The 144,179-nt window shown below is 35.2% G+C and overlaps 5 protein-coding genes and 1 pseudogene across 9 annotated transcripts; 3 read left to right on the forward strand and 3 right to left on the reverse strand.

The window, feature by feature from the left end:
- Positions 1 to 480: 480 nt before the first annotated feature.
- LOC128219832 (angiomotin-like protein 1) lies at positions 481 to 27,330 on the reverse strand. Of its 4 annotated transcripts, XM_052927909.1 has the most exons (11): positions 27,175 to 27,330; positions 16,284 to 16,398; positions 9,755 to 9,868; positions 8,434 to 9,367; positions 5,880 to 6,024; positions 5,322 to 5,562; positions 5,025 to 5,158; positions 4,521 to 4,790; positions 4,012 to 4,238; positions 3,448 to 3,736; positions 481 to 3,151 (listed from the first exon to the last, which is right to left on the reverse strand). In XM_052927909.1, exons 3-11 carry the CDS (start codon positions 9,816 to 9,818, stop codon positions 3,092 to 3,094), a joined length of 2,364 nt encoding a protein of 787 aa, XP_052783869.1. In that variant the 5' UTR covers positions 9,819 to 9,868; positions 16,284 to 16,398; positions 27,175 to 27,330; the 3' UTR covers positions 481 to 3,091. The 4 variants fall into 4 exon arrangements, with proteins under 4 accessions (XP_052783869.1, XP_052783866.1, XP_052783870.1 ...); XM_052927906.1 differs by lacking the exons at positions 16,284 to 16,398; positions 27,175 to 27,330 and adding an exon at positions 14,728 to 15,357; XM_052927910.1 differs by lacking the exons at positions 16,284 to 16,398; positions 27,175 to 27,330 and adding an exon at positions 10,659 to 10,803.
- Positions 27,331 to 27,463: 133 nt separating this feature from the next.
- LOC128220553 (divergent protein kinase domain 2A-like) lies at positions 27,464 to 39,229 on the forward strand. Its single transcript, XM_052928992.1, has 7 exons — positions 27,464 to 27,521; positions 28,911 to 29,536; positions 31,838 to 31,934; positions 32,924 to 33,046; positions 33,751 to 33,925; positions 34,224 to 34,447; positions 36,722 to 39,229. The coding sequence occupies exons 2-7, from the start codon at positions 28,932 to 28,934 to the stop codon at positions 36,845 to 36,847; spliced, it is 1,350 nt and encodes a 449-aa protein (XP_052784952.1). The 5' UTR covers positions 27,464 to 27,521; positions 28,911 to 28,931; the 3' UTR covers positions 36,848 to 39,229.
- A 1,685-nt stretch (positions 39,230 to 40,914) lies between these two features.
- LOC128219946 (alkaline ceramidase 3-like) lies at positions 40,915 to 73,762 on the reverse strand. 2 transcript variants are annotated; one of them, XM_052928142.1, is made up of 10 exons: positions 73,644 to 73,762; positions 72,061 to 72,171; positions 70,879 to 70,984; positions 70,390 to 70,471; positions 68,681 to 68,716; positions 60,656 to 60,711; positions 56,380 to 56,484; positions 54,142 to 54,243; positions 52,255 to 52,300; positions 40,915 to 44,957 (listed from the first exon to the last, which is right to left on the reverse strand). In XM_052928142.1, the coding sequence occupies exons 1-10, from the start codon at positions 73,729 to 73,731 to the stop codon at positions 44,904 to 44,906; spliced, it is 786 nt and encodes a 261-aa protein (XP_052784102.1). In that variant the 5' UTR covers positions 73,732 to 73,762; the 3' UTR covers positions 40,915 to 44,903. The 2 variants fall into 2 exon arrangements, with proteins under 2 accessions (XP_052784102.1, XP_052784101.1); XM_052928141.1 differs by lacking the exon at positions 40,915 to 44,957 and adding an exon at positions 48,453 to 49,042.
- A 6,431-nt stretch (positions 73,763 to 80,193) lies between these two features.
- Positions 80,194 to 81,286, forward strand: LOC128219111 (uncharacterized). The gene is made up of 3 exons (XM_052926933.1): positions 80,194 to 80,277; positions 80,556 to 80,658; positions 81,013 to 81,286. Exons 1-3 carry the CDS (start codon positions 80,194 to 80,196, stop codon positions 81,231 to 81,233), a joined length of 408 nt encoding a protein of 135 aa, XP_052782893.1. The 3' UTR covers positions 81,234 to 81,286.
- A 5,959-nt stretch (positions 81,287 to 87,245) lies between these two features.
- LOC128218856 (uncharacterized) lies at positions 87,246 to 91,047 on the forward strand (annotated as a pseudogene).
- A 2,246-nt stretch (positions 91,048 to 93,293) lies between these two features.
- On the reverse strand, positions 93,294 to 114,531 carry LOC128220769 (UV radiation resistance-associated protein-like). Its single transcript, XM_052929295.1, has 16 exons — positions 114,367 to 114,531; positions 112,123 to 112,243; positions 111,245 to 111,279; positions 110,485 to 110,548; positions 108,010 to 108,119; positions 107,530 to 107,613; positions 105,842 to 105,927; positions 105,365 to 105,470; positions 104,139 to 104,265; positions 103,366 to 103,450; positions 102,983 to 103,073; positions 102,304 to 102,364; positions 101,562 to 101,727; positions 95,571 to 95,649; positions 94,976 to 95,067; positions 93,294 to 94,286 (listed from the first exon to the last, which is right to left on the reverse strand). Exons 1-16 carry the CDS (start codon positions 114,430 to 114,432, stop codon positions 93,689 to 93,691), a joined length of 1,971 nt encoding a protein of 656 aa, XP_052785255.1. The 5' UTR covers positions 114,433 to 114,531; the 3' UTR covers positions 93,294 to 93,688.
- Between the last annotated feature and the right edge of the window lie 29,648 nt (positions 114,532 to 144,179).

Genomic DNA, 144,179 nt, shown 5'->3' on the forward strand with positions numbered 1-144,179 from the left:
ATGCCGATACTTTTGTGCGGTGTTTTCCGGAAATATTTCCGGCTTTTTCCATTAAGATGTGATAATAGCGTGTTATATGGCGAACAGGCAGGTATATACAGTCGGTAATTTTCGTAAGTGAAGCGACCATTGATACAACTTTTCACTCTCGTGTCATATTTGATTACTTCATTTGGTCTATAAATGGAACCTTTAACATACAATCAATTTGGTATAGCCTGAATGTATGTACCCCACACTGTAGAAATAGTTATTCGTGGGGGTATGTTTATTAAGTGAAACAGAGTATGCCCGAACTGGGGTTTGAACCCCCTACCTTGCGACCCGCAGTGGACACCACAATCGTGTCGCTATAAAAGCTAGCTCAACAGCACAAGGATGTTAGTGTCATATACCGCTGACCCTACAATCATTTCAAATTTGGTAAATTTTAAACATGTTATTAAATGGAATACTTGATAACCAACAAAAACAATAGAATTATTTTCATAATTTTATTTCATAATTTATCATAATAATATAACAGCCATTTAAGAATAAAGCATTATTTACAATGAATGATGAAATGAGGATATGAGTAAACAACAGAAATCAGCTGATAGAATTAGTCAAGTGAGTGTGAAGTGCATTGCAAAAATAAAGCTTTGAACACAGTAATAAAACACATTCAGATCCTTAACAAAGAGTTTTGTATAAGAATTGTAAACTGCCTTAGTTTGAAAGGTCTTTTGAGGGTTTGTGTTGAAAGATCTTGAATATCAACAGAAATTACTCTTGCCAATTTAAAGCAGTCTACATTAATAAAAAAGTTCAGCTGTTTCATGATTTAATCAAATTGGAGTCCAGGGGAGCTAACCCCAAACACAAGTCTGTATTTTTCTTTCAGTTATGCCCTCTTGCCATACACGTGCATATTATCTATGACAATGTGTGTACCAAGTTTCATTTAAATATTTTGAGCTTTTAAGTTTTTTTTTAGTTAAGGCCAAGATATGGCCAGTGTTAAAGATTTAGCACAGTGACAACACCGCCAAGGCTTTGACAATAGCTTGACATGTTTTCTTTGGGAAAAAGACAAGATAAAAGTTAAAGTAGCACACTTAGACAATAAATATTAATAATAATAATAATAATACAAAATATCAAGAAATAACAACAGAGAAATGACAATCTTTTGAAAAGAAGATTTCTTTCTTAAGACTTTAATTTGGAGAAAAACAACAATTACTGATTTTAATTTCTCCTAGAAAGAACTAACTATCAAGAACAATGATTTTATCAATAGCACCAACAAGTTCAAGTATTCCATAACCGGAACAACAAAACAACACAGAATATAAAAAAATATGCTTCAAGTAATAAAACAATGTTTATCTGAGAAGCAGCATTTTTAAAATATTTCATATTTGCCAGACCGTTTATCTCTGTTTTGTCCTAAAAATCCAGGTAAACACTATTCCCGCCCTTCATTTTCCGAATTCCTCATCTGCACAATACATCACTCTCTGTGAGAATCCCAGATAATGCAAAAGTGAACAAGATTTTTCCCTGGGAATTTCTTAGAGAACAAAGCAACTGAGCAGAACAATTTCTCACAAAACAGTTATGATTGACAATCCCACTGCAGACTAGTTTTACTTCGAAATAAGTCTGGGACTTTAATTAACGAAAAGTAAAAGAAGTTCTATGACGCAATCCTCTATTACTCATACATTAAACTTTTGCATCAAAATGCTTTCACCGCATTGCAAGCAAAACCCATTTTTACGGATTTTGAACGAGTTACATAGTCGCTGTATTAAGCAGCATACCTGTCAATAATAAAAAAATAATATCGCGAAGATAATGCTGGTGCATTGCTTGTAAAGCGAAGATGCCTTTGTCAAGTTGGTGTACTGCAAAAAACGTGCTTAAAGTACTGTCACAAAAATATATATTTTATTTTTGTCCACTAAAACATGAATGTTCATGTACATGAAATTTCCGAAAAATGGAAATGGTAATGCTAAAGGCAAAAAGTGACAGTTATATAATCATTTCAAAAATATGAACTTATTTCTATGTACATGAAAGACATTGGGTCAAATATACAGAACTGTACATCAAATATTATAAAGCATATACATTTGTGTATTCCTCCATACAAAACATACATCAATAACATGTCACTCACATCATGAGACTTTGGCAAAATACAGGCCCCATCCAAGATACAGGATAGTGCAAATTTGTACAAAACTACTATTCAATGAAACATATAAAATCATATTATTGGATACAAGTTAAGTCCTCTTGAGTTAGTAGGTTGCGCTGCAATAATTTACAAGATTCGGGCTTTGTGTCGTAGTGTTTTTGAGTGTGCAATAAAGTCAAACATGGTGGTACTGACAAACAGAACAATCAGACAAATATGGACATTGTTTCACAATCTTAGAGCCCTCAATCTTAGACATAACATGGAAAATCAATATGATATTTGGAATAAACGTAAGCACACGCACGTAATTACTGGCAATTTAATGTCCGGAGACAGCAAATATCACAGAGCTCGTGGTAATCCTGAAACCAGTCAACAGGTTGCTATGGAAACAAACTCCCATAGCAACCACAGAGTTAGTCAAACAATCTGATTGCATAGCTTAAGCCAACGTCAATGACAGCTTTAAAGTCTCTGTTGTGAATACATTGTATCTGTCCCTTTTTCAATAACTCCTTTACCAAAAGCCAACCTCCTCTCACTTAATCTTTCACAATTTTGTTTTTGAATCCTCATCTGTCCCATTAAGAAACCCAATGAAGGATTTCTTACTTTTCTTTCCCAAAAACTAACATATTCCTGTCCTTAAATTTTATAATCATGCTGCTATATACCTAGACAAGTGTCATGGCTGCCAGGTAAAATCTGACAATCCGAAAACGTTCAAAATGGCATCCACATAGTGTTCCTGTTGCTAGGTGATTGGTTGCCAAGCAACATACTGTATTGCACCGTTGCTAGGTATTTGACTGGGAGGCAACAATATCCATGTTGCTAGGCATTTGGTTGCCATGAAACGCAAAAAGCATCCCCGTTGCTAGGTAACAGTGGAGTTCACACCTGCCATACTGTGTCAGGCGTGTTCTCTGTGTCTGAGGTCGAGCTGGTCTTCGCCTGAAAGAACAGGAAATAATTCAAATGATTATTCTTGTCTTTTTTGGCTAAATATGAGTTTGAAATAAACAAAATCTATAATTGCTATGTATTCGGGTACTTAACTGAATGAATTAATGTTAACCATTTTAATCTTTCAATGAACAATGTTCAGATAGATTTTCTGTATCACCTTATCATGGTCTTTTACAATGAAATATGCATCTTTGATGTTTCACATTTGATCCTACAAACAGTCTCCAATTTAAAGACAATTTTTTTTTTAGTTATAACTGCACACATGGCTCGAAACGTACCTCAGATTTAAGATGCTCTGTCCTTTTCAAGAGTTCCTCCTGCGTTATATGACTATAATTCTCCAATGCGGAGGTGCTCCCCGTCTTTTTATGTCTGACCTCGAGCAGGGCACCGGCATCTTGGCTACCCTGACGACTAAGGGAACCAGACGCCACCAGAGAGGGTCGTGGTGAGTGATGGGGTGGGCAGTAGATTGTGTGTACACTCGAGCTACGGGTCATCGGAGAGCGCTGGTATACACGTAGCATAGCCTCTTTTTCACTGAGTTGCGACTGCAATGACTTAACTCTGAAATTAAGGGAGGGAAGTTATTAGGATAGTTAATCAGTGACTGTTGTTTTCCATTAAGATATGAATAAAACATAAATATAAACTTAAGAGATATTAAGAGATAGTGGAATTCTGAAAAATGTCACGTTGAATTTAGGAGTCCTCCTCCATACGAGAGTCGAATGGTGAACAATAAGTAGACACCTAATCATGTTTTCAGTTCATTATTTCTACGATACTTTTATCATGCACAGTTTTAAATTCTAATATGATTTCCTTAAAATTTCACGTACCTAGCCTCCAACTCTGTGACCTGCCTATTGGCCTGGTAGACTTCTTCCATCTGTTTCAACTTGTCAACCTTTGCCTCATTAATAAGTGTTTCTGTGGAGACGCTGGAACAAGTTGACGAACACATGGAGGAGCCCTGGTCGTACAAGGGGAGACGACTACCCATGTCAACATCCATCTCTTGAAGTTTTAATTTGCGAATACTTTCTTCAAGCTGTTGTTCTTTCCACTGCAAGATAATTATACATTTAAAATTTTAATTTAGTTGATTCATAGCTGAATTCAAGGTTTTTTATGGTAATACGGAGACATCTTTGAAAAGGAATGAATTTTATCTTTTAAACATGATTTCACCATTAACGATATGAATGACAATTTGTTGTGTAATTGATGTTCATCAGTGCATATTATCCCTAACATTATCACACATGGTTAAATGCTGAAATTACATATACAACCCTATAAAAAAAAACTTTCATTTACAGTCGCACAATTTATAACATCATCATACCTGAATGAGCTCTTTTTCCAGCTGCAGGATTTTCGCCTCCTTTTCTTCCAACAGTTTCTTGATATCTGAGTTCAAATCTCCCTTAGGCTCCATTCCCCGACCAAGGGAGCTGTGTTGGGAATGGTTCGCCCGACAGAATTCCAGCTCTTTTTCAAGTTTTTGTCGAATATTTCTTTCTGTCTGTTCCTTTTTCTCATAAGCTGCCTTTATGGAGGAGAGCTCTTGCTTGATTTCTTCATCATAGTCGGCAAGCAGCTGTTGCCTCTGTTCCTGTTGAATAAAGGTTAACAGAATTGTTTTTGAAAATGGCTTTGTTACCGATCTTTGCATCTTTTGTTCAGTGTTCCAAGTTTGAGCTCAAGTCTTAAAAAGTAGAATTGATTTCCATGCCTTTCGAACTGCTGAAAAGTGTGCCAATGCCAATCATGAATTTTGGATGACCTTTACCTTTGAAAAGCAGACAAGTCACAACAAATAGCATAATGAAACAAATCATAAGCCTACCTCAACATCTCTACGTGACTGCTGCGCCTGGACATTACGAAGGATCTCGATCTGTGACCGCTGAGCCTGATTCTCATTTCGTACAGCTTCTAGTTCCATGTCCACGCGATCTTTCTCAACCAACACTTCCTTGTCTGTAATAGAAAAATTCATTTGTAAACAAAATGGTTCATATCTATCTATTTTTGTTTTTATGAGGCATTTTAAATGAAAATATTAGAAAGGCCAAAAATATAAATTATACAACAGACTCCATAGGTCAAAAAGTACTATCACAATTGAACAGAAATCACTCACGTTTAGCAAGCAGATGCAACATGCTGCTATCTGTTGGTTCGATAGAGGCCAGTATCGCATTTTCCGGCACAGTCTGGCCGGCTTTCTGTAACTGCTGTATAAGACCGTTGTTAAGGGCCTTAAGTTTCTTGAGTTCGTCTTCAAGGCGTTTTTTCATCGCTTGTTCAAGCTGTTCCCGTTTTTTGGATGATTTTTGTAGAGATTCATAACCCTCATGGACTTTTTGAATTTCCATCTCGAACTGAAACGGTAAATATCAGATGTTTCAAACAAATCGAGGCTGTTAATATGGCATCTTTAGTTCATTAAAATAACAATGTAACAAAAAAATATATTCCTTATGCATTTGTAGCTTAAAATAACAATGTAACAAAAAAAATATATTCCTTATGCATTTGTAGCTTGACATTTTTTAAAAAGTTGTAAAAGCAAAACTATCTGCTGGCTTGTTGGTTTACTGTCCTGACAACTTTGCTGTTATGATCACTCAATTTTTCAATACAAAATTGTAACTTTATAATATTGTTATTCTCATATCAAACATAGAAGCTACAATACCTTTTGAAGTTTGGTGACCTTCCGATCATAGACGGACAGTTTCTGACGTAGAGAGCGGTTTTCCTCGCTCAACACTTCGACCATCCGCGTAGCTTGAGTTGCGAGATGGTCAATGTCTGAGTACAGTCCACTCTCACCACATCGCCTGCGGAAATAAAAGATCAGATTAGTTTATAGTCATGAGATACATGTCAATGTGGTAGTAATGCACCTCAAAACCTCTTTGGTGAGAGGCCGATGCCTGTTTTTTAGATTGTGATTTGAAAACTCAACTGTGTCCAGAACACATGTATGATATTATTAAGCCATATCTGTTTGCAGGTTTTCCCCTTACCATAAGCTATTCACACTTAAAATATAATTTAAAATGTCAGTTAATCTTTGGTTATATGATTTTTTCATCATAAATAAGTCTATTGTTACCATAATTCAGGAAACCCTTCTTGTATATTTTGTAGCCATTTGTAATTATCTTTTCTGTGTAACTGTGATTTTGATTTTTAACAACTGAAAATTATTGCTGATTTACCAGTAGTGATTACGACTTCATATTTCAAGATAAAGGTAGGTAAATACCTGCTACTCAATAAATTGAGTTGTCTCCCTTACAACAAAACAATGAATATTTAATGACTCACGATCTAGCTATTTTCTTCTAATAATAAGGATAGCTCATCCCGGGGTATAACTGGTTCACTTTTACTGTACTTGTCAATAGGATAATCCAACCCAATGATTTCATCCTTGTCAACATTTTTATCTGTTTACATCTAGTTATTGATGATAACATGTTTATTTATTCAATGTTGGCTCAATTATTTTAGGAATGAGAAACTGTTCAAATATTTAAATTTTGTACGACTTCCATATTTAGATGTGTTTACTTTTTAGGCTGATTAAGATTTATTTTGCTGATTTACTTGAATAAATGGTAAAAAATGTAATCTGACATAATTTTCATTTGATCAATTAATGCACATAATTTATTGATAAGGACGGCAATTATTTTTTTAAGGCAGGAATACTTTTTTTTTCAATTAAAATGAAAGTGAAAGGCATTCAATGATTGTGGTATAGTTTTTTGAAAGGTCATAGTTGAAACATATATAAATATTAATAAATGTAAGTATGATATAAGGAAATAAATTCCTTAGGAATTTCATTAATATATTTCAATATCATTGATTCTAATGAATGCTTAACGAGTTAGGAAGTATCTGTTCAGCTCTTACATGATGGCCTTAGAAATATGTGAACTATTTTTCCCTCCCTGTTGAAGGATAATGAGAGGTGATTATTAAATCTTTTCAGCCTCCATTTTCACAATTAATGAGTAATTACTGTTTGAAGTTGCTTCGGAAATATACCAGTAGAATCCTTTCATTTAGAACTAGACAGAATTTGATAATCATAAAGAGCTGAGAAAGAAAAAAAAACTCTTGACTTGAAGATGATATTCATTTTATGACCTTTAATGTTAATTGACTTTATGTGAAATAAATGTGAAAAATATGAATAAAAAAGTAGGCGTTGCTTAGAAAAATAATAATGAGAAGCATTGGAAATTCAGTTAAGTGGCTATTAAAATGCAGTTAAGACATGTTTTGCCGTAAGTTATGATATATTACCCGTTAATGAAATTCAAATTTTATACTGCTAAACTCATTATAATACTGAGAAAAACATGCCATCACGCTAGGGTTTGAACTTGTTCACCTATAGCCAGAAGTCTGAGTGTGGTATGAATATTAAAATAAGAATTTCAAGCAGCTTTGATTGCTGTGTTTACAACATACCACTTCTTAAACCATGCGCTGAACTGAATAGGTTGATTTTAATAAAATTACTAATATTAAAAGAGGTTAACCGCAGATATTTATCTCATTAAATCATTAAAGAAATGTCCCTAATTCACCAATGTAGTTGTTAAGAAATTTCCTGAGTTCCCCTGGATGTAGTTGTAAAACAAAACGTAAATAATACATTAATGATTCAAATATTTCTTATTAAAGAGAAGAAGGGCATTCTTATGATATAAAAATGGATATTACGTATATGTAATGGTGACTCTCCTTCAATTTCTCCTGAAGTTAGAGCCGTAAGCAAAAAACCTGAGGAAGAATTGAAACAGAGTGAGAGAAAGATTCATCAAGATGCCATACAATCACATCAACCATTTTAATTTTACGGTCAGGCCTAAAAAAAATAATTGTTTGGTTAGGGTTACATCCTTTTCAAAAATAGGTAGGGTAGGTAGGCTTTTTTTATTTTTTTTATTTTGCTTTATATAAGAATGTCATTTTCATCATTGGAGAATGGTGTTAAAGTTATCTTCTATATAAGCAATTAAGGTTTTAAACTACATATTGAAAAGCAAAAAAAAAAAAAAAGTTTTTCATTTTTTTTTTCAAACTGACTATAAAAATGGTAGGGCCGGCGCCTATTCCGTAGGTAGGGTCGGGTAACCCGAACCAAATGTATTTTTAGGCCTCATCAAAACGAGACTTTTGAAAAGCAGGTCTCCGGAGAGATAAAATGCCTTTGTTTAACTTACCCATGCTCAAGAGATTGTTGCGAGCCCCTATCTGACCCGGATCCATGTGGGGTGTGGATGATTGCGCCTCGAGTTCTAGGGTCAAAGGAGTGATGCAAATCAGGGTGCGACCTGGAGCCCGGGATATCTGACTTGCCCAGAAGTTCGTATGACCTCCTTGTTGCCTCTGGGTTCGACATTCCAGGGTAGTCAGGGGGTGGGGGTAGTGGGTTGCTTGCATAGTGGTGGTGAGGTAATGAATGTAGATGTAATCCCGTGTGCATCACTGATGGTGACATATACGGGGGCACCTGATGGTGAAGGTGGGACATATCGTGCCCTGCGGTGAGGCTGGCCGTATCTATTGCACTGTGTTGTGCCCAGTGGTGCTGGGGATAGTTCGCGTAAAGCGTACTGCTGTTGTACGAGCACACTGGGTTTGGAGATGAAGACATAGTATTCTGTGATGCTTGTGTATAATTCGGTGAAGAGTCGTTCGAAAATCCTGACGCCATTGTCAAACTTTGATTTGAGCCGGTTTCGCCAAGCTGATGCTTGGAACTTGCACTAGAAAAACCACTCTCGTTCGATTGGTACAAATGATGTGCCATATGTCCTGTATGAAACTGATTTAATCCCGTATAATGAATCGGAGAATTAACACTTGTTGCGATGAAAGGCCCATGTCCTGTATTATACACATTTCCTGGAGTAACATAAATTTGGGGTGGGTTTTCTCCCACACTTTGTAGTTTTTCCATCTCAGAAGTTGGCATCCCAAGCCTTTCTAGTATGCTGTATTCGCTGGATCCCGTAAGGTCGTACGATAGACTCGCGTTTGGGACTTGGGTTTCTTCCCCCTGCGGCTCCTGACGCTGGCCCGATGCCAAGTTTTCTGTTGACGATACAGAAACATCGGTGCTTGTCTCACTGCCGGAGAAACTCTGGCGAAGACCTGGTATTAAAAGAAATCCTGAATTAACTTAAGTTAAATGATGTATATTTACTTTTTTGTTGAATATTTTTTTATTATTTTATATTGAAAATAGGAGATATAAGACTTTTACTTTGTTGCAAACAAATAAAAAATTAAGTTATGTAATGAGTTGATTATTCTCATACAACTATAGTGATGTTACGATTTATATAGGCATTGCTTGACAGAGTAATGGGTTTTGCTGTTCATGCGTATATTCACAGTCTCTTTCAACATGTGTACAAAGTTCTTTTAACATGTGTACCAAGTTCCATATATATCATTGAAAGGTTTTGAGTAATGGGGGCACCAGGGTAAATAAACAAAAGATGAGGTTTAAATAAAATATTTAACACTTTCACTCACCAGTCTGACTTTGAGTTGGATGGCCGGGGTAGGGAGGGGGCTCTCGAAACTGTGACATGTCCATATAGATCTCCTGATACAGATTTTCAGGGCTGTGAATGGCACTCGAGTAATCTGAAAATAAAGAGATTTTTAATTAGATGTTCATCTCATTCTTATAAAAATATATTTCGGCCATTTCTTGTGTCGTTATGTAAAAAATAAAGAAAATAGTTACTTCTATTATTAATTTATAGTAAATGAATATATATATATAAAATACTGGAACTCTGTATGTTTCATATACAAAGAAAAGATTCTTTGTTAATTACCATCAGATTTATTTTCTAAATTTTTATTCATATTTTTATTCAATCAAATATAATACATTTGTATTTTCTTCCACTCATTTATAATAACAACGTGGCAACATTTTTTAATATAATAATATATTTTTCACTTTCAAAATGATATTGATTTTTAAAAAAGACATTTTCTGTTAGCTTACCAGTTATATGCATTTCGCGATTAATTATTCCAATCTCGTTACACTGAACATCCAAGACCATAATGTTACGAAGAATGATGACACAATGGCCGTATTGGTAATCAGTACTAGAATATATCCTAAGCCACAATTTCTAACTGACACATTTTTGTAAAGATTATCTAAATTTATCTTAAATTATGTCTCTAAAGATAATCTACTGCACTATTTCTTTAATCTCCAAATATGGAATGTTGCCGCGATTTAAGATTAATCCCGTCTATTATTGTAACCAATGTTTGAAACACTTTAATCAAGATAGTCTGATACAATGAACAAATATTTCCTATTAAACCTTTTAAGTGTCAAAAAAGCACTTTGGTCACTGACGTCAAAGAATATTTTAAGTTCCAAACTATTAACAAAGTTACTAATCACCTCTCGACTCCAAGTTGAAACGATACAACTGCCAAAGCGTTTATGAATAGCAATCGGTATTTGTGTATTGTCCCGAGCCAATGATCCTGTTCTACTGTTTACGGGCATGTTTTGAAATGCCGCATACTTTAAAATGTTAAATTTTCACAGTCTGATAACTTTGGAATGCGTTGGTAAAATGCCATCGCGGCAGGGTGCAATATTGAAGTAAACAAAGCTTAAGGCATGAATTCAACTTGTTGACACTAGCCAAATTTGATATCAATCACAGCATGCATAATATCAATGCTTGTATACAGACCATACCTTTAACTGATAAATTCAAATACTTCAAATTTTGACACGAAATAGGGCCAAAAAAATAAATAATTGTGTGGTTTATTAGGGTAACATCTTGTCAAATAGTACACGAAATAGGGCCAAAAAAATAAATAATTGTGTGGTTTATTAGGGTAACATCTTGTCAAATAGTCAGATGGGGTAGGTCAAATATTTCATTTTCACAGGCTTTTTGTTTGAACATTTTAGTATTATCATTGTTAAAGGCATAGAAGTGATCTTCAGTATAAAGATTCTTAAACTACAAATTAAAACGCAGATCTTGAAAATTTTAACACCAACTGTCAGGTTACCCAAACCAGACATGTTTTTTTTTTTGGCCTAGGTCTCTGCTTTCCCGCTATCATACCAAGATACATTTGAGTACAGACAAATTTGTTAAAATTAAAGCTTTATTGACACTTAAGTATGGCTTTCAGACAAGTTGAGCATGGTTTTCAAACAAGTTGAATATCAGAAAATATGCACATTTCTCATAAAATGCTGCACCATTGGTTTTCAACCACAGCGGTGGTATGCTAATAGCTACCATAAAACATCGCGGCTTCTGCTGTGCAGTTTGTGCCGCAACGATATATCACTTTAATGTCATTTTTGGGGCTGGTATGTAGTTGAAAGTACTTGAAACAACAAAAAAATACTACATAAAAGTGAAAAACGGCAGGTTTATAGTTATAATAAATAGATGAGTACTTTAATACAAGGGTAAATGCATTATTTATATGCGATAACATATTTGACACTCTATCTTTTTTTTTCTTTTTTTTTTAATGAAGCAAAACATATGCCCTCAAGTTTAAATACAATCTGCAAATAGTTTCACAATCTTAAAGCTGCACTCTCACAGATTGCCAGTTTCACAACTTTTATATATTTTTGTCTTGAAATGATCCATTTTTTTTTTAAATGTCTGGAAACCAGAAATATATGACTGCTGACAAAAAATCTGATCAAAACGGTCAATCTGTGAGAGTGCAGCTTTAAGTTAAGTTTTATAAAAGAGTACAACGAAGGCTTCGCTATAATAGAGTATAACGAAGGCTTCGCTATAATAGAGTACAACGAAGGCTTCGCCATAATAGAGTACAACGAAGGCTTCGCTCTTAAGAAAATTAAAGTAAGTAAGTTAAAGGTTTAACCTGCATGTAAATAAATGTACATTCCAAATTCCCCTTGCTATGTATATATATATATAAACACAATCTCATATAAAATAGTGAAAACATTGAATACCTAGCTCCATCATAGTAGAATGAAATGCTGAATAACTAGAGTTCCATCATAGATTAACTGCCGACATGAAATATTTAAGATTTCATACAAAATTCCCTGGTTAATAACTAAATGAAGATGGGACTTATAATAATGACAACACTCATGATCATTGCCATAGTTGTTAAATTCCTGTCTTATTGTGCAAACTTACAGAACACAATCACCAGTCTGATCTTGGCAGATGGATATATCTTGCACATACCTGTTAAATTAACACCTTCATATTTGAACAGATTGGGGAATGTTTATCACAGATACATCAATGATAAAATTCCATGGCAAACATTTTCATCTTCAGAGATGAAAGCATTTGTTTGAGCTCCTATACAATTAAGTGGTCAAAATAATTGATCTATTGGTCAATCCAAATTTTTGACAATGATCTATTGTTAATATGGTGTAAATCAGTTTATATCCTACTAACCTACTTCTTTGCCCTGTAAAGCAGCTTAAATACTGTCAATGATACACAAAATGATAATTAAACAATTATGTAATATTGCCAGAAGGGTAGAGTGACTTTATATATTATGCAATTACACATTCCTGGATCTGATTGGGAAAATGAGAAGTATTGTTAAACATGAATGATTGGTGTAACAAATATATACATAAATGCCAACACTTATTCAATCTTAAAGCACACTTTCAATGTTTTCTCAAATAATGCTTTTATACCAAACAGAACATTAAAAATATCCTAAAAATTGTTAGGAATTTATCCTTGAAAATTTAAAACAGATTTTAAAAGCTAATATGTTCCCTTAGTAATTTAATGTCATGCTCATGATGCTGAAATAATTATTTCTTCTAAAACTGAATATCAGTTTTTTATGCATGATAAAAAAATCAGAATTTGATTATATTTCGTTTTTTTTTATTTTTTATTTTGCACTCAAACTCATCTTTACTCAAGTTTATATTCTAATCTGCAATAAAAAAACACAAAATTGCAATTAAAAAAAATCAAAGACTCATTATAATGTCATTGGTATCAGATTGCATAAAGGAGAATGCTTTGCATTCCATCCAATCAAGTACAAGAAAATGATGAAATCTTGAGGATGATTAAAGATTAAAATGTTTTATGTGTAATTAGCAAACATCTGAACGAATTCCGGATGTTAACTCAGGCGTGATGTAATACATTGAATGGTAAAAGTTACTTGTAAAAACTTGACAAAAGGTAATTAAATATATATCAAGTAATACTGTCTAGCCCGGGGACAAAGACCGCTATACAGAAGTGGGGAATGGAATGTGATTTGTAATTATTCTCTATTCACTATATTCCCCTACTTTATGAATGAGGAATGCCCTTCATCTCAACTTTGCCAGATAATTTACAAATTTATTGCAACATAATATTTAGCCTGTGGGCACTGTTTGCAGTGCATACAAAACAAGGACATATTTGGTTTAGTCTTGACCAGTGCAATACAGTAATAATACATAAACGTATATATGTTATAATAACAATTAGAAATATAAACTCATATAAGAAAAAGAAAAAATTCACCATGCATAACTAAAATAATTTTCATATATATTTTACACACATTACAATCATTTATAATGTTATACAGACTTTTATGACTATTCAGTATACTTTTATAAGGGTCATGACTTTTTTGAAACATAAATGAAATTAAAACAAAATACAAATGCAATGAATATCAGAGTCTTTATATATAAATCAAATACACTGAAGAGTTAAAATATGAGCTCATAGTCTGATGTTTGTCACTTAGGGAATAATTCACAGAACTGACAGGGAATGTGGCCAGTTAAGAACGGGGAATTTCAAACCAAACAGGAATTTTGAATGCACACAGTATATATACTTACTGATATGATGATAATATCAACAAAATGAATGTATTTGTGTGCCATATATAATTTAGATACACATTCAAACAACCTCATATTAAAATGTGAGAGCTAGCATATATATAAATAAAAATGCCTCTTTTGTCAGATTGAATTTCTTTTAACATTTTTTATCTTCAACATTTTTAACAGCTTTTGCACATAATGCTAACTGGACACATTGCACAAGTTCTATTTGAATATTTTATTTATTTATTGAATATTTTATTTATTTATTTTAATTTTCATGTTTTAATTTGTTTAACACTTTTGACATTAATGTTAAAAAAGAGATAAAAACAGGATTTAAGTACAGATAAAAAATATTAATTACAATTATAAATGAATATTTTTTTTTTAAATTAATAGCAACTATTTCCCCAATTAAAAAAGGGCCAAAATATCACTTATATTTTATATCTGTACCTTAAACCTTTATTGTGTGCCTTTTAAGGTTTTTGAATTATCCTACTAAGGCAACCTATGACAACACAAAGTCAACTTTTTTTCCGAAAACGAAAACCAAAAAATAGAAGAAAAAAATCATCGCTAAAGATTTAAACAAAAGACTGCAGACTAAACATACCTGTATTGTTAGTGTTTAATCCAAACAAATGCATGTTTGCACTCTCACCATAATCAACTGTCATGCTTTCCTTTAATAATAAACTTCATTCAAAAGTGTTCCAACTTTTTTCTAAAATTGTTCCTTGTATGTAGTTCTTAAGTCCCTTTAAGACAACACAGTAAATTGAAAAGTTTGTTTCGTCTTCAAATTTTTAAATGAAATATAAATTTCTTTTATTTTCTTGATGTTTTCCTGTTCTTGTAATTTTTCCTTGTTCTATCAAGCTCTTAATCTTTTTTTCTGCTCTCATAAACATAGAATTACTCCTTTATGTTCAAAAACTTGTTAAAACTAATCAGTCACTTATCTTCTTTCATTGCCGACAAAATTCAAAATATTTCTTTTTTATCACTTTTATCTCTAAAATCCATCACAATTGTAGCTTTTGAAAAATAATGATGTCGAAAAGCATTCAAAATATTTCAAAGTCGAGTACAGTTTATATCTTCAACAATCTCTTTGCACGAAATGTACACTAATAATAATGACCATGTGTTTGCGAAAACAATCTTTTTCAACAAAAGAGGGTATAGGATAAATTTTGCACCAAACACAATGTTATCCCCTACCAAATGCACTGAGGTTTTAGTCAAGGTTTATTGAAACTTTGCCAAATTATGAAGCATTTAGTATAACCCTAAAGCCAAAAATATGTTCATAATGAAAGTCAAGCTTGGAGGCATTTACATACAGTAGGCTGGCAACTGTTTTGCATATTTGGGATACCGGTGTATTTATAGACTGATGTGAAATGTTGAGGAAAATGATTTTTTATGCACTTAATAACAATAAATGTCTTTGACCTTCTACATGTAACAACCATCTTGATAGTTAGCCCAAAACAAGGAAAACTGTTTAAAGAATATAAAGTTTTTCAACAAATCTATTTAAAACAAATTGCAATGTCTTATTCCCCCCCCCCCAAATGACATGCTGCAAAATTTGTTTTTTGCTGTTTTTATTTAAATCTTAGCCAATATACACCCAGAATTAATAATTAATTAATAAATATCATAATTATAACTCCTTACATAATACAACTTATATTTTTTTATTCAGCCAAATTTGATTTACCTTCTTTTATACCAGTTTGCATTCATTTTTAATAAAGCACATAGTAAATTAATAACAGAATCTTTTATATTATTTGTGCATTCAGGTTATAAAAGAAATAATTTATTTTAGCTTTCTTACAGAGAGATTTAGCATACAATAAGTTCAGCCAGTCTTAAAACACACTCATTATAAATATTTGAAAAAATTATTCATTAAATAATTATTAATAAAAATTCACTTAAAATGCAATGAATTACAACAACCAATTTCAAAGCAGTGCGACTATTAAATATTTCTAAAGCTAAGCAGATTCATTATCATCAGGGAAGGAACTCGGGCTTGTTATAAAAAAAAGTTTTATTGGAATGAATTTTTTGTTTTTTGTTTAACGGAACAGTAACTTGGCCAGTTGGCCAGTCTAGCAAAAACATCCACCTTTGTATGTCATAATTGCATACCTGTGTATTGAGCTGTGACTTAATTCGTCAATGGTCCGATGTGGTGGACTTCTGACCTATCTCCATATATCACACCAAACTAGATAACACCATCTGCTTCTAACCACTGAATAGTCTGAAAATAAGTTTTATAACAGTTTATTATCAAAATTAATTTCTTCCAGTTCTATTTTTGTTGAATAAAATATTTCTGACAAAGCATGTCAAAAGGGGAAAAACATTACCATAAATTTCACAATGCCTTACTATAAATCTATACATTTGACAACCACAAGGCCCCCAAGTTACTGTGGAATAAAAGTCATAAAGCCTATAGAATTACAAAATCAACATTCCACAAATAACTCGGTGTATTCAACAGGGACAAATATAATTGTAGTATTAAAACTACCATTATGATTTTTGCTTTAAAAAAGTCACCCCATACTAAAAATAAAACAAGAGCACCGCCAGCAGGTGCTGAATGCTTGTCTGATTTTATCCTTTTATGGTTTATTTATTTCATATTGTACATTTGATAGTTAACAGGTATTCCAAAGTTTGAAAGTGATAGCTTTGATAGTTTGCATGTAAGTGACCCAAGTCCAAAAATACTACAATATCCCCGACCATCTTCCCACCCTTCCAGATGTGTGACTCAAAAACCTGTTTGATATTATGAGTATCTATCATTTGTTTCTGGTACGGATAGAAAAATCCGACCCGAGGGCACGCGCGTAAGCCTGTAACGAGGCTTGCCGAGTTACCGGCCACGCAGCGTGCCCAAGGGTCGGATGTTTCGATCCAGACTGGAAAAACATGATTTATATTTTTTCTTGCATATCTAAATTTATCATTTTGTAGAAAAATGACGTTGAAAACGAACGTTGTTTACCGACGTCATTGAGCGCAGTTATTTTTAATAACTAAAAATAGCTTTTTTTAACAATTATGTATGTTCAATTTTAATTGAAAGTCTTGCAAACATATATACTTGATTGCGCTTTATTGAAATGGCATAATATATTTTTCATAAACCATACAATAAATTAAATAAGAAGTGGCGCTTTGTTGCGCGTGACTCATCTTACATGGGGTATGTAAGATGGATTTTTCCAGCACTGGTCACATGACCGGAAACACACATTGAAGAAGCTCCGATTCTCAAAATCCATCAAAATTCATGTTTTTACCGCCAAAAACAGGTGATACTCAGCATCTTTAAGGTACGATGTGAAGAAGGGTATTAGATGAACAAGTTCTTCAAATTTCAAAGTGATAGCATAGATAGTTTTTATGTAAGAGACCTAAACGCAAAACTAAACCAACGCCTCCGACAATGACGACAATCAAGTGACGACAATAGCTCGTCATTTTTTTTTTTTAAATCAGACAAGCTAAAAATGTACTTGTCAAAGAAGTTACCTTTCAGAGGTTGCAAAAAACTACATATATGTGTATGTAAGGCTTAAAGCTTAGAGTATAATGGAAGGGTGCTGCACCCTGTCCATTTTTGGTAGCACCCTTCTGCCCTCGTGGAGTTCAACATGCGTACCATCCTACCTTCATAGAATAAAATGCGTAAGATAATCAAAAAATCTTTTGTTTCGATTAAAGCTTAAAATATTATCATACATTTATACAGCCTTGGCATATTTGGCAGTTGATACTACCATATAACTTCAATTAAGCACAATTCCTACTATTTTTTGTGAAATGTTCATCTTCTTCAATGCCACAATGTGCACTTATCTCCCTTAGCACCCTGTCCCTTTTCTGCAGTACCCTGTCCCTTTTCTGCAGCACCCTGTCCCTTTTCTGCAGCACCCTGTCCCTTTTCTGCAGTACCCTGTCCCATTTCTGCAGCACCCTGTCCCTTTTCTGCAGCAACCTGTCCCTTTTCTGCAGCACCCTGTCCCTTTTCTGTAGCACCCTGTCCCTTTTCTGCGGCACCCTGTCCTTTTTCTGCAGCACCCTGTCCCTTTTCTGCAGTACCCTGTACCCTGTCCCTTTTCTGCAGCACCCTGTCCCTTTTCTGCAGTACCCTGTCCCTTTCTGCAGCACCCTGTCCCTTTTCTGCAGTACCCTGTCCCTTTTCTGCAGCACCCTGTCCCTTTTCTGCAGTACCCTGTCCCTTTTCTGCAGCACCTTGTCCCTTTTTAAAACCTGGCTCAAACCCAATGTTTTTGTTATCTACGTTTTGAGTACAGTACTGTAATACATCCCTCAAGTATGTGAAATTGTGTACTAATTAGCAGTGTCATCTGTCTGTATGAAGGACACATGTTAAGTCGGTGAGCCTACCAATTCACCCACGGTGAGCCTACCAATTCACCCACGTGAATTGAGGTATTGCAAATTTATCTTAATTAAGGCCAACTGAAAATTCTACTTCTATTTGCAAACCTAGCATTCGGTGATTTGAATCATTGAATGATCGTGGCTTTTGCTCTGCCCGAATCCAGTGCAACATTGATATATTTAGCCTTTCATCAATCGACTTCACACATCAAAGGAAGTCTGTGATTGAGCGTTTTCTTTAACATATCAACTTAGAACTTAAAACTAAATGGGGCATCTCATACACATGTGCATAGGCCAAACATATATGTTGTTTGCATTTGATTAACATAAACATCCCGATAAATCATAGCTTTAAATAACGCTCTATGAATTGCCGAAAACTTGTATAATCTGTTTGAAATTGCTTCGGGGCGGTACAAATTGACTCTGTCTCTATGTTGCAAGATGGCATTATGATCTTGCTTTTATTCGCTGATTGACAGGTATGCCTTGCTAGGTTTGTTCATGTATGGTTAGCTGCACATACAAGTACATGTACGAGGGTTTCAAAACCCCTCTAACATTGAACAGTTCACAGTTCATGCATCTATTGTAGCTTAACAATTTTGATTTCGAAAAGTGCATTTTCCAAGCTTAACAGACAGGTGCCCAAATTGTGCCAATTTAAAAAGGAATTTATATTTCATATTCCATTTTGCAAGTAGGGTGGGGTTGGGAACAATTTCTTATTTTTATATGAGAGGATACATTGTAACAGTGTTTTACCAGTTCAACTGTAGAAACAGCCATGCTTGAAGAGCAACTGCATGGTGTCTTAGGATCGTCAAATAGGCACAAACATTTCTGCTTTCCTAGAAAAATGACAATTTTCCCTGATTGGGCCATGTCAGACTGATAACGCACCTTTTGACAAAAATCCCATTTTTAATCAGATGAAACACAAAGTATTCCTCTGATTTTTTTTATTCGGCATAATTAAAATTCAAGTGTGATCAAAGCGCTGATAGCACTGGTGTATACACTGCTTCTGAACTAGGTGGAGTGTGACGTCATTGCATTGGTCACTTTCCTGGTCATTGTCATTTATGATACTTTTGAGAAATGGTGAACAAGGACTTCCTTGAAATATCATTTGTGTTGAAGACTCCCACACAGACCTTTGAGGGGACAACTTCTTGAGTTCACTTTTGTTGTTCTATATGTATATATCGCAATGGAATTTCCAACAAAGTGAGAATTTTGCACAAAGTATGAACAGCAACACAGTAAAAGTAGTAAAATACCTGAAATGCAGCAATGCCACAAAACCAGGTTTTCAATCATTGCCAGAAGAATTTCAGTTTTAATTGTGAGATATAGTATCAACCTTTTTTTTCTATTTTCAGTAACAGTGACCATGAAAATGACCCCTGGATCCTCAAACGCAACCCCATGAATCGTCTCATGGCACACACATAGAAAAGAGATTTATATTTTCATGCCCATTAAATAACTTAAGTCCATTGTTTTTGAGTGTGAGTCCTTGTGGGCGTGTTTTTTTTGTCAGGTTTATAAATTTCCCTCGACTGTACAGGCGTGGGTCACTCCCCACTAACACCAGGATATTATGTTACTCAAAGTGTATTTCATTCCCATGCATACATGCCATATTTTCTGGAGACCATTCAGGGGGATTTGTTCAAAAGGCTGAAAATTCAGGGGGATTTTGGTTGTATTCAGGGGGATTTTTTTAGCAGGTCTAAGTTGGCGAAATTTTAAAGTATTTTTAGACGCAAGTATAAAAAAATGTATTCACATATAGTTTGCTTTGAAAACCTCTAAACTTTTTCATTATAAAGAATTATTTTATGTCATGATTTATCATATTTTTATGATACACTGTCATGTCATACTGTAATGCACTTGCAGAACAAAATATGTCATTGGAAAAATATGTTTTCGAGACAATTAAATTAAATTTACCTTCCTCCAAAGTCTTAAAAAAATTGTGCTTAATTCTATCAGCTTTGATGACTTTCAGACAATAAGAGAATAGAATAAATATTATTAATTTCTTCCTTCCAAAAGTGTAATATTTCTTTGCCTTTGATAATTACTACAAATTAATTGATCACTTGTTGTTAAAGTTTCCTTTTGGAGAGTTTCACTCATATACTGTGGTTTCACTTTGTCATTATTGCCTGATGTAAAATTTAAAAAAAAAATATTATTATTTTTTTATTTTTTTTTAAATTCCGGGGGATTTTTATCTCCCGCCGGGAGACCGGGGGATGAATTGAAATTCCGGGGGATTTTTCCCCCCGCCGGGGGATATGGCATGTATGCCCATGACCGGGAAAAAAAAGTTGGTGCCAAAACATGAGCAAGTCCCAGTAGCATATGAACCAAACAATTTGGCTTTCGTAAATTATGTTTTTAGGAACTTGATAGGATTCTTAACAGTGCATGTGTACTAATACTTAATGATGTATCATAAGGCCACTACTTTTATATAAATTGGTTTACAAAACCGGCGGGTCTAATTTTCCGGAAAATACAAAAAAAATAAAAAATGAATTTCACTTTTTTTCAAAATTATTTTCCCGACCTTATTGATTTTGGTGCGAAACGAAAGAAAAACGAACATATAAGAGTATGAATGCAGTATATCTCGAATGGTTTGTTGTTCCGTAGCCGTATTCGCCAATTTATAATGATAGAATATGAGCCAGTCAACTGTTATGGCAGTGCCGTTGGCAATAGCGGAATTGACCATAACAGTCATTTGTAAGAAACAATTAATTAAAATATGCAGGAGTTGTTAAAATAACAATAGCAATAAAAATTGGCAAATTTAACAGCCGACACAAAGAATAACTGTCTCGTGATTGTTGATTTTCCCCGCCAATTTAGGTCATGAAAATATTGTTGTTTATAGATAAAAAATAAAAGTGTCAGCGGCTGCCATCAAATTAGTCGACATAAATGTCTGTAAATTATGTGTGAGAAAAACATTTTATAACATTTTATGGTTAAATATCAAATAACCGTGCACTATAAAGTGTGAGTGGTGAAATCGAAAGTAAAATTTCTAAGTTCTAGGTTAACACCGGTGACCTATTTTCACAAGTTCGGTCGGTGGTGTTTATGGATTTTAAATCACAAAATGGTTTGGAAATACTTGTAATTGAGTCAATGTAAAGCTTGTGTTTATTCTAGATTACATGTTTATTCATGTTTGGGTTAATAGTAGAGTAAAAACAATGAAAGAGTTGAACACATGTGTCAATGATATTTACTAATGCCAGGAGTTGTGTGCAAAACATTTAGATAAAACAACACGAAAAACTATTTTGAATAAGTCTATTTCGATTTGTAATGAACTTGACATTTCACTATAAATGAGATTTGTTGTTGTAGCCAAGGAATACTCTTTAAAATGAAAAATAAACAAGCATGAAGTATAGATGCCCTGTGAACCCGCGAGAGAGTGCGCGCGCAACCGGAAGAGACGTGTTTTCCATCTGAGTGTTAAAAATGACTAAAATTAATTAAAATAAGAGTGGTTATCCACATTTCCTTGAACAAAGACTGATATATTTTGGTTACTGGTAAACTATTGCACGTTAAGAATGTCTTGCTAAACGGTTACTCTGCTGGTTACCGCCCTCGGCCACCTTCTCCATCTTTAGCCCACCCACCAAGTACATGCGATCCAAGATGGCGGCGCCCATGTCAAGGGACAACAACAACCGTCGACAATACATCTTGCTAGAATTCATGCCTGCTCTTAATGTACTGTCATATATTGCTTATATTGATGAACCAACATTGTCCAGTCTCACATCACTTACAGCTGTTTCCTTTTCAACTACACACATTCTAAATTTCTCCTTCGCTGTTCGTCGGAACCTACCAACAAGCTGAGATACCACACCAGGTAGCAGAAAAGTACGATGCCTAGGCTTATTATTACTTTGACTTTCTGGGGACATCCAGACCAATCCAGGCCCTGATAAATATGCGGACTTCTGCCAGTGTGGCCTTTGTAATATCCCAGTCACCTGGTCACACCTCGGAGTCGCTTGCAACAACTGTTGCGTGTGGTTTCACAAGTCGTGTGAAGAGATACCAACAAAAGACATGTCATATTTGAATCGTCCATCAGTCGCCTGGCAATGTTTTCTTTGCGACAGTATTAATGTAGATATCAAATCTAGTATTGAAGACCTGCGCCAACCAGATAGCACCTGCCTTAAGCACCATCTATCAGTTTTCAGTTGATACAGGTACACTTCCCTCAGACTGGAGGAACGCTAACATTTCCCCTGTATTTAAGAAAGGTGATGTACACCTAGCCGAAAACTATAGACCAGTATCCCTAAAGTGTATATCCTGTAAACTCCTTGAACATATCATCTGTAAACATATTCTGGACCATCTAGAGGCAAACAACATCCTGACCTCATTAAACCACGGTTTTCGATCTGGCTTTTCTTGTGAAACCCAGCTACTCACAACAGTCCACGACCTCCTCTCCAATCACGATGTTGGATCACAGATTGACATGGCCATACTCGATTTCAGCAAGGCCTTTGACACCGTGCCTCATAAGAAACTTCTACACAAACTTCAGCTGTATGGAGTCACCGGCAACATAAACAACTGGCTAAAAGACTTCCTGACAAACAGGACCATAAAGGTAGTGATGGAGGGTGAAGAATCCCAACCAGCCGCAGTTGACTCCGGCGTACCACAGGGCACAGTCTCGGCCCACTCCTCTTCCTTTGTCATATTAATGGACTACCAGACTCAGTTAAGTCAATAGTACGTTTATTTGCGGATGACTGCCTGCTGTACCGAACAATCAAAAATAGCAAAGATCATGAAATTCTCCAAAAGGACCTCCGTCAGCTTGAAACATAGGCCAATACCTGGGGAATGCGCTTTAACGCGAAGAAATGCTACATAATGAGCATCAACCAGAAATCGTCCAGATTATCAGAGAATCCATACCTCGGAGTCACCATATCAGACGACCTGAAATGGAGTGCCCATATCAGCAAGAATACCAAGAAGGCAAACTCAACCCTAGGATTTCAAAGAAGGAACCTGAAACACTGCCCTGAATCCTGTCGCAAAACAGCATTCCTGTCTTTGATACGCTCTACCCTGGAATACAGTTCGATCGTCTGGGATCCATACCTCCAGAGAGACATTGACAAGCTTGAGAAGGTCCAAAAACAGTCCGCTAGGTTTATCACGGGCGACTTCACCACCAGGTCCCCTGGGTGCATCACACAAATGCTTCGAGACCTGAAACTACCACTCCAGGACCGAAGGAAAGCCAACAGACTGACGATGTTTTATAAGGTGGTCGGGGGGCTGGTGCCAGTCCTGTCATGCCAAGACTATTTAACGCCTGTCCGAGCAAATAAACGCAGAGTGAAAGCTAAGACTTTTGAGAATTGTGCCACTGATAACATTATTACAAATCAGACAATTAATCATTCTACATGCTTCAAAACTATTCAGTGTAAAACCCTAAGTTATAACCAATCATTTTTCCCATGAACAATTATTGACTGGAATAAATTGAGTGATAGTGTTGCGCAAGCAAAGACAGTTGACGGCTTCAAATCAGCCGTATTCCATTTGGACTAACCCCTCTCTCTCGTTGCTTATATGCTGAAAGGCCTTGCAACGTACCATCCAGAACGCATGTATACACAAAATGGCGGAGTTGGGAGAAGATGAAAATATCTGATACTTAATTATTGATTTCTCTGTTACTATCATTGGTACATAAAGTTAAGTCACATGCTAGATTTATTATTTTGCAATGTTATTTTTATGTAAGTTGATATGGTAATTTGCTGCAAGATTTGAATTTGAAATGGATTTGGTGAACATCCCATGGTAAATATTGCGGTCCGAAAATATCCGGACTAAGCATGGATCGGGTAACACACAAATAGGACCCCGCGTGGTAAAGGTTATTAAAACTCAAATCAAGGTCTAGTTTGGTTTTTAGTTTTTCTGAAATTGTTTTCACAATATTAAAGTTCAAATGTCTTCATAAAATGTTACTTCCTTATTTAGTAAATTGGTAATTATTTCACTTTATTGACATTTTCCAATATTGAAATAACTGAAACAATGTTTAGAAAATGTAATGCATTGTTTTAATACAGTGCAATTTTTGTGTATCTTAATGCTGAAATTCGCCTTCTCTTTTTTTCAATTTAATATCGGTCAGTTTTTAAGTGTTCTGCATTCACTTTTGCTTTAGCATACCCTTAAAGCTAAACAAATGTCTAGCTGAGTGATATTCAATGTATCTTTGATAAAAAGCGTAGTTTATACATGTAAACATGTTTTATAGTCAATTTCATTGATGTTTTATATGCACAGTATGTAAGATTTAAACTGTGTGTTTAATTAGAACTTTGAAACTTTGAGTGTATTAACATGCATTAATAGCAGTTTAAAAATTTAAAATGTCAAGTAAATGATATAAATGTTCAATGTTTTTATGTTGTTCTCTGGTTTTCACCCTTTAAGAGCATGTTTTGTGACTTTTTTCCTTTTTTTTTTTCCTTTTTTTTTCGACCACGCAGTGGACATTTTTTCCAAAAATTCTTGTAAACCAAGAAATAAAAAAGGAGTGGCCTAAACAGGAAATATTTGTGCTGACTATTATGTCCTGGAATTTGAAAACTGTTCTATCATCAATATATAAGTCAGGTTGTTAAAGTACACTGTGTCACAGTACAGCTTAACCACATAGAAACACATCTTGTACGCATATTTCTGTTTTGTAGATGTAAAATGTTTACGTTGGATGTTTTTTTTCAATCTGAGGCCCCAAAAAATTAAGTTTATCAAGTTAAGTGCATTTTATAGTTATAGCAAAATATTTATACAACTACATAGGTCTGTAAGTCACAGACTGTGACTGAATGCATGAAGACAGCAAGGCAATGGCTGTGAATAATCTGACTTAAAGTATGCAATGATGAAAGTAGATAGGCACATGTAGGCATTAAAGGTATGTTGTTGTTGCCTCTTGAGTGTCAAAAAAATACTATTTTATGATCAATAACAGCGATATACTTTACACTTCATAAATGCTCATATATATTTGTACCAATAATTTACACTTAACAGCAAAACAATGCTCATAAATTCAGTGCTAGCGCTCTGGGCAAGAATCCCAGTAGACATTTTAAAGAAAACAAATGAAAGTGTTGACAAACATTGTTGGGAAATCAGTGAATAACAACACCAAATGCTTTGTGACTACTCATGCTAACAGTGACCTTTATAAGAACTCATTTTTTCTGCCAACAGCTTTTGACTGGAACAAACCAAGTGAAAATATAGTACACTCTGATTCAGTCATAAACAATTGTGATTAAGCGCACTCCCTCGCTGTGGCGTTAAAGCCAGTCATATTGGACTCTACCACTTATCATTCAGATTCATGTTGAACTCTGGTATTGTTTAGGAATTAAAATACCGTAATTCACTGGGTATAAGACGATAAGACAAAGGCAAAAAAAATCAGTGAAAAATCGGAGAAAAAAAAACCTTTTAATATTTTGGGTTATAGGACGCATAGAAAAAATGTCAAAATCGTCTGCCTCAATTGGCCACCATGTTTGTTAACAGTGACGAATTTATTTTTTTTGTACAAATGGCGATGGTTATTTTTAAAACCATACAATACTAATACAAAGCAAAATATGTTTCATTGTTTATTCGTTTCATGTTATATAAAACATAACAAATTATTTAAAATTAGTAGCTGGATGGCACCGAAATGTACCTTTTATGAAAATTTGTAAGATTTCTCTTTGACAGCATATCGTAAATGATAGTTTAGTAATGCAAAAAAACTTATATTGTACGGGTTTGTTCTCAAAATGTCAACAAATTGACAAATTTTTTGTCTTGGAACGAGCCAGTTTTCGCAAAAATGCATGAAAACCAGTTATATGAGACTGCTGTTAAAAAATTTGATCGCAGTAACGGTTTAAGCCATAAAACATTAATTTTTGAACGGAAATATGAAAATCTGATCAGATTTTATTCACTAATGGAATCTGTTTTTATTGAATTGGGAAAATATTATGATAATTTGGGAAAAAATTACACTGTTTTGCAAGGGGAAACAGCTTTTAGAAGGCAGTTAATTGCACCAAAAAATTATCACTGTTGTCCTACCATCAAACCTAAGTTGCCTTGTAGAGGGGTTTCTGGAGAACTCTAAAGTTGATGCCCAAAAATCATGGCCACTTTTACGGCAAATCTTTGATCTGCCCTAGCAGAATGTATGTTATTTGAGTTAATTTCTGATTTGCTACATAAATCTTATAATAAATTTTAATAATCAGATAAAACTGCTAATCAACAACATGACAACCACAAAATGATTCTTCCCACAAACAACCTGACATATGTTTGGCCTATGCAATTTTGAGTACTCAAGATATTACGAAATTTACATATGTTCAACATAAATTGCTGAAAACATATAGATATATAAGTACGAACTGATAATGGTACGACATATTTTGGGTACGAATTAGCTGTTAAAAAATCAACAGGTGCTTCAATTACTTACTGAACTTTTGCAAATATGCAGTTGACGCTGGTTGACACACAAACAGTTTTCTCGAAATGATTCTCTTTAAAACTAATCCAGATGCTCATCTAAGCCTTGTAAATTTTGATTTATCTACAAAGAAAACTCGAAACAAACTCTGACTCACTGATAAATCATGGCTGCCACGGAATGCTTGGAATTCAGTCCAGGGAGGTAACTGTAATAAACAAAACACTCTGTTCATCCATGGTTGTCGCCCTTTGTCATGCTGTAAAATATGTATGGATCACCTCCCCTTTACATAAATTTGCCATTGATTTCTAATAAATAATTAGGATTGTTATTATCAGTTGATGTAATAGAAAGTATGTACACAGGTTATATAGTTACACAAACTCCTCTTTAAACAGATATTATTCTACCAGAGTTGAAATTATATTAGTAAATCTACTCAACACCTGTACAGTACACAGTGGCTTGATGACAAAGGCTCATTAAAGTCACAATAAAAAAAACTCAACTAGCCAAGAGGCAATGTATTATATTGATGATATACATGTTCAAGTATGTATAAAATATAATTTTGGCTAGTTGATTTTTTTTATTGTGACTTTAATGAGCCTTTGTCATAAAGCCACTGTGGTACAGTACATCTTATATGAAATCATTTTAAAACGTATGTACGCCAATACTGCAATAGGAAAAATAATAACCATTATCTGTAGCTCTTATAAACCATATTGGACAAAGAAGTGATCACAAATATCCCAAAATTACATAATATCACTCAAACTTCATTTCAGACTAAATAGTGAGTTATTCCGTATAAACAGCCGCTTCAGAGTCTACAGTGACTCGATGCATCAATATCCCACTTGTTGTTTTCCTAGCCAAGAATGACAGATCCCAGCGCTAAGTATATTGAGTGGAAAGATAACAGGCACTTGCTAGATAGTTAAAAAATGGCGATGCTCTGTCGATAGATTGATATGAATTTGTGTTTAATGAAACACTTAGATGTAACAAGAGAATAGTATTCTTCGGCTAAAAATATTTTATGTGTAACTTTTGTGTTTTTATTTAACAATGCAGTGAAATATTGTGGGGTTACAGTTACATTTGTATGAATCAGTTGACTTGTGGCGTTTATGGAACAAAATGAAAATCAAAATGTTGAAAAAAGTTCCCTGTACGCGCATTTTTGTGGCTTATAATGAGTCATTAACCCCTTTGGTATTCCCTTGCAAAAAGCCTCCATTTTGATTTAAATAAATTGTTAAATTGTTGAATTTTCCCCAATGCAAGTTGAACAAGACATGAAAATACAAAACAGTAATATGGCTTAAAAATTATTGCTGCTTCACTGAATCATTAATGATTATCATTTAACCTCCGACTTTTAAGTGGAATAAAATATCTCAGTGGCTATTTTAAAGGGACTTGTTCATGTTTTATTTGTTAAATAATATATCTTTAATTGGCGTAAGTATGCATTAACCCAAAGTCCCAAGTAAGAGCGAAGAGGCAGGTTGAAATTTCCAAAAACAATAATTGTGTATACGTATATTAATGGGATATTAATTTATCTTTTATATGGCATGATTTTTTATTTTCTCTGACTTCAGAGACTTCCTGCATGCACGACAGTTTAAAAAATAACACCGATAATTGTAAAGCTACTTGGAGTAGCTGATAGGCCAGTTACTGTATCTATTACAGTTCATTCACTAAAATGTTAACTTTTTTATTTGCAGGATGCTGAGTAGGTCAGTAAGATGATACCATTTACCACCAGAAACAGAAAGCTGGGACTGTCAGCAGACAGCGACAGCGCTAATTCTGAAATGATCTCCACATTAAAACGTTCCACATTACGGTTGAAACACATTCCATTGAAAGCAAAATGCTTTATTATAACAATTGTGCTGTTGGCTATTTACCTAGGTACTACGATTTATTTGTCTCTAAGAGAAAACAGATTAACAAAAGAGGAGTTTTTGGATGTGTATAAGTGTCCAGCATGTTATGGCCATAGTTTTTGCTTCAATTTCTTCGATAATCAGTTTGATTTGACAGGAATTTCAAAATATTCAATGTTGGATGTTGTTAATGTGAAAAATGTTCATTTTGCTTTCCACAAAGAGCACAATCACAGAGTAGTCCTTAAAAAACTTGCACATACAGTTGAAATAAAGAGAGTGGATGACCAAATATGTACAGAATCATTCAGGGAGCCAGGGTGTGACGTAGCTCGGAGATTTGTTTTATCAACGATTGGCAAAGATATCAGCAAGAACGGATTACAGCCAAAACATTTTAAAGATACAACATTTATGTTTCTTTGTGTGACCCATAAATTACTGGACAGAATTGTTGAAAGGTAATACCATAAATGTTCTAATAGACATGCATGCTGTGGGACATTTTTTGGGTGTTAATTCCAATTCTGCTTCTTTAACAATGCTTATTTGAACTCTTAACTAAAAAGATGCAATTTGTTCACATAAAAAGCATAACATCGGCGCAATTTGTTTATAGTGCATCCATTCAGGCTGCTATATTTAGCGGGCTCAAAAAAGATTGCTGAATTGGAAAATGTTCTTATTTAGCATGTAGGGTTCTTAAAAAGACACCCACATGGGATATCTAAAAGTACATTTACGGTGCACGTAAAACTGTAGTTGCATGTAATTGATTTATTAATATTTTGTACTCAAGTACCACTTTACAAAATAATTATGCCCCCCTTTGAAGAAGAGGGGTATATTGCTTTGTACATGTCGTTCAGTCGGTCGGTCGGTCGGTAGACCAAAGCTTGTCCGAGTGATAATTAAACAATTCCTTGACATATGGTCATCAAACTTGACATGAAGAAACGGCTTGACCAGTAGATGACCCCTGTTGATTTAAGGGGTCATCGGGTTAAAGGTCAAGGTCACAGTGACCTTAAATGGTAAAAGGATTTTAAAGCTTGTCCGAGTGATCAACACGGCCTGGACCTAATGTCATCAAACTTGATATGGAGGTTTGGTCTGACCAGTAGATGACCCCTACTGATTTTAGGGGTCATTGGTCAAAGGTCAAGGTCACAGTGACCTTGAATGATACAAGGTTGTCCGATTGGTAAATGGCCAATGCCTGCACCCACGGCACTCAATCTTGACTTGGAGGTTGGGTTTGACCAGTAGATGACCCCTATTGATTTTGGGGTTCATCGGGCTAATGGTCAAGGTCACATTGACCTTAAATGATAAAAACTTGTTTGAGTGATAACTCAACAATGCGTTCACCCATGGCCCTCAAACTTGACTTTGAAGTTTGGCCTGACCACTTCATGACACCTTTTGATTTTGGGGGTCATCTGGCTTAAGGTCAAGGTCACATTTACCTTGAATGATAAAAGGTTGTCCGAGTGATAACTCGACAATGCCTGCACCCATGGCCCTCAAACTTGAATTGTAGGTTGGGCCTGACCAGTTGATGACCCCTATTTACCTTTGGGGTCATCAGGTCATTGGTCAAGGTCATAGTGACCTTGAGGGGAAACTCAACAATTCCTGGACCTTCCTGGAAGTTTGGGCCTGACCAGCAGATGACTCCTCTTGATTTTGGGTTTCATCGGGTCAAAGGTCAAGGTCACAGTGACCTTTGACATGAAAAAGTTAACAAAGCTTCTCCCAGTGATATCTCAACAAAGCCTGGACCTATGTTCATCAAACTTGACAAGGGGGTTGGGCCTTAATTGTAGATAATCCCCTTATAATTTAAGGGGTCATTGGGTCAAGGTCACAGTGAACTTGAATGATAAAAGGTTGTCCGAGTGATAACTCGACAATGCCTGCACCCATGGCCCTCAAACTTGAATTGTAGGTTGGGCCTGACCAGTTGATGACCCCTATTTACCTTTGGGGTCATTGGTCAAGGTCATAGTGACCTTGAAGGGAAACTCAACAATTCCTGGACCTTCCTGGAAGTTTGGGCCTGACCAGCAGATGACTCCTCTTGATTTTGGGTTTCATCGGGTCAAAGGTCAAGGTCACAGTGACCTTTGACATGAAAAAGTTAACAAAGCTTCCCCCAGTGATATCTCAACAAAGCCTGGACCTATGTTCATCAAACTTGACAAGGGGGTTGGGCCTTAATTGTAGATGAACCCTTATAATTTAAGGGGTCATTGGGTCAAAGGTCAAGGTCACAGTGAACTTGAACGCAAAAAGCTTGTGTCTGTGTGATAACTGAATACTGCCTGCACCCATGGCCCTAAAACTTCACTTGGAGGTCCATGCATATTTCATTCAATTGTTCAAATAATCCTGACAACATGGCACTCAGGGTGGGGGGGGGCATTATGTTTGACAAACATCTCTTGTTCTTTATTCATTTATCTATTATGATTATACTATTAGGCTTCTTTGAATTGTTTCTCAACAGCATGTTCTTCAGGGGTATTTTCTCACGGCCTCTCAAAATGGACACCAGTACTGGTATCTACTAAGGAAACAGACTCGAGAGTGATTCTATTAGCTTGTATGAGTTTTTGTCACAGTCGAGCTAAAAGAAATTAGTATTCACTAAAAAGGGTAAGGTTTACGCCAAAGATATCTTATTGAAATGGGGCCCAGATGTTTCTGGGAATTGAGGTCAGATGATATTAGTCCTAATACTTGATTGTTTTTTACAGATACCAAGAGAAGTACAAGGGGACCATCGTTACTACCGATATTAACCTTCAGTTACTGTACACCGCCCGAGTCAACCCCGAGCCTCTCATGCTTCAGGTTGGTAGTAATTAGCAAATATTAATTGAAAATTATAAACTTAGTGGGATATGCTTGCCAATCAGTTGTCTCAAATCTTGTTAGAAATACAGCCAATCACAAGTGTACCGGGTATCCATTAAACCTTTATGAGTATTATAGTAACGATTTGAAAGTTAACAATGATGCGTTAACAATGTTGTTCAGTTTAAAAAAAAATGAATGATTTGCCCATTGTATTATTTAAATGTTGATGTTGCTGTTACTGTTTATTGTTTATAACTTTATTCACAAATTATACATATGTAATCAGAGAACTCCCTGATGCACACAATCTGAGCCTCTGACTATATTTTCTTGCAAGGGACCCTCATTTTCATCTTACTGCTTTTCACTTTGACCCCCAGAATATATATTTATTGAGTTTAATCTTTATACTTGGACCTTATAAAATTAAAATAGCCCGGATATTGTCAACAATTATCAGGGGCAATATTCATAAAGCTTCTTTGTGAAAATGTTCAACTGGCTAAAAAATTCCAATATCTATTTGAATACCCTCTACTTTTATCACATGCTTTCATATGCATTTATTACCATGTTTTACCATGTTCATGCTTATTTTCATATTTTTGGTGCATAAACATTGTGACTTTCCTTAATTTCAACTTTAAAAAAAGACAATTAAAAGTTGAAATTTTTCACTAAGCTGCTTTGTGAATACTGCCCCAGGGTGAATAGGGCAAACTCATATCATCAGTATGTTAACCTAGTTTTACTTATAATAATATGCTAGGATTGATAATACGCAGCTCGAAAGTGGTGAGAAAAAATGGGTAAAATATCTTAATACTAAGTGAAGTACAATGTACATGGAGAAAAAATGAAATTGAAACAATTTATTCAAAGTCCATCGATATGATCTATAGTATCCAGCCAATAATATTGATTGTATTCTTGGGAGAAAATGTGTACTTTCTATCATAAAATTTGATACTTTTAAATTTCAGACATTTCCGTCCTCCGAGGGCTGGCCTTTCCCGGCATATCTCGGGTCCTGCGGCCGCTTTATAGTGCAGGAATATGGGGGACAGCCTCTCAACAACTTTGTGAATGCCCCCTTTGAAAAGAGGGTAACAGTTCTCTTAATTTGTATAATGATTTTAAAGGTTGACCATATACCCATTCTGTCATTTTATTATAAATGTTATTTAAAATACAATATTGTACCAGGTATTTTGATTTGAAATTTGTGTAGAGAGCTCTTTATTCAAAATAGTTTTTTCACTACTTATATATAACCTGATATTTTTTCATCTCAATTTAAGTAAAATAAAGTCTTATTTATGACTGTTTACATTTAGAATATGATCAAAATCTGTTCTTTTAAATTCATTCTTTTCCTTGAAGTATTTCGCACACACTAGCTTATATAGCCAAAAAGATACAAAACAATTAATTAATTGTTATCAATAAATGTATCAATAAATGGAATGCTGCTAAAGCAAGTGAATAGCAACCCTAATTAATTTTGTTTAGGTAAAAAACTACCAAAAATATCATATCATTTTGTGTTTGTTTCCAGTTTCCCGACCTTCATTATTTTTTTGCACCAAACATTTTAATTTGTTTTACCTCCTTTTGGGGTAGCTTTGTGAACAGGAAAGACACATCTATGTACCTAGACAAAATGACTGTGTTTTTTCAGTGTGAAAATGGTATCTAAAAACAACTTTCAAAAACAGTAATGCCGACCTACCTCCCCTAGATGTTAGGCAGTGAAATTCGAAGCATTTATTTCTTTAGCCTTTAACATTTATGTCACAATTTCCTTCAGGCTGACCTGGCATACCAGATGTTAAAGATGGCAGAGAAGCTTACCACAGACCCAGAATGGAGCCTCTACTGGACAGATCTTGCGTATCAAAACTTTGCAGTTGATGAAGCAGGAAAACTTCTGTACATCGATGTGGAGAATATAGTGGTTGTAGATAAGGAGGCTACGAAGCTAGGTATGGTCAAAATTTTAACTTGACTGAGATCTGAAGAACGATGCAATGCTGAAATTTTGGTTAGGAATTGCATCACTCAAATACAAGCATATCTGAAATATTTCACACGTGTAGAAGCAGAAAAAAAAACATATGAACATAACTTAATTGTTTGCTTACATTGGTTGTGACCCGTCAAGGCCAAATCAGTCTTAAACTCATTGACAGAACTAAAAAAAATGATTCTCATTTTCTTTTTGTGTTTTACAGATATTTAAATTGTATGCTCAATTTGTATAAATTTGTTGAATTATATCAGTCAACCCGAAAACCTACAACGACCTGGCGGAATCTGTGTACACTGCATGTCAACATGCGAACGCCCAGGACTGCTTGAACTTTGACACCGACCAACTGTGCTCACACCAAGATGCAGACCACAATTACTACGCTGCCTGCAGAAACATGCTGTCTTCATCTGCAGATAATAGGCACTTGGGCGGGCTTGCAAACCTTCTGCATGACATTCCAGACAGAATAAATGTAGAGACTATAATTAATTTCTGTTTTAATAGGCATTTAAGTTTTTTTCCACTAACACAAATTTGGCAGTCCACAGGCTCTCAATTTTGCAGTTTGTCAAAATAAGCACTATATCTGACCAGAAAAAAGTGATTTTTAACTTTGGTTTGTAAAAAATTGTCAGACCACAATCTTGTAAAAATGAAAGGAAATGCATACTGACAATCATAAGCTTATACCTGTCTGGGCATTCAACTTATCTTAAATGAACAAATTAAAAGAGTGAAATATTGAAGGAATAACTTTTGATGGCGCAATGATTGAATATAATTGGATATCTGTCGATTGGAGCCCAACATCGGTGGTAATCCATTATGATCATCGATAATCGATTTTCATCAATATTTATAAATTTCCTTAAAAACCTAATGACTCAAATGTCGTTCGTTTTTAGCCGGATTTCTAAAAGAAATATTACAGGTTATAGAACGTCCAAATTCACACAGACAGGTTTAATAGGCGAATGGGCATTCATTGTAAGAAGTTTTTATTCCATGTCATAAATTCAATAGTTTTAATCCAATTATTATGAAACTTGGTCAGCATGTTGTCTTTGACACCTATTTATAAATATGGATCACCTCAGGTAAAATCTTAGAAGAAAAAAATCCCTGTCATGAATTTAATCATTTTTATCCAATTATTATGAAACGTGGTCAGAATACTTGTGTGGATGTAGGTACAATGGGCTACTTGTTTTTAAGTATTGGTCCTATCCTGTAAATCTAAAGTAACTGCTTGTGATTGTTTACTTAGCACATGTACATTAGATGAAGAAGTTGCATTGAACTTCTTTTTCATTATGTAAAAGCTCATTCTATTATATACTATATACACTTTTGATACTGTCCTTCACCAATTCTTGAGTACTGCTACTAAAGAAGACCAGGCCAGTCGCCTGTTGCAAACAACTAAATGTAATATAAACATTTATTTTTTAAGAAACTGGATTGTACTTCTAATATTTAATTAACACTGTACAAATCATGGTTTTAATTCATTGTCTCATGTTGTGTTTATGCAGTCTCAAATGAGTAAAACTTTAGAGACTTATCTTATAGGTAAATTGTATTTTTAAAAAAACTATAGTTGATATGTTTCCAAAGCATCCTTTTAAAATTGAAAGGAAATGACTGAAAGATACATAATAGTGGAATAATGTATTTATCATTCATGCTCCCTTCAGTAATATTGTAATATCAATTTCATACTGGAATACTGTTTGATGATCCGTTAAACAGGGTATCAGGTCTGTGCCATTAGTATATTGTTAACTATTGTTAACCTGGTTTTCACATAGTGAAACCTGGTTATTAGAATGACAAGCATCGTTGTTCGGGCAGGCGGCCTGTTTGACGTCAAACTCACTCATGAAACTGAATAATTTCAGTAAGGGTTGACATTTCTTGACCAAACTTTGTCTATAGGAAGAGTTTATGGATACCTTTCATGGGATTGCATTTGGGGTCCATAGAATCAAGGTCAAGGTCACTATTACTAAACGTAGAAAAGCAGTTGAAACTGAATAGCTGGAGTTAAGGTTGACATATCTTGTCCCAACTTCGTATAAAGGAAGAGTTTATGGATACCTTTCATGGTATTGCGTTTGGGGTCCCTAGGGTCAAGGTCAAGGTCACTGTTACTAAAAATAGAAAAACAGTTGAAACTGAATAACTTTAGTCAGGGTTCACATATCTTGACCAAACTTGGTATAAAGGAAGAGTTTATGGAGACCTTTCATTGGATTGCGTTTGGGGTCCCTAGGGTCAAGATCACTGTTACTAAAAATAGAAGAATGGTTGAAACTGTTGAATAACTTAAGTCTGTCAATCATTGAAAACCAGGTTTTGTCACATAGCAGCGTTTCTTGTTTTTCCTGAATTGATGATCGAAAGAGGAATTTCTGTGCAGATGTTTAAGCAGGAGGTTCTGGGACACTCTTCGCACCTACACATTGTTATTGTGAAGAAGTGTAACCAATCTTTTTGTAAATCTTTTCAGATTTTTAGGTTCTGACCAACTTAAAAAAAAACCATCAGAGTGTCATTTTCATGTGCTAAAGACCATTTCTGTGAAAATATCAGGGAGCAATTTTATCATGAGTCCAAGATTTATTTAAGCAGTAATACTGCACTGTTTTAAATCATACAAAAATGAACAACAGAAAAAAAAGACTTTCTTAAAGGTATGGAAGTAAGTTATGTGTATTTTATTGATCTGTTTTCTGTATTATAGAGCCATTGGGACCTTGATCACCACCTGAACTCATGCGTCCGACCCAGTGTGCCTCAAGGTCGTGTGAAATCTGCCCACCACCTCATGTTGGCGTTGGAACACATACGGGACAGCAAATCACCATGAAAGTCATGATTGTATTGGATGTATCTGTGATGTTTTATCATATTTCCCATGCAGATATCAATGAGGCTTGGATTTGAAAACATTGGGCGGATTGTTTAGAATTTAGTTAAAGTTAACAATGAGATTAATGATATTGTTGTTAACTTTAAAATATGAAATATTTGACGATGTTCTATTACACATATTTAGATACAAAAAAGCTCAGCTAAAACAGCTGTCTCAAATTTTGTTTAAAATACAGAGATTACAAGCGTTTTCATTAAAACTCTGAGCAGTTATGAGTTACAATGCACCAGTCAATTGTTACCAGTGCCCCCCCCCAGGTCTGGGGGTATACCGGGGATAGCCAGGGAAATGGGCCGTGTTTTTACCTTTCAGGTGGCCCCGCAGTGCCGGGTGAATGCGGTGGATTTGTCTTCGAGCAAAATATAGCGGGGAATGGGCCTTACCTAGGGTCCCTTGGGTGCAGGGGCATTTGGCGGGGATTTTACCATCAGTTCGTCTCCCGCAGGGCAGGGATTTTACCCGGGGTTGGCTGGACTGAAAGTCAAAGTCCCCGCTATTCCCCTGACCTGGGGGGGCCGTGGTTACAATTGACTGGTGCATAAGGTAATAATGATGATGTTGTTAATGTCATCTTCAACAAAGATCTGAACAATCAGTCCAATATCTTATTAATTTTGGTGCTTGGATGTTTATTTTTTGTTTAATTATTCAAGCGTTATGATTGTGTGTTGGTATTTTTTGGATATGGTGATATTTTTGAAGGTCTTATGCTCTGCTTAAATTTGAGAATTAGCCTGTTTTGATCGATACTGACCACGCTGGATCGATTTCAGTAGCTGAGAATAGTTTAAAACATTGTAAGATTTTGTTTTCATAATTTTTGGTCCAAGATAGTCAGTCATAAGCAGTTTGTTATATGACAAATGGACAAATTTCAATAGTTCATAAATGGATAATTATGTTTCATGTAATCTCATGTGTACCATGTGCTTGGACAGATTACAAGTGTCCCCCAATTAACAGATATTAATTGATCAGCATAGCAGATTAGCAGCTGGTCACGAAGGTATATCGGTTATCTTGACACATTTATTGGGGTATTACAGTCATCGAAATTAGACTTTTGGATCAACAAGCCCGAATTATTATACTATTGCTTGGCATCAAATTTTTTAACATGCCCTGCTATATAAAATTCAGAATTTGAGGAAGCCCGAAAGACATTTTACTAGTGCAGGCCTTCCGGGCTTGTGCTAATTTCGACCACTGGTATTTGGGAATGTGTAAAGATCAAAACAAGATTGGTGTATTACTTTTTCTATGCTGATTAGGTGAAATTATGTTACGCGTATAGATACTTACATGTCTTTCCATTTGTGGATTACCACACTTACAATTTCAAAATTAACTTTAGAAGAACATGAAGCACCTGTTCATGTTTTTTGGCTCAAATTTCACTGAATTAATATTGCATATCATTTGATATTGTATGCCTTAGATCCAATATTGGAATGAAAATATTATCATAAGATAAAACACATCAATATACAGAGAGATTGATATTTACTATATGCACACTATTTTTGGACTTAGACTGATTGTGATTTCAAAATTTTAGCAATGTTGAGGAGTGCTGCTAACTACCGGTAAGCTACCAGTATAACATAATGAAATTTAGAAAAATAATGTTCAGCATAAAACATCAATCTCGAACGTCAAGATGAAAAACTGTGATCGGATCTTTTGTCAGCAGTCTTATATCACAGGTTCTGAGACACTTAAGCAAAAATTGGCTCATTTCAAGGCAAGAAATAAAAAGCTTGTCAAAACGGTCCATCTATGAGAGTGCAGCTATAACTTCAACAACACATTTGTCTGATGGGAACATGAGATATTGCTAGTAATATGTCCCATGGTACATTACGATGTACGGGCATAATCAAGTCCCATGTGTTTTCGACAATGTCATTTGAATGCTTGTTGTGTCCTCTTAATAAGATGTCATCATTGAACCCTTCTTGGTGCTCTGGTGTAACAACAATTGCCATTGTCAATTAATATTTGATCATGTTCATTCCATTATAATTATTACCGGTACTATCCACAGGCCTTATTCGACAATGATCTGAGTAAATCTTACCGTAGTTGTAAATTCAATTATTCTACATATTTATGTGTATTATAATAGCCTGTATTTTAATAAAGTTGAGAAAATGAAGAAAATCAACTTGTTACAATATATGTGTAATTTAAACAGATTTAAACAAAATGAAGTTAACTCAAAGATTCTTTATGAAACAGGGTCTAGCCTTGTCTATATTAATGTATTGTATTCTTATATGATTGTGTAATTATATGCCATAAATGGCTCAGGAATGATTAAATAACAAATTTTAATCCTTGTCTTCTTCCGAAATTTGAAAAAAGTAGACAACCCTTATTTAAAAATGTTAGCCTTTTTGGAGAGGCCCAACCCTAACATTTTTCAACATGTTTATATTTACAATTACAAAGTCAAGTTTAAATGTGAGATGAATCGCCCCAGACACACCAGAGGTAGACCCTTTTACAGTTAGATACAATTGGTTTCTTTCATGTGCAGACATAATATATTATCAACCAATAATAATGAAACTTGGTGACAGTTCATGTGGGAATCATGTCTTGGTAAACTTCAATTCTGAGATGAATCTCCTCAGAAGTTCCAAATGTACGCCCAATTTACACTATAGAATTGAAGTTTGATGCATTTTATGCAGTCAATAGCTTAGGTAATTACCATCTGGTCTTGATGAAATTTGTAGATGTTGTTTATGTCAACGTCTCAGGCAAATTTGATTTACAAAGAAACTGCCTTAGCAACATCATTCTCAGGCAAGTTTGATTTACAAAGATACCGCCTTAGCAACATCAGAGTTATGCCAACAAGGCTGAGCTAGCTGCTTGAAATCATTGTTTTCAAAGCATTGCTCTTTAACCAAGAATGTTATGATGGCTATGCATGACAGTGATGTCATACAAGACATTGTACTAGAAAATCTGAACAATAACCTCGAGAGTGTGCCCTAAATGACCTTAACGGCGTAGTTTAAGCCTTTTATAAGTGACCCCTCCCCCCCAAAAAAACCCCCAACAAACTGTGTACAGTACACAACCTCTGTGTATTGATCTTAATCTACTTGCATTGATCCTTCTCATCAGATCTCTAAACTGAGTATCCTTTTGAAAGTTTTTTTTATAGAAATGGACCCTAATTGGCGCTGAGCCAATAAACGAATACATAGGAAATTGGCCTCTACTGTGACACCAGTGCAATTAGCAGATGCACAGAAGGGGTTTATCATGCCAAACATTCCTTTAACTACCGTTAGGCCTTTAAATAAATGACCAACCAAGAAACATTCTGGAGGAGACAAAATACAAGGAGTTTTGACCAATGTCCTTTGAGTGTGACCACGACCTACATATATAGCTCTTGCTTATGAGATGCCATCTCCTCATGGTTGACATTTGTTCCAGGTTCATTAAAAACAAGACAACAAAAACATTGCATAGTCAAGATAAGGCACGTCAAATAAAGGGATTTTGATAAGTGGTGCCTTGACCATTGACAAGCAAGTGTCTTCCAAATGACATTCTGGACTCATGATGAACATTTGTGCCAAATTATTTTAAAATCCCTTAATGCATGACTAAGTTACAGCTTGTACATTTAAGATTTACCAAACGCTGGCACAGAAACATGACAAATACACCTGAAGAGTTTGTTGGACAGAAAGCAGTTAGCATTTTTGCCTATATGGACAGATAGCCACATTTTGGGTTAGAAGCAGAGCTCTGTTAGAATGTAGCGCTAATGCGTTGCAAAGGCACCACATCTTGGATAAGAAGCAGAGCTCTGTTAGAATGTAGTGCTGTTGGGGTAAGAACATACCACATTTTGGATTAGAAGCAGAGCTCCAAACTTAGCACCTTGCATGGTGGTGCTCTAACTCACCACGCCTTGAATGGCAGCCAGATATCAATTAAGAAATGTTGAGGGATAAATAAATGAAAGGACATGCAATAAATACAAGTAAATTTATTTTGCATTTTATAAATTTCACAACCTTAAGGTATATTAAATAATACCTTTTAAAAATAACACAAAAGCAAAATATATAAGGCCAACAAGCCATGAGATTATAATACATCTTTATCCTCAACATTTTAAAGAAAGATTTTACAACATTTGCAATATGAAAATCACAATAATCCTACATTTTCCATTAACAATTAAACAAGTAAAGAAGTTAAAGGCTTAAAAGGCGAGCATAAATGATAGGTGCATAATCCTTCACCAACATATAGTAATATGCTAAATTCTGTTGGTATATTTTATGAAAGACGCTTGTTTTGGGTAATCTGCATGTTATCTAAATAAATGTTATATTTTCAAAAGAAAGTATAATCTACAGTGGAACCCCATTGTCAAACTTGATTGTCTCAAAATTCCTTGCTGGCTTGAACTGGATGTAAAGGACTGATTTCTTTATACTGAAGGTAAGCATTCCTACTTGGCTCAAATTTTCCGAGCCAATGGGATTCGACTGTACTTTAATTTAACGTCAATGGAACAGCTGTTTTGAATCATATTTTCCCTAGAACAATTAACCCGCACAGTAGCTTACATACTAAATTAAGGAAGCATATATTAAGATTATAAAATTGCTACTTAAACTACAAACAATTAATAAAAGATTAACTAACAGAATAATGCTTAAATCAAACAATTAATAACATAATAAAAATCACTCTTACAACAAAAGATAAGCTAACACATGTTGAAACTAAAAGCACTACTTCTATATTAAAAAATGGAAAAAAACAAAAACACTTTTTTTTATATATATATATATATATATATATATATATATATGTATATTTAACACATTCTAACAACTTTTCAGCTTGGTGAAGTACTGGTTCAAAAAATTTAGATTATGAGAAGTATTGCAGAATTGGACCCTAAACCTAATCAATTATCAAATTGAACTGGAATGATAGTTTCAATTCACTTTTGGAGAATAATCAAGACTGTATATATTATTCTTTCATTATAACCTTGTGTTTTGTGGTTAATAAACCACAGGTACAAAAAAATAAAATAATTGCAAGGCAGCATGTGTATATGTTCATGGCTCCATTTTAAAATAATCATCATATTTACAAAAAATCACACATAACACGTAAAAGTTTTTTAAAAGAAATTTACACGTTTGGTAATCATATACTTGTGGATTACAGTCATGTACCTTATTATGAACCCGTAACCAGCTTGTAAACAAAAAAACTATATCTAAGGGCCCTGGAATGCTCACCTGACCATGGCTTTCCTGTTAAATATTTTTATGAAATGTGCCAGTGCTTGACAAAACTTATATTCAATCTTGACCTATATTTGATAAAGACAAATCTTTTCTAATCCTACAATATCATTAACAACTTCTATAGAGTTAACATGAATCATCTACGGGTATTTGTTGATCTAATTGAACTCCCCATTTGACCTAATTCTCAAGTTGTTGTTTTTTGTCAGATATAACAAATATTTGAACTCGATTAAAACTTCTTTCCGATCCGGTTTTCTTAGATTTAACCTAGTTATTGACCCAAGATGACACATAATCTTACTTGTCTGGGATTTCATCATGACAACCATTCTGACCAATAATTAGAAGCATTTGTCTAAATTTGTGGCCTCTGTTCTGTTTTCTAACACTTGACCTAGTGACCTAGTTTTAACCTCAAATGACCCATATTTAACTGTGTCCAAAATTTCACCAGGACAATCATTTTGACCAATTTTTAGATTTGTCTACAATGGTTGTCTCTTGTGTAAACTAGCCTTTTCTTAGATTTGACCTAATGACCTAGTTTTTTATGCAGGATGAAGCACTTTTAAATGTGTCCATGATATCATCAAGATAATCATTCAGACCAATTTTCAGCAATATTGGTTTAAAATCTGGCCTCTAGAGAGTAAACAAATGAGCTTTTGACAGACTAAAGACAAACGACAGCCACAATGCTCATCTTTGACCACTTCTTGGTCAGGTGAGATAAAAATTAAACAACAGGTTTTGATTAAATAACAAAAAACATAACATAAATAGTCTTGCACAACATAAATATAACATTAAATTTACATCATAAACACATAACCTAACATATACCCTATGAAGTTAAATCATAATATCGTTAAAACCCTAAAACAAGACTGACTTTCAAAGGCATGCATACATGTAATATCCATCGGCAGGGTGAAAAAATTGTTTTATTTTTTGGGAATGTAATAAATACTAATGCAGACTAGATGGCTTTACAACAATGCATTTTCTTAAATAATATATATATAATCAATATAGTGCTTTTCAGTCAAAAACTAGAAATGTGTCCATAGGACACGGATGCCCCCACTTCGATTTTTTGTCACAGAAAATAAGCCATAATGATTTTTGAAGTATTTTTGGCAAAAAAGGGCCGTAACTCCTAAATGACTAAAGCGATTTCCATAACTATCGAACTTGATCAAGATATTATGGTCACAAACATGTGTTTAAAGTTTGGTGAGGATTGGACAAACAGTTTTCAAGAATTAGATCGGAAACAATCTTCGGGACGTATTTTTCAAGTCTTTTTTTGCAAATAAAGGGCCGTAACTCCTAAATGACAAAAGCGATTTCCATGGCTAAGGAACTTGATCAAGATATTATGGTCACAAACATGTGTTTAAAGTTTGGTGAGGATTGGACAAACGGTTTTCAAGAATTAGATCGGAAACAATCTTCGGGACGTACGTACGTACAGACAGACAGACGTACGTACGGACAAGGGCAACCCTATATGCCGCCACTTTGTGGGGGCATAAAAACTAGTATGAATGAAATGTTTTTATAAATAGAAAATGCCAAAATAATGTCCAAGAGTATTTAATGACAATATACACCTAGTAGGCAATATTCCTCGGTTGTTCAGAGCAAAATCCCCTCGGAAGCCTCCCAAAAATATATACTGAGTATTTGAGAAATGGATGCATTTTTTTACATGTCAAAAATCCCCTGGACTTATGACAAAATCCCCTAAAAATCTTAACAAAATCCCCTGGACTTGTGACAAATTCCCCTAAAAATCTTAACAAATTCCCCTGGAATTTTGACAAAATCCACTAGAAATCTGAACAAAATCCCCTGAAATGGTCTTTAGAAGTATGGCATATATGGATGGGTATGAAATATAAAAATAATTTCTCCTTGGTAATAGAACTTCACAATTTAAATGGAACAAATGAGTTCTTCAACTCCACAAGGGTTTGAATGGGGTTTGAATGAGGATTTAACAATAAGCACATAATTATATTTATAGCAATAATTCTTAATACCTTGTTTTATATGGGCATGCCAGCAGTTAATATGGAGTAATATGTTCTGTAATTTTTAAGTGTTAGAGTAAGAATATAAATAATTTATTTAAGCATATAGTTGATTTTTTACATGTATATTTAGAGCAAAATTCATTCTTAATTTTTTTTATAAAGGGGCACTTTGTCACAGTCTCAGTAAATTAATTTATTTAAAAAATATGTTTATGTTTTTTAAATGTTTTCAAATATCACAGGATATGTGGGATAGTTCAGTTAAAATTCAGGTTGCCGCTGATGGCACAGCTGTGAAATATCCCTGTAATTTGCTGCTTAATATACCATCAATGTTTGTTCAACATAAAAAAAATTGTAGGCAGAGTCCTTCAAACAGATTACAGCAAGCTATTGTATGTTCATCAAATAAGCACAAATAATATCACTGATAGCATGTTTAGTCCTCACAATGCAAATAACAGCATCTGGTACAGTTCCAATAATGGCAGCAGCTTTTACAAAGGGGAGAAACTCACATTACACTTGTAATAAATTAAGGGAGAAGGGAGGCAACTCACAAAATGGCAGCAGTAGGTGCAAGTGGGATAACCCACATTTGTGTGAATGAGAAGTAAGGGAGAGTATTCTCATCTGTCAGTGCGGCAAGGGGTCGGTAGCAACCAGGTAGGGAAAACACCGTTTCCAGAACTAGAAAACATAGTAACCCATATAAATATCACAGGTTAACAAAGCACCCCTATTGGATGCCAACATTTCCAGATATGGAAAATTTCTATATCTGGAAACTTTGGTCAAAACATATAATATTGATATTTCTATATCTGGAAACGTTGGTCAAAGCATATATATATATATGACATCACCCATATAATTATCACGGTTTAACAAGGCATCGCTATTGGATGCCAACGTTCCAGAACTAAAAAACATAGTAACCTGCATAAATATCACTGTTTAACAAAGCATTGTTATTGGATGCCAAAGCTTGTTTGTTTCTCGCCATTTGCCTGTTGCAAAATGAGCATTAAAAAATCAAACAATTACTTGAGCAAGAGCGCTGGGTCATGTGCTGGTATTCAATAAGCAACTTAAATTTAAGATAAGAAACTAAGTGTTTTGATTGCCCTGTATATTTAGCTGACCAATAGCCTGAATGAAATCACTGAGGCATGTCTAAGGATAAGGTCAATATTGAATACTGGCCATGGTTCAAGTTTTTGTTTGACTCCACAAACATTAATTCCAAGGGCGACTAAAGGCTATAATATAATGTTGTTCTTATATGCATACTAAAACAACAAAAAATCATGATAATGATCATTTGAACCATACTATCTAAATACTGTTTTATGATGTTCTTTTATATTATGCAACAGCTTTGTATTAATTTAACTGCAGGGTCATAAGCTTCAGTTTTTAAAATAAAAAATTATATCATCAACTGTGTAGATGTGTATGCCCTTATAGAGTGCTGGGAGGTTGTAGATGTGTATACCCTTTTAGAGTGCAAGAAGGCTGTAGATGTGTATGCCCTTATGGAGTGCTTGGAGGCTGTAGATGTGTATACCCTTTTAGAGTGCAAGAAGGCTGTAGATGTGTATGCCCTTATGGAGTGCTTGGAGGCTGTAGATGTGTATACCCTTTTAGAGTGCAAGAAGGCTGTAGATGTGTATGCCCTAATAGAGTGCTGGGAGGCTGTAGATGTGTATGTCTTAGAGTGCTGGGAGACTGTAGATGTGTATGCCCTAATAGAGTGCAAGAAGGCTGTAGATGTGTATGTCTTAGAGTGCTGGGAGGCTGTAGATGTGTATACCCTTTTAGAGTGCAAGAAGGCTGTAGATGTGTATGCCCTAATAGAGTGCAAGAAGGCTGTAGATGTGTATGTCTTAGAGTGCTGGGAGGCTGTAGATGTGTATACCCTTTTAGAGTGCAAGAAGGCTGTAGATGTGTATGCCCTAATAGAGTGCTGGGAGGTTGTAGATGTGTATACCCTTTTAGAGTGCAAGAAGGCTGTAGATGTGTATACCCTTTTAGAGTGCAAGAAGGCTGTAGATGTGTATGCCCTAATAGAGTGCAGGGAGGTTGTAGATGTGTATGCCCTAATAGAGTGCTGGGAGGTTGTAGATGTGTATACCCTTTTAGAGTGCAAGAAGGCTGTAGATGTGTATGCCCTAATAGAGTGCAAGAAGGCTGTAGATGTGTATGTCTTAGAGTGCTGGGAGGCTGTAGATGTGTATACCCTTTTAGAGTGCAAGAAGGCTGTAGATGTGTATGCCCTAATAGAGTGCTGGGAGGCTGTAGATGTGTATTCCCTTTTAGAGTGCAAGAAGGCTGTAGATGGGTATACCCTTTTAGAGTGCAAGAAGGCTGTAGATGTGTATACCCTTTTAGAGTGCAGGGAGGCTGTAGATGTGTATGCCCTAATAGAGTGCTGGGAGGTTGTAGATGTGTATGCCCTTACGGAGGCTGTAGATGTGTATGCCTTAGAGTGTAGGAAGGCTGTAGATGTGTATGCCCCTATAGAGTGCATGGAGGCTGTAGATGTGTATGCCTTAGAGTGCTTGGAGGCTGTAGATGTGTATGCCCTTATAGAGTGCATGGAGGCTGTAGATGTGTATGCCCTTATAGAGTGCATGGAGGCTGTAGATGTGTATGCCCTTATGGAGGCTGTAGATGTGTATGCCTTAGAGTGTAGGAAGGCTATAGATGTGTATGCCCCTATAGAGTGCATGGAGGCTGTAGATGTGTATGCCTTAGAGTGTAGGAAGGCTGTAGATGTGTATGCCCCTATAGAGTGCATGGAGGCTGTAGATGTGTATGCCCTTATAGAGTGCATGGAGGCTGTAGATGTGTATGCCTTAGAGTGCATGAAGGCTGTAGATGTGTATGCCCTTATAGAGTGCATGGAGGCTGTAGATGTGTATGCCTTAGAGTGCATGGAGGCTGTAGATGTGTATGCCTTAGAGTGTAGGAAGGCTGTAGATGTGTATGCCCTTATGGAGTGCATGGAGGCTGTAGATGTGTATGCCTTAGAGTGTAGGAAGGCTGTAGATGTGTATGCCCTTATAGAGTGCATGGAGGCTGTAGATGTGTATGCCTTAGAGTGTAGGAAGGCTGTAGATGTGTATGTCTTAGAGTGTAGGAAGGTTGTTGATGTGTATGCCCTTATGGAGTGCAGGGAGGCTGTAGATGTGTATGCCTTAGAGTGTAGGAAGGCTGTAGATGTGTATGCCTTAGAGTGCAGGGAGGCTGTAGATGTGTATGCCTTAGAGTGTAGGAAGGCTGTAGATGTGTATGCCTTAGAGTGTAGGAAGGCTGTAGATGTGTATGCCTTAGAGTGTAGTAAGGCTGTAGATGTGTATGCCTTAGAGTGTAGGAAGGCTGTAGATGTGTATGCCCTTATAGAGTGCATGGAGGCTGTAGATGTGTATGCCTTAGAGTGTAGGGAGGCTGTAGATGTGTATGTCTTAGAGTGTAGGAAGGCTGTAGATGTGTATGCCTTAGAGTGTAGGAAGGCTGTAGATGTGTATGCCTTAGAGTGTAGGAAGGCTGTAGATGTGTATGCCTTAGAGTGTAGGAAGGCTGTAGATGTGTATGCCTTAGAGTGCAGGGAGGCTGTAGATGTGTATGCCTTAGAGTGTAGGAAGGCTGTAGATGTGTATGCCTTAGAGTGTAGGAAGGCTGTTGATGTGTATGCCCTTATGGAGTGCAGGGAGGCTGTAGATGTGTATGCCTTAGAGTGTAGGAAGGCTGTAGATGTGTATACCCTTATGGAGTGCAGGGAGGCTGTAGATGTGTATGCCTTAGAGTGTAGGAAGGCTGTAGATGTGTATGCCTTAGAGTGTAGGAAGGCTGTAGATGTGTATGCCCTTATAGAGTGCATGGAGGCTGTAGATGTGTATGCCTTAGAGTGTAGGAAGGCTGTAGATGTGTATGCCCTTATGGAGTGCAGGGAGGCTGTAGATGTGTATGCCTTAGAGTGTAGGAAGGCTGTAGATGTGTATGCCTTAGAGTGTAGGAAGGCTGTAGATGTGTATGCCTTAGAGTGTAGGAAGGCTGTAGATGTGTATGCCTTAGAGTGTAGGGAGGCTGTAGATGTATATACCCTTTTAGAGTGCAGGAAGGCTGTAGATGGGTGGTTTGTCTGGTTCTGGGAGTTGAACATTGCTTATCTTGAATGAAAACATTATGTAAAAATGCAGCTTATTTCACGTCAACATCATATCCATTGTTGTTCTGTAGCCAGTGCACCTGCTGATATATTTTACATAACCCATTACCCTATTATACCATGGTAGGTTACACCAAACTAATATTTTTATATGCAACAAATAATTTGTGCACAGGGGGTAGATTTGATACCGCCCTGCACTTCAATTAGGTCAAACACAGTACACATGTTACACATTGCAGGCAGTTGATATTCCATTTGATTATTAATGAAGTAATGTCAAAATAGCATGTTATTAAGATAAAAAAAACAAAATCTCTTCAGTGCAATTTAAATGTACCGGATATAAGGAAGTTCATTGACAAAATTTATGAAACCAAAATATATAAGAAATTATTGTCTTAATCATTACTAATAACAGCTTGGGATGGAAATATTTTAATATTAAAGTTTTCTGTGTTAATAAAAATGGGCAGCTTCTGATTATGGCACTTTTCTGTGTTAGTGATATTAGGGACAGCTTCTTGCTATGGGAGTTTTCCACTTATTCATAATGGTCAGCAGATTTCACAGCTAAGTATGGGACACACTGGAACCAGTACTGAAATACACCAGACATTTAACACTTACATTGGGAAAACTCACATGTAACAGTACTTAAGGATTGATTGCATTTTTTCTTGCATTTATGCTGTATGAACGGTCATTGGCTCTGCCTGCCACAGGGCTTCCATTAAGAATTTGAAACTGGAAGTATGAACTTCCTTTCCATCAATTTTGGAAGTTTTTCACTGAAATATGGTAGTTTAAGTCTTCCGAATACAAAATCTTTTTCCACTTTTTTTCAAATAGTAAGTTAAAAATTATTTTATTTGCAACTTTAATATGCCAAGTTCATAGACTTATATTATAATAATAAATTTACCTTAAACACTGATTTGAATTGTGCCAATAAAAGTAAAATTGACACAAGGTTTTGATATTTTTAATTTCCAAGCTTTCAACTTTCAAAGTTATCAAAGTTTTTGTACATCCAAGAAATCAATTTTGGAAGATTGACCAATTTCTACGGAGTAATATACTTTCAAACTTTCTCTAATGGAAGCCCTGTGCTCACTTGCCTCACTCTGCATACAGCATAAACGCAAGAAAAATGCAATCAATACTAATATTTGCATTTTAAATAAGTTTTCATTACTGTTAAAGTTAGTTATATCTTTAATTTAGTATTTGTTCTTAAAGAAATGTAACCAACATCATCCATTTGTATAAAAGAAAAGCTGATATTTGTAATGTCGTATATCATTGGTTTAATGATCTCGTGCTAACCCAATATGAGGGCATTGAAATAATCAATGACGTCATAACTCATTGCGTGTTATACAATAAAAATGTCAAGCTTTATGTATATAAATGACTAGGTGAATGTAAAATTTTTAAAATGGACAGGGCTCAAGTATTCATAAAACATTGTAAGTCATTTCCAAACTTCAGTGTAATTTTGGAAATTTAATTGTCAAATACAAATAAGTTTGTAATTGATTTCAACATTAATGTTTGTATTTGAAAAAAATTAATAAGACGAAAGACTTTCAGAAATCATAACGTAATTATATCATATAACAACAATAATGAACCTTAATTAGAAAATGACTGAATAATTCATGGGGATATCAGATGCCAGAAAGTACCATACTTTATTCAAACAAGGTTATGGTAACTTCTGGCAATATTCCAACAAATTATGTTTTATGAACAGTCGGTCCCTGGAGGTCGTAACTAAAACACAACTGTGAAAAGAGATCTTTCAAAAGCACAAACAAGAGTTGACAAGAGCGGTCATAGACAGCTATATCCCCCGCCTCATGGGGCATTTTTTGAAACGAAAGCCAATCAATAGTAAGGGTAGTTTCTCAGGAACATAAGAAATGCGTAAAATTAAGAAAGGGCAATAACTCTTTCAAATACGGTCAAATTGCAAAAGCCTGACAATATGCACTGCATCACTTTATAGTCATCAACGTAAGTGGAGTTGCAAAGAAACCAATTTTAAATGTAAAATAAGCAAAGGGCAATAACTCTTTCAAAAAAGGTCAAATCAGGTAAGCCCGACAATATGCGCTGCTTCACTTTATGATCATCAATCTGTGAAAGTTTGGTAGAAATCGCATGAAAAATGTAAGAGCAGTTGTGAAGAAACCAATTTTAAAGGTAAAATAAGCAAAGGGCAATAACTCTTTCAAAAATGGTCAAATCAAGAAAGCCCGACAATATGCACTGCTTCACTTTATGATCATCAATCTGTGAAAGTTTGGTAGAAATCACATGAAAAACGTTAAGAGCAGTTGCGAAGAAACCAATTTTAAATGTAAAATAAGCAAAGGCCAATAACTCTTTCAAAAATGGTCAAATCAGGAAAGCCCGACAATATGCGCTGCTTCACTTTATGATCATCAATCTGTGAAAGTTTGGTGAAACCGCATGAAAAACGTAAGGAGGTGCGAAGAAACCAATTTTAAATGTAAAATAAGCAAAGGCCAATAACTCTTTCAAAAATGGTCAAAGCAGGAAAGCCCGACAATATGCGCTGCTTCACTTTATGATCATCAATCTGTGAAAGTTTGGTAGAAATCGCATGAAAAACGTAAGAGCAGTTGTGAAGAAACCAATTTTAAAGGTAAAATAAGCAAAGGGCAATAACTCTTTCAAAAATGGTCAAATCAGGAAAGCCCAACAATATGCACTGCTTCACTTTATGATCATCAATCTGTGAAAGTTTGGTAGAAATCACATGAAAAACGTAAAAGCAGTTGCAAAGAAACCAATTTTAAATGTAAAATAAGCAAAGGCCAATAACTCTTTCAAAAATGGTCAAATCAGGAAAGCCCGACAATATGCGCTGCTTCACTTTATGATCATCAATCTGTGAAAGTTTGGTAGAAATCGCATGAAAAACGTAAGAGGAGTTGCGAAGAAACCAATTGTAAATGTAAAATAAGCAAAGGGCAATAACTCTTTCAAAAATGGTCAAATCAGGAAAGCTCGACAATATGCGCTGCTTCACTTTCTGATCATCAATCTGTGAAAGTTTGGTAGAAATCGCATGAAAAACGTAAGAGGAGTTGCGAAGAAACCAATTTTAAATGTAAAATAAGCAAAGGGCAATAACTCTTTCAAAAATGGTCGAATCGAGAAAGCCCGACAATATGCGCTGCTTCACTTCATGATCATCAATCTGTGAAAGTTTGGTAGAAATCGCATGAGAAATGTAAGAGGAGATGCAAAGAAATGAATGTGGGCCGGACGGATGCACACACACACACACACACAGAATCGCGCCTACCATTACTATATCCCCTCGCCTTTTCAAGGCGGGGGATAAAAACCGTTATCCAAGGACCATGCTCATGAACAGTCTAAAGTCTGAGTTCAAACCCAGGTGGCATAACTGCAAAACTTCATTCCATTGTAACGTGTATTGATGATGAATTTTGCAAGATTTAAAATAAATCAATCTACGGTATTTTTTTTTAATAAATGGAATAGAGGAGATTCTTTGTAATCTAATAAAAGTGTTTTCGAAGGTCTGAGTCAGGACTCACACTTGAGATTGGTCATAATCTTTGTCCCGGTTTTCAGATGTTTCATTGACAGCAATTATTGAATGCAGCACTGTCAAAGACAGGGGGAAGCCGTTATTCAGTTTAAATTCTCACCCAGTCATAACAAATGATCTAAATCATTCCAAAAATAAATTACTACACTGTGATGGCAGTACAATCACAAATAGCAACATAATTAATACACACTTACTTTAATTTTAGTTTTATATCCTAAAACAGAAAGTCGTGCATCAGCCCTGAAACAAAACACAAAAAACAACAAATAGTATTGTAGATTAAAACATTTTAAGACAAGAGGCCCATGAGGTCCTATGAATCGCCGACATGGCTTTTATAGTCATTTTCAATTTTATCAATTTCAAGGGGCCATAACTCAGTAATACATGTGGTATCTGGCTGGTTTACGAAAGGAATTGTGATTAAGTCCATATCTTACTACTGTATAAGTCAAGTAAACATGTATCAAATAATAAATGAAAGCTCTATTTTGTTCACAAGCTAAATTATAGCAATTTTGACAATTTCAAGGGCCATAATCTAGTCATGCAAGGGTAGATCTGGCGATATCTTTTCGAAATGAACTTAGGTCTCATCAATGTTTCACAACTGTGCTAGTTTGGTTAAGATCAGAAATGGAGGTTTTATTGTGCTCACAAGCCGTGTTATAGCAATTTTGACAACTTCAAGGCACATAATCTAGTTATGCGGATGTGTCTGGTAGTCGAAAAAACCATCATATAAGTATCTTCCATGGCCGAGAGTGTAAGATAGGTTCATTCCGACCCGAGCGTAGGGTGTTTTGCGGAAACAAGGTTTATCGAGTTTCCGCAAAACACCCTGCGCGAGGGTCGGGATGAAACTATCTTACACGAGCGGCTATGGTAGATGCTTTTTCTCCCACCTCAGTTTAACAAAATTAATTTAAAATGTATTTTTTGCTGGAACTCTTTTGTGCTTAGTGAAAATAATTGCGATGGCACGTGGTTGTCATGGATACGCGTGCAGTGATCCAGTTAATGTTAATAGTCAAATCGGTCTTTTTAAATAGTTCTAAGGAAAATGAAGCATTATTTCTTGAATGGTGCGTGAAAACTGTTTTATGGTGACATTTGAAGCAAGAAATAATTAATTAGCGTTCTAAATATTATCATAAGACAACATTTCCTTGATGCTACTGACGACAGTCTTCAACAATGGAGGTTATTATAATGTGGTGACCGTTAAAAAGGAGTTCCATACGGGCATTTATCATTGCCCGTGGGCAAGGTAAGAATATCTAGCATGGTTAAATTATTGGATCTACTTATCTGAGGTGGGAGAATAAAGTATCTCACTAGTACTACTGTATAAGTGAAGTAGACATCAGGCTTCAATTTCTTGGAACTTCTTAAGTCCCTTATAACAGGATTAAGCTAAGCTCAATAATTTCTGTCTTTCAATAATTTGCAATATATTTACTTCTTTAAGAGTTTTTATGCTTTAGATAGGAATTATGATTATGATAATCACAATTTACAATTTTTCATTAATCAAAATCCAATTTAAGTATGTACTTAGCCTTATTGAAATAAGCTACTTAAGCCTGTTAAGCCTAATTAGTTTCGAGAAATTGGGGCCAGGTGATAAAGGTATACTTTCGGAGTACAGGTTGTCTCCCTTAATCTGTAATTTTTACCTGACTAACAAAGGCAAGGGAGAGTAAAACAAAAAAACAAGTATCTCTCTCTTTATATACCACTTGGCTAAAATAGCAATTTTGATAATTTCAAGGGCTGCTTTCCAGTCACACATGGGGGGATCTTACTGGTTTAATATAGGGACTGAACTCTTATGGATATCTACTGAATAGGTTTGGTTAAGATACAATCAAAAATGAAGACTTTATCATGTTCACAAGCAATTGTTAACAGACAGATGCAGAGACGGCAGACACTGTGCCATCACATACACTATTCTGGTTTTTGGCCAGTAAAGCTAAAAATGTAACATGTTTGTAGGACTGTTTATATATTATGAAAAGTATGATTAAAATATAAACAAACACTTTTTTCTCATTAATCCTATTTCATTTTCTTACCCAAACACAATTCCAAGGTATGTTCCGATTCCGGCCAGTATATGCCACCAAGCATGGAACTCAAACAATGGCGACAGGAATCCTGTGTGATATCTCATGGCTCTGTAATGTCATATAGCATACATGTATATCATTTAGCCTTAAGTATTTAAGTGGGCATGGTATAACAGGTTATATTAAACATGTTATCTTTGGAGGTATTGGGCTGTACAAGAAAGTGTGATATCTTTGGAGGTATTGGGCTGTACAAGAAAGTATGTTATCTTTAGTGGTATTGGGCTGTACAAGAAAGTGTGTTATCTTTGGAGGTATTGGGCTGTACAAGAAAGTGTGATATCTTTGGAGGTATTGGGCTGTACAAGAAAGTATGTTATCTTTAGTGGTATTGGGCTGTACAAGAAAGTGTGTTATCTTTAGAGGTATTGGGCTGTGCAAGAAAGTGTGTTATCTTTGGAGGTAATGGGCCTTACAAGAAAGTGTGTTAACTTTGGAGGTATTGGGTTGTAAAAGACAGTTTGTTATCTTTGGAGGTATTGGGCTGTAAAAGAAAGTGTGTTATCTTTGGAGGTATTGGGCTGTGCAATAAAGTGTGTTATCTTTGGAAGTAATGGGCCTTACAAGAAAGTGTGTAAACTTTGGAGGTATTGGGTTGTAACAGAAAGTGTGTTATCTTTGGAGGTAATGGGCTGTAAAAGAAAGTTTGCTATCTTTGGTGGTATTGGGCTATACAAGAAAATGTATTATTTTTGGAGGTATTGGGCTGTATAAGACAGTGTGTTATCTTTGGAGGTATTGGGCTGTAAAAGAAAGTGTATTATCTTTGGAGGTATTTGGCTGTACAAGAAAGTGTATTATCTTTGGAGGTATTTGGCTGTACAAGAAAGTGTGTTATCTTTGGAGGTATTGGGCTGTATAAGAAAGTGTGTTATCTTTGGAGGTATTGGGCTGTACAAGAAAGTATGATATCTTTGGAGGTATTGGGCTGTACAAGAAAGTGTGTTATCTTTAGTGGTATTGGGCTGTATAAGAAAGTATGTTATCTTTGGAGGTATTGGGCTGTACAAGAAAGTATGTTATCTTTAGTGGTATTGGGCTGTATAAGAAAGTATGTTATCTTTGGAGGTATTGGACTATACAAGAAAGTGTGTTATCTTTGAAGGTATTTGGCTGTACAAGAAAGTGTGATATCTATGGAGGTATTGGACTGTACAAGAAAATATGTTATCTTTAGTGGTATTGGGCTGTACAAGCAAGTGTGTTATCTTTGGAGGTATTGGGTTGTACAAGAAAGTGTGTTATCTTTGGAGGTATTGGGCTGTACAAAAAAGTATGTTATCTTTAGTGGTATTGGGCTGTACAAGAAAGTATGTTATCTTTGGTGGTAATGAGCTGTAAAAGAAAGTGTGCTATCTTTGGAGGAATTGGGCTTTACAAGAAAGTGTATTATTTTGGAGGTATTGGACTGTACAAGAAAGTGTGTTATCTTTGGAGGTATTGGGCTATAACAGAAAGTGTGTTATCTTTGGAGGTATTGGGCTGTAATAAAAAGTGTTGCATGTTTAGAAGTTAACAATATATTAGTATCCCATGGCATATGATATATTAAAAAAATACAAAAAGAAAAACAGACTTCTGGTTTTCATTGTTAAATGCTTGTTAAGTTAATGATCAGTCTTGAAAATTACCTTCCCACCAACCCAGTGAAACAATCTCGGTCAGGCCACTGTGAGATAAAAAAAACTGTTCTATGATGGCCTTGTTCTTGTAGTGAAAGTGTGATATCTAACAACTATGATGGCCTTGTTCTTGTATTGAAAGTGTGGTATCTCACAACTATGATGACCTTTTTCTTGTAGTAAAAGTGTGATATCTAACAACTATGATGGCCTTGTTCATGTGGTGAGAGTGTGATATCTAACAACTATGATGACCTTGTTCTTGTAGTCAAAGTGTGATATCTAACAACTATGATGGCCTTGTTCATGTGGTGAGAGTGTGATATCTAACAACTATGATGACCTTGTTCTTGTAGTCAAAGGTGTGATATCTAACAACTATGATGGCCTTGTTCATGTGGTGAGAGTGTGATATCTAACAACTATGATGGCCTTGTTCATGTGGTGAGAGTGTGATATCTAACAACTATGATGGCCTTGTTCTTGTAGTGAAAGTGTGATATTTAACAACTCTCATGTACAATAGTTAAAAACAGTTTTCTTTCACTAGTCGTCAACTTACTTGAGAGAAGAGCAGAACTGGTTATCAATGTTCCACATAACAAATCCAAGACCATAGGCAAGGCAGCCAAACAGTAACACAGTCTTATTGGCCCACTTTAGATCGCTGAAAAGGATCATGGGAAAATAATGCAATTGGATGGAATATTTAGCATCCATTAAAGTTAGCAATCCTTCATTAGGATGCAAAGATGTGTAAATGCATTTAAGATGAAAATATTGAGATTTTTTCATATTTAATTTATTATGAATAACCATTATTATATTTGCATGGATAACATTTTTGGATAACACAATCATGACGCTACAATTATGATCTGCTAGTATTAGAGGCAGGTCATAAAACAAAATTTTACAATAATTATAAAACAATTTATTTATTTGTAGACATTTATAATTTGTTCAAGATTTTCATCCAAATTCTTTTTTGAAATGGAGGCAGGGGGTAACCTTTTTTATTTTTTTTATTTAGATGACTCAGTTACACCATTAAATATGTGTTCATGGTTTTCTTATTACATAATAAAGGGACCATATACATGTGTTTCTAGACAAACCATGAACACCGTCATAACATGTGAATTTTTACATCAACACAAGCTGGTATGAAAAAACGCCGTTCCCTGACAGTACCGGACTGATAGGCAAATACAGACTCCAGTTCAACATTTTATTTGAGTTAATTGAATTTAAGGGGCAGGGGGGGACGAAAATCTATCAAATAATCTATAGTCTCCTAAATATCATAATAGCTATTGAAAAGACATATGTAGCTTTTAAAATGAAACTTCACCAGTATTAATTTATTGAAATAATGATGGATGAATTTAACCTTCAAACGTAAAGTAGTACAGGCCTAATTGATAGGTTGAGTGGTGAACCTATAATATAATATGCTTCTTTATTTAATGTGACTGAGAGCTGTTTTGCTTTCAGAAATATTTCATTTCAACAAATCAATCAGATACATACAAAATAACAAATAAGTTGAAGACTGAAGCAGAGGCGGTTCCAGGATTTGACATAAGAGGGGGTGTAATTGTGGGGCGTAACCATTTGACTTGTGACCCTCCCTAAGAATAGAAATTTATTTGGTAAAAAATGCTTGCAGGGTTGGGTGGGGATGAATGGGAGGTAGGGGGATTTTTCCCCAAGAAATGTTTAACACTTTCTAGTCTGAAATGGTGCATTTTGAGCAAATGTTATTACTTTTTTCTTCTATATTATAATACAAAGTAAACTTGGACAATTTAAGGGGGGATGGGGGTGCCCAACCCCTCCCCCCTCAACCTGCTAGTGTGAAGGGTATGACAAACAAATTATGTATACCATAATAAAGAGTGACACTAAATTGACAATTTAGGCTTGGTTATATAACCTTGTATTGAACAAACACTGTCCCCATGTTTCATGTAAACAATCATGGGCAGGCTGTAACAAGTACAATCCATTACATTTGATCAATCTGGAGCTTGTTGCACCTTGTGGTTATTTGTAATGGTACCATGGTATTTTACTAATCAAGAGTGCACTGGAGGGAACTCAAATGCTCACAAATGCTCAATGTTTGTTAAGGCAAATAATGGGCTTAACTCATCAATTAATAAAGCCAGTGGTGTGGACCTTGCTTACATGTGCGTATTGTCTCTTGCAACATGTTTACCAAGTTTCCATTGAATACCTTGAACAGTTTTTGAGTTATGTCAAGGTTCATGTTTTGCACAATGATGTCATAACTGCTCCCAACAATGACACAAAGCAATTACAATACCTCGACTAATTTGCTTTGTATGACAGACAAGCTAAAATATCTTCATAACTGTTTGTGAAACAAAAAAAGCTGTCTTTTGACAAATAAAAAAAGACAAATGTTTTGACACAAACAAACATGACTCAATATGAAATTAAAGCAATAGTGTTTTTCTTGTGGTATTGTAACCTTGATCTAATTGATAAACTTATTACCATGATATATCTGATAGATGATGGAAAACACTTATTTTAAAATGGGTCACAGCCTATCAAAGTGACTCGCTCATGTTTTTGGACCAAAAATTTGTTTTCCCAGTAATGTATCTGAAAACATTAATTTATCAGTATTATACTCTATGATATCGAAATTGCAGAAAAAATACAGTTATAGCATAAAAAGGTATTTTGATTTTAGTGGGTTTCTAACCTACGCCAGTAAAGTCAAGAAAAAAGTAGAAAACAGCCGGCTACACCTTACGGCCACCAGGATTTTATAAAGTGGTGGATACAGAGATACAGATAAATTTTTTACTTAAATCATAAAATGTACTTTACATCCTTATGGTGATTTCTACTGGTACATTAAATTACAATATTGAATGACAAGTACTTTATTTAATGAACTTTTATAGTATATAACTTACACAAAATTGAAATGGTGCTTTTCAAATTACAAGTCCTGATTAATTTAAATATCTTTACTACTTTCTTTGCTTATAGCCTTCTGTTAGTCGCTTAGGATAGTCAATTGATTTTATCAAACCTGTTTAACATTTAGTCAAAATGGCTAGTTAGAACAGTAAAAAATACTAAGAACGTTACGCCCTATTTTTTATTTTTAATTGTACCAGTATGAACAGCTGTTTGATTTTATGTCGTAATGGGTGATTTTTAATGTGTATTTACGCACATTACGACCCTTATCTGTAGCTCTGTGGATATGTTGACCTATTAAGGATACATTGATAACATTACATGATAATGTCAATTGACCAATCACACAACACCACAGCCGTAATAAATCTTTTATCATGTTACTACCGCTATTGAAAATTGTGGTCTTCAAAGACGATATTTCAGCAAATATCAACTTTTGCTGAAGGGTTTCAGCTTTTGGTATTTTTGTTTAATTGTTGCTCCTTACAATTTGCCACAATTTATTTCGTAATTTAAAAAAAAAATGCATGTTACAAACCATGAGCGAATTACTTTAATTGAAGATGATTGTGTAACATCAGATGGCCATTTATTTACAAAAAACTATTATAGGGGAAAAATGTATGTTTATATAACACTTGATAGATGAAAAAAAGAAGTAATTTTGATGAATTTTCATGAATATATCTATAAAGCATTTGATCTTGATGATCAAAACAAAAAAGGGCATATGATAAATGTGTACAGTTTTTAAAGATATTAGCATTAAATATCTGCTTTCCGTATTGGTTTGCAAAGATTTATCGATGAAAAATTAATAATTATTTCACTGTTTCAAACACAAATAACAGGTATGCCAACGCTAATTTGTTAAAAAATAGGAACCAAAATGAAAATAAGGGTTTATCTATCACACTTTTTTTACAAAAGATAAATAATTAGTTTTTTTTAGATCAGATAAAAGGCAACACTTTTAATTTTTAAGTATAGTGGCCAAAAAAGTGGAAATCAGCTTAAAGAGGAAAATTGGCATCACTGAAATAACATTTTTTTTGTTGCTGGGATACAAAGTCAATGTCAGATGTTATACTGAAAAGACGTTACATAGGCATACAATTTGGCATGTATAATAAAATGAAAAGTGTTAGCCTCAGTGTAAGATTGCAATATATTTCACCTTGTGAATACCCCAAAGTAAATATTTCACTGGTAGCTACGCCACTAGTGCTATATAGCTTTTGGAGCTCATTCGGTGAAAAATATTACAATCTTACACAAAAACAATCTATTATCCTCTAGTTATAAAAGTGGTTAATCAATTAAATAGCGATGAGGCCACAAATTCCTCAGGTAAAAAAGTGCCAAAATATCACTCATATTTTTTTAACTGTACACAAATCACATGGCCTTTTTTTATCATTAAAGTCCAATTAATTATACTTAAAATGCATTAACTTTAAAAAAAAATAATTCTACATCCATCAAGTGTAATCTATATTGTGCTCCTTAAACATACTACTATAATCAGGGATGTTATTGACTTGTGGGGCTGAATCCCATTTCAATGAGGGGCTTAAGGGCTTAGCTTAAGACCTTCAATGGGATGGAAACATATTTTTTCCTTACATCAATTTGAAAGCAAACTGGATTCTTAATACTCACAACGCATAAAGTAACAATCAAAGATCAGAGGCAAAAAAAAAGAGAAAAAAGAAAGAAAAAAAGATAAAATCAAATAAATTAAAAAATGGGGGAGGGGTTGCTGTTGTCCCTGGAGCCATTGGATCTGCAGAAATCTGTGAATCCATGGAAAATCTCATCCCTTTATAATTGTTACAGATTCAGCAATATGTATACTGTCCACTTACAGAGAGACTTTAATTGAGATTCCTATCAGCGACAGCACCAGAATGCCATACGATATCTGAAAATAAAAGAAGTTTGTTTCAAAGTCAGCCTATAATTGAGATCTTTATTTGAATAAAAAAATAGCTATCATTTAATTTCACAGGTACGATTAAAAGTAAGAGGGTAAGTCAGATATAGAGCAATTAGACAGTTTCAATAAGGATCCTAGCAGCATCTGAGTTTCAATGTATATATAAGTACCATAGAATATAAAAATTATGATATTCAACTGTGGGGTGGTATTCAATATTCAACTTAAAGTTTAAATTAGGGTCATGCATCATTTACTTCATTCACTCTATAAGTAATCCAATTAGCTACACTGTTCTTAGATCCAATTAAGACCAATATTAAATACGAGCCAGTGGGCCTTGTTTCTACAAAGGATCTTAGACATAAATTTAAAAAAAAATCATTAAACCATAATGGTTTAAAGAAATATATAAGTTTTTATTTCAGTTCTCTTTGTTTTCGATATTGATACTGACACAAATTCCATTCAAACTACAATATAGCAAATCTAGTGAGCATATGACTCTTGGATAATTTCATTTAACAACTAAGACCTTTAATATTGGGCCAAGTGGTGTGGTCCTTAATAAGCTAAGTGCTCCCAGTGATTTCATTTAAATGGATTCGTTCATGTTTTAAAGGTCAGACATGAAGAAAGAAAATTGAGTGAAATATGAACAAAATGCTTGTATCAATGATAAAACACCACCAGAAATTCAAATTAGATATATTGTTGGGCATAATTGTTTTATTAAAATGTGTATCTTTAAGTTGCGTGTTTGTTCATAAAAGTGAGAAAAAATAACTCAAGTTCAACAAAGTTTTAAAAAATGTTGCCAACATAAAATCTATGAGTGAGTGTCCAGTCCCTTCAAGTTGTGTCAAATTGCTGGTAACCACGGTATATAGTTCTGTTATATTGCATAAATACTGTGGAACAATGGCTTGACAAAATCTTGTCAAAATCAATATGCATGAGGCAGGGGTGACAACTCTTCTTCCAATGAATTTGCATTTTTAACTATATACCCATCAATTTTAACTATATACTCATCAATAACCTCAAATTGTCAGAAGCCACCTATGGAACCTCCATAGGTGAAAGGTCTAGACTGGTGACATTAAAATACTGTTGCTAAATGGTGGACCTGGTTTAATTCCAGCCTTGGCGCAGGAATACTTTTTCTACAGGAAAACATTAGTATGAAACTGCCACATTAATTTTTCATGATTATGATATTTTCCTTGCCAAATTGTACATGGTACACAATGCAGCAAAGCGTAGCAGTGTATCCGGGGTGGGGGGGGGGATGTTTGTTCATGTTAAGACACACTCACAATAGGGGTGCAGTTTGCACTATATCAGATTTAAGATAAATTGCTAACATAAGCAGTACTTGTAAACTATATCACAGTAACTTATGATATCACATGCCTAATTCGAAAATATAGGTATGATATTTAAATGATTTTTTTTTGGACAAAGAATTTCGAATCACTGATTGGTAACTGTAACTTGACTTATCAAAGTTAACTTCAGTTTAGTGTGTAATAACCTAGAATGACCAAGACATTTCATAATAGACTAATAAAAGCATATCACTCGAGGTTTTAGCTCTAACCACAGCGTCCTTAAGTTTAAGTGTATTTGATTAGATTCAGGATGCATGTCATACTAAATGCTAGATGCTAACATAGACAAAATGTAAAACATTGTCATTTTTCTATAATGAAGAGTGTAATCATCAATCATCAACAAACATCAATTTTGATCGATAAACCTTTAACTACTTACTAAATAATGCATTTATGGAAAATATTAATTACTGATAACAAGATTATAACCGTGTATTTAATAGAAGAAAGCGCAAAACATATTAAATCATTGGTGAAGGCTAAAAGATTTTCTGTGGTCTACTAATTTTTTTAGTCTCATAAGGTAGAAATACCGTGTTTTATGCTTATTTCTTTCAAATTTATCTCCATATCCTTTATAAGAACCGTTGTTTTTGACATCTATTCATCCATATTGGAAAATTAAAACAGCATTATTAATTGTGGTGAATCTTATTTGGGAGTAATAGTGCATCTTTAATCATTTTCAGGGATTTGAGAATATTGAACAACAATGGGGGGAAGTAAATATTGACGGGAAATGTTGGCTTTTAGGGAGTCAAAACTGAATGATACAGTATCCTGTAATATAAATGCAATCAACATTGATAATTCAAGCATATAAAAAAACTTCCATTAGCTGCAGGGTTTATACAGCCAGATGGGCAACTTATTCAAGGAGTTTTCAAGGAGATATCAAGGACCTTTATTTGATTTTCAAGGACAATCTAAAAAATGAAAATAACACATAATATTCAAAAACTATCTTTAAATTAATAGTTTAGGATCAAACTTTTTTTTGTTTAAAATTAGAACAAGAAAATTTAAGGAATTTCTTTTCTGAAAAAAAAAACAACAAGCACTTTTCAAGGCAAAATAAAAATTCAAGTAGATTTAAGGAGTTGTTTGCTTTAAGGATTTTTCATCCAGCAGCCTAAAATTCAAGTACATTTTAAGTCTGTTGGAATTTTGAGTTGTTTATGATCTTCAAATCCAATCCTATATTTTGATATTTTATGTATGACCTTCGTACATGCATACTTTGTATGTTTCTTTTCAATAATAAATGTTTAAACCAAGTGTATAGATCACAGCAACAATAAGATCAATGAACATAACTGCTTTTAATGGCCTCAGTCACGCTACAAGTAATTTTATGACAATGAAAAAAATTCCTTTAACACTTATCTATTATGATTGTTAATAAAGTATCATGACTCGTTAATTTGTAAAATAAATGTAATTGTTGTTTTTGTTTTAACCCTTAAGCTGCTGATGGCGATTTTAAAGGCTTTGCAAACAGCTTGGAACCAGACCAGACGCCTAGTAACTCGGCGCCTGGTCAGGTTCCAAGCTGTTTGCCACTCAGTCAATATATCCCCAAAGTTTTAAGTAAATTGAAAGAAATTTAGAATAAACCAGACGACATTTTTGAGCAGACGACAATTTACCCAGCATGCAAAGGGTTAACCACGAAAATGTTGGTGAAATGTATCACAATCATGACATTATAAGTGCATGAATTCATTTATGTACAAATTGTGTCCCAGGATTTGTTTGTCACGTTCTTGTGTATATTCTATCTGATCATTTCGAATGAAAAGAATAAACGAGAGCTGTCACAGTATGTGACGAATGCCCCCGAATGTAACATTGACCTACGAACAAGGTCAGTACATGAAAAGTTGATCTTGCCTTTACGTGTCAAATACATATGGCAAGTTATTTTAAATTGCCTCTGAACATAAAAATATACCACCCATACTTGACAACCTACACTGTTATGTCCTTATATTCAGAATTCCCTTGTGAATAAACACTTAGTGTATCTTTCACCTTGGAGGTAGGGACATGGGTCTTGCACAAGACACGTCGTCTTGGTATGTGGAACACATGTAGCAAGTTATTTTAAAATCTGTCCATACAAAAGAAAGTTACAGCCCGGACAGGACAACCTATACTCTATGTCCTTATATGCAGCACTCCATTGTGAATAAACACTAAGTTTGACCTTGACCTTTGAGGTAGGGACACAGGTCTTGCACGCGACACGTCGTCTTGGTATGTGGAACACATGTGGCAAGTTATTTTAAAATCTGTCCATACAAGGGAAAGTTACAGCCCGGACACGACAACCTATACTCTATGTCCTTATATGCAGCACTCCATTGTGAATAAACACTTTGTGTGACCTTGACCTTTGAGGCAGGGACACGGGTCTTGCACGTGACACGTCAACTTGGTATGTGGAACACATTTGGCAAGTTATTTTAAAATCTGTCCATACAAGAGAAAGTTACAGCCCGGACACGACAACCTATACTCTATGTCCTTATAAGCAGCACTCCATTGTGAATAAACACCAAGTGTGACCTTGACCTTTGAGGTAGGGACACGAGTCTTGCACGCCACACGTCGTCTTGGTATGTGAAACACATGTGGCAAGTTATTTTAAAATCTGTCCATACAAGGGAAAGTTACAGAGCTGGACGGACGGATGGACGGACGGTGCGATTTTAATATGCCCACCTTCGGGGGCATAAAAATAATAATAAAAATAATAATAATAACAAGGGATGTTTGGTAAACATTATGTTATCCCCCCCACCTCTCCCTGAACGCAATGTTGTCAAGAATATTTGAACAATTGAATGTAATATGCATGGACTAAAATTACAGCTGATTTGTCATTGACATTAGATGCCTTTGAGGCAGTTTTAAGATTATGACCATTCCAAGTGTGAGGATAGAAGGTACAGATTTTTATCATGTTCAGATGATGACTGATATTTGCAGACAAACATGTATCCTCTTAGCAGCAGGGATAAATATGACATAATTTTAATGATAAATATGTGGTGCAACCTTGACCTTTGACTTTAAGACCTCAAAACCCATAGGGGTAATCTTCTGGTCACATCCTACCTAAATGTCAAGTCTGAGGGACATGGGTGCAGGCATTGTCGAGTTATCACACAGACAGGCTTTATGTGTTCAAGGTCACTGAAACCTTGACCTTTGACCTGATGATCCCTAAAATCAATAGGGGTCATCTACTGGTCACATCAAACCTCCAAAAAAGTTTGAGGGCCATGGGTGCAGGCATTGTCGAGTTATCATTTAAGACAACCTTTTCACATATAGTGTCAATGTGACCTTGACCATTGACCTGATGACCCATAAAATCAACAGAGGTCATCTTCTGGTCAGGCCCAGCCTCTATGTAATGTTTGATGACCATAGGTCCAGGCATTGTTGAGTTATCACTCGGACAAGATTTGGTCTACCATCTGACTCACCTACCAATCGACCAACCTACCAACATGTGCAAAGGGGGGGGGGCGAAAAAAAAATACTACCAATAATACTACTACTACTACTAATAATAATATTAATAATATTAATAAGTAATGATATGATGAGCATTGAAACTGAAAAAATGTGAAAAAATATGTTACAGTAGTAAATTCAAATATGATGAAGAATAATGTTAACAATATTATAACTCTGACTTTAAAGGATTCACTTACAGATTTTATGTTCCAATAAATATTTCTTTGTAATAGATACAGTACGAGTTTTTTTCAAAAGTGTCCTCTTACAGACATAAGACGCAATAAAATTGGTGTTCGTCCTAGCAAAACGGTTTCTTACGTCTGTAAGAAGACACTTTTGAAGAAAAAATGAGTAACTGAATCTGACTTATACAACATTAAGTGTATTCCATATATCAGTGTGCAAATAATCACATTAAGAAATAAATATATACAGATCTATAAATAGATAAATAGAAATATTTTTCCGAAAGATAACTAAGATTATTACCATGGCTTTTCTAAATACAATGTATCGGCTAGTGGGACTCAAAATTCTCATGCACAGTTATTAAAACAGAGTTTTTTCTTATTTTTATGAACATACACAAACATAATCTGAGAATATAAGATACGCCTTAGAGCAGAATTGTGTAAATCAAAGCCAAAAATAATATTTTTAACAGAGTCGCTGATGCTTTAAATCAAAATGGAGCATTTTCTGTCAAATTTTTGTTGTCCTTATTAACATACCGGTAAGCTCTAATTTGAACACCAAACATAAATGGCAGATATTTGAGCAGAATCTTAAAAATCAGTGTCTAAAATAATTTAATTTTCAACAGTGTTATTTAAAGATGCACTTGTACTCTCAAATAAGATTTACCACAATTAATACATTTGTTCATATATAAACACCAAAAAGGATGAAAAAAATATAACAAATAATAGTTCTTATAAAGGATAGAGAGTTTAATTTTAAAGAAAGCTGAAGTTAACACCTATTTCTACCTTATGAGACTATAGTAAATCATAGTATATCTTATAACATTTGATTCACCAATCATTTAATTTTTTGTGTTTTCAGCTATTAAATAGACCGTTACATGTACCATCTTGTTATCAGTAATCAATATTTTCCATAAATGCATGATTTAGTAAGTAGTTTGAAGTCTGTCACTCAAAATGTGTGTTTGTTATACATTGTGTATGTCTTGATTTTGAAAAAGAGTGTCACTTGAAGCTTTTTTTTGAACGGAGTATTTTCAGTCATTTTCTTATGTAACTATAAACACAAGAGTTCTAATTCGAACTTTCAATTATGTTTAATTATTTTGTTCACATTTCACATAAAAATCTTTTTCAATGTCTGGAAAGACCATTAGAGAGTACCTTTAAGGTAAAACATTACAAAAGTTAAGCAGTAAAATTAATTTTATATTGTTTTATATGTCACCTTAGGACACATTAGAACATTAATTTAAGAGTTTGGCTGGTCATAACCAATTGGGAAAAGTCAAGTCTATGAATTTTGCAAATCAACATCAACAAGAGGGCCAAATGGCCCTGAATCGTTCACCTGTCATATATTGCACATTCTTCCATTATATACAAATGTTGAAAACCTAAGCCTATGAACACGGGGCGTGGCCAGTTTTGACCCCTGGGCTAAAGTTTGAACAATCTTAATAGTGGTCCGATATAGAGAAAACCCATCAGCCCCGGGGTGTGGCCAATTTTGACCCCAGGGCCATAATTTGAACAAACTTTGTAGAGGTCCACTAGACGATGAATCATGCCAAATATCTAAGCTCTAAGCAACGTAAGTTCAGAGGAGATGATTTTTGAAGTTTTCACTATAAACATATAGAGAAAACCCATGACCCCCCAAGGGGGCGGGGCCAATTTTGACCCCAAGGCCATAATTTGAACAATCTTTGTAGAGGTCCACTAGACGATGAATCATGCCAAATATCTAAGTTCTAGTCCAAGTAAGTTCAGAGGAGAAGATTTTTGAAGTTTTAACTCTAAACATATAGAGAATACCCATGACCCCCCGGGGCGGGGCCAATTTTGACCCCAGGGCCATAATTTGAACAAACTTTGTAGAGGTCCACTTGACGATGAATCATGCCAAATATCTAAGCTCTAGGCCAAGTAAGTTCAGAGGAGAATATTTTTTTAAGTTTTCACTATAAACATATAGAGAAAACCCATGACCCCCCGGGGCGGGGCCAATTTTGACCCAAGGGCCATAATTTGAAAAACTTTGTAGAGGTTCACTAGACGATGAATCATGCCAAATATCTAAGCTCTAGGCCAAGTAAGTTCAGAGGAGAAGATTTTTTAAGGTTTTCACTATAAACATATAGAGAAAACCCATGACCCCCGGGGCGGGGCCAATTTTGACCCCAGGGCCATAATTTGAACAAACTTTGTAGAGGTCCACTAGACGATGAATCATGCCAAATATCTAAGCTCTAGGCCAAGTAAGTTCAGAGGAGAATATTTTTTAAGTTTTCACTATAAACATATAGAGAAAACCCATGACCCCCCGGGGCGGGGCCAATTTTGACCCCAGGGCCATAATTTGAACAATCTTGGTAGAGGACCATTTGGTGATCCTACCTACCATATATCAACGGCCTTGTGGTTTGGGAGAAGAAGATTTTTAAAGTTTTTCCTTTTGTTTGCCATGGCAACCAGAGATCTGCATGGAATTGAATTCTTTGAACAACTTTGATAGAAGACCACCCAAGGAACATCCCTATGAAGTTTTATTAATATTGGCCCAGCGGTTAATGAGGAGATGTCTTTTTAGTAAATTGTTGACGGACGACGCACAACACACGCCGCACGCCGGACAAAAGGCGATCACAAAAGCTCACCATGTCACAAAGTGACAGGTGAGCTAATAAAATCAAACAAGAATTATGCAACCATTAGAATATTTATAAATGATCAACCAATTTTATCTATGAGCCAAGATTTTACCAAAGAAGCCAGGTAAAAATTGAGGAAACAAAATTTGTAATTTTCACTTACCTGGAAAAATATCGGAATATTGCAGAGGATATATACCTGGAAAAGAAACATGATTCATTATGTATATTTCAATGCAAAATCTGCATCAGGCCAAAAATGGTTTGGTTAGGGTTACATCCTTTTGACAAACAGGTAGGGTAGGCAGGATTTGTATTTTTTTTATTTGGCTTTATGAAAGAAAATCATTGTCATCATTGGAGAATGGTGTTGAAGTTATCATCTGTATAAAGCTTATTATTAGGTTTTAAACTACATATTATTCTTTTTACCAACTCAGATAAAAACGGTATGGTGGGCACCTATTACATAGGTACATGTATGGTCGAGTGACCCTAACCAAATGTTGTTGTTTATAGGCCTCAGTACATGCTTAAACATTTCAAACCATGAAGCAATACAGTTGTACACAGACACACACATTACGTGTCTAAACTACTCTGAACAAAACTTCATTTAAAGTAAACAAAAAAATAAATACAATGATCTGTCAATCACTCAATGCTAACGCACACTGGTTAATACTAGTTTGTATTTGCTCAATTGTATAAGCTGAAAGCTGATATGAATTACTCTTGAGTCTGTTTGATAGGTATAAACCAGTACTGTGTCCCTTTTGAGTGGCAATGAGAAAGTACCCCTAAATGGCTCAAACCCACAACATTTTGGGTGAGAGGCAGACATCTATATCACCCTCACCCTGATGGGGAATGGAAACCTCTTGGGTGAGAGGCAGACACCTATACCCCTAGACCATCCTCACCTACAACGCCCATTGTTTCATGAGAGCATGCTGTAAAAGAATTATATGACAAAAAACTTCTCTTTATATTTTTTAGACATGTTAAAATACAGTATATAACAGTATATAACGGAAATAAATAGATTACTGTGAAATCATTAATGTTCGTGGGCATAAAATTTCGTGGTTTGCCGAAAAAAAAAAAAAAAATCGTGGGTACTTGAATTCGTGGATTTTCATTTTTGAAAAAAAAATAAAAATCGAAGATGCGATCGTCCTAGATCGTCTGCATAATATCCACCCGCTGGCCCGTGATTTCCGTCTCTACGTCACTCGGTTTATGACACTCGCTAATGTGGTACGACATGCCAATTAGTGCATATACCCATGTCACTTATCGATTTAATTGGGAATAAAGGTAATAAAAGAAGATGTACCCTGATCATAAATACAGATAGGGGAAGCCATTGAATGCCAATTAAGAATTTTGCAAACTGTGAAAACACCGAAAAGGTGCGTATATTGTCACGTTCGGTGCTTAGTAACCTTCAATATACTAGTAATCGATTAATTATTTTATTAAATAAAAAAATCGAGTATGGACACTCATCACGCATATCTTGTAAACTTGGAGATTTTCATTAACAGCACACGTTTAAACACGTGCTTATAACTGTCATTTGCTGCATAAAACACATTTAATTGATTTGGTTTATTATTTGTTAAAGGCAGTTATAATATATTAACATAATAATGATCATAAGTTATACAGTGAGACAGGTTTTAACACTGTATATTGCGACCTCTGTAAAGAATATACTAGAGTATGTACATTACAAGGCAATTGAAAAAGTGAATAAAGGGTTTATATTTCGTGGGATCTTGAATTCGTGGATCACCCAACCCACGAAAACCTTGAACATTAATGCCCCACGAACATTAATGATTTCACAGTAGCTGAAAAACTTACAAGTGTGACAACTGAACAGTAGATGAACAGAATGGCAGCCAGTGGCTTATTATGGCACTTCTGTGGGAGTTGGACTGTGGCTCTGTGAAAGGAAAGAAAGACATTTTACCAAACAATGCATATCTGTTGAGGGAAAAATAGACATTATCATATATATAGAAATAACTATGCTGAAATATCATACAAGTTCACATGACCCCATCCTTGTACAATATGCCACAAAAGCCTGGTCTATACAATGTTGTAATTAGGGTAAACCATGTTGGGTTTTTAAATGCTTAAGATTGTGTTTGAACACATCTGCACTATTTGTTAAGAGAAACAAAAAAATAGGATACAGTAGACTAGTGAACGTTGAGGCTAATTTTTGTGAAAAAAATATACTTTTTTTTAATTGTCATAGGAGCTGAAAATCAGCCACGTTTTTAGAAATACATTCATTTACAATTATTGTAAAATTAATAAGTTCAAAATGTTCACTAAACTCACAGATTATAAACCAGGACTGCAGATCCCCAAATCATAGGCAGCTCATCGAGAAGCTGCATACTATACAGTAGGGTCATGTGGAAGCACCAGGAGCCAAGCCCCACACCTGAAAACATTCAACATTTTTCTGGGTACATGTTAAGATTTAAAAAAAAAAAATGCAATGTGATATGATTTACAGTGAACTATGTACCCAGTAACAGTCACATCGACCCTAGGGACCCAGAATGCAATCCCACTAAAGGGGTTCACAAACTCTTCCTATGTATAAAGTTTGGTCATAATATGTCAACCCAAACTAAAGATATTCTGTTTCAAAAGGTTTTGTTTTGACCACAAGAGCCCCACATGCAATCCGACAAAAGGACTCCATAAACTCTTCATATATACCAAGTTTGGTCACAACTTCTGTGAAGATGTATATCCAAACCAAAAATATTCAGTTCCAATCAATTCTCTATTTTTTTAACAGTGACCCTGAAACTAGGGGCCCCAAACACAATCCCATAAAAGGTCTCTATAAAATTTTCCAATACACCAAGTTTGGTCACAATATTTCAAACCTAACTAAAGATATTCCATTTAAAAGGTGAGTTTGACACTGTCCACTTGTGCGCCGACTATGCTTTACGATGTAAAATTCTGGATGAAAAAACACTTATTCAATGTACAATGATACAAAAAATCTTAGTCATGACAACCAAAATAGCTGAGTAGTAAGTAGTAAAGTATCATTTTTGTATGCGGAAGTGTCCTGGGTTCAATCCCAAAAGCCTTAAAAAATTGGTACAAAAAACTCCCTTGCAAGGCACTCAGCATAAGTGGACGGTACTGGGAAATTTGGAATACTGAGTACTGGCTAAGCTAAGCTCCTATATGTATTTATCAACAATTTACATTGGGTACATTAAAGAACCAAGAGGTTTCTGCAAAAAGAACTAGGGTATCAGACATTCTGACAAGGACCCCCATGTATCTTGCACTGTTTCTTATAAATAACTGTTGTTGTTTTTATATCAAGATATGACTGGGAATTGCAATAACTTTTATCTCCTGTCACCCATGGCACTTTAAACATTGTGTCAAGCCATAATGCAGTCAATGGGATGGGTTTACCTTCATAACATCTAGAAAAATGTCTTAGTGAGAAGTTGTTGCGATAAACATTTTTCATCTACTTACACATGAGGCTGAGGTGAGAAGCAATTAGACGTCTTTCAAGGTTGTTCCTTACCAACAGGTAGGCCCCAATGAAGGGGGGAATTATCATTGCTACATTGCTTACTGTGTTCCCTGGAAAGACAAGATTACACACAAAACGGTTAAACAGAACAAAGAGTCTGATAATGGATAATGTATAATATGATTTGTTTGCATGATCAAGGACTTCTATATAACAATTTCATGTTGTCTGAAGGCATTGCTTGTCAGGACTTTTTCTAGATATTCCATGGGTCAGATATTCTGAACCATTCCGAATGGCAAATTTCTTTACATTCATGCATAATGTACCCCTTGATTTTTCATTCAAAACTTAAGGATTTCATTTTTATGGATTGATATTACCAAATATAGACATTATATACATAGGTCCAAACACATGTTCCCAAAATGCCTAAAAAAAGTCCTGCATATATAAACAAAGTCATGATGCATTGTTGTATAAGCCATTTGTAAAAGGTAAAGATGTTTGGCTGGCTGTTTAGCAACATGTTTTGTAGTTTGATCTGCCTTTTTCCTCGGGAAGTCAAAATGTAAATTGTATCAAGAGTAGTCTTGTTCCTATGCCTAATTATTCAACGAAACTACTGCAATATTGAAAACCTTAAATGAATCCATATACCGGTAAACAGCCGCCTCAGAGTCTTTGACAATTTTGGTTTTGGCAATTCTACACTTTGTTAAAGCTGCACTCTAACAGATTGACCCTTTTGATAACTTTAATTTTTATTTTTTGTCTTGGAATGAGCCAATCTTTAGGTAAATATCTAACAATCAATGATATGATCGAGGCTGGTGACAAAAGATCAGATCGCAGATTTTCATTCGAAAATTAATATTTTATGGCTAAAAGCGTTACTTACACTTTAAGAAAAATGAAATTTAGGCAGTTTTCCAAACAATTTACTTAGACTTGTTCATTTGGGAGTTATCTTATATGACTAAATTGATAGCATTGATGCCAAAATCAGCATATTCTGAGACTTTAAAATTATTTTATCTGTGAGAATGCAGTTTTAATGGGAACATACTGAATGTTAAAAACATTCCCTTAACGCCCATTATTGTGGCTATTAGCATGGACCAGATCCTTCCTATGATTCTGCTTAACTGCTTAACTATGTTTATAAGTCATTGTTACTATTGGGTTTGTTACAGTCAATCCACTGCTATTAATTTGGCAACATATTGAATCAATTATTATCAAATTAAGCAGATCTATATGACAGGCAGCTGTCAAGCACAGACATAATTATATCATATTATGATCAAATGATATAACTAAACAGTGAAAATGAAATTCATTTACAATTATGTGAAAAATAAGCTCTTAAATAAACCACATAACTTATTGCTTTCAATTAAAATCAATGAAACAAGATCACAAAAGATAATTTGAATTGCGCAAAAACGTGCATCAATCCGTCACTACTATCTGGTATTTACCAGATTTTGTAATTTAACACGTTCACCGACGTTTTGCGATCAGAACATGCATATCTTTGAATAAATGGTGGCATATGAAAGAAAAATTGTTCACTTACAAAATTCCGCAATAAAATGTGTAACTTTGTAGTTTTCTTCACACCAATCGATGGTGGAACTCGGAGGACCCCAATAACCTGGCACCATCTTCGTTTGTTTACCAAAATAAAACGCCCGATTGACGCAGTCGTAAAGTCGTTATCACTGTTAAACCGGGTTATTTGCAATAGTAGTAGAAAAACACCAATGAACAGTTAGACGAAAAAAATAAAATGATTGAAAGGGATCATTTGACAATGTAAATCTTAACATATATTAATTCTAGTGGTCTGTATGTGATGTGATTAATTTAAACATTAAAATGATTATTAGTTAACCGTTGTTGAAAAGTTGCCGCCCGAATAGATTTTATTTTTTTAGTCGGTCAATATTCATAGCTAATGTTTTCTCTGTTATGACATACCGACTACAAATAAAATTTGATTTGATTTTAAGAGGTACGTTATCATGACCCCTTAAAAGAACACCTGTACTGGTATTTACCCAGGAAACAGTTTCGATCGTGATTTTTTAAGCTAATAGCTTTCGTCCGATTTAACTATCGATTTTGTTAACATCGCTCTATTTTAGCAATACTATGTTGATATACATTGTATAATGGCTTAATTGAATTCTTACAACAACTTTAATCTCGGCATATGTATTTAACAGGTATTTATTTATAAGATGTAAAAAAAACACAGATATGAATAATTTAACCTAATTGTTTCCCAAACTGAAAGGCCCCGGTCACTTTCCCAAATTATTGGGAGGGGACACTGATGTGTGATAAGAGTACGAATCATGTGCATTAAACACATTGAGTTCGTCCTGAGTTTCATTGTTTGCATGTTTTGTGAACTTCATCATTATTTTGCATGCCTGAGTAGTTTAATATAGTGAATGTAGACCGTTTTTTATCAAAATTATGTAGATGATAATTGTATGTTGTGAATAGTGTATGATCGTTGTATATTTCAACAGGGAATATGATTAAATTTGTTATTGGTCCCAGGTACTAGCTTGTGTAAATGGTTTACTATGGTTATGTTGTTGTACAACGTTGTGGCATCGTTGAGACAACGTTATTTAATAATTTCTAATGATTTATCGTTATTTGAAAGCTAAATTCGTTCATAATTCGTAATAAAAGTACGTGAATGGACCAATAAGATTGTGTTTGCAAAAAATGTGTTCGTAAGTTTGGTTACAAAATAACGTGCTATTGGACCCGGATTTCAACGAGTGAGCACCGACAATTATATTTCATGAGTGGCGCAGCCACAAGATAATTATTTACTTTGGTGTTCAAGACGTAAAATACATTGCGATCTTACTCTGAAATGAACGGGTTTTTTCTTCCTATTTATTAAATGCATTTAAAGAATGTCAGATTACGCTTAAACGCATTTTTTCCCCAGAAAAGCGCGTCAAACTGTATACGAACGTAACGTCATTTCAGAAATGACGTCGTTGAAATGGTGTACGCGCTAAATTTTTATTTGGACATGAGAACGGGCTGAAATTTCAAAACAGTGAAAATATTAAATTGACATCTTCACTGTTTGAAACAGTGAAATATCAATTTTATTTCACTGATAAATCTCTTTAAACAACCGAAAAGCAAACAAAAAAAGAAATCATCAAAAATAAATACAATGCAGATCAATATCATTTACTAATTATGAAACTATTTCAGCAAATAAAATATTTTTATCAATGTTAATTAGTTTTTCTTTACCTTAACATGTTTTAGTGTTGTTGTTTTTTGTTTCTATCTAGCTTTCAGCCATTGAGCTTACTTATAGACACAGCTCCGGAAACGTGTTATAGTGGAAGAGTAATACAAAAACAGCCTCAGCGGTTTGGCAATCTGCAAAGGGAAGGTCTACTTAAAAGTCACCAATAAACAAGACCAGGGCCCATATCAGATTAATACTTGAGTTAAATCCAAATCGCAACTCATTTTACCACATAATAGTTCAAATAAAAATCTTGTATAATTTTACACGTTTGTATTTAAGTAATTATTAAAATAACATTTGAGTTGTAGTCAGCTCAATTTTTGCCGTATAGTAAATTTTCTTCGGAATCTTGTCAAGAGTTATTTAATTATCATATTAAATTAGAGAATGTACTTTTAAAATAGTATAAAAAATGTAAAAGATTTTATTGATTTGTTATATTAATGGTAAAATTAGTTAAGATCGAGATTGTGATTTTAGTAGGTCTTCCCTTTGCAGATTGTCAGCCCGTTGAATCTGTATTCATATTATTTTTCCACTATAAGCACTCTTCCGGGGACCTCTGCCATCTCTTTGTCGCTGTTAGTAATGTCCCCGTTCGTATATGCGGCGAAGCCGTATTCCGAGTCTGTACGATAGTCCCATTATTGTGTTCGGTGGATATCAGGAACGGTAGGCGTAAATACAATTGCTTGTCAGTTTGTTTCTTGTACAGATCAGTGTATATACGTCTGAGGTGTCCAGTATTTCAATATTCTGTTATTACGTCTGAGCTACACTTGTATGTATTCATGGATTGAGTCGGTATACATTGAACAAAGTGTTTTAGTTTTTCCAAAGTTCCGGTTCACACTCCGAAGCCATCATTTATAAACATCTTGTAGAATAATGGTATATAAGACCACCTCGAAAGTGCTTCAATTCATTACCTCCAACTTACATCCAATTGCTTCTCTATCGGCCTGTATGTAGAACTTATCACCTCGATGAATATTGTTGCTGTCAATTACCGTATCAATGACTTGATAATTTCCTCCGAGATTTCTGTTATTGGCCAAGTTAAACATTCCAATGATTTCATCAAAGCAAAATAGAGTGCTGTTTTTAAGTATTTGACCTAATAAGCACATCTTTCAGTTCTGTTACGCAGACGGCTCCTATGTAACTTGGCGAAGACGTACGTACTCTCTGGCCTCAAATGATGCAAGTTCTGTGGTCTGCTGGTATATGTGCTCACTTTCAATATTTCGCATTTGGTGCGTCCGCTTTTTTAACTTTCTGATTACCCTTCAGTCGGCCATTTTGTGCGAGAATTTTCAGGTCTAAATATTTATCCGACATTTCGACATTTTTTTCGTATTGGAAAACCAGATTTAACCGACCTTATATTTATAATATTTCACCATTCTCTGTAGACTGAGTACAGTTTCGCAAGAGAGGATTGGACGTGTTAATATACATCTTCAGCACTATTAGCTAGTAGGTCAACAAATCTGTTTCCATAGAAATATTTCCTTCATTTATCTTTTTGATACGAACAAGTTGTAATGTTTTATATGCTACAAGTGAATTTAACTGTATTTCCATTGTCAATGATTAATTTGGTTACTAAAAACAGTGTATGAAATAAAGGTTTTTACTAGAATAAATGTCATAGGCACAGGGCTGTGATAGTTAACATAAAACATGTATAACAGAAGGCGGAGTTTAAGAGCCCTCGACGTTATCAGATCGGGTAAGTACAATTATTCCCTTATTTTTGAATTGCATTTTAGTGAAGATTATATTATGATATGATGCACGTTGTATGATAAAAAGTTACTGTTTGATTTTAAGTATCTTAGATTTTTTAAGAATATTTTTTTTTTTTAATTTTAAATTAATTTAAATGAATCGGAAAAACAAAAATATTTCACATTTTCGTACGAAACTTTCAGAAAGCCTCCAACGCAGAAAGCTTGGGTTCCAACGTCTTAACCAGCTCAGTGTTCTGCAGATCATCACCTCTTGTCCACTCTTCGTAGCAGGCGTGGTCACTCTAGTCATGGCACTTCCTCACGTCAAATACCCAGTCTTCAATATTGGACCTGTCATTGTAGCGATATTGGTAACATTAAAACATTTATTGACAATGATAATTTAACGAATCTGACCAACAAATAATAGGTTGTAAGATAGCTCCATTTTAATATTGTTAAATGTAATACATGTGCCTGTTATAATTTTGGTATCATTTGAAACATAATTGTTAGGCTATTACTCATATGTAAAATAAATAACCAAATATCATTTAACATAAAGGTATTACAGCAAATATATTTGCTCTTTATTCCAACTAAAATTGAACAAATTAGTTTGCAATCTTTCAGAAAAACTTTATCGTTATTATAGGTTATGTTTATTTTTGTATATTATTTATCTGCATATTAAACGCTTTCAAATGATATCGACATATATATGGGGCTCACCAGACATCCAAATTAGTTGTGTATATTTTGCCTGGTAACGTAGTGAGTCTCTCGGTGAAGACCTGTCAGTCATTAATCCTTTTGACTCCAAACAATGCTAAAGTAAATGTTTTGGCTACTGGGTCGGCCCCTGTAGTTTCCATTGTATTGTTGTTTAAATGAAACAATTTTTGTTTGTGCAGTTCTTTATGTTAGAATGGTTAAAAAGTAGAGAGATTATGGAACACATTTTAATGCAAAAATCCCAAACATTTTGTGTCAACTATTACGTTAATTCACATTCGTTCGGTCAAGAAACTGCTTGTGTGTAAGATTTTGTTTTAGTGTAAAAAAGCAATATATTTCACCGAGTGAGTAACAAAACTATAAGAAAATGTTTACAGTGTGAAATATATTGCAATTCTAAACGGAAACAGACATTTTTCTCATAATTTGATATCTTTAATTCAGCAAAAATAATAAATAATTGATCTTTAAAGGTAAAACACGCTAAATTTAAGGCAAACAACATCATACCAGGAATAGCTCATTGATTTTTTCCAGCATCGTATGCGTTAATGTTCGTAAGTTTGTAAGTTTTACAGTGAAAGCTGTTGAAATAAATGAAACACTCGATAAACTCATTGTTTGGAAACTGCTAGTAAGGATGCACAGAGACATGTTTGGAAACAGGAATGAAGTAAGTTAGATGCGTCTGCCTTCTTGTCATAGAGATAAAGCTTTAAAGAATATTCGATGATGAAATGTGTAACAAAGACAATATTATCAGTGTCACTAAGGAGGATTCAAATATGATCTAAGAAGCCACCATTAAATGCAAATTAATTTTTGGCATAGATAAAAATACACTAAAATAAAAAAATAAATCATGATTTAATGATAACTGTAAATCGGACAGAAACTCTTTTTATACCCTCTTTTATAAAAAGTAGAAGTTACAAGAATCTCATAAATGACAAAAATAAGGTAAGGCCTAAAAATACATTTGGTTTAGGCTACCTGAGCCTACCTGCGGAATAGCCGTGACCCTACCGTTTTTAAGGTCAAAGAAATATTAATCACTGGCTCTTTAAATACCCTAGTTGATAAAAGTAGAAGTAACAAGAATCTTATGAAAAAGAAAATAAGGTTACTACAAAGTGGTATTGATAAAAAAAATAAGAGCTTAAAGTCTACGGACCCCAAAGTTTATTGGGGCTTGTTGAATAAATAAACCTTTGATAAAAGGTGCCACTTAGAAATATATTTCATGGACATTTTCTTAAACTAAGTGAATCTATGGGAGGCGATTATGAAGATGATGTTGATGATGTAGATTTCGGGATGCAGTCCTTGGACAATGAAATGTAAAATCATTGTTTTACTGTTGAGAAGATGAAATATGTAAACTATTTATAAAACGGCACTAAGTTACACACTAAAAATATTATTAATTCACTTGGGATTTCTTTTGTGAAGACATCTTCTATACTAAGCTTGTCAAAATATCTTATTATCCAAAATGTCATATATGTTAACACGTACAAATTATTGGTTAAGAAAAGAATAAATGAAACATTTTTGCTATAAAACGAATTCAATTGGTTATGAATTTCACTACTTATTTGTAAGTTATTGTTACGAGTTACACGGAAAACATATCTTTGTAATTCGCCCAACCTTAAGATTTAAGTTGGAACAACCCATGAAACTACATAAGAACGTAAGTGTACCACGAGTTCACTGACACACAAGTCTACTAAGTTCTTTAACTAGTTTTTATGGTCATAATCTCACACTTGTCCCAACATTTTTCAATAATAACAACAATAAAAATGTGAGCCTCATCAGAGTATGCATCAGGTGCTAGCTTTAAAAAGATACGAGACAGTCATCAGAAACTATGTCTTCATATCGTCTTATAATGAAAGCGTCATTGTACACATTAAGAGGAAAACACAATGCAAATAGAATAACACATTAAAATATATAAAAATTATGTCGTAAAACAATTTAAATCATATTAATTAACTGACATTGTCTTTAAATCACTAATACAATTTATGCAAGAATATGTTCAAGTATATGTATCGTTTCATAACTTAATGTGATTATATTTTTATTGTTTGATTGTGTCCGTGTATTGCCGCTCGTTTTATGTCACATGCTCAGGGAGAGCCTTGCTATTAAAAAACGTCTTCAAATGATGAATTTATCATGATATAATCCACCCTTATTATTTAATAAACACAATATTCATTCGTCCTAGTTGAATGACGCACGCGATAATTGTTTAAACATATTTGTCGATACATGTATGTGTAATGTTATACTGACTATTTTTTTTTAACAAACTCGTCTTTAAACAGGTGTTTCCAATGGCTTTGATTGGGTTGTTGGCCACACGGAAGGCGACAGAGAACCTCGACTTAATACAAATAACTGGCGTCGTAAAATACATGGTAGATTTTACTGATACATATGTATAGTAACATGAATAATTAAATAAATATTTATATACACACTTGTATTTTTTTTATTTCGAAAAAAGGCTGGGTTTTCTTTCCATTACAAAAAAAAACATTACATAGCGTGATTATAAATGGCGTGCCTCATTCGTGTTAATATTATTATTGTCAGACATGATTTGTCAATACAGTAGTAATTCTTTAGATTAAAAGGGCATTCGGACATCATTTCATATAATCATATGATAGCTCATCCGTACTTTCATTTCCAGATTGTGTGTAACTTCTTGCTGTCATTGCTGTGCAGCGTTCTTGCAGCCGTTTCCAGCTTTTACTCCTTTCTGGTCGTGGAACAATGCTCTCATATCAACTCCAGTAAGACTTTGTTAATATATGCATATATATATACATCGTGAAGATTGTAGTTGTGTTTGGTTAACTAGTTTAACAATGCATTATTGACCCTTACACAATGCTTACTAGGGGTGATCGCGTGTTTCGTTGCTCGCCGAATAGGTCTTACCCTTTGGCGTTTCCTCTTACTGTGTATGTCCTTTCTATCTGAGCCGTTTGGGACTGTCGGAAATGGTCCTTACAGAGAACGTAACATGAAAAAACATTGAGTATGTGTCTTGTTATGCTCATTTTGTCTTCAAAAAGATCAAAGTGAAGTTATTAACAACTGTGCTTGTACCTGCAGTTTTTAAATGATCTTTTTATTGTTTGTAGAGTACTACGAGCTGTGTTTGCCTAACAGTCGGACCAATATCGGCCTTTCAGTTGTTGACGGAGTCGTATGTCTTTTCCTGTTCATGCTATCCGTGCTCGGGATCTCACATTTCAGTCAATACGGGTCCAAACTCTGCTTCAACACTGACGAAGAGGTGCCAGTCCGCAAGGTGGTGCCGCTAGCCCTTGTGCTTCCGGGACAATCATATGGCCAGGGTTAAATACAATGATTCCGCCTACGGTTGTGATGTAAACATTTTTTGTGGGCAGTCGAACGGCCAGGGATAAATACCAACAGTTTTGGTATGACAACAGAAGATAAAATATAAATGTGAAGATAATTATGTGGTTTGTGTTTGTGTCTGTGCTGGGATTCGTCTTCTCAGACAGTTATTTGATGTCGACGGACGGTCTAATGATAGAAAAAAAATGGTATTAAATTTGACAAATGCTAGTTCATTTCTTCATTTGTCAAATTTCACTCTCATTCCATTTAAATATTTTTGAATGAAATGTCATTGATATAAGTATGTTTTTGGTTTGTTTTGAACCGATGTCGTCACTTTTTGTTTGTTATCAACATATTTCTTATTATTTCCAAATCATGTGAAATGTTATAATATGAATTATTTTAGTTTATTTGTGATAGGACATTTTTGAATAAGCTGTGATCTACACAAAGCACTGTGACATGAACTTGAATCATTAAGTTGTGTGGGCTCTTATAAGTTGGTTTAATCATGATTTGTAATCAGGTTCTATGTAAAAGTGAGGGAATATTATGTTAATTGTATTAAAGGTTAAGAATGTAGGAACGTGTCTATATGGTATGTTCTAGCTGACTAAAATTATCACGTGTATATTCAGCAGGCGGGGAACCAGATTACGCGAACGTGTCTGTTAAGCATTCGGAGCTCCTCTGCCATTTTATCGAAAACAACCTCGGATGTATGTTGAAGTAGTTCGTAAAATTTTGAATGATATCATTAATTAAATGTAGTGTTTTAGAGTTGTATTTATTGATCTAAGTTTAAGTTGATTGCCATTGAATTGAATTATTGCAAACATAATTAAGAATTTCAAGAGTTAAGTCACAAAGTTTAACTGCTAAATAAAATTACTACGCGATCTACTTGCAGCGGACTTAAACGTACCACTTTTTGAGTATGTAAACCGTCCAAATACATCCGAGGTTGTTTTTGAAAAAAATGGCCGAGGAGTTCCGAATGGTCTGTTAAGTTGTACAACTGCAATTCGTAACGAATACACATGGTATTGCCAAAAGGTACTTACATTGGCTGGGAATGTAGCTTATAATAGCAAGAAACAGTAAAAATAAACTGTCAAATCTAAGAATAATAAGGGCGGGGCGAGCGCGAGCGAGTTATTCTCTGTCATAAATATTTGGCATAATACGTTTTGACTTAGATAAGAAGTTGATTACAGCAGGTGGGGAATTGAATTATAAGGTCATGTTTGTTAAGTTTTACTACTGAAGTTAACGATTAAGCATTGAACTTAAATTAGGCCGATATGTGGTTTCATTGGATAGACTTATTGCCCTATAATCGTTACTAATGAAGAAAGTCTGAAGCATATACGTTTTCCCTTTATTGTTTGTTTTAAGGCCACTACTTTTATATAAATTGGTTTACAAAACCGGCGGGTCTAATTTTCCGAAAAGTACAAAAAAAATGATATTTTTTCTTCATTTTTCCCCCGACAGTATTGGTTTTGGTGCGAAACGAAAGAAAAACGAATTAGAGTATGAATGCAGTAGATCTCGACTGGTTTGTTATTCCGTAGCCGTATTCGCCAATTTAATTATAGTGATAGCATGTGAGCAAGTCAACTGTTATGGCAGCGCCGTTGGCAATGGCGGAATTGACGATAGCAGTCATTCTTTATATGAAATAATTAATTAAAATATGCAGGAGTTGTTAAAATAACAATAGCAATAAACATTGGCAAATTAAACAGCCGATACAAACAATCACTGTCACATGATTGTTGTTTTTCCCGCTAATTTAGGTCATGAAAATATTGTTGTTTATAGATAAAAAAATGAAAGTGTCAGCGGCTGCCATCGAATAAGTAGACACAAATATCTGTAAATTATGTGTGAGAAAAAACATTTTATAATATTTTATGGTTATATATCAAATAACAGTGCACAAAGTGTGAGTGGTGAAATCGAAAGTAAAATTTTTAAGTTGACACCGGTGACCTTGTTTCACAAGTTCGGTTGGTGGTGTTTTCGGATTTTAAATCCCATAATGGTTTGGAAATACTTGTCATTGGGTCATTAGGTCAATGTAAAGCTTGTGTTTATTCTAGATTACATTTGTATTCATGTTTGGGTTAAAAAAACAAACAAAGGTTTGAACACATGTGTCAATGACATTTACTAATGCCGGGAGTTGTGTGCAAAACAATTAGATAAAACAACACGGAAAATTATTTTGAATAAGTCCATTTCATATATATATATAGCTGCCATGTGAACGCATGTATGCACAAAATGACGAAGATGAAAATATCCGATACATGATTATGGATTTCTCTGTCAGTTTGCTACATAAAGTTAAGTCACATGCTAGATTTATTATTTTGCTTTGTGATTTTTATTTACTGATGTGGTAATTTGCTGCAAGATTTGAAATTGAAATGGATTTGGTGAACAGCCCATGTTAAATATCCCGGTTCGAAAATATCCAGACTTAGCATGGATCGGGTTTCACACAACTAGGACCCCGCATGGTAAGAGTTATTAAAACTCAAATCTAGGTCTAGTTTGGTTATTATTTTTTTGAGGAATTGTTTTCACAATATTAAAGCTCAAATGTCTTCATAAAATGTTACTTCCTTATTTACAAAATTGGTAATTATTTCACTTTATTGACATTTTCCAATATTTAAATAACTGAAACAATATTTAGAAAATGTAATGTATTGTTCTAATACAGTGCAATTTATGTGTATTTTAATGCGTAAAATTCGCCTTCTCTTTTTTGTGTTTAATATTGGTCAGTTTTTGAGTGTTCTGCATTCATTTTTGCTAAAGCATACCCGTAAAGCTAAACAAATGTCTTGCTGAGTGATATCCAATGTATCTTTGATAAAATGTGTAGTTTATACATGAAAACATGTTTTATAGTCAATTTCATTGATGTTTTATATGCACAGTATGTAAGATTTAAACTGTCTGTTTAATTAGAATTTTGAAACTTTGAGTGTATTAAAACATTCATTAATAGCAGTTTAAAAATTTAAAATGTCAAGTAAATGATATAAATGTTCAATGTTTTTATGTTGTTCTCTGATTTTTACCCTTTAAGAGTATGTTTTGGGACTTTTTTCTTTTTTTTTTCGACCACCCGGTGGACATTTTTTCCAAAAATTATTGTAAACCAAAAAATAAAAAGGAGTGGCCTAAAATAGCATTATAGTTTCCATCAAACTTCATTTTGAATATGTTTATTTGATTTCAGTTTCTGTGTATAAATGCGTTGTTATTATTGACTGTGTTTATTGTCGTGTAAACTATTATACCCAAAAAGGTATAAAACGATCATGAACGTGATTGTTGTACATGCACACGTCTTATGACATTTCTTCACCGCGCTAGCGTTATAGTGTTCAGACTATCAATCAAGTTTCTTAATATGGGTAATAAATGTGGTCATTGGGTACTCCGATTAACCGCATGCCTGGATCAGGCTGCGGGATAGTGAATTCCAATCCCTTTTTTATTTGGAATAACATTTAATTTAAACACTAAATTTAGCGGCCGAGCTTATATTACGTTGAAATGTTCGTTGTGCATGTTTTAAGTGACACGAGCAGATCTAAAAAGATGGTTACTGGAACTAATGCGGTGTAATCATGTCCTTTGCAAAAAAGGATAAGACGGCTCTTTGTTTCTCTGTCCGTAACGGACTCTTTAAACATTTCTGTCATACTTTCTGGGTCATAGGTAAAGTATGATGTAGTAAATCTAGTCGATCTTTTTTTAGTTCTCTGAACTGAAAAGAAAATATCATGCCGTGATATCATATTGCAGAATTGCTGTGATTTGATAAACCTGTTTTGTTAACTTACTATATAATTCAGTAGAAAATAACACAATTAATGTCTGTATACGGTGTAGGATCTATTCAGGCTTTGCACACCGGGGTACGGAGCTAGTAAAATGGGAGGGCAGCCTTAAAGCCCTCAACTGTTTTTGCGTTGACCACACTATCTTCCCAGCTGGTTACACTCTCTTAGCGTTTTCACAAAGAATGAATATTTTAGTTGCTCAGTTTTATATTGTCTTATTTGAAAGCCTTTAGAGTCATTTATAACTTGATAATGTATAATGTTAGATGTAACACAATTACTAAAAGTTTTAGCCTTAATGTGCCTCTTTTTCTTTGCTGGTTGGAGATACTCTGCCGGTGGTAGTGCTGGCACCAGACCCTCGGCCACCTTATAGAGGAAAATCAGACGTGTTGCTGTCCGACGTTCTTGGAGGCTCGTTAGTTTCAGTTTTTCCAACATGCGAGAGACACCCTTCTTCGCGGGTCTTATAGTCTCCCGTGATGAATCTTTCCGCTTGACGTTGAACACGTTCTAGTTTGTTGATATTAAACTGTCTATATGTGTCATAGATGATGGAACCGTAATCACGATTTGAGCGGACGAGTGCCAGGTAAGCTGTTTTCCTACATTCCGCTGGACAGTGGCGAAGGTTTCTACGAAGGAGAGCCATTGTGAAGCTTGATTTCTTACAAATTTTATTAATATGTTGTGTCCATGTTATATTTTCAGATAGGGTAAGTCCCAGATATGGATTTTCCGTGACTTGCTTAAGAATGTGGTCACAAAGGTTATACAAATGTGAATCCTTGTTGTTTATACTCATGACATAACATTTCTTTGCATTAAAGCGCATACCCCATTTATCAGCCCAAAGTTCAAGTTCTTTCATTTTTTTTGTAGTATTTCAAAATCCTTCTGGCAGCTAGTTTTCCTGTATAGAAGACAATCGTCCGCAAAAAGGCGCACCTGTGATGTAACTGATAGTGGCAAATAGTTTATGTGGCACAAAAATAGAAGGGGTCCAAGGACCGTGCCTTGGGGAACCCCAGAGTCTACATTGGCTTTTGGAGATGATTCCCCATCGACGACGACCTGCATATGTCTCTTCGTCAAAAATGTACATAGCCATTGGTATATTGGACCCGTCACTCCATAGCTGAGGAGTTTCTGGCAGAGTTCAGCGTGGGGAACCGTGTCGAACGCTTCACTTAAGTCTAGTATTATTATATATGCTTGTTTACCTTCATCGTTGAAAGATTATAAGTTGTTTATGGTTACTAACAGTTGAGTTTTGCAGGAGTACCCACTTCTAAAACCGTGGTTCAGATTTGTCAGGATATTGTTCTTTTCCAAGTGGTTTAGCAGGTGTTTGCAAAGGACATGTTCTAGGGGTTTGCACAAAATAGACGTTAATGAAACAGGACGATAATTTTCCGCCTGGTGGACATCTCCTTTTTTGAACACCGGTGACACATTAGCATTAATCCAGTCATATGGCAGCTCACCGTTAGAAAGTGACGTATCGAAGATTGCTGAAATTCCTGGAGCATGTTGTTTCGCACAGATTTTAGGAGTATATTTGAGATTTTTCTGCTTTTAAAGCTGTTAAAGAGTTTTTCAACCTCGGCTGTTGTGAGGCTTAGAATAGCAAATTCATATTTTTACTTTTTAGGCACGGTTTGTAGGTCAGATAAGGTTCTTTTAGTAAATACAGAACTGTTCTACCCGATCTACCAGAGAAACACACGAGATTCAAAGATGTAATGGCATTATACCACAGTACATAAGACCACAGTAAAGGAAATCACAGGAAACAGAAGCAATCAATGTTTTATATCTTCCTAGCTTTTTATGTCCGTGACAATATACACCGTTGTATATATAAAGGCTAAGAAACATTTTTAAAAATAATTTGTTTCTGTCTCCTGTGGAATAAATGGAAACAAACCAAATATGTCGCCCATGTCTGTTTCACCACATCCTGAAAAAGATTACAAACCCCACAATCAATGTAGGTGACTGGTAGAGTTTATGTGTACGGAGTAGTCACTGGTTGCAAAGGGAAGTAAACACTGCGCTTATATTATAGTAGTATGTAACCTTTCTTCTATTCAAAGCTTGACAGAATCAAGTCCAGTACAAGAGTTTTTGACAGCTATCGGTCAAAATCTAGTACTTAATTTCGGTCAAGAAAAACGATCTTCGCAAACCACCGTTCAGAATTTTCCTAAAGTTACTAAGACGTTACGGGAGTGTTGCAATGGCTTCCAAGAAGAAAGTGAACATCGACGTGGTCAGTGACATCATATGACCATGGTGTTGGATTGGAAAGAAGAAGATGGAGGAGGCGATGGATTCGTTGAGCTCAGATTTTGAGTTCCGAGTTCGCTGGGAGCCGTACTTGTTGCGATCCCAGATACCTCCCGAGGGCATGCCATTCCCACCAGGGTATGGGGACCCGAACAACCCCAGGTATTATATGTTTTTATCTGCAAGGATGTTAACCATCTTTTACCCAAATATTAGTATAAATTATATTGGAATATCGTCAATATGTTTGAACAGTGTTATTTTTGATGCAGTTGAATATCTACCAAGCCTCTCGAGCTGTGGACTACAGTACTAGTGATAATCAAGGCTTACTGTATGCCGATGCTGCCAATGGGGCTTGCCAATATTTTTAATACATTTATATGACTTAAAGATTAATGTGTAAAAATGTTGGAAACCACTGTTCAGTGTAACGTTTTGTAGTTATGATCAAATGCATTGTTAACGATAATTGGTATACAGATGCACCAGTGTGTTCTTGGAGTTTGAGGATGGACTACAGTATGCTTATTAGTTTTAAAATTTGCTACACAATGGGCCCAGACTTTTGTTACTGTAGAGTTAATGTCATCGTTGTTAACTTATAAATTTTTGATGCACTGGGGGTTTAATGGATACTCAAGTACACTTGCAGTACATCTATTAAGATTTGAGATAACTGTTTCAGCTGTACTTGTTTTATACAAAAATGTGAGCATATCATGAAATATTTCAACTTCTAAATTTAACAACAATGCTGTTAAAAACATTGTTAACATTAACAAAGTTCTGAACATTCGGTCCAATGTCTTGCAGGACTCAGTACCTAAGGGGTGTTGCCTCCTCTCTGGGGCTCGAGTTTAATTTGAACAGGAAAAAGTTCTCCAACACAGTCATGGGCCACGCGCTGATGGAATATGCCAAGAATGTGGACGGTGGCGAAAAACAGGACATGGTGTCAGAAAAGCTCTTTAAGGTATAGTTTATCAGATCAAGTCCTTGTGTTTCAAATCTTGAACCTTAAACTGTATTTGAAGTGACATTCTGACACTGGCCAATCGTGTTTGTGTAAAACAAAAGTTGTCTGACAAGATAAACATGCAGATGGTAGGGAAAAAATTATATTAAATGAACATTCATTATGGCAATGGTTAAAATTAGCACAAGCCTGCAAGCCCTGCCCTGCCCTTGTAAAATGCTTTCTGGGGTTGCTCAAAGACTGGATTTTATACAGCAGGGATTGTTCAAAAATGTCTTGCCAAGCAGTAGTATATGAATTCAGGCTTGTTCATCCAAAAGACTAATTTTCATGGCTGTAATACGAAAGGGAGGATGCTATTTTTTCCATTTAGTTTACTTATAGAAAAAAAATGCAAGGTATCTCTCTTCATACATGTGTGTAAAATAATGTGAAGCTTTAAAAGGGTTATTTCTGGCCATGCCACTGGGATATATTAATATAGTGAGCATTTGCATTTCAGCATTGTTTCACAGATGCAGAGGACCTACAGTTAGACTCGTGTCTGGCGGTGGCCCGTGAGTGTGGCTTAGATGAACAGTCTGCCAAGGAGTTCATCCTGAACCCGGACAACCTTAAAGCAGTTGTCAACAAAGCCATGTCATGGTCTGAGAAAGGCATCTCTGGTAAGTCATTATGGGTTACATGATAACATAAATCAGGGCGGGGAAATTGTAAATAACAACATGTATGATGTAGCAACATGTTTTCATGTAGGTTCTATGACATTTATTAGTCACTCTTTTTTTAAGTGATGAAGTTGGGTTTTGATCTTACAACATGTCGTATTTGTCATAACTTGCGCTTATAAGTTTAACTATGAATTAAATGTGATCTAAAAGACATTCTTTGCAAGTTTTAAACAATTGGGATGCTGTGACTAGAGTCCTTCAAAATGGGGAAAAAGTCCTTGAAAAGTACTTGATTTTTTCCAGTTAGTCCTGTATGAACATTTCTATTCTAGTGTTTTATCATTCTACGATAAACCTTGTATTGACAATATGAATTTATATTACAATACAGGAGTGCCTACCTTTTACATGAACGGTCATAAGATGTTTTCAGGAGCTCAGGAGCCCGACGTGTTCAAGAGAATGTTCGAAATAGCTGCAGAGAAACGCCAGGAAAAGCCAAATAGCAAACAGTGAACTCAGGACTCCGACTGATTTAAAAGTGCTTAAAGCTATATTATACCATCTCTTAGTGTAATTAAAAATCATTCATACTTTTTTTCATTTGATGAAATACGCAAGAAAAAGTAAATTGAAATGTGTGTTAAGGTATTTGGCACTCAATCAATCTAATTCAAGATGCCTTGTGACCTCACATCAACTTATTTCAGCTTATTTGTACATGGCAGTGCTCCAGCCAGGATTTAAAAAGGGCAGGGAGCTAGGTGAGAAGGGTCGATTTTGTATATAAATACTATAATAGCTGTTTTATTTACTTCAGTGTCAAAATTATATACCTGTAGATTTATTATTTTTATACTTATTTATGAAAGTTGACTGCCTAACAAAGGTCGCAGTGGGAAACAAGTAAAAAAGCAGCCCGGTGCCGGAAAAGGGCAGCAGGGTGCCCCACCCTGCTCTTTAGGCTTAGCTGGAGCACTGCATGATTGGGTACCTTCATTCTGATGCACTCATCTAAACATAAAGAGGTCTTCTTATCAACAAGCTTAAGACCAAAAAATTGTTAGATCAAGATTTTCAGTAAAATATTCAGTATTTCAAAAAAATTGAAAGCTTTCCTTACAAAATAAAAATGGCCCAAATTGACCAATAAAGGTCTTAATTTTGAACACAGTTTAACTTCATATCAATATCAATTCAAAGAGGAAATCATACAATATGTGCACTGAAAAGATGGCCATCCTGTCTGTATCCACTCGTAAGTTCATGTTAAATATTTTCCACTTTAAGGATCGTTACAATTTTATTGAATGTAAGTGGCTGGTCAGACTATTTGTTTAGAAATTTTGAGCAACCATCATGATTAATGCTCAAAAATCTTTTGAAATTTCCTTTTGTTTTGGCACAATAGTAGTCTTGTAAACATTGCCGTTTGTCAGTAACACCTACTAGTTTGTATTATCTATCTTTAAGCAATGCTTTTATCAGATTAAACTTTGGTTTTACTGTTTTAGATTGTAACAAGTAGTGCGTTTAATATTAGGGCTGGGATGATATGGCTAATACGTGGAATATATATTGATAGTGTGTGTCTACAATATATTTCAGCTTCATTGAGGTTGTTTTTGTTACCACCATAAAATTTGACACAGTCATGTGAATTCATGTGATCAGTTATCTATCACAAGACGTTTGTACAATTAACTTGTAAATATTGATGTGTAGACATGTACAAACTGCAGAATTATTTACTGTTGTGATATGTTATATATGCAGTTTTTTTATATATATTTAATAAATCGCAATTATAATGCTTAAAATGGCAGCTTATATCTTCAGATCGATGATGGCTGCTCATAAAATGATTTTTCATATGAGCAAGCCTGATGTATTTTTGTTTGAATTTGCTGCCATTTTGACCATGTTTTAACTATGTTTTTAATTATATGTAATTTATTTACGAAATGGCAAATAAAAAAAGTTCAAAAGAGAGTCTCAAGTTTGGTCCTAAATTGTTCTTCAAAATATCTGCGGCCAATTTGTATAATACTTCAACTTTCCAACGTATCTTGTTCTTTTAATATTATTTGCAGTGTTGTTCTAGTTTGTGCAACTTAACCTGTAGTAATCAACTGATTCCATGGTTTCAACTTTTTTGAGTACATGTTAAAAATCATATTACTATGTCTGTCAGCAGCCATTTGTATAAAATGATTCATTCCTAGTTAGACAAAGAGTTCATTGATTGGTATCCATTAATTACCATTAAACAATACATTAATTTAAAGGGACTGTACACCAGATTGGCACCAAAAAAAGTTTTTTTCTGTAACAAATCTCAGGACAATTATTTCACAAAATGTTTAACTGATATCAGAATTGTAAAAAAATACCAAAATGTTAAAAAAAAAATCGAGTCGGAGGCCGGGTTCGAACCGGTGTCGCCAAAATTGCAGTCAAGTGTTGTATCCACTGTGCTACGAAGGCTTACCCTAAACGGTTGGAACTTTTAAGCTATATATCTAACTTAGTGATATCACGTGATAACATCGACTAGCCAATCACACATAAGGAATGACTTCTACAAGGTAGACATACCTAGTATTCTAGCACACCGGATAGGCAATTCCGGTGATTTCAGCTGTGCTGGAAAATTCCATCTGGCACCCCCCTATGCCAGATGAGTCATTCTGTGACGTAATACTTTTCTTTTATTTTACATTTAATGTAACCATAATTACGAGATTTCAATAGATGAGTTCCATAACTATTGACAAAACAAAATAACCCTTAAAAGACGTGATACTGAAGAAACTTCTTGACGTATGCAGTGAATAAACATTAATGCGTGTCATGACGTCAGCTAACATCATCGCACATGCTTTTTGGTGAAATTTACAAAACTGCGCTTTTCTATGCATTTTTCACAAAAAAAGTGTAATTCAAGGTATGCTAAAAAAAATATCTATTATGTGTGTCCGTTCCAGATCGAAAACACATGACAGATATTATAAATCTTTTTTAATGGAAAAATAAAAAAAACTGCGAAAAAATAAATAAATTGTTAACTATGTGGTACTTCAGTTAGTAAGTTTTGATGCATTGTACACATCGATACCAAGTTTACAGTATATCAGTTATTGACAATTTTCTTTTTTTCCTGCTATTTCATCATACAGAGTACAGCCCCTTTAAATGTGCAAAATGACCGAAAGATAATCTGTGAACAACTAAACCAAATTTGAAAGATAAATGTAATATCAAATTTCTAAATTACAAAGACCAAAGATTAATGAAACTATATCAAGAAGTCAGAGCAGGGGGCATAACTCCCTCTTTGGATTAATTTTTTGTTCAAGTCACACTTGGGGATTTGACAGGATTAAGCCATAATGCAGCCATTATAGTTTGTTCTGTTTATTTGAGTTTATCAAGGTCTGCCAGCGCCCATTGGCTGCATTATAGCTTGACCCTGCCCTGACACCACCACGGCTTAAATTGTGTTTAAATGCCATTAGTGACCTGAGATAAAAGTGACAGCAATTCCCAGTCAAATCCAGGCATTGGAAGACTTGAAAAAACAGAGTAAGATACAAGAGATCTGCGTGCGATTCCCTAGCTCTTTGCGAGGGAGATCTCTTGGTTCTTTAATGTGCTTGGTGTAAAGCACTGATAGCTGGGATAACTTTCCTGGGTTTAACCAGTACTGAGTACACCATTTTCCCAGTACTACCCTTTAAATGCTGAGCGCAAGGCGAGGGAGCTAATGGTACCATATTTGAAAGTTTTTCTGTTTCATGCGACCAGGGTTTGAACTCCTGACCATCCACTCCTGAAGCAAACTCTACCAATGAGCTATTGGGGCGGTGCAAGGGCATAATAGGGCAATGGCAGATCTTTAGAAACTCAACAACATCAATAACCAAGTTTGATTGGCTACTGGGGCCAATTGTATAAAAATGGATAACTTATATGCAGGTTATTTTTGGTTCATTTACACATGCAAGCACTTTCATTGGTCTACTGTAATTATTGAATAAATATTGACCTATCAGTAAACATTTTGAATAACTTTGATCAAACCGAAAATCTCACCCTTTTGAACAAACAGCTGCAGATGTTTGTAATTAATTTGAACAATTGCTCCTCCTACATTTTTTCAGAAACAGACGTGTTTTTAAAAAAAAAAAACACAAAAAAACTTATCTGATAAACTGATAAGTTTATAAAAACAAGAGTTTGTAAATTTGATTGATAGTTTAATACTTTTTATATAATTTTAACATTGACAACAAATATTGCACATTTAATTCAATAACATAATGCCATATAGGACCGGTAGAATTCTTCATTTAATCATTCATTAAGGTTCTATGGCCACTGTAGCTGGTTGTCACATTGTAATGAGTAATAATAATATTTAAGCATATTTAATACATTTTCAGGGAGATATTTATTAGATTAAATATCTTTTTAATAATAAAATAAATAATGGTAAAAATATTAAAATTGCAAATTTTGGTAAAGATTTGGTTTGTAATTAAATTGCATAAAGTCTGCAGTATCTAAATTTTGATTGTATATTTCACAATATAGATCGGTATTGAAGTGGTAAATGTATTTCTCTTCACAACTATCTCTCCTCTGTATGGCTATTGTGTTTGTTGTAAGCACTTAATTCTGGTTGGATATCAGCATCCTTCTCAATGGGAATATCTGTTATATCATGTTCCAACATATCTCCAGACTTAAGACTGTCTTTTGAGCCAGCATGCATCATATCTGTGGAACCTATCAGTGTCGGATTGTTTTCTACACTACCAGGTGAAGGGGAGAGACTAAAATTCATGTCATACTTGATTGCACCATTCATTTGCTCTGAAAACGAGCCACAACTGGAATTTTCTGTGGAGTCTGTGTTTCCAAACGCTGTAGTTCTCACTCTGAAAAAAGAGTCATCTGCTGGTTTAAATATATCCTCTCCTTGTGGAATGTTTTGCTCAGTTTGTATTGACAATTCTGTCAATAGTACAGGAATGTCTTCTTTTTGTTCAATTTCATCACTTTTTCTTTGGGTTCCATTACTCACAGAATGTCCCAAATACTCTTCAGCTGAATGGAATGCAGCATTTCTACCTCCAGAGGCTGAAGAGCTCTCAGTTTCTTTTCTTTTATTTGGCCCTTTGATTTCTGTGTCCCTCAGTTCTAATTTAGCCTTTTCTATACTGTCACTGTAAGATCATGAAATGGAAACAAAATTGGTCAGTATAAAAAAGGAATAACACAGTTTAATTATTAAAAGAAAAAGTCTGACAACTTTTAAAAATAGCCACTTTGAGCTTGCCTTTTACACACTAAACAGAACTTTTTCGAACATAGAATATTTGATTGAACTGAATAAATAAGTTATTGCAACAGAGATGAAAACAGTTCTGATTTTGAACTTGGTGGGGCTCTAAACTTGTCAATAAGAGAAAAGGTCATTCAAGTCATACATTATTATAATAATGCAATACAACACCAAAATGAATAGATAACGATGCTCTTCCATTTTTTTCGTATTTATCCAAGGCCTGTTTTATTTAAGCATCTTGGTGGCAATTTTAATATTCAAATAAATGCCATCAAGGGCAAAGGGCAGAATTTTTTTTATTTCCTTCATTTTTGCGCTCATTTTAAATACTGTTTTAAGATCAATTTTAACAAATGAGTACCAAACTAAAGAAAAACATGGCCAAAATATATGTGAGCAAGTCCCTTTAAAGGGTTTGCAAAATGCACATGGCCGTACAACTACCCATATGTATATAATTAAGACAACACAAAAACTATGAAAATCATTGGACTTTTTTACTTCTAAAAAAAGCTACTTGGTAAATTTGTGGCCATAATTGCAATGGTGAATATACCAAGTACATACAATTTAATCCCAAGCCTGGATTCCAGCATAGACTTAATGTTGGGTAGAGTCAGTCTTAGATCAGTGGTTCCTAGTCCACAGTAGAACCGCAGCTGCAAGATAAAAGAGTTAATCTATACTAATTTATACTATCTTGATTAAAAACACAGCTAAAAGCTGATGTAAATCAAGATTCCTCTTGTCAATGACAGATTTGCAGCCAATGGTACAACACCAGGTAAGTTTTTGGTTTGGTCAAAGTTATCCAAAATGTTTATTGATTGGTCAATATTTTTATCCAATACTAACTTCTTACCATTCAAATTGTTTTATTGAGTAAACAAGCCAATTAAAACCTGTGGACAACTTATCTAAGCTGGGAGAAAAAGGCATTCTCACACTTCATAGACAATTTGGTAACCAAGCGTCAGTTCTAAATAACTGTTCGACCAAACTAGAGCTATCACAGGAATGATAACTGCCCCCACATACTGTCTTGCGACAAGGTTGTATCAAAAGTCTCAGAAAAAACATATAGCAATTTATTAATATCTATAAATTTTATAAAAATATCTTAGGCACAAAAATAGACCAGCGTAAATCCATAACTATGTACCTGACTGATGTTTTTGTTAAGCATGAAGACACCATAGTGGAACTGGAACTTATCCTTGCCTCGTGTGTACAGGGGGAACCTGAAATAGGATTACAAAACATCAATTTCATATCTAGTTGACAACTAAGAAAATAAAAGACACATTTTGCTTGATATCTAAGGGACCGGCCAAAATAGTGGTACTACAAGCCTCAGGAATATAAAGCCAAGCTCGAATGCTTAAAAAAGTTAACCAAAATCAGTCCTTGATATCCAGTTCGAGCCAATGAGGAAATCAAGCCAAGCGATATCGAGCCAAGAGGTTTTGACTGTGTGAGTACAGCATTGGTTATCAATTCATTGAAACAAATCTACTGAGACACAACAGTAAAAGTCGAGTCCATGGATTGTAAAATGAAGGTTAAGAATATATTTGACTACCGGTAATGTCATCTAATTACATACAACTTATGATGATTATGTTTTTTTTCCCTTAGTTGATCACAACGACACTGTGTTTAATATAAAAAATAGCACATTGTCAGGCAATTGTATATTGATAGGTATCAGATGCTGTTATCATAAATTGGAAGATATATAAACAGGATGTCTTTAAGTTTTTCATTTTAGTGTTTACAGGAATATATCTGCCAACAGGATCATAACAGAGCCACTGGCTTACACTGGCTAATGGCATCCGTTCAGAGCAGTCAATCATGAAAAAACACTAGCATAGTATCCATTCAAAACAGCCTAGAATCCTTTCAGGGCAGCCAATCACATATTTTCTCCTTTGTATTATCGGTACCCAAAGAAAAAATTCAATATTTACAAATGGCAGGAATTATTCATTTTGACCCTTCATTATACATTTCTATAGAATAGTGGTGTGTAACCGTTAAAATATTGTGAGATGTAAATTTAGGTAATAAAAAAGAACACATGTTTTTCTGAATTATATTCTTTCTTCCCCAAATAAATTAAGAAATACGGTAGAATAACCAAAGTGACCTCAATTAAATGCAAAGGCATGCCAATGTTTACTGTGGCATAACAATTAATGGATACTCTTGTCAAATTGCCTGAAGTAATTCTATAATTGATAGATGAATACTCTTTAATGTGTTTCATTAATTATTCAAATCTGACTTCAAATAATGAATACCTGATCATGAATTACCTCCATATAGCATGCAAAGATAACATCAGACAATTTCATAATATTTTCAATACAAGTAATGTTACTTAAGTACTAATCTCATTTAAGTTTAATTGTGACGTTTGTTTCATTTCATTTAAGCTGTGTATAATCTAAGAACATCACTTTAGAGGTCACATTCAGTTGACCTTTACATCATGCATATTGATTTTAATTAAATTGCTAGTCAGTACAAAGTAGCAGCCATTCAGAATATGAGTTGTAACGAAAGAGCTGGTAGAAAAGTTAAATAATAAGCGTAAAGTCATAAATCAAAGAAAAAAACTAGCTACTTGTTTATTTAAATATTTTTACTTAAAAATTATTCCATCGCTAAACAAAATGAGAACAACTATTAACCATGTGGTTACGCAACTGACTTGCCAATTAATGATTACAATCATAGTTTCTGCTGAACTGGACATAATCTCTAATGTTAATTATAAAGACTGTGAAAATGTATGTTTCTACTGGTCTAGATGTCAGTTTACTGAGTACAGCTATCGACATAACCTGTGTCGGTTGTATGAAAACATCGAAGATGGTATACAAGACGAGCCTGGCTTAAGGCGATACATGAAACCTGATGATGTTCTGATGGAACAGAAGACAAATGGAGCTGCATTGGATAATAGAATATCTGTTTGCCCATCACCACCTACACTCTACAATACTGACATATACGGGAATTTACGCCGAGTTGGGGCAAGAGTAAAGTATGTTTGCAGAGATAATGCTTCCAAACTAGGATACAGTCAATGTTTGCCTGACAGAACATGGTCTAAGGTGAATTTGGCATGTTTGTGTGAGAGACCGGTATTTGAAAGACAACAAGGGGCAATTGAGGTCGGACAGATTAAAAGGTTTAACAGCACCCATTTGAGCATCATATTAACTTGTGCAGATGATACAAACATAGTCAGACAGTTGGAAGAACCACTCTGTAATGATATAACGGGTGAATGGTCCGGAATAGAGTTTGTATGCTGTGATGTCATGATGGATCAAGGTTGGTATAAAGTGTTGAACTATCGTACAGACTCTTATCAATCCGATATCATGAAGTTGTGGCAAAATTTTGAAGAGTCTGACACAAGTGGGCTACAAGCTGGTGAGGAAATTCATGAGAGGTGTCTGTTTAGGAATATTACTATACTGAACCAATGGAAACTTCCAATATTAAGACCAAGCATGGTAAAAGTTCGAATCCTGAAATATGATGTAGAAGAAGCATTCCTGATTTTCAATGGCAAAGTGTCTGACCATGTCTCTTGGTTCAGAACACCATCATTATTAGACAGTTCTTGGCCAGCTCTGTTGACCAGCCCTGCACCAGAAATGAGCATCGAAGGACGTGATGGGTATCATTTCCTTGTTACCCAGACTGATCCGTCATCTACCGCATGTGAGGAATCGCTCTTTAAACTAGCAGTGACAAAAAGGAACAGGCCATGTGACAATGAATTAACACTGACCCCAAGAATTCTGTATTCTCCGCAAGAAACAGGTATTTTTGTAACAAGCGTGCAGAGAGACTCCCTGGACCATGCAGATACAATAGAGATATGGCTACAGTAGATGCTTTAATTTTGCGAAGGTTAAGCTGCGAATCCATCAGGTCAAAATTCAAAAGTTAGCAAAATGCCACATCTAGTGTTGCTTTCCAAGGAATTCATCATAGCGCTGCCAATTTTGAATTGACCCAAATTAAAAATTAAATTACAGTATACAAAGAACTAGTGATAACAAGAAGTCCCCGCCAGCATACATATCATATAATGGTGAATGATGCAGCCATTGTGTGGACCTGTGGTTGGCATAGCCTAATACTTTAAGTGTGCTCATTGTTTGGAAATGAGAAAGTGTATATGAAAACAACTTTTAAAGAGTATTCTTTTCTGTAAACAACTGATGGTGTGAACTTTTATTGTAAGCAACAGACAGTGTGTACTGCAGTTGATGTGTCATTTTATTGTAAGCAACAGTGGATGTGTCATTTTATTGTAAGCAACAGTGGATGTGTCATTTTATTGTAAGCAACAGTGGATGTGTCATTTTATTGTAAGCAACAGTAGATGTGTCATTTTATTGTAAGCAACAGTGGATGTGTCATTTTATTGTAAGCAACATTACATGTGTCATTTTATTGTAAGCAACAGTGGATGTGTCATTTTATTGTAAGCAACAGTGAATGTGTCATTTTATTGTAAGCAACAGTGGAAGTGTCATTTTATTGTAAGCAACATTGGATGTGTCATTTTATTGTAAGCAACAGTGTTGATGTGCCATTTTTTTAAGCAACATTGGATGTGTCATTTTTTAAAGCAACAGATAGTTTATATTTTTCTTCTACTATTGGTATACTTTTATTGTAAGCAACAGTTGGTGTGTATATCTATTGTTAAAGAAACAGTTAGTGTGGACGTTTTTGGTAAGCTATAGTTGGTGTGGACTTTATTGGTAAGCTACCGTTGGAGTGGACTTTATTGGTAAGCTATAGTTGGTGTGGACTTTTTTTGTAAGCTTCAGTTGGTGTGGAAATTTTTTGTAAGCTTCAGTTGGTGTGGATATTTTTTGTAAGCTTCAGTTGGTGTGGACTTTATTGGTAAGCTATAGTTGGTGTGGACTTTTTTGTAAGCTTCAGTTGGTGTGGACATTTTTTGTAAGCTTCAGTTGGTGTGGACATTTTTTGTAAGCTTCAGTTGGTGTGGACATTTTTTGTAAGCTACAGTTGGTGTGGACTTTTTTTGTAAGCTACAGTTGGTGTGGACTTTTTTTGTAAGCTACAGTTGGTGTGGACTTTATTGTTAGCAATAGTTGAGTTCACTTTGATTATAAGCAACTGTTTGTGTGTAATTTGATTTTAAGCTTCAGATAGTGTGTACTTTATTTGTAAGCTGTGAACACATGTCAGACTATGCACATAAATGATGTATGTTCATAACGGCAATAAGAATTGAACATTTCGAGTCATTTATAACACTTATTGCATTCAAAAGCGCATCTGAAACATCAGGAAACATTTTTCATAAATTTAATGGAATTTTGGTAGAAATAAAATTGTATCAACAATGACAACTTTCTGTTTGTGAAATATATGTTTTGAATGTGAAAAAACATGACTGTAGTGTATATTAAATAGGGATGGCAACGAGTAGTAAAATTGGTACTCGAGTACTCTGACAATCTTCTGATCGAGTACTCAGGTACTCGAATAACTAGAATTGGTTTTCGGGAAAAACAAGCTCGTGTATACATATACATGTATCATTCATGTACTATGTGCGTTGGTTGTAATATTGGTCATTTTCATTTTTAAATAAGACTGTCATTATGTACCTTAACAGAAAAAATCAATAAAAAGAAAACAAATGTTGTTTCATGCTTTTTATTTGGCCTTTTTATTGCATTTTTACATACATGAACTAAAATATAAATGGAAAGAAAAACTAGGATCATATTCGAGCGTCTAGATGATCGAGACTACACTCAATAATGAGCAAAATTCAGAATTACAATGAACAAAAATTATTTATAAATTTGTTTAGTTGTTTACTCTATGAAATAATATAATTAAACTGACCGTTAGTGATACTGAAATATTAATGTTTACCTCATTAATATGCATAATTCCTTAATTAAGATTTCCACCAATCAATTGTGATCAATCATTGCAAACAATATGCCTATTCAGGAATCATTGCTCGTAACGGTCGTTACTTATTCGCTCGTCAATGTTCATTGTTTGGTGAAAACTCTCTAATTGGTAAACAATACAATTGTATAGGCGATGTACCGCTATCAAAACTTCGCTAATTGACACCAGTGGTATTTGCAAATTAGGGCCCTTTGTTGAAAGTTTGCAACTCTCACAACAACTGTCAATTAATTTATTAGGGTCAATTGAGTACACAGTGGGGATTAGAGGGATCGTAAATTGTCTTCTTTGAAACGCGCCAGGTGTGATACTTACGCCTGTAAATCGTGTATTTGGTGAAATTCATATAAAAAATTTTTTTTTTGAGTACTCGAGTAGTGATTTGGTACTCGGGTGATTGATCGGGTACTCGTTGCCATCCCTAATATTAAACAAACATGTAATAATAAAGTAGTGCAAAACTTTTTAAATCCTAAATAAATTTGTGCTCTATAATGACTGTATATGTCATTGTATTGGTGAACATATTAAGGGCTGATGGGATTCAAACCAAAGTCAAAGCTAAAGAAAAGGGTCATAATTGGAGTAAATACGCTTTATAATGCATGAATTACAATATATACTCAACATCTGTTCATATCAGTTCAAAAACAATTTGTTATAAGAGCGTACTGTTGCTACAATCAATAAATGACCACTTTGGGAACAACTGCTCAACCAAATCAAAGATGGTCGCTAAACCGGTGTTGAGATCGTACGCAGTTATTTCCCTTGATGTGCATTTGTTGTTTATTATGCAAAGGGAAGTATGTGTTGTCTTGTGTTCTTACCAATAATCAATTTAGTTCTACACTTAGGAATATATTGTGTATGCAAATAAATATACATGTATGTTTGCGCTTTAATGTACCTGTAGACTTTACCAAGCGCCATTACAGTTTATTGAATAAAAGGTATACAATAAACTTGAGTTCCTAAAATTTATAACTTACAAACAATTAGCTTTTAATACTTTTCTTGTCTTTTTGACAATATTTTTTTCTTCATGGACTGGACCTCTTGATTTTAGACTCAGGACTTATGACTTGTGGGTAGTCTGTCGGACTCCTATGCCAAAAAATGTTAGTGTCTAACACTGTCTGCTTAACAAACTTACACCTTATCTTTTTCCTCCAATTTCGGATGAATATGGTCGATTATCGTGGATCTAGAGGACAAATGGTCCATTGGGTACCGAACTGGGAAGTCCAAAAACAGGGACATCATTATGACCAGGTGGCACGTGTATCCAAGACCAACTGATACAGCAGTCTCATCGTAACCTGTCAAATATTTTGTAATAACTAATTATTCAAGCTTTTTTTTTTAGTGGTCAACATTTTGTTTTGTCCAATCAGAAGCCAACATTTCTCAAGTTTACCAATACACTTATCTCAGTAAATTTTAATCAGGTGAAGCCATAGACATAAACAGTAGGTAGCTTACACAATAAAATGTAAACCACTAAAAAGGTTAAAGATTGTTAGTATGTACTTACAAAAGTATATCTAAGAATGAAAACTAAACAAGATCTTTTCAAGACCAGCCCTTACACCTTACAAGTATATAGAAGATAGAAACAGAGTCAAACCATGTATAGTTGCTACTATTTCAGCACTACCTTGGCCTTATTAGCCATTTTTACAAAATTTTGAGATTATTCACTTTGGAATATTTCAAAACAAAATACATCACTGAACATAATATGATTTCCATCTCAGATAAACTGAAGATTCTTCAAATGATCAAAGAACAATTACATCCATAGTATGATGACCATATCATTCTTTAGCCTTTATTTAAGTTGAGTTTAATGTTTTGGACAGCCAATCATTAAAAAAATGAAGTATGAATCCCACCTTGGAACTCCTCTGAGTTAGGCAGATACACACCACATACACACAGCTTCTCGTTTCCTCTCTGAAAAGATAACAATCGGGAAAATTATCCAAAAATTGGTTATCCACAGGTTGGCTTGTTTGCACACACAAGCAATTAGATTGGTCACCATCATTATTGGATAAATAATTGACCAATCACTAAACATTTTGACTGTTTTCAACCAAACAACTATTTTTTAAACCAGTTTTATACAATTGGCTGCTGGGGTTTGAACAGCTGGTAACTCTCAATCCTAAAAAGAGGAATGAGGAATTTATGCCAAAAACAGGATAAAGGGGCGACCTATACAATGCATTGGAAAAAATTGCATTTTAACAAGAAACCAGTGGGTCAGGTTATGAAAATATGTTTATGTGTGTCTATTAGAGCATCGTCATCTTTAAGGACAATACTATATAAGAGGGTGAGAGTGGTCAAGTGGTATCAATGTGGCCTTCTCAACCAAGACGTTGTGGGTTCGATCCCCACCATTATTACCTTCTTATGACCTCTCAATATGGACACCAGTACTGGTTTATGGCCAGGAACAGACAGGAGCTTGATTCTTTATGCTGTCAGATTTGGTCACAATCAATCTAAAAAAAACATTGTATGAACTATAAACAAAATTCAAACTATACTATTTCAGAAACTAACCTCTGTGATAGGGTATATGTAAGTAGTTAGCTCTGTGACCAACTGTTTCCTTCGTATCAACAACTGATAGTTCTCTTTGATGTACTTTTCCCTGAAAACAAAAAGATTAAGGAGCTATATTTAATGTATTTCCAACATACCAGGTACTTTTTTAAGTTACAGCAGTATGATTAATATGCGCTAATAGACGCACAATGTGCCTGTCATAATGGGACACCAGAACATTAATTATGAAGCAAACATTTTTTGTTTATGATTATTGGTGTAATGTAACCTTTTGCTTTGGCAGTAAAGTTCAAAGATCAGACAAAATACACAAAGAACCCTATGAATGTTTATTAGGGCATGGACGTCATTATAAATTTAGGGGACAGATACGGAACCTTGTCTGAAAGAAGATCTTTTTCTGGTCATCAAGGTCGTGTCTTTTTTCCTCCAGCTGATGAAACTTCCCTTTGAGATCATGACCTGAAAATGACCAACACAGGAATTGTACAACAACTTTTCAGTTATTTCCAAAAAAGTAGCTCAGACACTTACAATACATCAATGATCAATATTTTATTAATCACACTCATTCATATTGAATTTTAGTATAGGTTACCAATATTCAATAAATCTAATGATTCAGATTATCATTTCATAAGATAACATTAAGTAAATAAGAATTTTCAGAGGGAATATTTCTATAGTTATATTATTTTTTTTTTTAGTTCAAGACTTTGAATCACATGCTGAAAAGCATATTATTTCAGAAATTCTATTGTACAATATCATGATTCCGCAAATTCATATAGGTACTTTTCAAAATTCTTAAAAAACCACGAGATAACCCAAGTGTCTGGCAATAAAATGATCTTAACTGTCACCCCTTCTCAATCATAATGATAAAACTGTCACCCCTTCTCAATCATAATGATAAAAGATAAATTTGTACAAGTTTTGAAATAAAATTATAACAAGAATTTAATACTATGATTTATTTTTATTTTGTAAAGATGATTTATTTAAGTTGGTCTCCTTGACTTTCTTTTTTTTCATGTGTTCAGCACCAGTTATTTAAACATTTGGATTTTGACAGTAATTTAATACCAGAAGAGCTCTCCAACTTTCTGTACTGTATTGAAATGATGATTTGTTTAATTCATCGACCTACTTTTTTCTTCCCTGGTTGAGCGCCAGTTATCGAGTACGTCATTTTGCCGTTGGAGACTGTTCATTTGCCAGGAGAGCTCGTGTTTCATCTGAGTCACACGTAACAACAGGTCTTCGCGTACAGAGAGCTGAAGACAAAGAATGAAATGAGGAAATAACATTTCGCCAAAAGAAAAGTGGCATTTGCTGTTTTGTGTTTCAACATCCATACTGCATGAACATTGGGAAAAAATGCCATCACCAAATGGTTTGGTAGCACTTATTAACATTTTATTTCAAATATTTACACCCTTGTTTGAATTTCTGAGATAAAAACAAAGCCTTTAAATTGCAAATATATTCTGATGAACGCTACATCTTCAAAATGCCTTTGATAGTACAAATTAAAATTAGACAACATGCAATTTTCTTTGAATTTTGTTATCACAGAAATGTTGGAAAAAGAACCTAAATATACATGTTAAATATTTGTTTCCGCAATACTAATACATTCAAACCTAAATATACATATTGAATATTTCTTCTGCAATACTAAAACAATCAAACCTAAATATACATGTTGAAGTAGTAAGTAACAACATAGTTCTACAAACTAACTCCTAACCTGCAGACCCATTTAAAGCTGCACTCTCACAGATTGACCATTAAAAACTTTTTTATTTTTTGTCTTGGAATGAGCAAATATTTGCGTAAATATCTGCAAACCAATGATATAAGATTACTGACAAAAAATGAGATCATAGATTTTCATATTTCTGTTCGAAAACTAATGTTTTATGGCTTATCAATTTTTGAACATATTATATAAAAATCTGCGATCTGATTTTTTCTCAGTAGTCTTATATCACTGGTTTCCATGGATCTTCGCAAAAATTAGCTTGTTCCAAGACAAAAAATAAAAAAGTTGTCAAAACGTTCAATCTGTGCGAGTGCAGCTTTAAAAGGGTGGGGGCTCATTTCAATAAAGATCTTACTTGATCTAAGTTGAAAATTGCAATTATCTTAATGTCATATCATTTTTTTGCTATATAATATATGTGAGAATTGAACTTTTTAAACAGTACTAAATATGAACACAAAGATGAAAAAAATCAACTTATTGAAATTTGAGGCATCTATACAGCTTTAAGTTTAATGTGATTCCGACTAACTAATTGCTGAGTGAAATTGATACCAGAGTCAAAACAATTGTAAGGATGGCCGTTGTTATAATCTTCCAGACCAAACCTTTTGTGTTTTTTCCTGGGAGTGAAGAAGTCTGTCCTCTATAGAACTGTGGAGACGTTTAACGGAGGCCTGCATTTGGCTGATGGCTCGCAGAACTGTGTGAATCCTATGATAAAGATACAAAGGGATAGACATACTTTACTAGGTGTACTATAAAGTGAAACATCAGAATAATTGTTATCCTCCATAAAAGTTCCCCATTGCACACAATATAAGTTGCTGTACATTATATATATATCAAATGACCATCTGCATTAGTTTGTGTAATTTGTTGCACATTGTTTGTACGGGATCTTGGACTTGAAACAATAAATCTTTTGCCATCACACAACATCTCATAGTGCCAATTTTTCAGAACTTGATTAAAGTTAACAACAAGTGTTGTTAACTTAAACAAAGTTCTGAACAATCTGCCTTTTACGTCTTCATTTTCACACTTAATAGCTACACGAACAATCTCTTGCACTCATACCGTACCTGGAGAGGGTGTTTATTGTGTAGGATTGTTTGGGCATGGCTGCTGGATCCCGGGGCAGTAACTCTCGCTCAAAATCTTCAGATATCTGAAATGAAGAGGATTGAGTTAACAGGACAATTAATACCCTTTATACTCACAGATCATGATAAAGCTCTCATGAATCAAGGTATGAAATTATAGGAATGGAATGGAAAAATATTTTCATAAAATTACTCAGTGCTCAAGCCATGATTTGTAAAATGGCAGAAAGGGCACCTAAGATTCATATTAAATGAGCCTTAAACTACCTCTCCCCAGGGTTTGTAGTTTTATTTTATGATGCCAACAGACTATCCATGGAAATCCCCAGTGAGCGTACAGGGCTTTTTCTATAGTACCCACGGGTCCGACTATCGGACCCATTCCCAAAGCAAAATATAAGATATTTTTCCCAATCTTCAGAAAAAAATCCCAATCCATAAAAAAAAAATATATATATATTTTTTTTTTTTAGAAATTCTATTAACCTGTACTGGTTCATTTTCAGCATCCTAATAAATTATGTAAAGTGAAGTTTTTTTTGGTAATTGAACTCAGAAATCCTTGATTTTCATCACTTTCAGAGATATGAAATATTATCTGTCATGATTTATTGCAATAGATATTTACACCCCAAGGATTGATATTTCAGCCATTGTGGGTCTTTTGAAGGGAAAATAAACTAATATTAAATCATTTCCTAATTCCCAGGAGACTAGACAGCTTTTTCTTTTAACTGTAAAATTTCCCAATTTCGGCATTTTCACGACGCAAAATTTCCAAAAATGTCTAGGGTCTTTTTCCCAAAATGGGCAGAAAAAGCCCTGGCGTATTGGTCTTATAAGGTTGTGGGGCACAGTGTAAAGATTTAAACCTGGTTAGAGCAGCCCCCGAGGTTTAAATAAACACCAGTGTATAGCATTGACACACAGGTCCCTCTTTTATCATCCCTCCTGGAAGATTATAAGTAAAATTTAGTGTTGAGACACGGTGGTACAATCTGTAACCCCAAGGTTGACAGTTGGGTGGAACCTGCCACTTTTTGGTTGACATTTGGGTCAAACCCACGACCCCTAGGTAGACAGTTGGGCAGATCTGGCAACCCCCAGGTTGACAGTTGGGCAGATCTGGCAACCCCAAGGTTGACAGTTGGGTGGAACCTGCCACCCTTCGGTTGATATTGGGGTTAAACCTGAAACCCCCTGGTTGACAGTTGGGTGGAACCTGCCACCCGTCGGTTGACATTGGGGTCAAACCTGAAACCCCCAGGTTGATAGTTGGGTGGAACCTGCCACCCCTCGTTTGACATTGGGGTCAAACCTGAAACCACCAGGTTGACAATTTGGTCAAACCTTTCACCCCTCGGTTGACATTGGGGTCAAACCTGAAACCCCCAGGTTGATAGTTGGGTGGAACCTGCCACCCCTCGTTTGACATTGGGGTCAAACCTGAAACCCCCAGGTTGACAATTTGGTCAAACCTTTCACCCCTCGGTTGACATTGGGGTCAAACCTGAAACCTCCTGGTTGTCAGTTGAGTGGAACCTGCCACCCCTCGTTTGACATTGGGATCAAACCTGAAACCCCCAGGTTGACAATTTGGTCAAACCTGCCACCCCTCAGTTGACAGTTGGATAAAAAATATCTCAATTATTACTAGACAAACTTACCTGGTGTTGTGGTGGTGTGAAGTACTTGTCAAACATCCCGATCACAACCATGTTGGGCACATACTTGTACTGGTCCTTCTGTGCCTAGAGTAACATAAAATGCTCACTTTACAGTTGCGCCTAATGTCACATTAAATGTTCACTTTATAGTTCCAAGAACATGGAGGAAAGCCACCTGATCATCAATCATTGAATCAGAACCTTAGAATGACTGTTAGACATATTTAACAGAAATGTAAATATTTCTCATAAAATCATTTTGTGCATGAAATGAAATTCTAATTAAAATACTAACATATGTGCACACATTTGTAAGCCTGAATCAATAATGCATATAGAGAGAATATTATGAACTTTGTAGTGTAAATGTGATACAATTATAACAGACAGACAGAGAGGCTCCAGTTAGAACAAAGACTGGTGTAGTTTTTCATAATTACAAGTTATCTGATTTTTATATTCCTTATAAAACTGAATTACCTTTTCAGAAAAGTAGACCAATCCAGATAAGTGGATGGTCCAGTCAATGAGCAGATGTGGAGGGGAGTCAGCATGGCCTTTGTTTCGAACCCAAACACGCAGTACCACAGCTTAAGACTTTGTTAAGGTCCAAAAACTATTGATACTTTAATACCTATTTATTTTAGATCAACTGTGAAGAGAGCTCTTTAAGTATATACACATAATAGTGTTTTTTGGCCCTTTTTGTGGCCAAAATTCAGCCCCATTCCCTCCTGAAAAGTACATTATTTTTCCCTACCAAGGTAAACTAATCCCCTTATGTATTGAAAATGTTGATAGGTTTGTTGAATGAAAGGTTTTGAAAACAAGTTGTACATTACCCCAATATGGGATATATGGGGTAAAGGAAACCATATCGGGTAAGAGCGAAGCTCGAACCTGAATATTGTTTCCTGTGCCCTGTATATCGCATATCGGGTCACCTACTAACCCCGTAACGTATATTGCATATCGGGTCACCTACTAACCCCGTAACGTATATATCACGTGGACAACCTGTTTGCATGTTTAAATGTTTCATTTAGTCATCGGAATTGGAAAATAGACGCCATTTTGGTACGATATAAATTTGGTGACCCAATATGGAAAAATATGGGGTCACTGCGTGACCAGTCCTGGACCAATGGCGTTACGTCATTCATGTTGGAGGCGTGATATAAAAGATTAACCAAGGGAATTTGATTATTAACAAGCATGCATGGTCAAAAGAAAGATTGAAATTAAAGAAATGTTCTTACACTGCGTAGAATTTCACATTGCTATCTGTTCAAAGCAAAAGTAACATTAAACATAAAATATATTAAGGGAAGTTACATTGTTCTTTGGAACCTAAGGATTACAGACTAATTGTTCTACAAATGAGTAGAAAAACATACAACTAATTTCAGATGTTCACTTTCTTCCTTGATTATTTTATATACATAACATTTGTCAAGGGAGATCATTTTAACATGGCATTTTGTTTTAATAGTCCCTATTAATTACCATTAACCTATCTTTAAATTTTCGTTCACTTCTTTAAAAAATAAAGATAATGTATAATGGGAGACAACTTGGTAAAAATTAAAAACAAGGTTATGATTCTTGAACAGCACACACAAATCACATTTCCATTTAAGATAAAATAAAGAAAAAAAAAATGCAAGCTTCATTCACTTCAATCCGAAAGTTCTGACAAAACATAAATCCATGTGCAAAAACACTACTTCAAAGGAGTTAATTTGGGCGCAATCGGCCACAGAGTTATGGTTCTTGAAATGTGCATGAGTCAAACATGTGTAACCATTCATTGATATTTCAATTTCTATCAAAATCAGAACATATTTATTTTGAATAAATATTGCTTAGTTCACCTTTATAATTAAGATGTTAATACTCAATGCTTTAGCCAGGATTTGAAAAGAGCAGCATGCTACGTCAGAAAGGGCACTTTTGATGGGCATTAGATGAGCCTTTATTGAGCACTCGCCATGACCAATGCTAATTTCAATTGTGTATGTGTAACTACTTTCAATACTAATAGTTTGTTATGAATACTTTAGCTATTATCTTTACTTCAGTTTCAAAATTATGCATATTTATTATTTTGACAAAATGTCCAATAAATATCAAATATAATTCAAAACTGTAAGAGAAACCAGATAGAATGCAATAATCGTCAAAGGCAGCTCTGTCAAACAAAAGGGCACAGCGGGGCATAGTAAAAAAGCAGTTGGGGGCCAAAAAAGGGCGCCAAGGTTTTCCCCACTGCTATTTAGACCTACTGGAGAACTGCCTACACAAAGACATTGAAGTGATGGTAGATTAACATCTGTAGCCATTCCACCAAGCTGTTGCACTGTTTATATGGTAATTACAGTAAAGTTTCATAGGATGACTCATTTACTTGGCGAATTTAGAATAATTATTATGATACATTAACACCCATTATATGGCCTTGAAATACTGTCAGAATTGTTCTAAAAGCTAGATTATCATCTTAATTTTGCTTCCTGTGCATATTAACACACACAAAAAACTTATCTGAAATTTGACATAAAGATGTAATTCATATCACAAAAAACACCTTTAAGATGTGGTATGAAATTAAAAAGAAACAGGTTTGGTCATAGGAATAACATTATGATTGTAAAAAATGGAATGATTGCCCCTTATGTTGGCAATAATCAATTATAATTTTCACTAATTGATTATTGATATTAATAAATCATATTCAAATATTCATATTTTGCTTGAAATCAATTGTAAATTTTACAAAATCAAGTATTTTAACTAGATAAGGCTCTCTCTCCACAATTTTGTGTCCTGTCTAAGACTGACAACATTTCATAATCAATTAACATGATTATGTCAGATATTCCATTCCAAGTCAGTCAGTTTAGTCTGCCAAACAACATACAACTTCTCTTTTTACAACCTTATGATAAAGGATACATTTGGACTGAATGTCTATCTCATCTTCGTACATGCGAATGTCGATGCTCTTCCAGGAAGGATTCTACATACAAACAAAATAAGATTATTAGATTCACAAATACATTGAAGACCAAAATCGCATAATGATTGGCTCTAAGAACATATATGGATGTATTTGCACATGTAATAGGTTTAAACTGCCATAATGGAATAAATAAATTTCCTAAATCGGATGTGTCGCCATTTGGGTGCACCCAAAATATTTCTAGTATAGGTCACCTATGTGCACACTAAGTTCGAAGAATCTATACCGAGATGTTCAAAAGCTGTTGATTGAAAAAGCCCAGAAAATTTCTAGTAATGGTGACCTTGATCATTGACCATTTCATCCCAAAATCAAGAGGGGTTGACCATGGCTAATGAGCATACCAAGTTTGAAGACCCTACCAGTGGTCAAAATTATCAAAAGCCCGCCAACCCTACACTAGTAAAATGCCTTCCGGGCTTGCTCAAATTCTGAATTTTATATAGCAGGGCTTGTTAAAATATTTGATTCTAAATAAAAGTATAAGAATTCAGGCTCGTCCATCCAAAAGTCTAATTTCGATGACTGCCCAACACCAAGTAATTCAAAGGTTATTGATTGGCAACGACGACAAATACGCCAGAAAAAGTTATCCTTACGTGTCAGCCATGCTTCAAGCATTCACAAATTTGATGGTAATTTTGTTATAAGAGATAGGTTTACATTATCATTTATGACTTATATCTTACTTACAAGTGATCCACTAATCCCTTCACTTCTATAGAATTCTGAAATTTAAAGCAGGGCTTCTGTTAAAGGAAGATTGGAAGTATATTACTCCCTAGAAATGGGTTAAAACTTCCAAAATTGATTCCTTGGAAGTACAAAAACTTCCATAATTTTGAAGAAAACTTCAGAAGTTGAAAGCTTGGAAGTTCAAAATATCAAAACCTTTTGTCAATATTTCTTTTATAGTCCTAAATCAATCAGTTTAAGTGTTTTTAAGTAAAATGAATTATAATAATACAAGTTAAAGTGCAAATTATTTGATTTTAAATATATTTGTTGAAAAATAGTTGAAAAAGATATTGTATTATGGAGACTTTAAAACTTCCATACTTCAGAGTCTTCCAAAAGTGATTGACAGGAAGTTCATACTTCCAGTTTCAAATTCTTAATGGAAGCCCTGTTAAAGAATATCAATTATTTTTTAAGCAAACATGACATGGACTTTTTTCATTTTTTCATCAAAATGCATCAAGAGTCAGGATATATATACACATGTATTGTATGTAATTTGAAAGACCGCCCACGTATCGTATTATAACTTGGGCATCTAGCAACATTTTTTTGTTTCATGATATATTCAAATCATATCAAAAAAACTTTCTGATTACACCAGTACCTTAAACACTTTTTTGAACTTCTTTCTATTCCTATTTAAGGCCAAATTAAAATAATGTTACCAGCCCAACAATATTTAAGAAGTCCTGAACCTTATTATTTTGTTGCTAACTATTATACTAAAATATTACTTATTATTGGAAACATAATTTGTCCAGTGTGGAAACCTTTAACGCATGATCTGCAGAAATATGAAAGAGGTCTGGGTAGAAACCAACCAAATGTACCTTTATTCTTGTCATTCTTGTGAAGCGTGAAGTAGACCTGTAACTGGGTAACGTCCTTCCCCCAATAACTCCTGTACTGTAGATTCCTCAATGTCACACTTTTCACATGCCGTAACCGCCTCTGAAGACACACAAAAGGTTAATACATTTGGTTAATATATTTGTGTGTATTTGTAATGGTAGTGACTCCCCCAAGTTCAATTAATTATAAGTTATTGCAAGCTGGGGGTTCCTGTTTCAATACCAAGACTAGACCTTACATTCCAAGCATGAGACATTTGGCTCTCAACATGGAAGCGGGGTGGGTTTTGCTCCAGTGCATAAGTGGGGCACAGAATTGTGGTGAGTTAAGCGGTCCGCAAATGGTTATATATGGTCCAGCACAAATTTCAGCACATATAATGGGTTGAATGCCATGGTACTGACCCAACATTTCAGAGAATATGTGAGCTACCATTGTGCCTGCCTTATAATCAATTCATTTCAACCATGAACCAAGAAAAATCATTGTAAAACACACTACTGGTTGAGAAGCAGTTTCCGACGGAAAGCAGTTTCCGACAAATCCTTTTTCGCTATTTTCTTTAAATCTTCATAAAGAAGGTACTGCAATTCAACTATATGGTAACTAGGCAATCAAAAGTTGAAATTCTTACTGAGAAACGTAAGAAACTTTTATTATTATTTAATGTTTAATGTTTAATTTTCATTTTGTACACAAACTTGCACGTGGGGGATCGGCACGCGCATCGTATTGCGCATGCGTGTAAACCTAATTTGCATATCTATGAATAGCTACAAGGTTTTCCTAAATTGACTTATACAATCGACGATCATTGTGAACATATTTGTGAACACTGATGTCATGCATGGTTCGCACCCACATTCACTTTTAAAAATGTATACAAACACAAGTTTCTATCAGAGATGAATCAAAATATCATTGATATTCAGTGTCTGCCTAATTTTGCGTATGAATTGATTGTCGTAAATTTTAAGGTTTAAATTTTTCGTTAATGCTGAAAAATTAAATAATATTTCTCTTAATACAGTCTTATATTAAGTATATTAAATTAACGAATAATAAAAACACATAAAAGGCACCTTAAATCTGCCCCGCACTCAATTTGTCGGAAACTGCTTCTCATCACAAACTATTCTGAACAGTGTAAGTTCCCTCTTTGCGCCCCTATTAGATACACTATATGTGACGTCACACATGTGAAAAATATATCGATAATAGCAGCTTGAGCTGTAGTTATCTAAAATGTGAACAATTTTAGTAGGTATTTAAACACATATAAATAATTCAATAAAAACGTATAAAAACTGTCGGAAACTGCTTCTCAGCCAGTAAAGTGGACTAGTATAGCTCCGTCCTAATGTTCAAGTAGTTGTACACCTCAAAATTGCGCACACTTAAACTGCCAGATTTACTTCACGAAAAATGGAGTGCTTGTATGGCTAAAAGGTTAATCAGAGGAGGACTGTAGTGTACATTGGTAAGAACCAGTATTTCACTTAGACAGCCATGAAAGCTGTATAGTACAACAGTAGAGCATCCACAGGATATGTAGTAGGTTCAATCCCCAACTGAGTCATACCCAAGATATTACAAATGCTACTTGGTTCTCTCTTGCCTAAGGTGGTAGGATATTGTCTTTGAATGTAGTGAATCTGTGCTTTAAAAAATCTATTGCACGACTAACCGTGCAGTTAAACTCAAAATGTATGTTATCTCACTCCGTTTTTTTTTTTCAAAATTGCTGTCCCTAAATTGAAAGTAAATAATCAAAATGTAGATAAGCTCAATATTGGCTAACAGAGTACAAATTCAAACTACTGGGCGGGAGAGTGGTCGAGTGGTATAGGTCTCCGCCGCTCACCGAAGAGGTTGTGGGGTCGATCCCCACCAGGGTTACTTTCTCATGACCTCTCAAAAAGGACACAGTACTGGTTTCGGCAAAGGAAACAGACTCAAAAGTGATCTTAAAAACCATCAGATTTCATCATAATCGAGCTTAAAAAAATTAGTATTATAAACCAAACTACTGTTAACAGTTTCTCGGGTGTCACGGATTGTCAAGGTTTTGACAGCTGCATCTGGCACACTTTAGTTCATCAGCTGGTACTTGCTACCAGATTGACCTCATTAAAGGTTTTGGTACTCGATCATCTATGTAGATGTGTATTTATTCACTGTTGTTTTTTTTACATTTTACCCAGTAATTTAATCATTATTACCTGAAATGTGGGCAAATCATATGGATTTTTCACAAAAGAAGGTATTTTTTCTTTAAATTGAGCCATTTACAAATCAAAATTATCAAACTGTAGGAACATTTAAAGACTTATTGTCATTTTCTGTCATTTATTTTGGTGCCACCCATTTACATCCGCCATATTGAATTTAGGTCATGTGACCAATTTATGGGACAGTTACATTTGCCGGGACCTGGGACCGATTATCGAAAAAGCCGGGACTATAGTGATTAGGTTCGGATGACCATTAATATCGATAACGAATTGGGGCAAACCAAATGCTATTTGCCGGAGCCATCACAGCCGGTACTTGGGATCCGTACAAAACATCCCTTGGGCGAAACCTCGCATGTCATTTTTGACTAGGTGGACAAAACCTCCCACATCATTTTTACGAGGTGGACAAAACATTTTTTAAAATATATTTTATCATTATAATAAAGCATACAGTAAGAAAATGGAAAAAAGTTAAACAGTACTAAAATTATCAATACGTTTTTATTTTTACGTTACACACACAGTTACAATATTATTTTTTTAATGAAACACAAGCGACGTGGGTTAATAAATGTAACGCTAGCTTCATGTACTATTTAAGTTTTACCTAGTTTTTTTTTATATAATATATGTATGCACTGTGTTGTTTGTAGAGTTTTGTGCTGTTGTTCCATGTTTCTTGTTTGTGATTTTTTTTGTGTTCTATGTCTTTGGTGTTTACCCGGTGCCATTATACGGGGTTTATGTTTAACCTTTTGGCTACTGAGCTTGTTTCTGTAGTTTTCCACATAAATATTTATCTATATCTATAATAATTATATAAAACATCATTACAAAGACCTGTGTCTGTTTGTTTTATGTTAGTATACAGTATGTATTTTATATATGTGTGTAGCATGTTATACATAATATATGCGTGCGTTATTAAACAATGTAAGCACACTTGCTTTCTTATTTTTTTTATGGTAATGCCTTGTCTGTTCATACCTCACTAATATTATGTAACTGTGAATGTTGTGGTTTTTTTTAAAACAACATATTTGACCTCTTGAAGATGCCAAGAATACACAAAACATGAATGTGTACAGGCTTTATTGTGTTAACTAGAAGCAAAAATAAGGGTTATATAGGTCCGTGGTAAAATGTTGTTGTTGTTGTTGTTGATGTTGTTTTCATCATATACATATGCTGTTGAAAAACGTTGTGGCAACCTTGAGACAACGTCTTTGAATATTATCTATTGATAATTTATTATAGCTAAATTCGTTCATAGCTTGTAAAGAGTATATGTTACGCGAATGGAACCATAAGAAAGTCAACTGCAATAAGTGAAAAGTTTCGCAATCTCTTGCAACGTTGTAAACAACCTTATAAATACTTTGTTTGGTCCCCTGCTTAGTGATATTTAACTATTAACTTATTTTCTGGTGCACAATCTTATCTTAGGAAGAGTTCTAGCAAAAAAGATGAACAGTAAACAGTAATAAAGAAGCAACTATTGTATATGCAATTACTTGTTACAGGCAAGAAAAAAAACGCTCAGAAACAACGTCATGGTTTAACCTTTAATTGTATTGTCAGTGTTTAAACCACTTATCAGTTAAACTTCTATTGGTTAAAAGTTGACGTGTTTGTTTGTTTTCATGGACGTAACATATTTTACACAATTGATGTACAGTATTTTTATAACTCATACCTGAAAATCTAGTTTTACAGCTATTTCAACTACTAGTATGATCCCCTAGTTTATGAAAAAATATCTATAGTTTGTATATTGTATGCTTTTGTATGACGATATGCTTTGTTGCATAAGTCTAAATAAAGTTCTGTTCTGTTCTGATATTCCATACGATAGTGTAAGGAGAAGGGAATACAGACTACCCATGATCGAACATTGAACCCCGCCATTGTTACTGCTGCTGCTGCTGCTGATGATGATGATTATAATGAAGAAGAATGCAGAAAGGACGGATACAGGATTTTTCGTTACCTAGGGGTCACAACTAATGACACGCCCCCCTCTCTCAGAACCGAAATATATTTGGTTTGAAATATGTGGGTCGGGAGGTTTAGGATCCTACGCCTTAGATGTTCTTTTCTCCGAATTGACACCAAATGGATTACTCGGACCTTTTAGCCCCCACACCACACCCTAATCCACCTTAATCCTGCTTTTGGTAAAGATCCACGCAAACTTTTGTTCCTTTCTGTAAATTACGCTCAAAATACTTGTTTGGGGAGGTCACTGCGATAAGCCGAGATGATGACGAACCGTAATTTCGATAATTTAATATTTTGAAAAAATATGGCGGTGTGTTGATGTTTATCTCGATTTATATAAAATCAATTCTGGAGAAAGGTACATATCTCGTTTAATAGTATGTCGTGCTTATTTAATTATTTTGGAAAATGGACATGTACATGTAGTGATATATTTATCGAATGTATATTTCTAATTTAGTCAAATTTTAAAGACTGCACGTGCATTTGGAAAAGTGGAAAATATCTGTTTAGGTAAAACAGATTTATGTGAATAGCAGCAAACTAAAAACAGTCATTGAAATTAGACTTTTGTCAAGCCGGAATTCTTTTACTTTTGCTTGGCATCAAATTTTTGAACAAGCCCTGCTTTATAAAATTCAGAATTTGAGAAAGCCCGAAACATATTTTACCAGTGCAGGGCTTGAGGGCTTGTGATAATTTTGACCACTGTAACAACTCATTGAAGGTAGGCCTGTGTGATTTTACCCTTATAGTTTAAAACATGTAGGAAGATAAAAATCCCTCTCTCCCCTCAAAAAAAGACAAGTGAAACCCAGTGGCTAGCTTCTTATTTTTGACAGGCAAACAACTAACTTATCCCCCCCCCCCCCGATACACCCCCCACCCACCCACACGTTAACCAACAATAGACCAGACCAGGGGGAGTGGGGGGCGCGCTCTGGTTACATTTGACTGGTGCATTACATCCTAGTCCATAACAAACAGCTGCATCACAGTCGACAGGCAACTCTACGTTAAGAAAATATTGAAAACCAGGCAATTCTTTCTCAACTCATTTGGCTTGTTTTAATTAATTAATTACCCGGTAGTTTTATAAACATTTTATGTATTGGGTCGCGCCAACAAAGTGTTATGCTGGACTTGCTCCCTTAATGCACATTATTGTGCATGGCTACTTGCATCCCATATTACTGGAAGGCTTCCATGATATTTTTTTGAAAACCAGGCAATTCTTTCTCATCTCATTTGGCTTGTGTTAATTAATTAATTACCTGGTAGTTTTATAAAAAAAAATATGTATTGGGTCGCGCCAACGAAGTGTGAAGCTGGACTTGCTCATGATTTTGTAAAATGCACTTTGTTGGCACCCACGCCCCCCTCCTAAAATTGTTTGAGTTTTCTTTTCATTGAATTTGTTATAAAAGAAAAAAGTAATATACATCAAAAATGCACCATTTCTAGATTAGAAATTGTGAAATAGTTGTGGGGGAGAACCCCCTAATGCCACTGCCAACATTTTAAAACAAATAAATTTCAGTTCTGAGAGATGGGAAGCATGTAGAAAGGTTATGCCCCTTAAACAGAGTATACCCCGCTAACGTCAATTCCTGGATCTGTTTCTGGTTATCCGGGATGGTACACGCTCACATTATGTCATATTTGATCGGTGAATTGGTGAAGATCGTCTTATAGAGAGAATTGTGAAATAAATCTTAAATAAGTCAAAAAATCAACATGTGTTATAAGAACAAGTTGGTGAATATTACAAACTGAGGTCGAAAGAATTTAAAGGTGTAATAAGCGAAAGTTTCAGTGCTTTGTGTCAAAATATTTGAAATTGCATCAATGGGATAAACTGCGTTAATATCACATATATATATTAAAATAACATGGAGTTATGTGACCTCATTGTGTGATGGTCTTGAACAACAGTGTGAAAATTTTAAGTGATTTGAATGAAGGGTATTTGAGTTATAAATGAAAATGCAAAACTGAGGCAGACGTCTACACTGGAGGGAGTAGAAAATTATAGCCCTCCTTATTTTTCAAATAGTTGATCTAAAAACTCTGAAGGATTCTAGTATTTTTTTTATTTGTACACAAATCATACACTTTTCTTTATTTTGAACATTATAACCAAATGAGTAAAACATGATAATGCATTAAAATTAAAAAAAAATGTTATTGCATCAAACTATATTGTGCGCCTTTAATGATATAAATAGAGGTTTATCAAAGGTTTACATATATGTATATGTTTAAGTTTTACAGAAATTCTTTGTTTACAAACTATAAAATAACAAATTAAACATTCATATACATACATGTACATATAAAAAAACAATTTATATCATGTCATGCAGTCTGGGGCGTAGCTAGCCCTCTATTCTTGTAGATTCATAATTGTGCTAGGGGGGTCTGGAGGCAATATTGCCCCCTCAGAAAATGTTGAAAATCATGGTGCAATCTGGTGCATTCTGGGTGTTTTGAGGTGCTTTATTTAGTACTGAAAATGGACAATTTTAGGATCATGTAGTCAAGTATGCTTACTGCAACTTTGGCTGATTTTTAGCTCACCTGAGCATGAAGTGCTCAAGGTGAGCTATTGTGATTGTCCTGTGTCTGTCGTTGTCTGTCGTCCGTCGTCAACAATTTGACTGTTAACGCTCTAGAGGTCACAATTTGGGCGCAATCTTAATGAAACTTGGTCAAAATGTTACTCTCAACAAAATCTTGGACGAGTTCGATATTTGGACATCTGGGGATAAAAACTAGGTCACAAGGTCAAATTAAAGGAAAAGCTTGTTAACACTATAGAGGTCAAATTTATGACTATCTTCAGGAAACTTGGTCAGAATGTTAATATTAATAATCTCTAGGTCAAGTTCAAATCTGGGTCATGTGCAGTCAAAAACTAGGTCACCAGGTCAAATACTAGGAAAAGCTTGTTAACACTCTAGAGGTCCCATTTATGACTGTATCTTCATGAAAGTTGTTTAGAATGTTTAAATCTGGGTCATGTGCGGTCAAAAACTAGGTCACCAGGTAAAATCATAGGAAAAGCTTGTTAGCACTTTAGAGGTCACATTTATGACTGTATGTTCATGAAACTTAGTTAGAAAGTATATATTGATTAGCTCTAGGCCAAGTTCGAATCTTGGTCATGTGCGGTCTAAAACTAAGTCACCAGGTCAAGTTTAAGGAAAAGCTTGTTAACAATCTAGAGGTCACATTTATAAATGTTTCTTCATGAAAGTTAATCAGAATGTTTATATTAATAATCTCTAAGTCAAGTTAAAATCTGGGTCATGTGCGGTCAAAAACTAGGTCATTAGGTCAAATCATAGGAAAAGCTTGTTATCACTCTAGAGGTCACATTTATGACTGTATGTTCATGAAACTTGGTCAGAATGTTAATTTCAATTAGCTTAAGGCCAAGTTCGAATCTGGGTCATGTGCGGTCATACACTAGGTCACCAGGTCAAATTTAAGGAAAATCTTGTTAACACTCTAGAGGTCACATTTATAACTGTATCTTCATGAAAGTTGGTCAGAATGTTTATATTAATAAACTCTAAGTCAAGTTTGAATCCGGGTCATGTATGGTCAAAAACTAGGCCATTAGGTCAAATCATAGGTAAAGCTTGTTAGCACTCTGGAGGTCACATTTATGACTGTATGTTCATGAAACTTGGTCAGAATGTTAATATTAATAATCTCTAGGTCAAGTTCCAATCTGGGTCATGTGCGGTTAAAAACTAGGTCACCAGGTCAAATAATAGGAAAAGCATGTTAACACTCTAGAGGCCATATTTATGACCATAATGTTCATGGAACTTGATCAGAATGGTATTCTTGATGATCTTAGGTAGTCCTAAATTTGTTTTAATTAAGTCCCCTCTCGTTGCACTTTCCATCGCCCTGAAAAACACTTATTCCCTCCCCCTGTCACAATTGCCCTCGCCCTGAAAACACTTATTTCACACTTGAATTGGATTAGGTGAGCGATACAGGGCCTTCAGGGCCCTCTTGTTTTTCTTTTGGTCTGACAGTTATGATTATGTTGACATCGCATCCTTTTCCTTTTTGGAAATGATCTAATTTCATAGCAATTATAAATAACAACTATATAAGTATTAAAGATAGATCTATGCTTTTCATTCATGAAATAAAAGAAGTGAATGAAATAAAATAACGCTTTATCAAAATAGACCATTTTCCTTTCCAAAAAATGATTTATATGACTTGGCTTGCAACATTTCACTTGAAAATCAAATTGCTTTTGCATAAAATAAATATCTGATTTTGCTATTTGAATAAGATTATTAATTATTCCTTGAAGTAACACAATTTTTCACTATTTTAGTTCATTTTTCTTTGTTAATTGACTGTGTTTTAAAAGAAGGGAGTCCATACTCTCTTAAAATTAAATTAATGCATATTTATACAAGATTATTCACCCATTATACACAGGTTATCAAGATGGCTGACATTAATGCACTCTAGATTTTTTTCTGACAAAGCAGTGGTCAGGGGACAAAGGTTTCAACTGGTACAAGGTGATCACCAGTTTAAATCATTTCATCAGTGGAAGATGTATTTTCCTATTTTCCCTACAAATATGAAAAAAAACATAACAAAAATGTTTTATCCTTTCAGGAGTAGGAGAACATGACCCCCAAAACATCAGACAGGACAACAACATGAACCTGGGCAGAAAACAGAAGACACTTTGGTTAGCATGAATTAAGGTATGACTCAGCAAATATTTATATTTAGTGCATAAAACTAAGTAAAGTATGAAAGTAGGTCCTTGACAATTTTGTTTCAAAAAAGATTCTTGACAATTTCTCCAATAAAAAAATGCACAACAATGGCATGAGTTAAAGCAATTTTGCTGATTTTAGTGAAAGCAGTATCTGACAATTATAATTTGGTCTTATTTGGTCTTACTTTGCCATTGACACCAGAGCTAAAATAAAACATTGAATCTGTTCTCTTGCAAAAACCAAATGGATTATAGATTATTATTTTAAACTCAATGGAAGGTTAAACATAAATTAAATATGATAAAACATCATATCCAATATACATTCCATCTATTGCATAAAAACTCTTAAGGAATCTGACCCACAAACAAACTGATTGATAGCTCCATTAATGTTTTTTTTCCATAATCAATATTAATCATAAACCAATTATGGGATCTCCCATATTGATGCAAATTTAACCATAAAAGCACTATGCCTGCCAACAACAGCAGCTTACTGTTTTCTTCTTGATATACCACCAGCACAATATGTCTGCCAAAATCCAAAATACATCAATTTACTCTTGACTTGTAATTCCTGATATAACCATAGACCCATGTGTCTGCCAGCAACAATTCAATCTGTCCTTCCAGATTTAATCACAGATACAATATGTCTGCTGACAACTGAAACCACAGTATGCCTGTCAAATGTGGTTAATTTTATTTCCACTGAAATGATACTACTGTCGTTTGCTCTCCTCTGGCAAAATTTCACTCTCCTCTCCTAATGCTGAAACTACATGGAAAAGCCCAATACCCAACCACAAAACTATCACTGAATATTATCTATGGTAACTTTTGGTTTTACAACCAACAGTTCATTGTCATTTAAGGGGTTAAAGGTGCATCTGTATCAAAGAATTTTTCTTTAATATTTGTAAACCAATTTTCACATCTTAGTATGTTAGAAGTTTTAAATTTCCCCTCCTATGACATGTTGGTAATAAGATCTATTTATTCTTGTCTCAGATCATCTAAAATTGTTGAAATAAACTAGTATTTATGCCCCCCTTCGAAGAAGAGGGGTATATTGCTTTGCACATGTTGGTCGGTCGGTTGGTTGGTCCGTTGGTAGACCAAAGCTTGTCCGAGTGATAACTCCACCAATTCTGGACCTATTGTCATCAAACTTGACATGAAGGTTGGGCTTAACCAGTAGATGATCCCTATCATCAGGTCAAAGGTCAAGGTTACAGTGACCTTTCACGAAAAAGTGTTGTCAAAGCTTGAACAAGTGATAACTTGACAATGCTACGACCTATGGCCCATAAACTTAATATGAAGGCTGGGTCTGACCAGTTGGTGACCCTTATTGATTTAAGGGGTCATCAGGTCAAAAGTAAAGGTCACAGTGACCTTCAATTCTAAAAGGTTGTGCGAGCAATAACTGGACAATGCCTGCACCCATGGCCCTTAAACTTGACCTAGAGGTTGTGCCTGGCCAGTAGATGACCCCTATTCATTTTAGGTATCATCAGGTCAAAGATCAAGGTCACAGTGACCTGGAATGCTAAAAGGTTGTTCCAGTGATTACTGGACAATGCCTGCACCCATGGCCCTCAAACTTGACTTGAAGGTTGGGCATGACCAGAAGATGACACTTATTAAATTTAGGGGTCTTGGTCAAAGGTCAAGGCCAGAGTGACCTATAACACAAACTTGACAATTCACCTGTGGTCATCAAACTTGACTTAGAGGTTGGTTCTGACCAGTAGATGATCCCTTGTGATTTTAAGTGCATCTGGTTAAAGGTCAAGGTCCCAGTAACCTTGAACGCAAAAAGCGTGTCTGTGTGATAACTCCACTATGCCTGCATTCATGGTCTTCAAACTTGACACTTGGGTTTGGTGTGACCTGTAGATGACCCCTATGGATTTTGAGGTCAAAGAGTCAAAGGTCAAGGTCACAACTCATATTGGTCTTTAAAATTTCGTCATATTTACTTATTTGCTGCTGCTGAGTGGATAAATTTTTATCTGCAAATATCAGTTATCATCTGAACATGATTAAACTGTACCAACTATCCTCACACATAATCTTAAAACTGCCTCGAAGGCATCTTATGTCAATGACAAATCAGATGTCATTATGATCCATGCATATTTCATTTAATTCTCCAAATAATCTTGACAACATTGCGTTGAGGGGTGGGGGTGGGGGCAGAATGTTTGACTAACATCTCTTGTTTTCATTCGTGCTTCATGTACTAGTTTGAACTTGGAATTGAGTTTAGTCATGGAAATAACACTTAAAACAAGTAAGAGAGCACATGCTTTGTGTAGTGACTAATATTATGCAATAGGTAACAAGCAAGTTGTAACAAACTGCATTAAAGAACTGACCTTCAAGTTGTAAAGAATTTCATTCAAGAACTGACCTACAAGTGGTCAAGAGCTTCGTTCAAGAACTGACCTACAAGTGGTCAAGAGCTTCGTTCAAGAACTGACCTACATGTAGTCAAGAACTTCAATCAAGAAAGAAACAACAAGTAGCAAAGAGTTCCAAGAAAGACCTACATGTAGTCAAGAACTTCAATCAAGAAAGAAACAACAAGTAGCAAAGAGTTCCAAGAAAGGACCTACATGTAGTCAAGAACTTCAATCAAGAAAGAAACAACAAGTAGCAAAGAGTTCCAAGAAAGGACCTACATGTAGTCAAGAACTTCAATCAAGAAAGAAACAACAAGTAGCAAAGAGTTCCAAGAAAGGACCTACATGTAGTCAAGAACTTCAATCAAGAAAGAAACAACAAGTAGCAAAGAGTTCCAAGAAAGGACCTACATGTAGTCAAGAACTTCAATCAAGAAAGAAACAACAAGTAGCAAAGAGTTCCAAGAAAGGACCTACATGTAGTCAAGAACTTCATTCAAGAAAGAAACAACAAGTAGCAAAGAGTTCCAAGAAAGGACCTACATGTAGTCAAGAACTTCAATCAAGAAAGAAACAACAAGTAGCAAAGAGTTCCAAGAAAGGACCTACATGTAGTCAAGAACTTCAATCAAGAAAGAAACAACAAGTAGCAAAGAGTTCCAAGAAAGGACCTACATGTAGTCAAGAACTTCAATCAAGAAAGAAACAACAAGTAGCAAAGAGTTCCAAAAAAGGACCAAAATGTAGTCAATAACTTCATTCAAGAAAGGATCAACAATTAGTCTCTTGCTTAAATGATTGTCAAGTTAGGCCCATTATTACATAGAAAAACAGCAACAGAAGATTGTTTTGCATTTACTCTGTAGCTTCCTTGTTTTAAGTAGTTTTTTGGCTATTTTGTTGATATTCATGGCTAATGTTCTTAATAACTTAAGAATACTGTTGTATATTTAGTTTGTTTTGACCCTTTTTTGTTTTTAGACATGATCTTTCCATTAAGTGACCTGGAAGTTTATTGCTGTTTTGTTTTTTCTGTTTGGCTCTTTTTATGGTTGGCATGGTATATGCATTTAGTGACTTTGATTAATGCTGTTAGATTTTTTTGGGCTCTTCTTATGGTATTTTCATTAATTGACAAAGGGTATTGTATTGTTGGCTCCTTTAAATGTAGCCATGGTAACACCATTAACTGACATTGAATAAAACTATTGTTTACTGTTGTTGTTTTTAACTCTTTTTGTGGAAGCCATGGTATATGCATTTAGTGATTTTGTAGAGTATTGTATTTTTCATGGTAGCCATGTTATATGCATTTAGTGACTTGGAAGAATACTGTCTATTGTTTGAATTTCTTTATGACAGCCTTTGCAGTAACTTTGAAGAGTAAAGATGTTGTGCGTGTTTGTTTGGATCATTTTATTGTAGCCATGGTACATTCATTTAGTATTTTTACTGTTGTATTATAGGTGTATTTTTATAATAGCCATGGTATATTCCTTAAGCCCCCTTTTGATAGTGATGTTATATTGCTTGTTTTGTTTGGCTCTTTATGGTAGCCATGGTTTAAATTTAAGGTTTCCATGATGGATGATGATTTGTTTTTGTCTTTTTGCCTTTCTTTTGGTAGCCATTGTATATATGTCTTAAGAGACTTTGAGGAGTTAAGTCATTTTGCTTGTTTGTTTTTGAATGTTTTAATGTAGCCATGGTTCATGCTTGAAGTGACTTTGATGAATGCTGTTGTATTGTTTGTTTTTATAGTCTTTTTATGGTATTCATGGTATATGCATTTATGACTTGAAAGAATACATTTGTTTTTGCTTCCTTATTTGGCTGTTCTTATAGAGCCATGGTATATATGCATTTAGACACGTTAACTAGCAAAATTCAATTGTTCATTTGGCTCTCTATGGAAGCCATGGTATATGTTTTAAGTGACTTTCAATTGTAAAGTTCTATTGCAAGCCCTGGTATATGCATTGAGTCATTTTGAATAGTGATCTTTTATTGTTTTTTATTTGTTTGGCTCTTTTTCTGTGCCCTGGTATATGCATGAAGTGTCTTTGAGGAGTGGTGTTATATGGATTGTTTGTTTGTCCTTTTAATAGCCATGGTGTCTGCATTATTTAAACGAATGATGTATATATATTTGTTTTGCTCTTCTGTGATGGCCATGGTTTGTACATTAAGTGACCTTGATTAATGATGATGTATTGGTTGTTGGTTTGGTTCTTCTGGTAACCATGGTTTACATATTTATTTATAAAGTTATTTTGATGAATGGTGAATTGTTTATTTGTTTAACATTTTATGATAGCCATGGCATATGCTTTTAGTGACTTGATGAATAATGTTGTATTGTTTATTTGCTTTGCTCTTTTTGGTAGATATGGTATATGCATTAAGTGACTTTCAGTAGTAATGGGTTATTGATGTTTGTTGGATCTTTTATGATAGCCATATAGTATATGCATTAAGTGACTTTCAGTAGTAATGTGTTATTGATGTTTGTTGGATCTTTTATGATAGACATATAGTATATGCATTTAGTGACTTTCAGTAGTAATGTGTTATTGATGTTTGTTGGATCTTTTATGATAGACATATAGTATATGCATTTAGTGACTTTCAATAGTAATGTGTTATTCATGTTTGTTGGATCTTTTATGATAGCCATGGTATATGCATTTAGTGACTTTTAGTAGTAATGTGTTATTGATGTTTGTTGGATCTTTTATGATAGACATGGTATAAGCATTTAGTGACTTGATGAATATTGATGTATTGGTGGTTGGTTTCGCTCTTTCATGGTGCATTAATAGTCATGTTATTTGCACCAATTGGCTTTGATTAGTATGGTTAGTTTTATTGTTTTTGTTTGTTTTGGCTCTTTATGGTAGCCATACATTAAGTGGCTTTGAAGAGAAATGTTTGTTTGTTTGGGTCTTTTTCATTTTATCTATTATAAATGTATAAATTGACTTTGAAGCATATACAAATTGTTTTTTGTTTGTCTTTTTATACTAAGCCATGGTATTATTATGCATTACATGGCTTTGTTAAATGATGTTGTATTGTTGGTATGTACAAAAGTAGCAATGGTATGTACATTTGATGAAGAGTAGTATTTGTTTTGCCTTTTGTATGGTAGTCATACTGTATGCATTAAGTGAATTTGAAGAGTTGTGTTTTATTTTTATGCCCCCGAAGGTGGGCATATTAAAATCGCACCGTCCGTCCGTCTGACAGTCCGTCCGTCCGGCTCTGTAACTTTCCCTTGTATGGACAGATTTTAAAATAACTTGCCACATGTGTTCCACATACCAAGACGACGTGTGGCGTGCAAGACTCGTGTCCCTACCTGAAAGGTCAAGGTCACACTTAGTGTTTATTCACAATGGAGTGCTGCATATAAGGACATAAAAGAGTATAGGTTGTCGTGTCCGGGCTGTAACTTTCTCTTGTATGGACAGATTTTAAAATAACTTGCCACATGTGTACCACATACCAAGACGACGTGTCGCGTGCAAGACCCGTGTCCCTACCTCAAAGGTCAAGGTCACACTTAGTGTTTATTCACAATGGAGTGCTGCATATAAGGACATAGAGTATAGGTTGTCGTGTCTGGGCTGTTACTTTCCCTTGTATGGACAGATTTTAAAATAACTTGCCAAATGTGTTCCACATACCAAGACGACATGTCGCGTGCAAAACCCGTGTCCCTACCTCAAAGGTCAAGGTCACACTTTGTGTTTATTCACAATGGAGTGCTGCATATAAGGAGATAGAGAACTGGTTGTCGTGTCTGGGCTGTAACTTTCTCTTGTATGGACAGATTTTAAAATAACTTGCCACATGTGTTCCACATACCAAGATGACGTGTCGCGTGCAAGACCCGTGTCCCTACCTCAAAGGTCAAGGTCACACTTAGTGTTTATTTACAATGGAGTGCTGCATATAAGGACATAGAGTATAGGTTGTCGTGTCTGGGCTGTAACTTTCCCTTGTATGGACAGATTTTAAAATAACTTGCCACATGTGTTCCACATACCAAGACGACGTGTCGCCTGCAAGACCCGTGTCCCTACCTCAAAGGTCATGGTCACACTTAGTGTTTATTCACAACGGAGTGCTGCATATAAGGACATAGAGTATAGGTTGTCGTGTCCGGGCTGTAACTTTCTCTTGTATGGACAGATTTTAAAATAACTTGCCACATGTGTTCCACATACCAAGACGACGTGTCGTGTGCAAGACCCGTGTCCCTGCCTCAAAGGTCAAGGTCACACATAGTGTTTATTCACAATGGAGTGCTGCATATAAGGACATAGAGTATAGGTTGTCGTGTCCGGGCTGTAACTTTCCCTTGTATGTACAGATTTTAAAATAACTTGCCACATGTGTTCCACATACCAAGACGACGTGTCGCCTGCAAGACCCGTGCCCCTACCTCAAAGGTCATGGTCACACTTAGTGTTTATTCACAATGGAGTGCTGCATATAAGGACGTAGAGTATAGGTTGTCGTGTCTGGGCTGTTACTTTCCCTTGTATGGACAGATTTTAAAATCACTTGCCACATGTGTTCCACATACGAAGACGACGTGTCGTGTGCAAGACCCATGTCCCTACCTCTAAGGTGAAAGATACACTAAGTGTTTATTCACAAGGGAATTCTGAATATAAGGACATAACAGTGTAGGTTGTCAAGTATGAGTGGTATTTTTTTATGTTCAGAGGCAATTTAAAATAACTTGCCATATGTATTTGACACGTAAAGGCAAGATCAACTTTTCATGTACTGACCTTGTTCGTAGGTCAATGTCAAATTCGGGGGGCATTCGTCACATACTGTGACAGCTCTTGTTTTGTATTGTTTTTCTGTATAGTAGCCATACTGTATCCATTAAATGGCGTAAATAATGATATATTAGTGGCGTTTGTTTTTGCTCAACTTGTTGCCAAATTTTCTTTAAAGAATACTGTATTGTTATTTTGAATTGGGCACTATTTTGGTAGCCAATGATAATGTATCATGTGACTTTAAAACATTGTGTTGTATTGTTGGATTGTTTCAGGGATTTTAATTGCTTGACATGTGCTTAATATATTTGTGACTGTCAAGAATGTTATATTGGATGTTAAGTTTGAGGTAGCCATGGTTTATGTATCAAATGACTTTGAACAATTTTGTGGTATTGTTAGTTTGTTTTTAGATGTTTTGGTAGCCATAGTTTCTTAACTTACATGTGTTTGAAGAAATGTTGTTTATTGTTTGTTTGCGTTTGCTTGTTTTTGTTAGCCATGTTATATGTACGAAATTAGATTATTTTGTTTATTGCCATGGTTTATGTATCAAGTTACTTATATGAATTGTGTTGTATTGTTAGTTTTTTTTTGCTTTTTTACCTGTAGTCATGGTTTATGTATCAAGTGATTTTAAGTTGTATTGTTAGTTTTGTTCTCTTTTTTAGGTAGCCATGGTCTATGTATGTATAAGCTGATATTGCAGAAGTATATTGTATTGTTTATTTGCTTTGGCCTTTATGTTTATAGCCATGGTATATATATGAAGATACTTTTATGATACCTTTTTAGTGTTGCATTGTAAGTTTGTTTTTGTCTCTTTTATATTAGCCATGATTAATAAAATAAGTGACCCTCATTTTGTAACATTGTCTTGTTTATGTTTCGCGTTGTATATTTTTGATTTGCTGAAATGATTAGCCATGGTTTTCTCAATGTATTCACTTATGTTTTGCTCTTTGTATTGTCTCATGGATCTTATGTATTAACTGACTCTTTATGTAGCCATGGTATATATGTATAAAGTCAGTTGTACTGTAAGTTTATTATTTTGGAAGCCTGAAGTATGATGTATTGCTTGTTTGTTTTTTACTTTTATAGTAGACATGCAAGTATGAATTCTGTTTAATGGTTAGCTTTTTTAGCTCTAAATAGTGCCTATGCTATATGTTTGGAGTATGTTTTATTTTTTGTTTGTATTTGGCTCTTTATAGAAGCCATGCTATTTGTATGAAGTCACTTGTGTTGTTAGTTTGTTTTTGTATGTTTATGGAAGCCATATGTATAAAGCCTGTTGTATCGTTAGTTGTTTTTTTTGCTCTTTGCAGTAGCCATGCTATATGGATGAAGTATGGCATATTACTAGTTTGTTTTAGGTTTTTCGGTAGCCATGTTCAATGTATTCTGTTAAATTCTGCTCTTTGCATTGAAGCCAATTTTGTATATATATGTACTAAATGTCTTTGCATAGTTATGTTGTATCATGAAAATTGTTTTGGGGAATATAAGACAGCCATTATTTGTCTTTGTAGAGTGTTTAAATTTTGTTAATTTGTTTTTGTCTTTTTATAATCGCCATGGGATATGTATGAAGTCTGTTGTATTGTTAGTTTATTTTGGCTCTTTATGGTAGCTATGCTATATGTATGAAGTCTGTTGAATTGTGTGCTTGGTTCTTTATGGCAGTCATGCTATATGTATGATGTCTGTTGAATTGTTAGAATATTTTGGCTTTTTATGGTAGCCATGGTCTGTGTGCGAAGTCTGTTGAATTGTTAATTTGTGTTTGGTTCTTTATGGTAGCTATGCTATATGTATGAAGTATGTTGTATTGTTATTTTGTTGTTGTTTTTTGCCTTTATGGAACCATGCTATATGTATGAAGTCTATACATACTCTATATGTATGAGAATTTTTGTATCGCTTGTTTGCTTTGGGATTTTTTTATGAAAGCAATGCTAGAAATATAAAGTAGTATTGTTAGTTTGTTTTGCTGTATGTATGAAGTATGTTGTTTTGTTAATTTGTTTTAGCACTATAGCAACCATAATATATGCATGAAGTCTGTTGTATTGTTAATTTGTTTTGGCACTATAGCAACCATGCTGTATGCATGAAGTATGTTGTATTGTTAATTTGTTTTAGCACTATAGAAACCATGCTGTAGAAACCATGTTGTATCATTTATTTGTATTGGCTTTATAGAAACCATGCTGTATGCATGAAGTATGTTATATTGTTAATTTCTTTTGGGTCTTTATAGAAACCATGCTGTATGCATGGCGTCTGTTGTATTGTTAATTTGTTTTTGGTCTTTATAGAAAACATGCTGTATGTATGAAGTATGTTGTATCATTTATTTGTTTTGGCTCTATAGAAACCATGTTGTATGCATGAAGTATGTTGTATTGTTAATTTGTTTGGGTTCTATTGAAAGCATGCTGTATGTATGAAGCACGTTGTATCATTAATTTGTTTTGTCTCTATAGAAACCATGCTGTATGTATGAAGTATGTTATATTGTTAATTTGTTTTAGCACTATAGAAACCATGCTTTAGAAACCATGCTGTATATATGAAGTATGTTGTATCGTTGATTTGTTTTGGCTCAATAGAAACCACGCTGTATGCATGAAGTATGTTGTATTGTTATTTCTTTTGGCTCCATAGAAACCATGCTGTATCCATGAAGTATATTATATTGTAAATTTGTTTTGGCGTAATAGAAACCATGCTGTATGCATGAAGTATGTTATATCGTTAATTTGTTTTGAGTTAATTGAAACTATGCTGTATGCATGAAGTATGTTGTATTGTTAATTTGTTTTGGGTCTAAAGAAACCATGCTGTATGCATTATGTATATTACATCATTAATTTGTGTAGCACTAGAGAAACCATGCTGTATGTATGGAGTCTGTTATATTGTTAATTTGTTTTGGCTCTATAGAAACCATGCTGTATGCATGAAGCATGTTGTATTGTTAATTTGTTTTGTCTCTATAGAAACCATGTTGTATGCATGAAGTATGTTATCCTTTATTTGTTTTTGCTCTATAGAAACCATGCCATGTGTATGGAGTCTATTGTATTGTTAATTTGTTTGTGGTCTATAGAAACCATGCTGTATGCATGAAGTATGTTGTATCGTTAATTTGTTTTGGGTCTTTATAGAAACCATGCTGTATGCATGAATTGTGCTGTATTGTTAATTTGTTTTGGGTCTTTATAGAAACCATTCTGTATGTATGGAGTCTGTTGTATTGTTAATTTGTTTTGGCTCTATAGAAACCATGCTGTATGTATGAAGTCAGTTGAATTGTTAATTTGTTTGTGGTTATCGAAACCATGCTGTATGTATGAAATCTGTTGTATTGTTTATTTGTTTGTGGTCTATAGAAACCATGCTGTATGTATGGAGTCTGTTGTATTGTTAATTTGTTTTGGCTCTATAGAAACCATGCTGTATGTATGAAGTCAGTTGAATTGTTAATTTGTTTGTGGTTATCGAAACCATGCTGTATGTATGAAATCTGTTGTATTGTTTATTTGTTTGTGGTCTATAGAAACCATGCTGTATGTATGAAGTCTGTTGTATTGTTTATTTGTTTGTGGTCTATAGAAACCATGCTGTATGTATGAAGTCTGTTGAATTGTTAATTTGTTTGTGGTCTATAGAAACCATGCTGTATGTATGAAATCTGTTGTATTGTTTATTTGTTTGTGGTCTATAGAAACCATGCTGTATGTATGAAGTCTGTTGTATTGTTTATTTGTTTGTGGTCTATAGAAACCATGCTGTATGTATGAAGTCTGTTGAATTGTTAATTTGTTTGTGGTCTATAGAAACCATACTGTATGTATGAAGTCTGTTGTATTGTTTATTTGTTTGTGGTCTATAGAAACCATGCTGTATGTATGAAGTCTGTTGAATTGTTAATTTGTTTGTGGTCTATAGAAACCATGCTGTATGTATGAAATCTGTTGTATTGTTTATTTGTTTGTGGTCTATAGAAACCATGCTGTATGTATGAAGTCTGTTGAATTGTTAATTTGTTTGTGGTCTATAGAAACCATGCTGTATGTATGAAATCTGTTGTATTGTTTATTTGTTTGTGGTCTATAGAAACCATGCTGTATGTATGGAGTCCGTTGTATTGTTTATTTGTTTGTGGTCTATAGAAACCATACTGTATGTAATGAGTCTGTTGTGTTGTTAATTTGTTTTGGCTCTATAGAAACCATAGTATGTATGAATTATGTTGTATTGTTAATTTGTTTGTGGTCTTTTGAAACTATGCTATATATATGGAGTCTGTTGCATTGTGAATTTGTTTTGGGTCATTATTAATACCATGCGGACTATGTATGGAGTCTGTTATATTGTTAATTGGTTTGGGTCTTTATAGTAACCATGTTGTATGTTTGAAAAAATGTTGTATTTTAAATTATTTTTTTTTGCTCTTGTTTTTGGCTATTTTTTGCAGCCATGTAATTTAACTATAAAGTATGTTGTATTGGTTGGTTTGTTAGCAATGCTTTATCTATGAAGTTTGTCACTTGTTGTTGGTTTCTTTTTGGTAGCCAATGTCTATGTATTAAGCAGCAATATCAGATTTTAGTTCTCTTTTCTGTTAGTTAAATTTTGAGATTTTTCTTGGTGGCCATGATTTATGTATTCAGTGGATTTGAACATTCTGTTGTAGCATTGTCTTGTTTTGTCTCATTTTGTTGGTGTTTACAATTCATGTATACATATGATTTGGTAGTTACGTTTTTTTTTAAATCTTTTTAAAGCCATTGTTAATGCACTAGGTGACCAAAAAATGTGATATTGTTAGTTTGAGGCTAATCTATGGTAGCCATGGTCCATGTTATATGTAATTTTGAATCCTGCTGTCATATTTCTGTGTTTTTTGCTCTTTTTGGTAGCCTTGGTTATATGTAATGAGCGACTTTGAACAGTTATGTTAGACCCTCATTTATTTAATACCATGTGAAGAACAATTCCTTTGACATATTATATTTTTACACTTTTCTTATAAGCAGCCATTATCATTGAACTTACTGTAAATAATTTATTAGTAAATAAATTGGATTGTACTTGATTCTACCAGGTAGTGGGTTGGTCCCTGTAGATCTATTTAAAATACATCTGTTTACTCCCTATTCTCTTCTTACAATGCATTCTCTATAAGCTATGCGATTTGTTTGATGTTTGCCAACCAACTCATAAAAATACAAGAACAACACACAACATTACAGCGACCGGAAAGCTAATTGAATTTCCAAGTTAGATAATTATATGTTGCATATTATGCAAGATATCGCCCATTATTATGTGAGATAGAAATTCTGGTTAAGGTTTTGCATAAAACCACATTTAAATCAATATCTCGGCAATTACATTCATGAATTGCATTGACACTTTAGACATGTGTTCCCAACTATCCAATTTTTTTATTAATCAAGTTAGATCATTCATTATTGCCCTTTATTATTTGACTTGTGGTTAAGGTTTTGCATATAAGCACGCAGTTCTAAGCTAATATCTCAGCAACTACATCATATATTGCCTTGGAATTTGATACATTTATGGGTTCTCAACCATATAATCATTATACATCACTGTATAACATGATAGTTGACTGCTTAACTCAGATTTTAAAGAAAAATCATGACGATATGAAAATGAATGTAATGAAATAACTAAAGATCATTTAAAATGGTATGCTGCATTTTCTTAAAGTTTTACTTGCTTTTTTAGAATTTATTGATGATTTTACTGATCTGAATTTCAATATTAATGAAGCCTACATTTAACAGAGACAAACAAATAAAATACTGCTTTATACATACTTGATGATATGTTTGTATATAATATGTTTTCTAGATCCAAAAAAATATACTTATTTCTTCCTCATTTAAATGTTGTGCATGTTTTTAATTTCACATATAAAGTAAAGCTATGAGAGTTTTATTCCTTTTAGGCCATGCTACAAGTTGTGAAAGAAAGATTAATTAAATCTAATTTCTCAGAGAAAGGTTTTCATTTATCAGATGATGTAAACATTGATATATTGTTTTTATATTTTCATGAACATTTTCCTGAAGACCTCTACATATCAACGTAGACAAACATCCAGATGGTAATTATTTCTACATCATGCCAGACAAATATTCTGAACACAGTTTGCCGTCCACAGAACTCAGGATCCAGTTGTCTTCCACATCTCTAAATATAGAGCAGCATTCAACGCACACTTGTCTTCTTTATCTCTTTATATATAAACACCCAGAACACTGTTGTCCAATTCATTTCGTCAAAGACCAGATTCAAGGAATTATTGTTATCATATCTTCATAGAACAGGAAACAGAACCCAGTTGTTCTCTACATCACTCCATATAATAGCATTCAGTACTGAGTTGTTCCCTACATTTTTTTGTAGACCAGCATCCAGACTCAAGCTTTCCCCTTTATTTTTAGTAGATCAGTATCCAACATCTAGATGTCCCCGACATATTTCCATAGACCTTACCTTACATTTATTCATAGTCCAGAATTAAGGACTTGAAGGACGACTTGAGTTTTCTCAATTATTTCTTCATATACTGACATCATAGACTTAGATCACAGTCCCTGAAAACTATGAAAAAAAATGCTCCCACCTTTCTTCGTAGTCCAAAATCCAGAGTCGAGTTATCCATTAAACTTTTCATACATGCACCCAGAACCCAATTGTCCCCTACAAGGAAAATCTCTAAGAACTCAGTTGCCCTGTGCATTTCTAAATATATATTAATCTAGACCTTTGGTGTTCTACATAACCATGAAATTAGACAAGTTTATAAGGCCCAGAACTTTCCATCTTCTTATTGGTCATCACCCAGAACCAATCACCCCCCCCCCCCCTCCTCCCCTGCATCTTGTTCAAAACACAGTTGTCCCGTAGACCTACATCTAGAACCTAGTTGGGCTACATCTTGTTTAATATAATAGACCAGCACCCGGAACCTTCTTGTCACCAACACATGTTAATAGCAAGCACCAAAAGCCCAGTAGTTCTCTACATATTTTCAAAGCCTATCCCACTCAACCTTGTTATATCTTATAACTTTCCATAGACCTTAATCAAGAACCTAGTTTCCCTCTACATTTTGTTTCATTTATATTTTATATACATCCGTGAGCCAGTCTCCAGAACAAGTTGTCTCCTACAACTCTATTTAGCAATCATCCTGAACCCACTTGTCCCTTACATTACTACACAGACCAGCATCAAGAACCCAGTTGTCCTCTACACATCTACATAGACAACAGCCCCTACAGCTTTCATGTACCAGCATCGAGAAGCTAGATTTTCTTTACATCTATCCATAGGCGAGCATCCAAAATCTAATCTAACCCTTTATCTTTTCATCGACCAGCATCAATACTTCCCAGTTGTCTCTCACTTGTTTCATGGAGCAGGATCTAGAACCAAGTTGTCTCAATATCTTTGTATAGACCGGTTTCAAACATCCAGTTGTCCCCTAGATCTCTTCATCAAACAGCATCAAGATCCCAGTTGTCTCACACTTGTTTTATCGACCAGCATCCAGAAACCAGTTGTCAAACCTGTTCCATAGAAAAGCTTGTAAAACCGAGGTGTCTCTATATCTCTTCACCTTTATCTTTTCATAAGTTATGATAACCAACATTTCCTCTACAGCTCTACATAGCGAAGCATCCGGAATGTATTGTCCAGAACCTAGTTATGTGTCCCTCATTCTGCCACCCCTAAATAACACCTCCTCTAACATCAAATCCTGGATACGCCCCTGGGTATTTGCCAACTCAATCTTTACATAGGTTACCAACATGACTGACACTACAGTAGTTGTCCACTCCATCTCTATATAGACAACCAGTATGACAGACACTACAGTAGTTGTCCACTCCATCTCTACATAGATCACCAGTATGACTGACACTACAGTAGTTGTCCACTCCATCTCTATATAGACAACCAGTATGACAGACACTACAGTAGTTGTCCACTCCATCTCTACATAGATCACCAGTATGACTGACACTACAGTAGTTGTCCACTCCATCTCTATATAGACAACCAGTATGACAGATACTACAGTAGCTGTCCACTCCATCTCTATATAGACAACCAGTATGACTGACACTACAGTAGTTGTCCACTCCATCTCTACATAGATCACCAGCATGACTGCCACTACAGTAGTTGTCCACTCCATCTCTACATAGATCACCAGTATGACTGACACTACAGTAGTTGTCCACTCCATCTCTACATAGATCACCAGTATGACTGACACTACAGTAGTTGTCCACTCCATCTCTACATAGATCACCAGCATGACTGACACTACAGTAGTTGTCCACTCCATCTCTACATAGACCACCAGCATGACTGACACTACAATAGTTGTCGACCTCATCTTTACATAGACCACCAACATGACAGACACTACAGTAGTTGTCCACTCCATCTCTATATAGATCACCAGCCTGACTTACACTACAGTAGTTGTCCACTCCATCTCTACATAGACCACCAGCATGACTGACACTACAGTAGTTGTCCACTCCATCTCTACATAGATCACCAGCATGACTGCCACTGCAGTAGTTGTCCACTCCATCTCTACATAGATCAACAGCAAGACTGAAACTACAGTAGTTGTCCACTCCATCTCTACATAGATCACCAGTATGACTGACACTACAGTAGTTGTCCACTCCATCTCTACATAGATCACCAGCATGATTGACACTACAGTAATTGTCCACTCCATCGCTATATAGACAACCAGTATGACTGACATTATAGTAGTTGTCCACTCCATCTCTACATAGATCACCAGCATGACTGCCACTACAGTAGTTGTCCACTCCATCTCTACATAGATCACCAGTATGACTGACACTACAGTAGTTGTCCACTCCATCTCTACATAGACCACCAGCATGACTGACACTACAATAGTTGTCGACCTCATCTTTACATAGACCACCAACATGACAGTCACTAAAGTAGTTGTCCACTCCATCTCTATATAGATCACCAGTATGACTGACACTACAGTAGTTGTCCACTCCATCTCTACATAGACCACCAGATGACTGACACTACAGTAGTTGTCCACTCCATCTCTACATAGATCACCAGCATGACTGACACTACAGTAGTTGTCCACTCCATCTCTACATAGATCACCAGCATGACTGACACTACAGTAGTTGTCAACTCCATCTCTACATAGACCACCAGCATGACTGACACTACAGTAGTTGTCCACTCCATCTCTACATAGATCACCAACATGACTGACACTACAGTAGTTGTCCACTCCATCTCTACATAGATCACCAGCATGACTGACACTACAGTAGTTGTCCACTCCATCTTTACATAGACCACCAGCATGACTGACACTACAGTAGTTGTCCACTCCATCTCTACATAGATCACCCACATGACTGACACTACAGTAGTTGTCCACTCCATCTCTACATAGATCACCAGCAAGACTGAAACTACAGTAGTTGTCCACTCCATCTCTACATAGATCACCAGTATGACTGCCACTATAGTAGTTGTCCACTCCATCTCTACATAAATCACCAGCATGATTGACACTACAGTAGTTGTCCACCTCATCTCTATATAGACAACCAGTATGACTGACACTACAGTAGTTGTCCACTCCATCTCTACATAGATCACTAGCATGAATGCCACTGCAGTAGTTGTCCACTCCATCTCTACATAGATCACCAGCAAGACTGAAACTACAGTAGTTGTCCACTCCATCTCTACATAGATCACCAGTATGACAGACACTACAGTAGTTGTCCACTCCATCTCTACATAGATCACCAGCATGATTGACACTACAGTAGTTGTCCACTCCATCTCTACATAGATCACCAGTATGACTGACACTACAGTAGTTGTCCACTCCATCTCTACATAGATCACCAGCATGATTGACACTACAGTAGTTGTCCACTCCATCTCTACATAGATCACCAGCATGATTGACACTACAGTAGTTGTCCACTCCATCTCTATATAGATCACCAGTATGACTGACACTACAGTAGTTGTCCACTCCATCTCTACATAGATCACCAGCATGATTGACACTACAGTAGTTGTCCACTCCATCTCTACATAGATCACCAGTATGACTGACACTACAGTAGTTGTCCACTCCATCTCTATATAGACAACCAGTATGACTGACACTACAGTAGTTGTCCACTCCATCTCTACATAGATCACCAGCATGACTGACACTACAGTAGTTGTCCACTCCATCTCTACATAGATCACCAGCATGATTGACACTAAAGTAGTTGTCCACTATATCTCTTCATAGATCACCAGCATGACTGACACTACAGTAGTTGTCCACTCCATCTCTACATAGATCACCAGTATGACTGACACTACAGTAGTTGTCCACTCCATCTCTATATAGACAACCAGTATGACTGACACTACAGTAGTTGTCCACTCCATCTCTACATAGATCACCAGCATGACTGACACTACAGTGGTTGTCCACTCCATCTCTACATAGATCACCAGTATGACTGCCACTACAGTAGTTGCCCACTACATCTCTACATAGATCACCAGTATGACTGACACTACAGTAGTTGCCCACTCCATCTTTATATAGACAACCAGTATGACTGACACTACAGTAGTTGTCCACTCCATCTCTACATAGATCACCAGCATGACTGACACTACAATAGTTGTCCACTCCATCTCTACATAGATCACCAGCATGACTGACACTACAGTAGTTGTTCACTCCATCTCTACATAGATCACCAGCATGACTGACACTACAGTAGTTGTCCACTCCATCTCTACATAGATCACCAGTATGACTGACACTTCAGTAGTTGTCCACTCCATCTCTACATAGACCACCAGTATGACTGACACTACAGTAGTTGTCCACTCCATCTCTACATAGACCACCAGTATGACTGACACTACAGTAGTTGTCCACTCCATCTCTACATAGACAACCAGTATGACAGACACTACAGTAGTTGTCCACTCCATCTCTACATAGACCACCAGTATGACTGACACTACAGTAGTTGTCCACTCCATCTCTACATAGATCACCAGCATGACTGACACTACAGTAGTTGTCCACTCCATCTCTACATTGATCACCAGTATGACTGACACTACAGTAGTTGTCCACTCCATCTCTACATAGATCACCAGTATGACTGACACTACAGTAGTTGTCCACTCCATCTCTACATAGACAACCAGCATAACTGACACTACAGTAGTTGTCCACTCCATCTCTACATAGATCACCAGCATGACTGACACTACAGTAGTTGTCCACTCCATCTCTACATAGATCACCAGCATGACTGACACTACAGTAGTTGCCCACTCCATCTCTACATAGATCACCAGCATGACTGACACTACAGTAGTTGTCCACTCCATCTCTACATAGATCACCAGCATGACTGACACTACAGTAGTTGTCCACTCCATCTCTACATAGATCACCAGCATGACTGACACTACAGTAGTTGCCCACTCCATCTCTACATAGATCACCAGTATGACTGACACTACAGTAGTTGTCCACCTCATCTCTACATAGACAACCAGCATAACTGACACTACAGTAGTTGTCCACTCCATCTCTACATAGATCACCAGCATGATTGACACTACAGTAGTTGTCCACTCCATCTCTATATAGACAACCAGTATGACTGACACTACAGTAGTTGTCCACTCCATCTCTACATAGATCACCAGTATGACTGCCACTATAGTAGTTGTCCACTCCATCTCTACATAAATCACCAGCATGATTGACACTACAGTAGTTGTCCACCTCATCTCTATATAGACAACCAGTATGACTGACACTACAGTAGTTGTCCACTCCATCTCTACATAGATCACTAGCATGACTGCCACTGCAGTAGTTGTCCACTCCATCTCTACATAGATCACCAGCAAGATTGAAACTACAGTAGTTGTCCACTCCATCTCTACATAGATCACCAGTATGACTGACACCACAGTAGTTGTCCACTCCATCTCTACATAGATCACCAGCATGATTGACACTACAGTAGTTGTCCACTCCATCTCTACATAGATCACCAGTATGACTGACACTACAGTAGTTGTCCACTCCATCTCTACATAGATCACGAGCATGATTGACACTACAGTAGTTGTCCACTCCATCCCTACATAGATCACCAGCATGATTGACACTACAGTAGTTGTCCACTCCATCTCTATATAGATCACCAGTTTGACTGACACTACAGTAGTTGTCCACTCCATCTCTACATAGATCACCAGCATGATTGACACTACAGTAGTTGTCCACTCCATCTCTACATAGATCACCAGTATGACTGACACTACAGTAGTTGTCCACTCCATCTCTATATAGACAACCAGTATGACTGACACTACAGTAGTTGTCCACTCCATCTCTACATAGATCACCAGCATGACTGACACTACAGTAGTTGTCCACTCCATCTCTACATAGATCACCAGCATGATTGACACTAAAGTAGTTGTCCACTATATCTCTTCATAGATCACCAGCATGACTGACACTACAGTAGTTGTCCACTCCATCTCTACATAGATCACCAGTATGACTGACACTACAGTAGTTGTCCACTCCATCTCTATATAGACAACCAGTATGACTGACACTACAGTAGTTGTCCACTCCATCTCTACATAGATCACCAGCATGACTGACACTACAGTAGTTGTCCACTCCATCTCTACATAGATCACCAGTATGACTGACACTACAGTAGTTGCCCACTCCATCTCTACATAGATCACCAGTATGACTGACACTACAGTAGTTGCCCACTCCATCTTTATATAGACAACCAGTATGACTGACACTACAGTAGTTGTCCACTCCATCTCTACATAGATCACCAGCATGACTGACACTACAATAGTTGTCCACTCCATCTCTACATAGATCACCAGCATGACTGACACTACAGTAGTTGTTCACTCCATCTCTACATAGATCACCAGCATGACTGACACTACAGTAGTTGTCCACTCCATCTCTACATAGATCACCAGTATGACTGACACTTCAGTAGTTGTTCACTCCATCACTACATAGACCACCAGTATGACTGACACTACAGTAGTTGTCCACTCCATCTCTACATAGACCACCAGTATGACTGACACTACAGTAGTTGTCCACTCCATCTCTACATAGACAACCAGTATGACAGACACTACAGTAGTTGTCCACTCCATCTCTACATAGACCACCAGTATGACTGACACTACAGTAGTTGTCCACTCCATCTCTACATTGATCACCAGTATGACTGACACTACAGTAGTTGTCCACTCCATCTCTACATAGATCACCAGTATGACTGACACTACAGTAGTTGTCCACTCCATCTCTACATTGACAACCAGCATAACTGACACTACAGTAGTTGTCCACTCCATCTCTACATAGATCACCAGCATGACTGACACTACAGTAGTTGTCCACTCCATCTCTACATAGATCACCAGTATGACTGACACTACAGTAGTTGCCCACTCCATCTCTACATAGATCACCAGCATGACTGACACTACAGTAGTTGTCCACTCCATCTCTACATAGATCACCAGCATGACTGACACTACAGTAGTTGTCCACTCCATCTCTACATAGATCACCAGCATGACTGACACTACAGTAGTTGTCCACTCCATCTCTACATAGATCACCAGTATGACTGACACTACAGTAGTTGTCCACCTCATCTCTACATAGACAACCAGCATAACTGACACTACAGTAGTTGTCCACTCCATCTCTACATAGATCACCAGCATGATTGACACTACAATAGTTGTCCACTCCATCTCTATATAGACAACCAGTATGACTGACACTACAGTAGTTGTCCACTCCATCTCTACATAGATCACCAGCATGACTGACACTACAGTAGTTGTCCACTCCATCTCTATATAGACAACCAGTATGACTGACACTACAGTAGTTGTCCACTCCATCTCTACATAGATCACCAGTATGACTGACACTACAGTAGTTGTCCACTCCATCTCTACATAGACAACCAGTATGACTGACACTACAGTAGTTGTCCACTCCATCTCTACATAGACAACCAGTATGACTGACACTACAGTAGTTGTCCACTCCATCTCTACATAGATCACCAGCATGACTGACACTACAGTAGTTGTCCACTCCATCTCTACATAGATCACCAGCATGACTGACACTACAGTAGTTGTCCACTCCATCTCTACATAGATCACCAGCATGACTGACACTACAGTAGTTGTCCACTCCATCTCTATATAGACAACCAGTATGACTGACACTACAGTAGTTGTCCACTCCATCTCTACATAGATCACCAGCATGACTGACACTACAGTAGTTGTCCACTCCATCTCTACATAGATCACCAGCATGACTGACACTACAGTAGTTGTCCACTCCATCTCTTCATAGATCACCAGCATGACTGACACTACAGTAGTTGTTAACTCCATCTCTACATAGATCACCAGCATGACTGACACTACAGTAGTTGTCCACTCCATCTCTATATAGACAACCAGTATGACTGACACTACAGTAGTTGTCCACTCCATCTCTACATAGATCACCAGCATGACTGACACTACAGTAGTTGTCCACTCCATCTCTACATAGATCACCAGCATGACTGACACTACAGTAGTTGTCCACTCCATCTCTACATAGATCACCAGTATGACTGACACTACAGTAGTTGTCCACTCCATCTCTACATAGATCACCAGTATGACTGACACTACAGTAGTTGTCCACTCCATCTCTACATAGATCACCAGTATGACTGACACTACAGTAGTTGTCCACTCCATCTCTACATAGACCACCAGTATGACTGACACTACAGTAGTTGTCCACTCCATCTCTACATAGACCACCAGTATGGCTGACACTACAGTAGTTGTCCACTCCATCTCTATATAGACAACCAGTATGACTGACACTTCAGTAGTTGTCCACTCCATCTCTACATAGACCACCAGTATGACCGACACTACAGTAGTTGTCCACTCCATCTCTACATAGATCACCAGCATGACTGACACTACAGTAGTTGTCCACTCCATCTCTACATAGATCACCAGTATGACTGAAACTACAGTAGTTGTCCACTCCATCTCTACATAGATCACCAGTATGACTGACACTACAGTAGTTGTCCACTCCATCTCTACATAGATCACCAGCATGACTGACACTACAGTAGTTGTCCACTCCATCTCTACATAGACAACCAGCATGACTGACACTACAGTAGTTGTCCACTCCATCTCTACATTGATCACCAGTATGACTGACACTACAGTAGTTGTCCACTCCATCTCTACATAGATCACCAGTATGACTGACACTACAGTAGTTGTCCACTCCATCTCTACATTGACAACCAGCATAACTGACACTACAGTAGTTGTCCACTCCATCTCTACATAGATCACCAGCATGACTGACACTACAGTAGTTGTCCACTCCATCTCTACATAGATCACCAGTATGACTGACACTACAGTAGTTGCCCACTCCATCTCTACATAGATCACCAGCATGACTGACACTACAGTAGTTGTCCACTCCATCTCTACATAGATCACCAGCATGACTGACACTACAGTAGTTGTCCACTCCATCTCTACATA

The sequence above is a fragment of the Mya arenaria genome, chromosome 15 (genome assembly GCF_026914265.1).
Source record: "Mya arenaria isolate MELC-2E11 chromosome 15, ASM2691426v1".
NCBI lineage: Eukaryota > Metazoa > Mollusca > Bivalvia > Myida > Myidae > Mya > Mya arenaria.

Excerpts from the sequence above, each read along its gene's own strand:
- LOC128220553 (XM_052928992.1), top strand. The coding sequence starts at position 28,932 with ATGATACCATTTACCACCAGAAACAGAAAGCTGGGACTGTCAGCAGAC. Across the intron at positions 31,935-32,923 it reads CCGAGCCTCTCATGCTTCAG|ACATTTCCGTCCTCCGAGGG; the intron begins GTTGGTAGTAAT and ends TTTAAATTTCAG. Across the intron at positions 34,448-36,721 it reads ACATTCCAGACAGAATAAAT|AGCCATTGGGACCTTGATCA; the intron begins GTAGAGACTATA and ends TCTGTATTATAG.
- LOC128219946 (XM_052928141.1), bottom strand. The coding sequence starts at position 73,731 with ATGGTGCCAGGTTATTGGGGTCCTCCGAGTTCCACCATCGATTGGTGT. Across the intron at positions 72,172-73,643 it reads ACATTTTATTGCGGAATTTT|GGAACACAGTAAGCAATGTA; the intron begins GTAAGTGAACAA and ends TTGTCTTTCCAG. Across the intron at positions 49,043-52,254 it reads GATATAAAACTAAAATTAAA|TACTGGTTCCAGTGTGTCCC; the intron begins GTAAGTGTGTAT and ends GGTGTATTTCAG.
- LOC128219832 (XM_052927906.1), bottom strand. The coding sequence starts at position 14,791 with ATGACAGTTGATTATGGTGAGAGTGCAAACATGCATTTGTTTGGATTA. Across the intron at positions 9,869-14,727 it reads ATTAAACACTAACAATACAG|ATTACTCGAGTGCCATTCAC; the intron begins GTATGTTTAGTC and ends CTTTATTTTCAG. Across the intron at positions 9,368-9,754 it reads TCCAACTCAAAGTCAGACTG|GTCTTCGCCAGAGTTTCTCC; the intron begins GTGAGTGAAAGT and ends TTTTAATACCAG.
- LOC128220769 (XM_052929295.1), bottom strand. The coding sequence starts at position 114,432 with ATGGCTCAATTTAAAGAAAAAATACCTTCTTTTGTGAAAAATCCATAT. Across the intron at positions 105,928-107,529 it reads TCACACCACCACAACACCAG|ATATCTGAAGATTTTGAGCG; the intron begins GTAAGTTTGTCT and ends TCTTCATTTCAG. Across the intron at positions 105,471-105,841 it reads ACAATAAACACCCTCTCCAG|GATTCACACAGTTCTGCGAG; the intron begins GTACGGTATGAG and ends TCTTTATCATAG.
- LOC128219111 (XM_052926933.1), top strand. The coding sequence starts at position 80,194 with ATGGCTTTGATTGGGTTGTTGGCCACACGGAAGGCGACAGAGAACCTC. Across the intron at positions 80,278-80,555 it reads CTGGCGTCGTAAAATACATG|ATTGTGTGTAACTTCTTGCT; the intron begins GTAGATTTTACT and ends TTTCATTTCCAG. Across the intron at positions 80,659-81,012 it reads ATGCTCTCATATCAACTCCA|AGTACTACGAGCTGTGTTTG; the intron begins GTAAGACTTTGT and ends TATTGTTTGTAG.